This window comes from Pseudophryne corroboree, unplaced genomic scaffold (assembly GCF_028390025.1).
Source record: "Pseudophryne corroboree isolate aPseCor3 unplaced genomic scaffold, aPseCor3.hap2 scaffold_665, whole genome shotgun sequence".
In the NCBI taxonomy this organism is placed as follows: domain Eukaryota; kingdom Metazoa; phylum Chordata; class Amphibia; order Anura; family Myobatrachidae; genus Pseudophryne; species Pseudophryne corroboree.
The window spans coordinates 104,177-248,355 of record NW_026970252.1 but is presented as its reverse complement, the minus strand read 5'-3'; the positions used below and the strand labels follow the sequence as shown (position 1 = coordinate 248,355).

Below are 144,179 nucleotides of genomic sequence, written 5' to 3'. Positions count from 1 at the left end.
CCTGCGGCGTGCGCTCAACTGAAAATGACAGGGGGGGCACGTGCCTTGGTGCGCCCCCCCCCTAAATCCGCCACTGGTCAGTGAGATGTTATGGAGCCAATGTATAATTTAATATTTACTGCTGATTCCCCCAAACAACCGTACCTCCCAAATGTAAGTAGAAGGGACTGCAGTAGGTATCTCTCATACCTTCATACATGTACATCTCCAGTACATCTTGTTTTTTAATGACAACCTTAATTCTCCTACAAGTAAAATAAGAAAACAAAACCTTTGAATAGACATAATTTATTTAAAAATAAAATAAAAAATAATAATAAAAAAAAATATATATATATATATATATATATATATACACACACAGACACACACACACACACACAGCAGAAGGGAATATGGAAATCAGAGGAAATCACATGATGTAATAGCAGCTTCCTGACAGGCCACTGCCCCCACTCCACATAAATGCACTGATATAAAATGTCTGCCACTATTTATTTACACAGAGACCCCCCCTGTAATGTCACCCCAATATTCTAATGAGCTGTCAAAGTCAGACATAGCCAAAATCACAAGTACATATAGTCACTATTGGTGGTTCTGGGCTCCGGCCGGTTCAAGGGAAATCGCACAGTCACATTGGCAGCGTGTGCACCCACCTTTACACACCAGAGATATTTATACACAGCAACACTGATATTATGTGGGCACAAAAGTAACAATACAAGTGACACATTAACAGGAAATTGTTTCTGTCACCATAGCGACAATTATCTGATAATAAGATAATACACAAATAAAAAGACTCAACAGAAATCTTGTTTTTAAACAACTATTTCATATCTTTAATACACATATTTTTGTCCATCTATATTTTAAACTTAAAAAATACTTTACTCTACACAACATGGATAAAAATAAGATTTTAAACCTACCGGTAAATCTTTTTCTCCTAGTCCGTAGAGGATGCATGGGGTATAGATGGGCTCCGCAAGAGACATGGGCACTATAAAAAAAACTTTAGAATGGGTGTGCACTGGCTCCTCCCTCTATGCCCCTTCTCCAGACCTCAGTTAGAGAACTGTGCCCAGAGGAGATGGACAATACGCGGAAAGGATTTTGTTAATCTAAGGGCGAGATTCATACCAGCCCACACCATCCACACCATATAACATGGAATATACGCAACCAGTTAACAGTATGAACAAAACAGTATCAGTCAAAGACCGATCTCAACTGTAACATAACCCTTATGTAAGCAACAACTATATACAAGCCTTGCAGATTTAGTCCGCACTGGAACAAGCGCCCAGCATCCTCTACGGACTAGGAGAAAAAGATTTACCGCTAGGTTTAAAATCTTATTTTCTCTTACGTCCTAGAGGATGCTCGGGACTCCGTAAGGACCATGGGGTTTATACCAAAGCTCCCAACCGCTGCAGCACCGATTGAGCAAACGTGAGGTCCTCATCAGCCAGGGTATCAAACTTATAGAACTTTGCAAAAGAGTTTGAACCCGACCAAGTAGCTGCTCGACAAAGCTGTAAAGCCGAGACGCCTCGGGCAGCTGCCCAAGAAGAGCCCACCTTCCTAGTGGAATGGCCCTTTACTGAATTTGGTAACGGCAATCCAGCCGTAGAATGAGCTTGCTGAATTGTGTTACAGATCCAGCGAGCAATAGTCTGCTTCGAAGCAGGAGCACCAACTTTGTTGGCTGCATACAGGACAAACGGTGCTTCTGTTTTTCTAACCCGAGCCAACCTGGCTACATAAATTTTAAAAGCCCTGACTACTTCCAGGGACTTGGAGTCCTCCAAGTCACCCCTAGCCACAGGCACCACAATAGGTTGGTTCATATGAAATGAAGAAACCACCTTAGGTAAAAATTGAGTATGAGTCCTCAACTCTGCTCTATCCACATGGAAAATCAAATAGGTGCTCTTGTGAGACAAGGCCGCCAATTCGGACACCCGCCTAGCAGATGCCAAGGCTAATAACATGACCACCTTCCAAATAAGACATTTTAATTCAACCGTTTGAAGAGGTTCAAACCAGTGAGATTTTAGGAACCGTAACACCATGTTAAGGTCCCATGGTGCCACTGGGGGCACAAAAGGAGGCTGGATGTGCAGCACTCCTTTTACAAAAGTCTGGACTTCTGGGAGAGAAGCCAATTCCTTCTGAAAGAATATAGGGGGTCATTCCGAGTTGTTCGCTCATTCGTTTTTTCGCTACGGAGCGATTAGTCGCAAACTGCGCATGCGCAATGTTCGCAGTGCGCCTGCGCCAAGTAAATTAGCACTAAAGTTTGGTATTTTACTCACGGCCTAACAAAGATTTTTCATCGTTCTGGTAATCGGAGTGTGATTGACAGGAAGTGGGTGTTTCTGGGCGGAAACTGTCCGTTTTATGGGAGTGTGCGGAAAAACGTTGGCTTTTCTGGGAAAAACGCGGGAGTGTCTGAAGAAACGGGGGAGTGTCTGGCCAAACGCTGGGTGTGTTTGTGACTTCAAACCAGGGACGAAACTGACTGAACTGGTCGCAGTGTAGGAGTAAGTCTGAAGCTACTTAGAAACTGCTAAGAAATTTCTATTCGCAATTCTGCTAATCTTTTGTTCGCAATTCTGCTATGCTAAGATACACTCCCAGAGGGCAGTGGCTTAGCGTGTGCAATGCTGCTAAAAGCAGCTAGCGAGCGAACAACTCGGAATGAGGGCCATAGATAGGGCCGAAATCTGTACCTTAATGGAGCCTAACTTCAGGCCCATATCCACTCCTGTCTGTAGAAAGTGGAGAAAACGGCCCAGATGGAAATCTTCCGTATGAGCATTCTTGGCTTCACACCAAGATACATACTTCCTCCAGATACGGTGATAATGTAGGAATGACTTCCTCCGGAATACCTTTTCCCAGCTAGGATTCGGTGTTCAACCGCCATGCCGTCAAACGTAACCGCGGTAAGTCTTGGAACACGCAGGGCTCCTGCTGCAACAGGTCCTCCCTGAGAGGAAGAGGCCATGGATCTTCTGTGAGCATTTCCTGAAGATCTGAATACCAGGCCCTTCGAGGCCAATCTGGAACAATGAGTATTGTCTGCACTGTTTTTCGTCTTATGATACACATAGACCGACTGAAACACCCATGGTGTCACCAGGGCATCTACCGCTACTGCCTGAGGGTCCCTTGACCTGGCACAATACCTCAGAAGCTTCTTGTTGAGGCGTGACGCCATCATGTCTATTTGAGGAAGTCCCCAATGACTTGTTATCTCTGCAAAAACTTCTTGATGAAGTCCCCACTCTCCTGGATGGAGATCGTGTCTGCTGAGGAAGTCTGCTTCCCAGTTGTCCACTCCCGGAATGAAGACTGCTGACAGAGCGCTCACGTATTTTTCCGCTCAGCAAAGATTCCTGCTGGCTTCTGCCATTGCCACTCTGCTCCTTGTCCCGCCTTGACGGTTTACATGAGCCACGGCTGTGACGTTGTCTGATTGAATCAGAACCGGTAGGTCGCGAAGAAGAATCTCCGCTTGTCATAGGCTGTTATATATGGCCCTCAATTCCAGTACGTTGATGTGTAGACAAGCCTCCTGGCTTGACCACAGCCCCTGAAAATTTCTTCCTTGTGTGCCTGCTCTCCATCCTCGGAGGCTCGCGTCCGTGGTCACCAGAACCCAGTCTTGAATGCCGAACCTGCGACCCTCTAGAAGGTGAGTACTCTGCAGCCACCACAGGAGAGACACCCTGGAGGACAGGCTTATCTTCTGATGTATTTGAAGATGGTACCAGGACCACTTGTCCAGAAGATCCCACTGAAACGTCCTTGCATGAAACCTGCCGAAGGGGATGGCCTCGTAGGCTGCTTCCATTTTTCCCAGAACTCGAGTGCATTGATGAACAGACACTCTTTTTGGTTTTAGCAGGTCTCGGACCATGTTTTTCCATCGGGAGAAAAACCCTCTTCTGTTCCGTGTCCAGAATCATGCCTAGGAATTGTCAAAGTCGAAAAATATCATGATTCACTATTGCCTTGTACTAACCCCAATGCACGTGCCCGCTGCTCGTGCACCGACTCCCCCGTGCGTACGCATCCCCTCAGGTTGCGTAAGGGATGCTCCGACGTCGCCTGCGCATGGAGATGTGTGTTTACGGCGGTGTTCGTGTGCGACTAGTGAGCGACTCGATCGCTACTTATTTAACCAATATAATGTGTTTTATAGGTAATAGTCCCCTTAATAATATCTGTAAGTATGTTTAGTGTAACTGGTTCGTGGACAGAGGAATTCCTCTTTGCATGATACGAAGGGTCAGACAAAGGTTGACCGGTGATGTCTAGTATCCAACGGAAGAGTATTTTATTAGAAATATTCCGGTGTTGGTTAGGAAGAGATCAGTCGCTGCTGCGTATAGTTATGCACAAAAGTATATTTGGAACATTAAATATATTTGCAGTTCATTATCCATGCGGCGGGAATCCTGTGGATACCTCCCACCAGAGCAGTTTGAAATAGTCACAGCTCACCTGTTCAAATCCACCTATTGCCTTTTGTCATAATGCAGAGACCCATTCCTGTGTCCAATGAACAATGAGAATGTAGGGACCATTGTATTGTTACTGTATGTTGTGTATATAAGGCAGCCAGCCTGGGCCAGCTCACTCACTTCTCTCTACAAAGGTTTTCTCTGTGATGACTGAGAGCTGGTTTCCAGGACTGCGCTTGCGATCATTCCCACGTGTGTAAGTTTCTCTGTGGTCATTTTGTTCTCCTTCTGTGTTAGCCATTTACTCTTTCTCTCTGTTATTATTTGCGATTGTGCCGCTATTGTATATTTACTCTGTTTAGATATTGTTAGTTTTGTAGTGTATAAGCTGTACTGTTTACTTTTTGCATTTGAACGTGTCTCTCATAAAGGTGTTGGAACCTCACAAGGTATTATATTGCAAAGGGTATTCTGAGCGTCTCAATCGCTCAACCAGCTTTTATATTATCAAGGTCTATAAGCATTATATCATTACAGTATTACAGTACTAAGGTTTACAGTATAAGCATATCCTTTCAGTGTGTTGCTAACAAGGTTTACTGAGTGTCATTCTGTGAGCGTCTGCGCCGCTCGTGTTCTTCTCGTGGGCACAGCGTTATGGTAGTCGGCCGCCTATAGCGTGTTCGATACCAAGCGTAAACCCGCGAGCGTACTTGTCGCTTGTGCGTCGCGCTCACGGTCTAGCGTCTGCTACGCTAAAAGCGTACCGTTACGGTACTTCTTACGCCAATTGCGTACCGAGTCTCTTACAAATATATAGTGAATGTTTAAAGGTAAAGAATAGGCTTTATCAGAATGATAGTCGAGTCGTTGGAATCAATTGTGACTTTGGCAGATTGAGAATCCAACCGTGTTGTTGTAGCACTCTCAGGGAGAGCAACACGCTCTTCAGTAATTGATCTCTAAATCTCGCTTTTATCAGGAGATCGTCCAAGTATGGGATTATTGTGACTCCCTGCCTGCACAGGAGCACCATCATCTCCGCCATCACCTTCGTGAAAATCCTCGGGGCCGTGGAAAGCCCAAACGGCAACGTCTGAAACTGGTAATGACAGTCCTGTACAGCGAATCTCAGGTACTCCTGATGGGGACATGAAGGTATGCATCCTTTATGTCCAGTGACACCATAAAATCCCCCCCTTCCAGACTGGATATCACAGCCCGGAGCGATTCCATCTTGAATTTGAACTTTTTCAAGTACAGGTTTAGGGATTTTAGATTTAAAATGGGTGTGACCGAACCATCTGGCTTCGGGACCACGAACAGGGTTGAATAGTACCCTTTCCCCTGTTGGACTAGGGGAACCTTGACAAACACTTGCTGTTGACACAGCTTTTGAATTGCAGTTAACACTACTTCCCTCTCTGGGGGAGAAGCTGGCAAGGCCGACTTGAAAAATCGTCGAGGGGGCACCTCTTTGAATTCCAGCCTGCAGCCTTGGGATACAATATCCATCGCCCAAGGATCCATGTCTGACAGAACCCAGACCTGGCTGAAGAGTCGGAGACGTTGCCCCACCGGTGCGGACTCCCTCAGTGGAGCCCCAGCATCATGCGGTGGATTTAGTAGAAGCCGGGGAGGACTTCTGCTCCTGGGAACTAGCCGAAGCAGGTGTTCTCTTCCCTTTACCCTTACCTCTGGCGAGGAAGGATGAGCCCCGACCTCTTCTGGACTTATGCGACCGAAAGGACTGCATCTGATATTGAGGTGTTTTCTTTTGCTGTGGGAAAACAAAAGGCAAAAAAGTAGATTTACCCGCTGTAGCTGTGGAAACTAGGTCCGCGAGACCGTCCCCAAATAAAACTTCACCTTTGTAAGGTAAAACCTCCATATACTTCTTTGAGTCGGCATCACCCGCTCATTGGCGGGTCCACAGGGCTCGCCTCGCAGAAATCGCCATGGCGTTGGCTCTCGAACCTAGCAGCCCGTCTCTTTGAGCGTCTCTCATATATAAAACTGCGTCTTTAATGTGACCTAAGCTCAGTAAAATGGTATCCCTGTCTAGGGTATCAATGTCAGCTGACAGGGTATCTGTCCAAGCTGCAACTGCGCTACATACCCATGCCGATGCTATTGCCGGTCTGAGTAAAGCACCCATATGCGTATAAATAGATTTTAAGGTAGTTTCCTGTCTGCGATCAGCAGGATCCTTGAGGGCTGCCGTGTCTGGAGACGCTAGCGCCACCTTCTTGGACAGACGCGTTAAAGCCTTGTCCACCCTGGGTGAGGATTCCCACCATACCCTGTCCTGTGCGGGGAAAGGATACGCCATAAGAATCCTCTTGGGAATCTAGTCTTTTATCTGGAGTTTCCCAAGCTTTTTCAAATACTTCATTTAGCTCATGAGATGGGGGAAAGGTTACCTCAGGTTTCTTTTCCTTATACATGCGCACCATCGTGTCAGGCACAGAGGGGTCATCTGTGATAAGCAAAACATCTTTTATTGCAATAATCATATACTGAATACTTTTGGCCACCCTTGGGTGTAACTTTGCATCATCGTAGTCGACACTGGAGTCAGAATCCGTGTCGGTATCAGTGTCTGCTATTTGGGATAGGGGACTTTTTGAGACCATGAAGGGCCCTGTGACACAGTCCAATCCGTGGATTGACTCCCTGCTTTTTCCCTGGACTCTGCTTTGTCCATTCTCTTATGTAATAAGGTCACATTTGCATTTAAAACATTCCACATGTCCAACCAATCATGATTTGGCGTTGCCGACGGAGACACCACGATCATCTGCTCCACCTGCTCCTTAGATGAGCCTTCCGCTTCAGACATGCCGACACACCCGTACCGACACCCCCACACACTCAGGGATATATCTATAAGGCGACAGTTCCCCAATAAGACCCTTTGGAGAGACAGAGAGAGAGTATGCCAGCACACACCAAAGCGCCAACTGACACTGGAAACAGAATTCCCAGATAAATAGCGCTTTTATATATTATTATCTGTATAATACACTCACTGCGCCTTACAAGTCCCCCCCCCCTCTTTTCAGCCCTGTGTCACCGTGTTCAGCAGGAGAGTCCGGGAAGCCAGCTTCTCTGCCGTGCTCTGTGGAAAAATGGCGCTGGTTAGTGCTGTGAGACCAAGCTCCGCCCCCTCCAGCGGCGAGCTTCGGTCCCTCTCAATTTTATAAAACTGGCGGGGTATTAATACACTTACTGCCTCCGCAGCCTATATCCATATAAATGCCAGACTTAAGAGGTTTATATTGCTGCCCAGGGCGCCCCCCCTGCGCCCTGCACCAATCAGTGCCTGCTAGTGTGTGGGAGCAATGGTGCGCAGAGTTACCGCTGCACGCTTACCTCAGGGAAGATCTGAAGTCTTCTGCTACCTTAGAAATCTTCTTTTCTCCTTATACTCACCCGGCTTCTATCTTCTGGCTCTGTGAGGACGGCGGCGCGGCTCTGGGACGAACGGCGGGGGGAAACCTGTGTTCCGACTCCCTCTGAAGCTAATGGTGTCCAGTAGCCTAAGAAGCAGAGCCTATCACTTAAGTAGGTCTTGCTTCTCTCTCCTCAGTCCCACGATGCAGGGAGCCTGTTGCCAGCAGTGCTCCCTGAAAATAAAAAAACCTAACAAAAGTCTTTTTCAGAGAAACTCAGGAGAGCTCCCCTGTAATGCACCCAGTCTCCTCTGGGCACAGGATCTAACTGAGGTCTGGAGGAGGGGCATAGAGGGAGGAGCCAGTGCACACCCATTCTAAAGTTCTTATAGTGCTCATGTCTCCTGCGGAGCCAGTCTATACCCCATGGTCCTTACGGAGTACCCAGCATCCTCTAGGACATAAGAGAAATAACCTTTAAAGCACAGAAACAATTTGTTATATTTTAGTATTGCAGGTAAGTAAAAGATACATATCAGAAGAGCCAAAAGCCGGGGCGTGGCCTGGCCTAACCCCCCCATCTCCCCTACTACGAATTGTCCCTCATATCTGGAATCGGAGGGTCTGGGCTGCGGAATCGGGGGACCCTTTTCAGGGTTCCTGCGGGTTGCGGCCCTCCCCTTCACCTGTAGCCGGGGACTACACTGCGCTCTCCTCCCGACCGGAAGTGCGGGTGGACGGGCCGCTCGGCGGGGGAGTCCGTGGAAAGAAGAAGCTGCCCGAGGGAGAGTGCGGAGGTGTTGTCTGCGAGCGCTCCCCCTGGGCTCCGGCGGCTGAGGACCGCACCTGTCTTCCCCCGGCAGCGGCGGCCTTGAGCGGCAGTTGTGCTCCACCCCCCCTCCCTGCTTACTTACCTTGTTGTGTCCGGGGCACAATCAGGGGATTTGGGTGTTGCAGGAGCCTGTCCACGGCTGTGGGCAGCTCCGGAGGTGGTGCAGAAGGGGCCGGCTGCTCTCTCTCTCCTGGTGCTTAACCATCTCTCTGCGCTGGGTCTGCTGATAGGAGCTGCCATTACTTGTAGTCAGAGTAGTGGAGCTGTTAGGCGCCGAGGGTCCGCTCGTCAGTGCGGCCGGCGCCTAGCAACGGGGACGCCACTGTCGGATCGTGTTCCCCGTTGCTGGGTCTAAGTTTATATCATCACTGGTTTCCTGGCTGTGTAGCATGCAGCTGCACGGCATGTTGTAATTATCACTCATCTGTTTCCCTGGCCATGCAGCTTGTCAGCTGCATGGCATTTAATCCAATCAGCCTCCAAACAGCTGATTGGAAGACTCTCTGTTAAGAACACTTCCTGGGCTTCTCACAGACGCCGGTGATGGCTTCCTGTTTGCCTGTGTCTTCTGCAGAGAGTTCCCAGTCCCGGTCTATTCGGTTGTTCCTGTCCTCAGAGATCCTGTACTCGGAAGTTTACCATCTGTTCCTGGAGTCTGACCGAGCACCTTTAACATCTGGTGGTGTTCGTGAGTCGCGGCGCAGCCGTGTGTTGCGGCTTGTCCGCTTACTGTTTATTATTTTGTTTAATTGTGTTCTGGTGCTTTTGCGGAGGATTCCGCTTCCACAGATCCACTCTGGTGTCCAGCGGTGCCGGATAGGAGTGTCGGATCAGTGGATCTTTGGTTGTCCTTTTCCCTGGCGGCTAGTCCGCACATACCTTTTGATTTAGTTAGTTAGCTTGTAACCCCTGGCCTGGTTGCTTAGTCAGAGGGCCCCTTGTTATCACCCTGTCTCGGATTTCCCCTTGTCTCCCATTAAGACCTGCGGGGGCATCGGGGTTGGGCAGACATAATCCGCCCTTCGAACGCGGCTGCCATGGGCTCAAGCAACCATAGTCTCGCAGGGGATTTCTGATAACACGGGCGAGACAACGGAGTTAGGGCGCCAGGGGTTACTAGGCTCTCCAGCTCCCACAACCAGCATATTGTTCCTGTACTCAGATCCCTGCCATAAGATCTTCTCCGGTCTGGAGTACAGGAATCATAACATTATCACCGGCCAGACAAAAGAAAAGATTTAACTTACAGTAAATTTTTTCACTTTTTAGTTGGGAGAATTTGTCGGCCTTATGAATCCCACCGGTGTTGGGCCAAATCATGGCCAGCTTCTTGTTAGTCAGATTCAGGAACTTACTCAGATGGTTCAGGATCTGTCCCTCCGGGTGAGGTCACAGGAAGATCTGTTACGGACTTCCCCGAGGGTCATCCCTGAACCAAAAATGCATCTGCCTGACCGTTTTTCTGGGGATAGAAAACAGTTTTTTAATTTTAAAGAATCTTGCAAACTGTATTTTCGTTTAAGACCAGTCACCTCAGGTACGGAGGCTCAGCGGGTTGGGATTATTATTTCTCTGCTTCAGGAGGGATCCTCAGACCTGGGCTTTTGGTTTAAAGACAGACGATCCGGCCTTATCGTCTGTAGACGCCTTTTTAAAATCTTTAGGGCTATTGTATGACGACCCTGATAGAGAGGCATCCGCAGAAAGTCAGTTGCGTGCTCTTAGACAGGGTAGGAATCCCGCAGAGAATTATTGTACGGAGTTTCGCCGTTGGTCGAACGACTGTGGCTGGAATGACCCAGCCCTGCGCAGTCAGTTTCGCCTCGGCTTATCAGAATCTATAAAAGACAGTCTCCTCCAGTATCCCGCTCCTGAGACCCTCGATAACCTCATGGAGCTCTCTATTAAAATAGATCGTCGGCTCAGAGAGCGGAGGGCTGAAAAAGGGGCATCTGTCGGGTCTTCTCCCTGTGTTCCTTCCATTCCTGTAGACATGGAGGAGCCTATGCAGATTGGTCTCTCCAAAATGTCTCCGGAAGAAAGAACCAGGAGGCAAAATTCTGGTCTGTGTTTATACTGCGGAGGTAAGGGACATTTTGCCCGTAGTTGTCCAAACAAGTCGGGAAACTTCCTGACCAAGTGAGTTGTGAGGGGGTTCACTTTGGTCTGCAGCTCATCTCCTCAAATAATTCACTGTTGGTTCCTGCTAAAGTTTCCTATGGCAGCCTCTGTTCCTCGGTCTCTGCTTTTGTGGACAGTGGAGCTGCAGGAAACTTTATGGATTTAACATGGGCCAAGGCCTTAGGTATTCCTCAGCTAACCTTGGGTAGGTGTATCACCATGCATGGTTTAGATGGGAGTCCCTTATCCAATGGGGTTATTTCTCTATGTACACCTCCTGTTTTGCTCTCGGTGGGAGCTCTACATTCTGAAAAAATTGAGTTTTTCCTTACCCATTGTCCAGCAGTTCCTGTGGTTCTGGGTCACCCTTGGCTGGCCTTTCATAATCCCATCATAGATTGGCAGTCTGGGGAGATCCTACAATGGGGTACCATCTGTGATAAAGAATGTATTACGCTTCCTATCCGAGTAGCTGCCGCCGGTTCCGCACATATTCCTGGGGAATACCAGGATTTTGTTGATGTGTTTTCCAAGGGCAATGCGGATATTTTGCCTCCCCATAGGCCTTATGATTGTGCCATTGAGTTAATTCCTGGTGCCACGTTGCCTAAAGGAAGGTTATATGCATTGTCTGGTCCTGAAACTGTGGCCATGAATGAGTATGTGAAAGAAAGTCTTGGGAAAGGGTTTATCAGGCCATCTAAATCCCCTTTAAGTGCAGGTTTCTTCTTCGTAGAGAAGAAGGATGGTTCACTCAGACCCTGCATTGACTTTAGAGCTTTGAATAAAATCTCAGTAAAGAATACTTACCCTCTGCCGCTGATCTCTGTCCTCTTTGATCAGCTACGTTCAGCTGTTATTTTTTCTAAGATTGACCTGAGAGGAGCATATAACCTCATCAGAATCAGGTCAGGGGATGAGTGGAAAACGGCATTCAGTACTCAGTCAGGCCACTATGAGTATCTGGTCATGCCATTCGGCCTATCTAACGCTCCGGCAGTTTTCCAGGATCTCATTAATGATGTGCTCCGTGAGTTTCTGGGAAGATTCGTCGTGGTCTATTTAGACGATATTTTGATATATTCTGACTCTGTAGAACAACATGTTACCCAGGTGCGTCAGGTGCTAAAGAAATTACGTGAAAATCACTTATATGCCAAGCTGGAGAAGTGTGAATTTCATGTCACGGAGGTATCCTTTTTAGGGTACATTATTTCCCCTCGGGGATTCCGAATGGAACCAAAGAAGCTCCAAGCCATCCTTAGTTGGGCGCAACCCACCAACTTAAAAGCAATTCAGCGCTTTTTAGGGTTTGCAAACTACTATAGAAGATTTATTCACTCTTTCTCTGACCTAGTTGCTCCCATTGTGGCACTTACTAAGAAGGGAGCAGATCCTACCAATTGGTCATGTGAAGCTGAGTTATCTTTTCAGGCCTTAAAACAAGCCTTTGTCTCAGCCCCTGTCCTTAGACATCCCAACCCAGAATTACCTTTCATTGTTGAGGTTGATGCCTCGGAGGTTGGAGTAGGGGCTATCCTTTCTCAGAAGGATCCAGATTCCCTTGAGTTACATCCTTGTGCCTTTATGTCCAGGAAATTCTCATCTGCAGAATCCAACTACGATGTTGGTAACCGGGAATTGCTGGCTATTAAATGGGCTTTCGAGGAGTGGAGACATTGGCTTGAAGGAGCGACCCATACCATTTCAGTTTTGACTGATCACAAAAATCTTCAATACATTGAATCGGCTAAACGACTGAATGCCCGACAGGCTCGTTGGGCTTTATTTTTTACTCGTTTCAAATTCATTATCACCTTCAGACCAGGTTCCAAGAATACCAAGGCAGATGCCCTGTCACGCAGTTTTCTTCCGGTTCAAGACAACAGTCCTGTTACTCCCATACTTCCGCCTTCAGTCATTCAGGCAGGTCTCACACAGGATGTATTTTCCCAATTAAAGCTGCTTCAACATCAAGCTCCGGGAAATACTCCTGCTGGTCGTCTTTTTGTTCCTGAGTTTTTGAGAGCAACTGTTTTGGCGGAATTTCATGATAGCAAAGTTGCAGGGCATCCGGGAATCGCTAAGACTTTGGAATTAGTATCCCGCTCAGTATGGTGGCCTGGTCTTTCCAAAGACATTAAAGAGTTTGTTTTTTCGTGTCAGGTCTGTGCACAGCATAAAGTTCCCCGTTCTTTGCCTATTGGTCAACTTATGCCCTTGAATGTTCCTCTTAGGCCATGGTCGCATATCTCCATGGATTTTGTGGTGGATCTCCCTCTGTCAGCCGGATGCCGAGTCATATGGGTGGTAGTGGACCGTTTTAGCAAGATGGCCCATTTTATTGCTCTTCCCCGATTGCCATCTGCCCAGGGATTGGCAGTCTTGTTCCTCCGTCATGTTTTCAGACTCCATGGGTTACCCACTGATATTGTTTCTGACAGGGGTCCACAATTCATTGCACAATTTTGGAAGTCTTTTTGTGCTTCGTTAAAGATGAAATTATCATTAACCTCCGGCTATCATCCACAATCCAATGGACAGACTGAGCGAGTTAACCAATCTCTAAAACAATATTTGCGTTTGTACTCGGCCAAACTCCAAAATGACTGGTCTGAGTTTCTTCCATTGGCGGAGTTTGCTTATTATAATGCCTGTCATTCCTCCACCAATGTGTCTCCATTTTTTGCAGTTTTTGGTTTCCACCCCAGAGCTAATTCATTTTTTCAACATTCCTCTGTCTCCTCTCTGGCCCTGACCTCTCATCTTAAACTTATTTGGAAAAAAGTGCACCTGGCTCTCAGAAAAGCAGCTTTCCGGGAAAAGAAATTTTCTGACAGGCTCCGGCGGCCGTGCACTTTTAAAGTAGGAGACAGGGTGTGGTTGTCGACTCGCAACATTAAACTTCGACAAACCTCAGCCAGATTGGGTCCTAGATTTATTGGACCATTTCTCATTATCAAAAAAGTCAATCCAGTTGCTTTCCGGTTACGTTTACCAAAAACTTTACGGATCGGAAATACCTTCCATTGCTCCTTGCTTAAACCATATGTTTCGTCCAGCAGATTTCCTCGTAAAAAATCTCAGGGGAGATCACCAGTTAATGTACAGGGTCAGCAGGAGTTCTTGGTGGAGAAAGTTCTCGATTCCAGGTTGTCCCGGGGAAGGCTTTATTTTTTGGTGCATTGGAAAGGTTATGGTCCAGAAGAAAGATCTTGGGTCTTGGATGAGGATCTCCATGCCCCAAGGCTCAAAAAGGATTTTTTTCGAGAATTTCCTCAGAAACCTGGCCTTAGGGGTTCCTTGACCCCTCCTCAAGGGGGGGGTACTGTTAGGCGCCGAGGGTCCGCTCGTCAGTGCGGCCGGCGCCTAGCAACGGGGACGCCACTGTCGGATCGTGTTCCCCGTTGCTGGGTCTAAGTTTATATCATCACTGGTTTCCTGGCTGTGTAGCATGCAGCTGCACGGCATGTTGTAATTATCACTCATCTGTTTCCCTGGCCATGCAGCTTGTCAGCTGCATGGCATTTAATCCAATCAGCCTCCAAACAGCTGATTGGAAGACTCTCTGTTAAGAACACTTCCTGGGCTTCTCACAGACGCCGGTGATAGCTTCCTGTTTGCCTGTGTCTTCTGCAGAGAGTTCCCAGTCCCGGTCTATTCGGTTGTTCCTGTCCTCAGAGATCCTGTACTCGGAAGTTTACCATCTGTTCCTGGAGTCTGACCGAGCACCTTTAACATCTGGTGGTGTTCGTGAGTCGCGGCGCAGCCGTGTGTTGCGGCTTGTCCGCTTACTGTTTATTATTTTGTTTAATTGTGTTCTGGTGCTTTTGCGGAGGATTCCGCTTCCACAGATCCACTCTGGTGTCCAGCGGTGCCGGATAGGAGTGTCGGATCAGTGGATCTTTGGTTGTCCTTTTCCCTGGCGGCTAGTCCGCACATACCTTTTGATTTAGTTAGTTAGCTTGTAACCCCTGGCCTGGTTGCTTAGTCAGAGGGCCCCTTGTTATCACCCTGTCTCGGATTTCCCCTTGTCTCCCATTAAGACCTGCGGGGGCATCGGGGTTGGGCAGACATAATCCGCCCTTCGAACGCGGCTGCCATGGGCTCAAGCAACCATAGTCTCGCAGGGGATTTCTGATAACACGGGCGAGACAACGGAGTTAGGGCGCCAGGGGTTACTAGGCTCTCCAGCTCCCACAACCAGCATATTGTTCCTGTACTCAGATCCCTGCCATAAGATCTTCTCCGGTCTGGAGTACAGGAATCATAACAGGAGCATGCAGAGCACCCCGCTCCCATAAGCCTATTTGTGCCTCTATTTAGGAATTAATTTGCGGAGGATTGATCTGCTGCCTCCTCTTTAGTTTGGCTGCTGGAATCTTTACTGCACATGGCAGTCTGGACCTGGGTACCCCAAATGCTTCACTGACCTTTTTCATACCTATAGGTTATTTCTACAGCTCCTACAACCTCCTCCCTGGTCCCTATACTTGATAAACCCTTTAGCTGTTGAGCTGAGATCCTATATCTCCTGTGCTATCTGCTTCCCAAAGCTGGGGCTCCTCTACTGGGAGGTGACTGGGGATGGTCGCCCTCGTGAATCTGTGCTGCCACAGTTGTGCTGAGATGTGACCTCCTTTACATTATGCCATACTAGTGCCTCCCTGCAGTCATTCTAGCCGACACACCTCTATACACGACATGGTCGTTCGTCTCTCAGATTGAGACCCCGCTGTAGCTCCCTTCTACTGTACTCGACATCTCTCAGGAACAGTGCGACAACATGCCTCCAAAGAAGCATAAAGCCGCCAAACCGGTCTCACAGGTTGCCTTTTTTAAGCCTTCTCCCTACCGCAGCAAGCCTCATGAGGCTGGAGTCCCTGCAGCTGGGTCGGCACCTTCAACCATGCTGTCTTCTCCTCTGGCGTCCGCATCCCCTCCCACTGACGCCCCCTCCTCACCGCGTTTGGAGGAAAGTGCAGCCTTAACGGTGGGCAGTATGAAAATAATAATTTACTCACCGGTAGTTCTATTTCTCGTAGTCCGTAGTGGATGATGGGAACTCTGTAAGGACCATGGGGAATAGATGGGCTCTGCAGGAGACTGGGCACTCTAAAAGAAAGATTAGGTACAATATCTGGTGTGTATAGAGATTGATTTGGACCGAGCGCTTGTGTGCTTGTGTGTGCTAATGTATAGTGTGCTAAGAGAATTATAATTATTAAATAAATAAAAATAAATAAAAATAAAAATAAAAAATGAAAATAAAAATGAATGAGGACAAAAGGATAGGGTTGGGTAAGGGGAGGAAGTGCAATGTTTACAGCTCCTTTATGTATTTTGTGGACACTTTGGATGAAAGGCTCAGTCTATTCGTTTGTAGTGGAAAACTTTCCCTGACTTACCCTATTATCCAGTATAGGTGTGGCTCTGGTGTTGTTTTGACAGCGTAGAGGATAGCTTCTCCTGCCTGTGCTGTTAATCACGTTCCACTCCTTCTGGCCGCACTGTGGCCGCTGCACCGTTCGTCAGACCGGAAGTTCGGATGTTTACTTCCGCCTATTCGGGCGCCTATTAAGAACACAAAAAAAGGGCAGGACCGCAAGATTGTAAATTAAGAGGGAAGTGCAGGAGCAGAACATTCTGTCACTCCTGGAGAGGGTCATGTTGGGAGGGAGCTGTATGCTTATTGCCCTATATAAACTCCAATCTTGCGGTCCTGCCCTTTTTTTGTGTTCTTAATAGGCGCCCGAATAGGCGGAAGTAAACATCTGAACTTCCGGTCTGACGAACGGTGCAGCGGCTACAGTGCGGCCAGAAGGAGTGGAACGTGATTAACAGCACAGGCAGGAGAAGCTATCCTCTACGCTGTCAAAACAACACCAGAGCCACACCTATACTGGATAATAGGGTAAGTCAGGGAAAGTTTTCCACTACAAACGAATAGACTGAGCCTTTCATCCAAAGTGTCCACAAGCTCCACAAAATACATAAAGGAGCTGTAAACATTGCACTTCCTCCCCCTACCCTTACCCAACCCTCTCCTTTTGTCCTCATTCATTTTTATTTTCATTTTTTATTTTCATATTTATTTTTTTTATTTAATAATTATAATTCTCTTAGCACACTATACATTAGCACACACAAGCGCTCGGTCCAAATCAATCTCTATATACGTCAAACAACAACCTGAGCAGCTTCATTTCACAAGCGCAGCAAACTATATTTATTCACAATATCTGGTGTGCACTGGCTCCTCCCTCTATGCCCCTCCTCCAGACCTCAGTTAGAATCTGTGCCCGGCCAGAGCTGGGTGCTCCTAGTGGGCTCTCCTGAGCTTGCTAGAAAAGAAAGTATTTGTTAGGTTTTTTATTTTCAGTGAGATCTGCTGGCAACAGACTCACTGCTACGTGGGACTGAGGGGAGAGAAGCGAACCTACCTGCTTGCAGCTAGCTTGTGCTTCTTAGGCTACTGGACACCATTAGCTCCAGAGGGTTCGAACACAGGGCCTGACCTCGATCGTCCGTTCCCGGAGCTGCGCCGCCGTCCCCCTTGCAGAGCCAGAAGACAGAAGAAAACGGCGGCTGAAGACTCCTGTCTTCATTAAGGTAGCGCACAGCACCGCAGCTGTGCGCCATTGCTCCCACAGCACACCACACACTCCGGTCACTGTAGGGTGCAGGGCGCTGGGGGCAGCAATTATAATACCTTTTGGCAAAAATACACATAATACAGTCTAATTTCTATATATGTGTAAAAAATCCCATTATAAAAGTAATGAGTAATGCGCGATGGCCCGTGATATGCTCCTATGTTATTGTGTTAATAATATGTGTTTGTGTAATTAAAAGTGATCGGACTGAGGGTGCAAGTGTGCATGAAATATAACACTGTCTCCCTGAACACGAGACACAAGATACCTCTAGTCTCTTCTTCTAGGAGAGACTTATAACAGACCATAACACCGTGTAGACCAGGATTACTAAATGTCGTTTTATTTAGTACGGCTTATGTGAACCTAGCTGACTGTTGCTAGTCCTATTTATAAAGAAACACGGTTTAAGGGCGAGTGCATACGTTTATATGATATAATCAGGGGCGGAAGTCCCGGAGGCAGCGGAGTCGGCTGCCGCCGGGCTCCTAACCTGCAGAGGGCGCCTCGCAGCACCCACTGACTTTACACAGATTGACATGCGGACGGGCGTCCGCATGTCAATCTGCGGTCTCCCTCCCTGCTGTGTTGGAGGGACACGGAGCGCATAGAGCTCTGATTGGCTCACGAACCGGCACTTCCTGTATTAGACCAGCCGGAGGAGAGAGCCAGGGAGGGACACAGGAGAGACGCTCTATGCGCTCCGTGTCCCTCCAACACAAGGGGGGGGGGAGGCAGGCACTGGGGGCATATACCTGGCACTGGGGGGCATATACCTGGCACGAGGGGGGGGGAGACCTGGCACTGGGGGGCATATACCTGGCACTTGGGGGGAAGACCTGGCACTGGGGGGCATATACCTGGCACTGGGGGGCATATACCTGGCACTAGGGGGCATATACATGGCACTGTGGGGGAAGACCTGGCACTGAGGGGCATATACCTGGCACTGGGGCATATACCTGGCACTGGGGGTGAAGAACTGGCACTGGGGGGCATACACCTGGCACTGGGGGGCATATACCTGGCACTGTGGGGGAAGACCTGGCACTGGGGGGCATATACCTTGCACTGGGGGGCATATACCTGGCACTGGGGCGGGGGGCATATGTGGCACTGGGGAGAGGGATATATTTGGCACTGGGGGCATATACCTGGCACTGTGGGGGAAGATCTGGCACTGGGGGCATATACCTGGCCCTGTGGGGGAATACCTGGCACTGGGTGCATATACCTGGCACTGGGTGCATATACCTGGCCCTGTGGGGGAATATCTGGCACTGGGGGCATATACCTGGCACTGTGGGGGGAAGATCTGGCACTGGGGGCATATACCTGGCCCTGTGGGGGAATATCTGGCACTGGGGGCATACACCTGGCACTGTGGGGGAAGATCTGGCACTGGGGGCATATACCTGGCCCTGTGGGGGGAATATCTGGCACTGGGGGCATATGCCTGGCACTGTGGAGGAATATCAGGCACTGGGGGCATATAGCTGGCACTGTGGGGGAGTAGGCACTGAGGGGGCATATGTGGCACTGTGGTGGAATATTTGGCACTGGGGGGAGCAGGCACTGAGGGGGCATATGTGGCACTGGGGGGGGGGTATATTTGGCACTTGGGGCATGTACCTGGCACTGGAGGCATATACCTGACACTGTGGGGGAATATCTGGCACTGGGGGCATATGTGGCACTGGGAGCACGGCCCTAGCAACAAGCACTACCCCCTAGCAACGAGCATGACACCCAGTGCATGAACCCCCTGGCAACGAGCATGACACCCTGAGCATGAAATCCCCTGGCACCGTGCATGGAACCGCTGGCAACGAGCATGACACCCAGTGCATGAAACCCCTGGCAACGAGCATGACACCCTGAGCATGAAAACCCCTGGCACCGTGCATGGATCCAAGAGCATGAAACCCCTGGCAACGAGCAGGTAATTTAAAAGTAATTAGAAGCCTTACTGTAGAACTTAATGTGTAATGGGCATTACGGTGTGTGGCATAATGTATCACGGACATTGCGGTGTGTGTCATAATGTGTCGTGCATTACGGTGTATGGTATACTATATCGCGGGCATTGTGATATGTGGTATAATGTCTCAGGCTCATTGTGGTGTGTGTTATACTGTGTCAAAGACATTGTATGTGCTATAATGTATCAAGGGCATTGCAGTGTGTAGCATAATGTATAATGGGCATTGTGATTCCTGTCATAATGTGTCACAGGCATTACGGTGTGTGGTATAATGTATCAGGGGCATTGCAGTGTGTAGCATAATGTATAACGGGCATTGTGATTCCTGTCATAATGTGTCGGGGGCATTACGGTGTGTGGCATAATGTGTCGTGGGCATTATGGTGTGTGCATATTGTGTGTGGCATAATGTCTAAGTGCCACTGCAGTATGTGGCATAATGTATACTGGGCATTACTATAAGGAGGAAAAATTACAAATAATGTAAGGGGCATGAATCAGGATTATTTTTCTTTCCTGTGGTGGCCAACGTCTGGGCGTGCAGGTTGCAAAACTGGGGTATAAGGTAGTCTTTTCCTGCAATACCACGCCCATTCCAACGAAGCCACGCCCATTCCAACATTTTCCTGCAATGTCACGCCCCTTTATGGTAAGCCACGCCCATCCCAACGAAGCCACACACTCTATGCTGCCAATTATGGGGGGGGGGGGGGCAAATAATTTTTTGGCTTGGGGGAGAAAAATTTCTAGTTACGTCACTGAACTGACTCATTCCTGTAAGCCGCCACCACAGCGCAAACCCCAGGAGAGTACGCTGGTGCGCGCCTGCTGTGGGAGGTAGGAGAGGAGCTGCTGCTACCGTTGCCCCGCTGCTGTGGGGAAGGGGGGGACGGGATGGGTGGACACACGTGCGAGGCGGAGTTTAAGAGCTGGTACCACGCTTGCCTTGTATTCCACTTCCTAATTGCGCTCTGCCTCCGGTAATTGGGGAGGAGAGTAGAGCCTTCTTTCACTACACAAGGTATCCATCTATGCTCCCTTTCTCCCTGTATAAGTGCACTGCCAGTATACTGTATGTATGTTTGTATATATAGATAGAGGTAGGGTCTGGCACAGCCACATAATAGACTAATACATTGGGTGCCCTCACAGCAAAGTAGTTTAGCAAAATAGAGGTGATGCGGCACTCCAATGATTTGCACACTGACACCAATTGAAGTAGTGCAACGTTTCAATGCCCGTTTAATGAATCTGCATTTTTGTCATATATACAATGACCCCCATTCTGCCTCATCCCGTCCTCCAGACCTCTGTTACTCCATCTGCCCCCCCCCCCATTTGCCAAGTCCTTCTGCCCGCCCACGACCATCCCTCCCCATCTTCCTCCCATAATTAATTGTCCTCCCGCAGGGAATACATATGTTTTACCGACAGACAGGATGCCGTCTGTCAGCATCCTGACAGCAGCATCCCGTCCGTCAGAATGCTGGCAAGGGGCGTGCGCAATGAAGGCCCTTGCTTGTTGCGCTCGCAACTCAGTGGTCTCGGTGGTTCCCATCCCACTCTATTGGTGTTGTGGACACCCACGAATGGGAATAAGACCTGTGAGACAGTATTCATTCTGGTGTCGGTATCCTGACCGCTAGGAATCCTGACAGCCAGCAAAATGATTGCCTCCCCTTCCGCAGTATCGGTCACATAATAGACTCACTTTCAGCTCCAGGCCCATGTGGACCCTAAACTGGCACTGGTCTGCTGGGATGTATCATTAGCACAAGGTTAAAAATGCAGCCAAACCTCCAAAAATGCAGTTTTCATAGGTTTGGCGGCTTACTACTTATCCACCAAGCCTAGACCCCAGGGCTTGGATGCCGTGGGCAACACCATCTTTAGATGGGCTTCTATCACATTTCCCATTGGACCCCTCCCAGCACCCCCCAGTGGGGCGCATCAGCCCACGCATGCACAGATAGGACTCCGGATCATACACCGGGAAGTTCTACTGTATCATGGCAAAGAATAGCTCTCACCGCAAGAGCTGTCCTTTGGAAATTTCTTCATGCATACGCCATTATGCTTGAAAAGAATGGCAGGATATATATATATATATATAATATATATATAGCCTGCAGGATCAATATTGGTGTGGTGTGCGTGTATGTATATATATATATATATATATAATTTATTTTTTTTGCCTCTATATAGGGGGGCACCTGTATTTATATTGCCTCCGGGCGTCTAGGACGAACTTACGCAACTGGATATAATACTGCTCTCAATGCGAGAATCTTGCTGACTGTGAGAAAATTACTATACATAATACCAGGCACCTTTATCCAACAGTACTAACGTGAACCTAATCCCTCCCAGGCATAAGGGAATTGGTCTTTGCTTATATAGCTCAATGATTCATATGTAGTGGAAATAAAAATCATGTTTAAATGGTGACCGAACCAGACGGCTCACCACACACTCTGAAGAGAAATTAATTACATTTACCATCTGTATTAATACTTCAGTGTGATGTGTAGAATAGAGATTTAAGTAGTACAAAGAGAAAGAAACATAATTAATGTAGTTATCATTATTCTAACATTATTACTCTGTCATATTCTACGAACTTAATCACCAGAATCCCACATTGGTTCACTCTGTTAGACGTATAATGAATACAGTTATCCAAGTATTGTGAATAATCATAATCGCAGATGACGTTCTGCATCACAGCAGTTTAAAGACCATAGAGCACACAGCCCATTTGTTATATTTGCTACAGTGATCTGGTCTATCACTCCCTGACAGAGGATAATTCAGTCTGTTACATTTTTTGCAACAGTGTTTGAGGGAGACATAGTATCTCATCCCACTACTTAGGTTTTCAAGTGTTTATTAATCCCTATCTCCATTTATGAATCACTCCCAAATTAAAGGATAATACGGACTAAATATATGAGGAGTGCTTCTCGCTGTTGTTTCTGCTGGTGTTAACCAGTGGACCACTTTGTAATATATACAGTGGTGACAATTTACACATCACGACACAATATTATTACCGATATTTGGATCGCTTATTGAGCATTAATAGGAGTCATATTAGGTGCCCCAGCGCTAGATTTTAATACTTTATTTCTTACTATTCTTTATTTTTTTTAATATTTCGCTTTTTAGATAGGTGGGGAGTTTATTTAAAACAGTATAATAAAAGTTACGTTTTAATTCATGATTCAATAGCTATCATAGCCATTTGACTTTGTGCACCACAATGCTACCTCTTTTTCTTTTTTGACTCTCATGATAGTCTCGAGGGAGAAGTGGCTACTCTGCGGGATAAAGTTGCGGATTTGGAAGACCGTTCACGCAGGAACAACCTTAAACTCAGGGGGGTGCCGGAATCGGTATCCAATAGCAGCCTTCATGACTACGCTATGGGGATTTTCAAGAAACTGCTGCCCTCTGCCACTTCTTCGGATCTGCTTATAGACCGCATACATCGGCTTCCAAAGTCCCAGAGTGCTCCTGAGGGATCGTCCAGAGATGTTCTAATGAGGGTCCATTTCTACCATATTAAAGAATCTCTACTCAAAGCGGCTAGACCTTCTTCTGACTCAGCAGGTGCTTTAGGCCAGCTTCAACTCTTTGGAGACCTGTCGCACTACACCCTTATTAAAAGATGCTCTTTCCAACCTGTTACCGTGGCTCTTCGGAAGGCTGGCATCGTTTATAGATGGGGCTACCCCACGCGTCTGCTAATTTCTAGAGACGGTTGCACTATTGCTATTTCTTCCGTGGAGAATGGTATGAGCCTTCTTCGTAAATGGAATCTAGAGGGCGATCGCGGGCCCGGCTCTGCTGACCGCCGACTCCAGCAGGACTGGTCGATGGCCGAGAAGTAGAGTCGCCCATCTGCTACACTTATTTGCCAAGAACGGCCTCCAATTGGCGGAGATTACCTTTCCAAGTTGTATTGCTGCAGAGACTGCTGTAGTTCATACACAAGTTGATAACTAATCTTGCGCTTGCCCTGCAATTTTCTTTCTCCAGGTCTGACATATACCCGCAGTTTAGTGCTTTGCTTAGGGGTCGCAGATACGTATTTTGCCTCATTATGCTGTTTTCACTGTTGACCTTAGCTTAACCTGCTTACTTTGAATCGAAGTGATGTGTATGTATATGTCTAGATGGATATATGTGTATCTATATATATATATATATATATATATATATATATATATATATATGTATATAGTTATTTATTTTTCTCTTAAGATAGCATGTTTCCGCAGTTTTACATTTCTATGTTCTGTATGTCAATTGGATTTATTCTTGTATGCCGAGATTTATAGCTCTCAGCTTTTTGAATGTGGGGAGGTTGGCCACCAACCTCTCTATTTAGTTGTGTGAGGCGCTGGATGTTTTGGCGCCTTGCTATGGCTCCGTATCTTTACGGGGTCTGTTTCCTTACTTTCTTTCTATTCTTCTCTTGTCCACCCCTGTATGTCCCTCTTAAGTGTCTTGTCTCCCCCAGGGTTTTGTTTCCTCTTTGTCATAAAGTTCAGGATACGGTATTCTTCCAGATTGTATTTGTAGGTTCAAACGGTCACTTCACTCCCCGACTAATTAATCATGGTCAAAATAATTTCACTAAACGTTAAAGGATTGAACTCCCCTCAGAAGCGTAAATTGGCTCTGTCCTCTTTCTATAAAATGAAAGCGAATGTTTTTGCAACTCAAGAAACTCATTTTAGGAAATTAGACCCCCCCTAGATTTCAGGATGGCCATTTCCCTATCTGTTATATGGCTAATAGTCCCACAAAAAGGGCTGGTGTAGCGATAATGTTTTCCTTGAACTGCTCCTTCACCCTAGAATCTCAAATTGTAGACCCTGAAGGTCGGTACCTCATTTTGATAGGATTACTTGAAAACACTATGGTCACTTTAGTTTCTTGTCACGCACCGAACTCTGGTCAGCTTACGTTCTGCAAGAAAATATGCTCTTTAATACAGAAGCATACTAAGGGGGCCCTTCTGATTTTGGGGGATTTCAATCTGGTTGTGGATCCCGTTATGGTTAGGTATTGCGCTACTAGAGGCTCCCTTCCAAGGAATCTGACCTCCCGTGGTGGGAACATTGGCTTTCGCCGCCTACTAGGTGAATACGATCTGTATGACGCATGGAGAACCGAACATCCCACGGAGAGAGACCACTCTTTCTACTCGCATGTTCACTCCTCGTATTCTAGAATTGACCTTGTTCTGACTAATAAAGAAACCCTAACAGGCATTCAGGAAATATCTATATTGCCAATGACTTGGTCCGATCATTCCCCATTATTAGTAGCCTGGGATCTGGAGGCCTGTATGGTCTCTCCAGGGCCCTGGAGGCTGGGAAATTTCTGGCTTAACCACCCTGAAGCTTTTCTCGCAATACAACGTTCTATACAGTTATTCCTAGACACCAATAAACCTGAAGATACCTCGATCTTTAATAACTGGTGCTCTTTTAAGGCGGTAGTTCGGGGATCTGCCATCCAAACAGCTTCTAGGCTTAAACGCCCTCAACAACACGAGCACTTGGTGGCTGAAAGAGAGGTCGCCAGACTTGAATTGCTGCATAAAGCTGACCCTCAAGATAGATCGGTTTTCAAGATATTACTAGCTGCTAGAGAAAAGGTTAACATTTTCTCTCTTCGGGATGTGCAACGCAATATCGCGCGACTAAACCAGAGGTTTTATACACTTGGTAATAAGGCTGGTCGCCTCCTGGATAGGAAGCTACGAGGTAGACGACCTAGGGCTAGAATACATTATGTTTGCTCCTCCAAGGGATCTAGAGTGTCTGACCCCTATGATATTGCAAACACCTTTGCAGAGTATTATTCTCGACTATATGGTTTAAGATTGGACCCGACTACCCCCAACCCAAAGCAGCTGATATCCAGTCTTTCCTAACGGGGATCTCCCTCCCGATGTTGGACTCCGCAGCCTGTCTGTCCCTCAGCTTCCCTTGGACAAAAGAACTGGAAGCAGCTATAGATGATCTCCCGAGAGACAAAGCCCCTGGCCCTGATGGCTTCCCTTCAAATTTTTATAAATCATTTAAAGATGACTTAGCCCCTGTGATGTTGTCTGTTTTTAATGAGGCATCAGATGTAGGGCGGTTTCCGAGGGAAATGCTTGAGGCACAGATAGTCTCCATTCCTAAACCTGGCAAGCCCCCTACATCTGTCCAAAATGACCGTCCCATAGCTTTGTTGAATACTGATGTTAAGCTTTTTGCCAAGCTTATTGCCAACCGTCTCTCCCCGCTGCTCCCATCCCTCATAGCTGCTGACCAGGTCGGCTTTGTCCCCGGCAGGCAGGCCCCGGACAACACCCGACAAGTGTACAACATACTGGAATACTGCAATGCACATAAGACGCCCCTCCTAATTCTGTCATTGGACGCCGAAAAGGCGTTTGACAGACTCCACTGGGGATATCTATGAGCAGTTCTGGATAAATTTGGATTTGTTGGGAGGTTCTTGGACTCTATATTCGCTCTGTCCTCTGCAAGGGTGTTTGTTAATGGTTGTTTGTCAGGAGGTTTCGATATCTCGAATGGCACTAGACAAGGTTGTCCCTTGTCACCCCTTATATTCGCCTTAGCTATTGAGCCTCTAGCCGAAATGATTAGGTCCGAGACGACAATTATGGGCCCAGTGATAGGAGGTCTGCCGCACAAAATTAGTTTATTTGCTGACGACATATTGCTTTGTTTGACCCACCCCGACACCTCCCTCCCGGCCCTTTATAGTTATTCCAGAATTTCCTATTACAAGTTAAACACTTCCAAAACAGAAGCTCTACCTCTTCACATTCCACCACGCACCGTCGCTTTGCTCAAAGACAGATACCATTATGCTTGGCAAAGGAGATCTATCAAGTATTTGGGTATCCATCTCTCTTTAGAAGGGGATTTATACGACTGTAATTACACACCCTTATTAAACGCAATTGAAAAATTAATTAAAGAATGGTCCCGCCATGAACTTTCCTGGCTAGGACGTATCTCTGCAACTAAGATGATCTTACTTCCTAAACTCCTCTACCTGTTTCGGGCTATCCCTCATAGTTTTCCCAAACCTCTTAATATAAGGGCTAACAAAAATTTTCTCACTATATCTGGAAGGGGTCTAGACCTCGCATTGCCAGACAGGTTTTGATGTTACCCAAGACTGTAGGAGGGGTGGCTTACCCTAATTTAGAAGCGAACCACACTGCCTGTGTTCTTAGTCAGGCCCGGGATTGATTCAATATGCACAACCCTAAACCGTGGGTCCTCATCGAACAGTCTTTCCTCGGGTCAATAGACATGAGAGATCTTTTTATGCTTCCCATCCATAGCGTCCCAAAATGGAAAGGCCCAGGGGAAGCGATTAGAAACACCTTGAAACTTTGGTACGCTGTAGTTTCATCTGACCCGACTGTTTAGCTGCCGTCGGCCGACTTGCATGTGTCATACCTAATCTCGTACTAGACGCTTGGATGGAGGCTGGGATTGTGCATTTGAGGAATCTCTGTTCGGAAGGAGGTTTAGTGACCTTCTCTAGCCTACAAACCCATTCAGGTATACCAAAACAGGATTTCTTCAAATACCTGCAAATACGTCACTGGCTCCACTCCTGTTCTGGTAGATTAGCGAGCCCCGTTCCCCTTCCTGCTTCCTTACATTCTAGGCTGACTTCAAGGGATTAATTAGGAAAAAGGAAGCATAATACTCATTAAGTCCTAATTATCAACTGGTTCTGTGCGGGACCCATACACCTCATTACTGCCTCCAGCAGCCCCTGGTACTGCACTGTGAAAAACCGCCCTGTCTCCCCCTCTGACACCTCAGTGCTGTTTGGGGACAAGATTACCCACATAGACACTGCCTATAGCAGCCCCGCTACTGTACTACTGCCACCCACCCTGTCTCTCCCCACTTCTGCCACCAGCCCTGTCTCCCATCACTACTGCCACCCACTCTCTCTCCCCACTACTGCCACCCATCCTGTCTCTCCCTCTGACACCTTAGTGCTGCTTGAGGACAAGATTGCTCGCAGACACTGCCTCCTGCCACCGCCCTGTGTCCTCCCTCTGCCACCTCAATGCTGATTGGTGCAATAGTACACAGACACTGCCTCCTGCCACGTCCTCCCTCCCTCTGCCACCTCAGTGCTGCTTGGGAACAATATACCCACAGACAATGCCTCCGGCCTCCCCCGCTACAGCAATAGTGCCACCCATCCTGTCTCCCCCCTGACATCTCAGTACTGCATGGGGTTTCTTGGTACTGCTGGTAATAATCCTTCATCTGCAGATGGAAGAAAGCAAGCAGGGCAGTAAGGAGGCAGAAGCTGCTTCTGGTACCACGGACCATGGTCACATAGGGCTGGGAGTCAGTAAGCAGATTATGTAGTACAGTCACTATCTTACAGGCAGCCAGTGGAGGGAGCAGAGAATGGGCGTTTTGTGGCAGGAACAGGCTGATTAGCTAAAAGCCTGGCTGCTGGATTCTGTACAAGCTACAAGTGGTGCAATTTTTTTACTGGGAGACCCAGGTAGAGGATATTACAGAGGCCTATGTGTGATGAAACAAATGCATGTATGACTGTAGGTCATTCTTCTGAGGGAATCAAGTGCTTGAGTCTGGCTATGTTCCTCAGATGAGGATCTGATTGTGGCTGTTATCTGATGTCTAAGTGTCACTCCACCATCCAGGACACCAAGATTCCGCACATGATCAGCATTTTGTAACTCTGAACCCCCAAGTGTAAGTCTGGTTGGTAGGCAAAGCTGAGCTGTAGCCCTGCCCTTTGTTGGTGAGCTTCTATCATAAGGACCTGTTTCACCAGGACTGAGTCACAGCCAACTGGCATCACCCACACCTGGAGCTCAGCTAGACATTTAGGATTGGTATTTTGTTCAGTACCCGGAGCAAAAGACAGGTCATCAGCATAGCAGTGGTAAACGAGGACATGACATCTGATTGTTTCACCCAGTGGTAGCATGTATATTGCAAAAAGCATGGGAGATAAGATAAGAACCTTGAAGAACATTACATGGCAATGATAAATATACTCCAGAATAAAATGGTTCCTAACCTGAGTGATGTCTATTGTGTGCGACAAGAGCTTATTTCTCAGAACATGGAAATGGCTTCTCACCTGTGTGACTTCTCTGATGTGTAACAAGTTTTGATTTCTGTGCAAAACATTTCCCACACTCAGAGCAAGTAAATGGCTTCTCACCTGTGTAACTTTTCTGATGTGCAACAAGTTTAAATTTATGAGTAAAACATTTCCCACACTCAGAACAAGAAAATGGCTTCTCACCTGTGTGACTTCTCTGATGTGCAACAAGTTGTGATTTCTGTGCGAAACATTTCCCACACTCAGAGCAAGAAAATGGCTTCTCACCTGTGTGAATTCTCTGATGTGTAACAAGTTGTGAATTCTGTAAAAAACATTTCCCACACTCCGAACATGGAAATGGATTCTCACCTGTGTGAATTCTCTGATGTGTAACAAGATTTGGTTTTTGTGCAAAACATTTCTCACACTCAGAACATTTAAATGGCTTCTCACCTGTGTGACTTCTCTGATGTGTAACAAGAGCTGATTTGCATGCAAAACATTTCTCACACTCAGAACATGTAAATGTATTCTCACCTGTGTGACTTCTCTGATGTCTAACAAGAGCTGATTTCCATGTAAAACATTTCCCACACTCAGAACATGGAAATGGCCTCTCATCTGCCTTAGCTGGTTGATGGGTAATAAGGTTTGTGCTCTGTGTAAAACATTTGGCATCTATAGAACAGGGAAACACTGTATCTACTGTCAGAGCTGTAACAGATGCACCAATATCAGAGTGATCAGGAGAACATTTCCCAGGATCAGAGGGATCAGCTGATAGAGCTGGATGTATAATTGGGGTAATGGGGTTATCTCCTGGAGAATCCTGTGTACGGTCATTATCTTTTATTTCACAATTCGGGGATAACATTAGATGTCCTCCTGAGATATTCCTGCTTGTGTGTCCATCTGCTGAAAATAAAACATATTATGGAAAAGTTAAATTTTCTGTAACAATATTAATCTTGCAAATAGAAGACCACTCTCTGGGACACTTAATTGTAAATGTGTGTATAATAAAACATAACTTTTAATGAAGGCTTTATAATATTGTGTCTCAGGCTATCATTGTGTCCACCCTCCCGAGGACATTCACAATAACAAATGTAATATTATAATAAGACTTAGGGTGTGTACACATGGTGAGATAAATCTGTGAGATTTTGACTATATATCAAAATATTATGAAAAGTTAGTGCATATCTCATGGTGCTAGGCAGCTTGCGATACAGATTCGATCCCGATGCGCGCTCCCGTGGGGTCGGTATCGTAAGGCTAGATAGACTGTGCAGGCAAGTCAATCTTGACTATCTAGTGTACAATCTAGTACAAAGTATAGTCAAAATTGGCACTTAGTCAAAATCGTACATAGACAAAATCTCAAGCACAGACAGTCAAAATCTGTACAATCTGTGCTATCTGGGCTCTGGGGGAGTTCAAGGGCAATTGCATCATCAAAATCGAACATAGCAGGGGTCTCACCGTGTGTACACACCCTTAGATACATCTCTCTCTTGTACTGGTAACTAACCCTGAAGTATAAATGGAGATGTAGTCACTCGCCAAGTCCTATGTCAGCACCAATGTAAAACAATGGATGGGGAACATATCGTATGAATTGGAGATTCTAGATGAACAATAACATCAGTCGTATGAGCTCACTGATGTTATTGTTACTCCTGAAGCATTGGTAAGGTAGCTTTCCTTTATGTGTGTGCTCATACGCTGGTAAGCCTTTATATTCAACTTCCTCTCAGTCTACATGCAGAGCCCAGTATCAAGTATCGCCTGAGTACAGCTCATTACACCGTAATTTATTACAACCTCCCAGTATAAAATATTGTGGATTTATTCACGATTATATTTTACCACGTGTCTTTCTGTGCCGAGTACTTCACTTCTGTGATCACGCTGACCTCTAGTGGAATTTCTCAGTCATTACTGTGTTATTTAATTTGCATTACATCATGGGGGTAATTCCAAGTTGATCGCAGCAGGATTTTCGATAACAACTGAGCAAAACCATGTGCACTGCAGGGGAGGCAGATATAACATGTGCAGAGAGAGATAGATTTGGGTGTGGTGTGTTTAATCTGCAATCTAAATTGCAGTGTAAAAATAAAGCAGCCAGTATTTATCCTGCACAGAAACAAAATAACCCACCCAAATCTAACTCTCTCTGCACATGTTATATCTGGCTCACCTGCAGTGCACATCATTTTGCCCAACTGCTAAAAAATTTCCTGCTGCGATCAACTTGGAATTACCCCCCATGTTTACTTGAAATTGTGGCTCGTATACTCCCGTCACCCCGACTAAGAATGTCATTTTGAACCAAGTCATCTTGATGTAACCTCCTAACAGCGTACTACTGCTGTTTCCAGCTTACCATGCCTCCAAAAAAGGTTAAAAGGTACCAAATCGGCCCCACCTGTCCATCTCTTTGGTACCTCGAATTCAGGTGGTCCTTCTGAGACCGCTACAACAACATCATCTGCTTCTTCTTGTAAATGCACAGCCCAGCTGTAATGGCTGAAGACGTCTTAAGATGCTCTAGATGGTCCTGTTACTCTACGCTCTATACATTATCTGTTGTTTACATTTAAGGTGTCACAACTGAGGGGTGGTGTTGGTAGCGAGAAGCCTCAGTTGTAAGGGCTGATGGGTAATGAAACTTAGGAGGTATATTGGGACTCCTAGACATGTGCAGGAGCTGCAGCACCAATGCCCGAAGGCGTGACCGCGACAACTGGAAGTGACTTTAAGGTGTTTATTTAATAATAAAAGTCATGAAAGGTGAAACAAAACAATAAACGTGAAAAGAGTCTCTGGACTTCAACTGGTTTGAGACCAGAACCTGAAACGTAGTGAAGATGTTTAATGATACTTGAGAACATTGAAGAAATATGAGAATGATGTTAGAGATCACAGGAATATGAGAATGATGCTAGAGATAGCAGGAATAGCACTTAACTGTAGTGTTGAATAAATGTGAACAGAGTTGCACTGGAGAATAGCTACTATTAGCCAAAGCATATACTCTGCCGACACAGGGTGCCATAGTAGGAAAGTCAGACTGCACTACAGAGAGTTATCACAGGAGAAGCAGACTGCACCGTAGAAAGTTATCACAGGAGAAGCAGGCTGCACCGCAGAGGGTTATCACAGGAGAAGCAGGCTGCTCCGCAGAGAGTTATCACAGGAGAAGCAGGCTGCTCCGCAGAGAGTTATCACAGGAGAAGCAGGCTGCACCGCAGAGAGTTATCACAGGAGAAGCAGGCTGCACCGCAGAGAGTTATCACAGGAGAAGCAGGCTGCACCGCAAAGAGTTATCACAGGAGAAGCAGGCTGCACCGCAGAGAGTTATCACAGGAGAAGCAGGCTGCTGCGCAGAGAGTTATCACAGGAGAAGCAGGCTGATGTGCAGAGAGTTATCACAGGAGAAGCAGGCTGCTGCGCAGAGAGTTATCACAGGAGAAGCAGACTGCACCGCAGAGAGTTATCACAGGAGAAGCAGACTGCACCGCAGAGTATAGACACAGGGGAGTCAGGCTGTACTGCAGAGTATAGACACAGGGGAGTCAGACTGTACTGCAGAGTATAACACAGGAGAGTCTTTAATGAAGCTGACCACTGGAATCACTGTGAAGACAATTGAAGCACTGTCAATTTCCTGGGTGCTGGGACAGGATATTTATACCCACTGATGAGCAGGCATTGGCTGACAACTTGACGCAGGCACCAGCAGTGCTACAGATTGGTAAGAAGACTGACATGTGACTTGATCCAACATGGCTGCACCCATTGACAGAGTTTGAAGGGGAAAGAACCATATGCCAAACAACAACGGTGGCGGTAGCCACGGCAGAAAACTCCACACTACACGCACAGCGGCCACAGGGATGACAGTGGCGGCCGTGGTTAACAGAGGACGCCACACTCAGTCTCCATGCGGCAGGATCACGGGCGCAGCGTGACGGCCACGACAAGGCTAAGGACGCCAGACCAAGCCAGGTGAAAACACTAAGAAGGCCGCTGAGCCGGCGCTGCAGGTAACATAAAAATGAAATGTAACCAAAACATAGTTATAACCCGGGCCTGGCACGCTGAGCCAATCTCAGGAGACACCTAACTGGTAGAAAATGACCAGTCACCCGGATCGTGACATAAGGACTGAAATAACCTCAGAACTTAACTCTAATATTCAAGCTTTGAGGTCCGATATCAGTGAGATTGGCACTCGTACAGACTAAAATGAAAGAGATTCCTGCATCTCACAATGATCTGATTTCAGCACATGACACCCTTCAGGAAGACATGGTCTCCATTCGTGATAAAGTCATTGATTTAGAAGACAGGTCTCTGAGAAATAATATCAGAATAATGGGCATTCCGGATTCTGTTACAAATGCTGAGCTTTAGGACTATGCCACGGACCTCATTCAGAAACTTTCACCAAAGGCTTCTGCCGCGGACCTTATTGAAAGGCTACATACACTCCCAAAGTCCTAACAGGCCCCTATCCAAGCACCAAGGGACACTCTGCTCAGGGTCCACTTTTTTTCATGTTAAAGAAGACATTCTACAGGCTGCTTTGTCTTTCTCATCCACGGCTGAGTGTCTGGATAATCTGCAGATATTTCCGTATCTTTCTCCTGCGACGCTGGCCAAAAGACATCTGTTCAACCCAAATGCTACAGCTTTATGCAAAGTAAATGTGTAATACAAATGGGGCTTTCCTACTAAGCTTATTGTGATGCAAAATGGTGCCTTCACAGTGATACCTTCACCCGAGGATGGCCCTGCTATTCTGAGAAAGTGGGACATTCCTGTTGTCCTCCATGACACTTAACCTAAACCCATCCCGCAGGAGTGGTCTCCTGTTTCAAATTAATATAACATGGTAAAGGAGTAAGACTGTTAGAGACACTCAGAGATGTTTCCTACTGTAACATGTGCCAACTGGGACTAAGTTACTGGGCATGGATCTATTTTTGGCCCAGGTTTATTTGCTCTTGTTATGAGTTTAAAACATATCTTTTTTTTATTTCCTGTACTATTTAATTGCTATACGGTCTGACATTCTTTCCACTGTTATGTTTCATTATACCTTCCTAGAATGCTTGGGTGTTCAGGCAAAGCATGGCTAATTCATCTAATATCCTGCTGCCCTTATAACTGTGTTGGTAGCACCTAAATTGGATATCAGGCCATGTTCTTGGCCTTCACCTCCTTTGGTTATATTGAGATTAAGACTAGTACTATGTTATGCTATAATTTATATTTCTTCCTACAACTGTTACTATAACGCTATATTTTGCACTCTTGTATGGCTAGTTCGGGTAGTCAGTGGGCCACCTTTTTAGGCCCAACTGCCTCCTTTTTCCACCTTTCTGTTACGGTACACTAGTGACGGAATCTTTAGCTCCTTTATGGACGCTATTTCTGTTTGTCTTCCATTATTGTTCCCTATTTTATTTGTTTCTGTTGTTATTTGATAGTTTTGAAGTATGCACACACCCTACAGATGATCCTAGAGGTTTCATACCATGATCTGATATCTCTCTATTATGGTGAAGTTTTTGAGTCTTAATGTAAAGAGTCTTATTTCTCAATATAAGAGACGTCTTGCACTAAAATATTTTGCTGACCAGAAGGCAGAGGTGGTGGCCATTCAGGAATCACATGTTCCACTGCACTCTCCCCCTCAGTTTACCAATAACTACCCAACATGCTATATCTCCTGTGGTGTAGCCATCCTTTCTAATAGATCCTGCCCCTTTCACCTGGAAAATAAGTGGGTGGATTGCAATGGTAGATCTTTGATTCTAGTTGGGAAGATTCATAAGAAATATGTCCCCCTCACTTCTCTCTATGCCCCTCATGCCTGACAGCCCCGATTTCATAAATCTTTTTATTCAAAAGCCACAAGTTAAAAAAGGTACTTCTGGGGGTGGGGCCGCATGGGGATGCTATGGGCCAGTTTCTCCTGGGAAATTCTCTGATAAACCTGATGGCAGCACAGGCATATTTCCTTGCTATGCTGAAATGTGGGAGGCCTTAATTCCCCAATAAAACACAAAAAGGTACTTACACATAATCGTAGGCTACGTTCTCAGGTAATCTTCCTGCAGGAAAGTCACTGGGTGGCGGGGGATGGCTCCACTCTTCAGGCTTCTTGGATCGGGGAATGCATATCGGCGTCTTACCACTCGAAGTCACGTGGGGTGGCTGCGCTTTTCCATAAAGATTTGCAGTATACCATATTAGACTCTGTGTGTGATCCTAATGGTCGTTATATGGTGGTGGATTTGGAGCTGGGAGGCACCCGATACACTTTGGTTAATGTGTATGCACACAATGTTAGACAAGGCACGTTTTTCCATGACTTAAGTCAAAGGCAGGCTAGCCGTACTATATATTCATTGATTAATGGAGGTGATTTCAATACGGTTGATGACCCAACAATTGATAAATCCCCACCTGCTGCTAGGATTACGTCACAATGTTGGCGTTGTATACAGGAAAAGACACACTCCACTTAGGGGACCCCTGGCGTCTATTGAATATGGCAGATAGAACGTTTACACATCATGCTACAGCACACACCTCTCTATGGCGTATCCATTACTGTTTGATAGATACTTCACTCCTGACCCAGGTTACATCAACAGACATAGGAGATATTATAATATCTGATCATGCCCCCATTAATTCTATTTACATAATGACCGCTTTTGGCAATTTCCGGATTACTTGGCTCAGTCGGAAGATTTTAAGCGCTTCTTGATATATACTTGTAATAACTTCTTGGATGATTACATTGAGCACTGGGAAGACCGGGTGCTTTTCTGGGAATCGTCAAAGGCGGTGATGCGGGGCCAAATCACAGTTATGTAGCAAAATGACAAGAGGATAATGCTAGCAAATATCACACATTACAGGAAGCTGTATCACATAGTTCTCCTGATTATGTCACCTGCCCTTCTGACTCAACTTTAGGTTCATATCTACAAACACAAAAAATCGCTAGAGTCCTTTTTGACCTCACAGGCAACTCAATGCTTGGATTACACAAAACATTATTTTTATCATTGGGGTAATAAAACTGGAAAACTGCTATCCATGATGTCAAAACCCTGGAAAAAACGTACGTTTATTTCCTCAATTAGGAATCCGACATCTGGTAGAGTCCTCCTTAAGACATCAGAGATACTTTCACAGTTTACTCAGTTTTATGCTGAACTATATGCCGCAAGACCTTTTCATACTGATTTACATTCAACACTTTTGAATGAAGCAAATCTCCCCACACTCAGGCTCAGAAAGATTTTTTGTTGGCAGACATAATGGAAGGAGAGCTAGAGATGGTGATTAATAACCTGTTACCGCACAAATCTCCCGGCCCGGATGGGCACACTGGGATATATTTCAAACTCCTCCAAAATGAGATTACCCCATCTCTTCTTGAACTTTATGGTAAACTTTTCCCAAACACTCCCTCATATCCCTCATTTTCTCACGCATTTACAACTCTATTTCGCAAACCAGGCAAGGACACTGCCTCGGTGGGGGGCATATAGACCTATCTCCTTATTAAATACTGAATTTTAAATATTTGCAAAAGTCATGGCCAATAGGCTTAAGAGCATACTCCCTGAGCTAGTAACTCATCACCAGGTATGCTTTGTCTGAAGTCTGCACTCAGTAAAGGCAATACGAACCGCTCTTGTCGCTTCTAATTCCTTGAATCCTAATTGTATGCTGCTAAGCTTAGATACTCAAAGCTTTTGACACCGTAGTTTGGTCTCATCTGTGTCGGGTCCTTGAGAAGTGTGAATTCGCCCCTTCATTTATACAAATGCTTCATTATCTTTACTCCTCGCCTACCACCTCTTTAATTGTTAATGGATTACGTGGCCCTTCAATAAACATGCAGAGAGCAACACGTCAAGGCTGCCCCCTCTCACCTTTATTATTCAGTTTGGCAATAGACGCGCTCTTTCAAATCCTGCAAACTTCACCTTCATTCCAGGGAATTCAAATTGGTTCTGCAGAGGTGCGTCTCTCGGCTTTTGCAGACGATGTTCTATCATATATATCTAACCCCCAGCACTCTCCACACGCTATTCTGAATATTTTGAAAGACTTTGGACAAGTCTCGGGCTTCGAAGTAAACATGTCTAAGGCTTGTTTTTGAAACCTGGAGTTGTCCATCCATTGTGGAGTAAACATCTACCGTTGTCATGGGCCAGGTCCCACATCACATGTTTAGGAATACAACTGCCAAAGTCGTCATCGGCTCTTTATTGTTTGAACATCACTAAAGCAATCTTTTCCATCGCAGTGGAGCTTGAGGGGTGGGGCCATCTCCTGTTATCTTACCTGGGTAGGGCGAGTTTAATAAAAATGGTAACCTTCCCACGTCTACTTTATTTGTTTCACTCCATACCACTTTTGTTAACGCAACGGGACACTTTAAAGATTAATACTTTATTCAGGAAATTTCTTTGGAAAGGTAAACGTCCTAGAATTGCCCTGGTGAAGTTATAGCAGACCAGAGACAATGGAGGTATTAATTTTTCACATTTAACATACTACAACCATGCATCTATTTTGCGATATTTACGCGATTGGTTACATAATAGTGATATTTATACATATTAATTTCTAGATAATTTTTGTCAAAGAGTAACTTAATTAGCTTCTTACATCAACATGATACAGAAATTGGGCAGGAGATACGGGACAACCCATTATTATGGTCTATGAGTAAGGTGTGGCATATACTACGTCACCAAAACAATAAAAATTTGCATAAATCTTTGTTTCTGCCATTTCTGACCAAACCGAATTTTCAAAATAGATTAGCATCCTTTCCCATTACATTATGGCGGAGGGAGGGAGTAAAGGATGTAGGTAGTATTGTAGAACCTTCATCTGAGCGTGTTACATTATGGTGGAGGGAGTAAAGGATGTAGGTAGTATTGTAGAACCTACATCTGAGCGTCTGTTACATTATGGTGGAGGGAGTAAAGGATGTAGGTAGTATTGCTGAACCTTCATCTGAGCGTCTGTTACATTACGGCAGAGGGAGGGAGTAAAGGATGTAGGTAGTATTGTAGACACTTCATCTAAGCGTCTGCTGACGTTTGAGCAGGCCAGGGAAAAATACCCAGTACTTCGAAGATTCCCTCTGGCATTTTTCCAGAGGCAACATTACGCAAGTTTGGTTATTATGAACAGGTCACATCGGGGGTTAGTCAGTGGACGTCCTCTTTTCCCTCATTGACATGTGAAGATTTGCTTAAGAATCTTGTCAGTTGTAAATTATCGCCTGCAGCGCAATACCAAGAGATGTTCTTGAACTTTTTTCCTTAGTCCTATTTCACACCCCATAGGCAGTATCTGGCAGGGATGACCTCCCATAACTGTTTACGATGCATGTCCCCTCAAGCGGACTTCCTCCATTGTTTCTGGTCTTGTCCTTTGCTACGTTAATTTTGGCTTTCAGTAAGAAAAATCTCTATGGATCATCTAGTCAATTACATTCCACTCAGTGCTGAGTGGGCCATATTCGGGATGGTGCCTACTACACAAAGGATAGCCAAGGGGTGGAGGAAATTATTGTTGGATATAAGCGCTGCTGCCAGGAAAGTAATACTACAAAATTGGATCTCTATGTCTCCACCATCCTTACAGATGTTTAAGAACAAGCGGTTCCATGTTTATAACATGGATTGGATTGAAGCATCACTGCATGAGGAACGCTTGGTTCTGCCTTATTTGATACATGGGAAAGTTATATTTCCACTCCGCCCAGGGAGTTTCAAAACAGCATCGTAATATCTCTTAAAAATACTACGTGGTATGAGCAGCGGAGAATCATGGGAGATCTCCCCTTCAACGTATGAGGGGGAGATACTTATTGTCTCCCCTTTTGGGTCTGGTTGACATCTTTGGGCTCCTCACTCCCCCTCCCCCCTCCTTATCACTCATTACTGTATAATGTTACTATGAATGGCAATGCTATTGTTATATCACGTCACGGTATTACGTCCATGATGGCAGTCTACATCCTCTCTACTCTGGGAAACAGATGACTAACCTTATAGATTCCTTTATTGCACTGTATCCTATCTCCTGTACTTGCTTTACTGTGCCCTGTGGATGCCTGTTCTCTGCCATATACATGTATCAATGCAATGTACACATTGTAATGTATCACTGACAATTGTGGTGCTGAATAACATGTATTGGGGGGGAGGTGCACTTCTCCTCATGGGAGATTTTACTCTTGCTCCAGACCCTCATCTTGATAGATCCTCCACTACTGATGAACAGACCAGTGATGTCGCCCGTTCCTCAGCTTCCTCACCCTCCCATTATTAGCTGAATCTGACCTCTATGATACTCGGAGAATTAGACATCCAGGTGTGCGTGATTACACTTATTACTCTGCTGTACAGAGCTCATATTAGAGAATAGACTTTCTTCTAGGTCGTTACAATTGATCCCTCGCATTGATATATATATATGTATGGGGTGATATTTTGAACTAATTTTTAGATGCCATTTTGTCCATGTGTAACTCCATTTTGTACATGTATGACCTCATTGCTTTATATATGGACTTTTAATTAGGATTAGTGCTTTAGGCACCAATTAGAAAATAAGAATTTACTTACCGATAATTCTATTTCTCGTAGTCCGTAGTGGATGCTGGGAACTCCGTAAGGACCATGGGGAATAGCGGCTCCGCAGGAGACTGGGCACAAAAGTAAAGCTTTAGGACTACCTGGTGTGCACTGGCTCCTCCCCCTATGACCCTCCTCCAAGCCTCAGTTAGGATACTGTGTCCGGACGAGCGTACACAATAAGGAAGGATTTTGAATCCCGGGTAAGACTCATACCAGCCACACCAATCACACCATACAACCTGTGATCTGAACCCAGTTAACAGCATGATAACAGAGGAGCCTCTGGAAAGATGGCTCACAACAACAATAACCCGATTTAGTTAACAATAACTATGTACAAGTATTGCAGACAATCCGCACTTGGGATGGGCGCCCAGCATCCACTACGGACTACGAGAAATAGAATTATCGGTAAGTAAATTCTTATTTTCTCTGACATCCTAGTGGATGCTGGGAACTCCGTAAGGACCATGGGGATTATACCATAGCTCCCAAACGGGCAGGAGAGTGCGGATGACTCTGCAGCACCGAATGAGAGAACTCCAGGTTCTCCTCAGCCAGGGTATCAAATTTGTAGAATTTAGCAAACGTGTTTGCCCCTGACCAAGTAGCTGCTCGGCAAAGTTGTAAAGCCGAGACCCCTCGGGCAGCCGCCCAAGATGAGCCCACCTTCCTTTGTTGAAGGTGCTTTTACAGATTTTGGCTGTGGCAGGCCTGCCACAGAATGTGCAAGCTGAATTGTATTACAAATCCAACGAGCAACAGTCTGCTTAGAAGCAGGAGCACCCAGCTTGTTGGGTGCATACAGGATAAACAGCGAGTCAGATTTTCTGACTCCAGCCGTCCTGGAAACATATTTTCAGGGCCCTGACTACGTCCAAGAACTTGGAGTCCTCCAAGTCACTAGTAGCCGCAGGTACCACAATCGGTTGGTTCAGTTGAAACGCTGAAACCACCTTAGGGAGAAAATGAGGACGAGTCCTCAATTCCGCCCTGTCTGAATTGAACATCAGATAAGGGCTTTTACAGGATAAAGCCCCAATTCTGACACTCGCCTGGCCGAGGCCAGGGCCAACAGCATGACCACTTTCCATGTGAGATATTTTAACTCCACAGATTCAAGTGGTTCAAACCAATGTGACTTTAGGAACCCCAAAACTACATTGAGATCCCAAGGTGCCACTGGAGGCACAAAAGGAGGCTGTATATGCAGTACCCCTTTTACAAACGTCTGAACTTCAGGAACTGAAGCTAGTTCTTTCTGGAAGAAAATTGACAGGGCCGAAATTTGAACCTTAATGGACCCCAATTTTAGGCCCATAGACACTCCTGTTTGCAGGAAATGCAGGAATCGACCTAGTTGAAATTCCTCCATCGGGGCCTTACTGGCCTCGCACCACGCAACATATTTTCGCCAAATGCGGTGATAATGCTTTGCGGTTACATCCTTCCTGGCTTTGATCAGGGTAGGGATGACTTCATCCGGAATGCCTTTTTCCTTCAGGATCCGGCGTTCAACCGCCCTGCCGTCAAACGCAGCCGCGGCAAGTCTTGGAATAGACAGGGTCCTTGCTGGAGCAGGTCCCTTCTTAGAAGTAGAGGCCACGGGTCCTCCGTGAGCATCTCTTGAAGTTCCGGGTACCAAGTCCTTCTTGGCCAATCCGGAGCCACGAGTATAGTTCTTACTCCCCTCCGTCTTATAATTCTCAGTACTTTTGGTATGAGAGGAAGAGGAGGGAACACATACACTGACTGGTACACCCACGGTGTTACCAGAGCGTCCACAGCTATTGCCTGAGGGTCCCTTGACCTGGCGCAATACCTGTCCAATTTTTTGTTTAGGCGGGACGCCATCATCATGTCCACCTTTGGTTTTTCCCAACGGTTTACAATCATGTGGAAGACTTCTGCTGAGGAAGTCTGCTTCCCAGTTGTCCACTCCCGGAATGAACACTGCTGACAATGCTATCACATGATTTTCCGCCCAGCGAAAAATCCTTGCAGCTTCTGCCATTGCCCTCCTGCTTCTTATGCCGCCCTGTCTGTCTACGTGGGCGACTGCCGTGATGTTGTCCGACTGGATCAGCACCGGCTGACCTTGAAGCAGAGGTCTTGCTTGGCTTAGGGCATTGTAAATGGCCCTTAGCTCCAAGATATTTATGTGAAGTTATGTCTCCAGGCTTGACCACAAGCCCTGGAAATTTCTTCCCTGTGTGACTGCTCCCCAGCCTCGCAGGCTGGCATCCGTGGTCACCAGGACCCAGTTCTGAATGCCGAATCTGCGGCCCTCTAGAAGATGAGCACTCTACAATCACCACAGGAGAGACACCCTTGTCTTTGGTGACAGGGTTATCCGCTGATGCATCTGAAGATGCGATCCGGACCATTTGTCCAGCAGGTCCCACTGGAAAGTTCTTGCGTGGAATCTGCCGAATGGAATTGCTTCGTAGGAAGCCACCATTTTTCCCAGGACCCTTGTGCACTGATGCACTGACACTTGGCCTGGTTTTAGGAGGTTTCTGACTAGTTCGGTTAACTCCCTGGCTTTCTCCTCCTGGAGAAACACCTTTTTCTGGACTGTGTCCAGGATCATCCATAGGAATAGAAGACGTGTCGTCGGGATCAGCTGCGATTTTGGAAAATTGAGAATCCAACCGTGCTGCCGCAACACTACTTGAGATAGTGCTACCCCGACTACCAACTGTTCCCTGGATCTTGCCCTTATCAGGAGATCGTCCAAGTAAGGGATAATTAAAACTCCCTTCCTTCGAAGGAGTATCATCATTTCGGCCATTACTTTGGTAAAGACCCGGGGTGCCGTGGACAAACCAAATGGCAGCGTCTGAAACTGATAGTGACAGTTCTGTACCACAAACCTGAGGTACCCTTGGTGAGAAGGATAAATTGGGACATGGAGATAAGCATCCTTGATGTCCAGAGACACCATATAATCCCCTTCTTCCAGGTTCGCAATCACCGCTCTGAGTGACTCCATCTTGAATTTGAACCTTTGTATGTAAGTGTTCAAGGATTTCAGATTTAAATTAGGTCTCACCGAGCCGTCCGGCTTCGGTACCACAAACAGCGTGGAATAATACCCCTTTCCCTGTTGTAGGAGGGGTACCTTGATTATCACCTGCTGGGAATACAGCTTGTGAATGGCTTCCAATACCGCCTCCCTGTCGGAGGGAGACGTCGGTAAAGCAGACTTTAGGAAACGGCGAAGGGGAGACGTCTCGAATTCCAATTTGTACCCCTGAGATACCACCTGAAGGATCCAGGGGTCCACCTGTGAGTGAGCCCACTGCACGCTGAAATTTTTGAGACGGGCCCCCACCGTGCCTGAGTCCGCTTGTAAAGCCCCAGCGTCATGCTGAGGACTTGGCAGAAAACGGGAGAGGGCTTCTGTTCCTGGGAACTGGCTGTTTTCTGCAGCCTTTTTCCTCTCCCTCTGCCACGGGGCAGAAATGAGGAGCCTTTTGCCCGCTTGCCCTTATGGGGCCGAAAGGACTGCGCCTGATAATACGGCGTCTTCTTATGTTGAGAGGCTACCTGGGGTAAAAATGTGGATTTCCCAGCCGTTGCCGTGGCCACCAGGTCTGTTAGACCTACCCCAAATAACTCCTCCCTTTTATAAGGCGATACTTCCATATGCCTTTTGGAATCAGCATCACCTGACCACTGTCTTGTCCATAACCCTCTTCTGGCAGAAATGGACAGCGCACTTACTCTTGATGCCAGTCGGCAAATATCCCTCTGTGCATCACGCATATATAGAAATGCATCTTTTAAATGCTCTATAGTCAGTAATATACTGTCCCTATCTAGGGTATCAATATTGTCAGTCAGGGAATCCGACCAAGCCACCCCAGCACTGCACATCCAGGCTGAGGCGATTGCTGGTCGCAGTATCACACCCGTGTGGTGTGAGTGTATATACATTTTAGGATATTTTCCTGCTTTCTGTCAGCAGGTTCCTTAGGGGCGGCCGTATCCGGTGACGGTAGAGCCACCTGTTTAGACAAGCGTGTGAGCGCTTTATCCACCCTAGGAGGTGTTTCCCAACGTGCCCTATCCTCTGGTGGGAAGGGGTATGATGCCAATAACTTTTTAGGAATTAAAAGTTTTTATCGGGGGAAACCCACGCTTTATCACACACCTCATTTAATTCCTCAGATGCAGGAAAAACTACAGGCAGTTTTTTCTCACCCAACATAATACCCTTTTTAGTGGTACTGGTATTATCAGAAATATGTAAAACATTTTCCATAGCCTCAATCATGTAACGTGTGGCCCTACTGGAAGTCACATTCGTCTCTTAATCGTCGACACTGGAGTCAGTATCCGTGTCGGCGTCTGTATCTGCCATCTGAGGTAACGGGCGTTTTAGAGCCCCTGATGGCTTTTGAGACACCTGGACAGGCACAGGCTGACTAGCCGGCTGTCTCATGTCATCAATCTTTTGTAAAGAGCTGACACTGTCACGTAATTCCTTCCATAAGCTCAGCCACTCAGGTGTCGACTTCCTAGGGGGTGACATCTCCATTACAGGCAATTGCTCCGCCTCCACACCATTTTCCTCCTCATACATGTCGACACACAGGGAATGCTCTGATAGAGGACAGGACCCCACTAGCCCTTTGGGGAGACAGAGGGAGAGTATGCCAGCACACACCAGAGCGCTATATATATATATATACAGGGATAACCTTATAGAAGTGTTTTTCCCCTTATAGCTGCTGTTTTATTAATACTGCGCCTAATTAGTGCCCCCCTCTATTTTTTAACCCCTTTCTGTAGTGTAGTAACTGCAGGGGAGAGCCAGGAAGCTTCCCTCCAACGGAGCTGTGAGAGAAAATGGCGCCAGTGTGCTGAGGAGATTGGCTCCGCCCCTTTTTTCGCTGAGTTTTCTCCCGCATTTGTATTGATTCTGGCAGGGGTTAAAATACATCCATATAGCCCTGGGGGTTATATGTGATGTATGTTTGCCAGCCAAGGTGTTTTTATTGCTGCTCAGGGCGCCCCCCCCAGCGCCCTGCACCCATCAGTGACCGCAGTGTGAGGTGTGTATGATGAGCAATGGCGCACAGCTGCAGTGCTGTGCGCTACCTTGGTGAAGACTGATGTCTTCTGCCGCCGATTTTCCGGACCTCTTCTTGCTTCTGGCTCTGTAAGGGGGCCGGCGGCGCGGCTCTGGGACCGGACTCCGAGGCTGGGCCTGTGTTCGGTCCCTCTGGAGCTAATGGTGTCCAGTAGTCAAGAAGCCCAAGCTGGCTGCAAGCAGGCAGGTTCGCTTCTTCTCCCCTTAGTCCCTCGATGCAGTGAGCCTGTTGCCAGCAGGTCTCACTGAAAATAAAAAACCTAAAACTAAACTTTCACTAAGAAGCTCAGGAGAGCCCCTAGTGTGCACCCTTCTCGGCCGGGCACAAAAATCTAACTGAGGCTTGGAGGAGGGTCATAGGGGGAGGAGCCAGTGCACACCAGGTAGTCCTAAAGCTTTACTTTTGTGGCCAGTCTCCTGCGGAGCCGCTATTCCCCATGGTCCTTACGGAGTTCCCAGCATCCACTAGGACGTCAGAGAAATATAGATCCACAGCTGTCTTTCACCTTTGACCTAGTGTGAAGGACATAGGGGATTATTCAGACCCGATCGCTCGCAGACGAGCGAAGGCCGTCGTAGCCTAGCGATCGCCTCTGAGGCAGAGGCGGTCGCTGGGCAGAAGGGGGCTGGACGGCAGCGTCAAGCCGCCATTTAGGGGGGGCACGGTCCAGCCAACACAGGCGACGCAGGACCGTTGGGAGGCAGGCCGCGGCAGCTGCATGCCGTCACACGCAGCCGCTGCGACCCGGGGCAGCGAAGTGGTTCTCCCGGCTAGCCGCAGGAGCTGCGCTGGCCGGGGGTAACTCCTGAGATGCAAAAGCATCGCCGCTGTGCGATGCTTTCGCATTTCTGTGGGGGGCCGGCACTGACGCCGCCGTCCAGCCCCCTTCTGCCCAGCGACCGTCTCTGCCTCAGACACTTACACATAGCAGGTTAGTTCCGATAGAAGCTGATTCTGTCTGCAGCGGATACAGACTTCTATAAACCCACCTCAGTTTAACAAATTCAGACAGAGTTATTAAAGAGGGACCCTGAGGGCGACTGAACTATATTGTTTAAACTATATAATCGAGGACCATCATCTGGCACAGATCTTATAACATCTGAGATAAGAGCTGAGTATAATAATTTGTTCTTGCTATTACTGTAACGGAGTATAACTTGTTATTTGCAGGTTTTCATTGTTGTAACTTAAATAAATAAATGTTTATCCTTTATAATATGTCTTGTGTCAGTCTCCATATTTATCACATTGTATCCCAGAACCTGGTCACTTCAATTTTTCTACAGACAACAATTTCATGGTCTGATCACCCCCCTCTGATATGGTCCTGGTCGCCTTTTCCCGCTACTCCTCCTTTACCACCTTGGAGATTGCAGGATTATATATTAATGGATGCAGAAGGTAAACGCCCCTGAAGATACTTCCATTAATAACCATTGGTGTGACCTTAAGGCCATGGATCAGAAGCCAGAGAAGGCCGTCATGCAAGTGCCAGGGGACAGGTAATCAGTAGGGAAGGTGCAGGATTCTGAATGCAGGTTCCCATAGACAAGATCAATAAATGTATTATGGTGGTCATTCCGAGTCGTTCGCTCGGTAAATTTCATCGCATCGCAGCGATTTTCCGCTTAGTGCGCATGTGCAATGTCCGCACTGCGACTGCGCCAAGTAATTTTGCTATGAAGATAGTATTTTTACTCACGGCTTTTTCATCGCTCAGACGATCGTAGTGTGATTGACAGGAAATGGGTGTTACTGGGCGGAAACAGGCCGTTTTATGGGCGTGTGGGAAAAAACGCTAACGTTTCCGGAAAAAACGCAGGAGTGGCTGGAGAAATGGGGGAGTGTCTGGGCGAACGCTGGGTGTGTTTGTGACGTCAAACCAGGAACGACAAGCACTAAACTGATCGCAGATGCCGAGTAAGTCTGAAGCTACTCTGAAACTGCTAAGTAGTTTGTAATCGCAATATTGCGAATACATCGTTCACAATTTTAAGAAACTAAGATTCACTCCCAGTAGGCGGCGGCTTAGCGTGTGCAACTCTGCTAAAATCGCCTTGCGAGCGAACAACTCGGAATGACCACCTATATACCTAAGGCGACGGTAGCAAGACTCAGATGCTGCCAACTCCGTAACAGGAGCTGCTCATTAGCCAATTCCCTGAGGCCGGATGTTACAGGAGCATGTGGATACAGGACAGGGGCTGCGCCAGATATTTCCTAAGCATTGTGTCACGTGGCATGAGGAACCCCGAGCCTGTGCCCCAGCAAGTAGCCGCACCATGCCACAAATAACACACATCCATAGCGTACATAATATAGCATGTAATACCATAGGCAGAGGTTCTGCTAGCACACAGTATGGCTGCTGGTGACACACAGTGACATGATGTGAGGGGAGAGCAGGAGAATAATAGGGACTGATGGCTCCTGATGTATGAGATACACCAGAGAATGTGGGGAGGAGACTGGTCGGATCTCTGGGCTGGTGACACACAGTGACATGATGTGAGGGGGAGAGTTGGAGTATAATAGGGGCTGATGTATGAGATACACCAGAGAGTGTGTGGAGGAGACTGGCCAGATCTCTGGGCTGGTAATACACAGTGACATGATGTGAGGGGAGAGCAGGAGTATAATAGGGGCTGATGTATGAGATACACCAGAGTATGTGGGGAGGAGACTGGTCAGATCTCCGGGCTGGTAACACACAGTGACATGATGTGGGGGGGGAGAGGAGGTGTATAATAGGGGCTGATGGTTCCTGATGTATGAGATACACCAGAGAGTGTGGGGAGGAGACTGGTCAGATCTCTGGGCTGGTAACACACAGTGACATGTGAGGGGGAGAGCAGGAGTATAATAGGGGCTGATGGCTCCTGATGTATGAGATACACCAGAGAGTGTGGGGAGGAGACTGGTCGGATCTCTGGGCTGGTAACAGTGACATGATGTGAGGGGGAGAGTAGGAGTATAATAGGGGCTGATGGCTCCTGATGTATGAGATACACCAGAGAGTGTGGGGAGGAGACTGGTCGGATCTCTGGGCTGGTAACACACAGTGACATGTGAGGGGGAGAGCAGGAGTATAATAGGGGCTGATGTCTCCTGATGTATGAGATACACCAGAGAGTGTGGGGAGGAGACTGGTCAGATCTCTGGGCTGGTAACACACAGTGACATGATGTGAGGGGGAGACAGGAGTATAATAGGGGCTGATGGCTCCTGATATATGAGATACACCAGAGAGTGTGGGGAGGAGACTGGTCGGATCTCTGGGCTGGTAACACACAGTGACATGTGAGGGGGAGAGCAGGAGTATAATAGGGGCTGATGGCTCCTGATGTATGAGATACACCAGAGAGTGTGGGGAGGAGACTGGTCGGATCTCTGGGCTGGTAACAGTGACATGATGTGAGGGGGAGAGCAGGAGTATAATAGGGGATGATAGTTCCTGAGTTCCCCATAGATACATTTCCCTCATTAGTTTGTACTGACAGAGGAGGGTGTAGGATAAGAGATTGCTGTAGTGACTGAGGAAGGAGAATATGTGACTCTTATCTGTAAAAAGTGTTTATTACTCACCTGTCCTGATGTCTGTAGGGATGTCCTCCTCCTTACACTGCTGATCACCCCTCACATACGTCTCTTCTTCTCCCTCTGTATCTTCTGCCTTCATATCAGTCACATACGTCTCTTCTTCTCCCTCTATATCTTCTGCCTTCATATCAGTCACATACGTCTCTTCTTCTCCCTCTATATCTTCTGCCTTCATATCAGTCACATACGTCTCTTCTTCTCTGTCTATATCATTTATCTTCATATCAGTCAGCTGGTCCCCCTTAATAGATCAGAGAATATAGTGTAATGCCTGATGTTATTACTTGAGAGGAAATAGTATAATATCAGTGTATGAGACACACAGCTGCTCTGCACATCATATAACTTTGCATCTGGACAAACCATGCTGCACTACAAGGGGGCACATACATTTATTGTCATTGCATGCAGGGTAAATACTGGCTGCTTTGACACGAAGCCCAACAAGTACTGGGTAGTTTTATTCTTACAGAGTAAATGAGATTTGAGATTGGACACGCTCCTCCCAGATCTGCCCCCTGCACTGCAGCACGGTGTCACCTACTTGCTCTTATTTGCTTCATTCCCACCTCAGTATCAGCCCAGTGACAGTCACTTTGGTATATTGGCGAGACCTTAAATCCCACCTACCTGATCCTCCTGTGGGGTCCTGTGATTCTCCTCTGTACAATCCTGGGAATACAGAGGACGGGGACATCTCTCTGGGGTATCTCTGTTACTGGGCCCATCTGTAGGAGACACACAGTGACTGAGTACAGTGTATATATGTGATTATCAGGTGATGTGTGTATATAGGGGCCCCCATACCTGCTCTTCCCTGTACAATACATGACAGTCTCCTCTTACCCAGTGATGTGAGGGGCCGGTGATTCTCCATCATCACGTCCTTGTACAGACCCCTGTGTTCCTCTATATACTCCTCCTCCTGCATGGAGACATAGACAGTGACATCCTGACACCTTATAAGAACCTGACACACACAGTGATACAGTCATCACCCAGACACATCCCCTGGTGTTACTGTATAATGCCCCATTCCCAGCAGTTACCTCTCCAGTCATCACCCAGACACATCCCCTGGTGTTAATGTATAATGTCCCATTCCCAGCAGTCACCTCTCCAGTCATCACCCAGACACATCCCCTGGTGTTACTGTATAATGTCCCATTCCCAGCAGTCACCTCTCCAGTCATCACCCAGACACATATCCTGGTGTTACTGTATAATGTCCCATTCCCAGCAGTCACCTCTCCAGTCATCACCCAGACACATTCCCTGGTGTTACTGTATAATGCCCCATTCCCAGCAGTCACCTCTCCAGTCATCACCCAGACACATCTCCTGGTGTTACTGTATAATGTCCCATTCCCAGCAGTCACCTCTCCAGTCATCACCCAGACACATCCCCTGGTGTTACTGTATAATGCCCCATTCCCAGCAGTTACCTCTCCAGTCATCACCCAGACACATCCCCTGGTGTTAATGTATAATGTCCCATTCCCAGCAGTCACCTCTCCAGTCATCACCCAGACACATCCCCTGGTGTTACTGTATAATGTCCCATTCCCAGCAGTCACCTCTCCAGTCATCACCCAGACACATATCCTGGTGTTACTGTATAATGTCCCATTCCCAGCAGTCACCTCTCCAGTCATCACCCAGACACATTCCCTGGTGTTACTGTATAATGCCCCATTCCCAGCAGTCACCTCTCCAGTCATCACCCAGACACATCTCCTGGTGTTACTGTATAATGTCCCATTCCCAGCAGTCACCTCTCCAGTCATCACCCAGACACGTCCCCTGGTGTTACTGTATAATACCCCATTCCCAGCAGTCACCTCTCCAGTCATCACCCAGACACATCCCCTGGTGTTACTGTATAATGTCCCATTCCCAGCAGTCACCTCTCCAGTCATCACCCAGACACGTCCCCTGGTGTTACTGTATAATGTCCCATTCCCAGCAGTCACCTCTCCAGTAATCACCCAGACACGTCCCCTGGTGTTACTGTATAATGCCCCATTCCCAGCAGTCACCTCTCCAGTCATCACCCAGACACATCCCCTGGTGTTACTGTATAATGTCCCATTCCCAGCAGTCACCTCTCCAGTCATCATCCAGACACATCCCCTGGTGTTACTGTATAATGTCCCATTTCCAGCAGTCACCTCTCCAGTCATCACCCAGACACATCCCCTGGTGTTACCGTATAATGTCCCATTCCCAGCAGTCACCTCTCCAGTCATCACCCAGACACATCCCCTGGTGTTACTGTATAATGTCCCATTCCCAGCAGTCACCTCTCCAGTCATCACCCAGACACATCCCCTGGTATTACTGTATAATGTCCCATTCCCAGCAGTCACCTCTCCAGTCATCACCCAGACACATCCCCTGGTATTACTGTATAATGTCCCATTCCCAGCAGTCACCTCTATAGTCATTGCCAAGACACATCCCTGGTGTTACTGTATAATGCCCCATTCCCAGCAGTCACCTCTCCAGTCATCACCCGGACACATCCCCTGGTGTTACTGTATAATGTCCCATTCCCAGCAGTCACCTCTCTAGTCATCACCCAGACACATCCCCTGGTGTTACTGTATAATGTCCCATTCCCAGCAGTCACCTCTCCAGTCATCGCCCAGACACATCCCCTGGTGTTACTGTATAATGTCCCATTCCCAGCAGTCACCTCTCCAGTCATCACCCAGACACATCCCCTGGTATTACTGTATAATGTCCCATTCCCAGCAGTCACCTCTCCAGTCAGCAGCTGAATGATTTTGTTGGCGAGTTTCAGGATCTTCTGGTCATTGTGTCTCTCATGTATTAGTGAGTGAGGTAGAGGAACTGTGATGGGGCTCTGGGTCCTCCTCAGTCCTCCTGACACACAGAGATGGCTGATGGGTGTCTCACACTCATTGGATGTCTTCTTCACTACTGTGTAACCCTGTGGATTGTAAAGTACACAATCATTGTATACATTTCACAATCCCCTCACCTCCCCAGTCATGTCCCTGTATTATTACTACAGATATAAGTGACGTCACTGTGACACTCCCAGATCCCCTCACCTCCCCAGTCATGTCCCTGTATTATTAGTATAGATATAAGTGATGTCACTGTGACACTCCCAGATCCTCTCACCTCCCCAGTCATGTCTCTGTATTATTACTATAGATATAAGTGATGTCACTGAGACACTCCTAGATCCCCTTACCTCCCCAGTCATGTCCCTGTATTATTACTATAGATATAAGTGATGTCACTGTGACACTCCCAGATCCCCTCACCTCCCCAGTCATGTCCCTGTATTATTACTATAGATATAAGTGATGATAATGTGACATTCCCAGATCCCCTCACCTCCCCAGTCAGCAGGTAGAGGATTTCCAGAGTGAGATTTATTATCAAATCAGTCTTGTGATTCTTGTCCTTTTCCATTCTGAGTGCTCCTTGTAATAACACCTCTCGCTCCTCACAGCTGGATTGTCTAGGAATAAATATAATACACATCACATAGAGCACATGTAACAGTCATATATGTAACATTGAGTGACCATTAAGTCTTCCATCCCCCCTAAGCTGTAGAGCTCTGGTGTCTATCAGAGGATTCTCTTGTTACAAAGCGAGTACCTAAACCCTCTCACCCCAACCAGCGCTGCTGATTCACTGTCTTGCACATAACAGCTGACCAGTCACGTCAGGATTTTCCTGTAGCTGCAGTCCAGAACAACAAGGGTGCCACCATCTTGACAAAAGTGAGCTGAGCGCTCCCAGACATCCACAGCGTCCCAATGCTGCACACGACTCACACGTCCAATCCAATGCTAGCTCTACCAACCTAAACTGCTCATTGTCACCTGTACGTTGCCAGTAGAATAAGTCTCCTAGGACTCCTGGTCCCCTGTGACAGAAGCAGATCCCGGCTAATGAGCTCTGACCTCTCCATTCATTTACCTGAGTGCTCTCATTCCTGTGGGCTCAGCCTGCATCAGTACTCATCATTCTGCTTCTAGAGTTACCACCTGCTCCTGCTGTAATCAGCGCTTCCATCAACACCAGTGTGCTGTCTGCCTCCTCCACCACGCAGCCTCCTAACCCTGCACCATCAGGGTACTGAGACGCTACTGACCTTCCTCGTTATTCTGCTGATATCCAGATACACATGTAATAGTGTGATCACAGGATGATCCATCCAGTACACACTGTAGCACTCATTGTACTAGGTTTACTCTCTCTCCTACTGTACATTACAAATTGGCCTAACTTAATGAGGAGAAGGACCATTCATCCTCCTTGTTGTGTTTCTAGTAATAGCCAGTCCTGCCCTGCGGAACCAGCTCGGGGTAAATGACAAACTTAGACCCAGCCTCATTAGAATGCTCAGCATCATACATAGCGGCACTGTATAATGTTACACCAATTCTCCTCTCCTGGCCTGACAACTTATATTTCTCTTACATCCTAGAGGATGCTGGGGTCCACATTAGTACCATGGGGTATAGACTGGTCCACTAGAAGCCACTGGCACTTTAAGAGTTTGAGAGTGTGCGCTGGCTCCTCACTCTATGCCCCTCCTACCAGACTCAGTTTAGAAAATGTGCCTGGAGGAGCCGGTCACAGCTAGGGGAGCTCTACAGAGTTTCCTTAGTAAAGTTATTTTTAAGAGTTTATTATTTTACAGGGAGGTTGTTGGCAACAGCCTCCCTGCATCGTGGGACTAAGGGAGGGGAAGGGGGGGGGGGGAGTAGTGTCCGCCCTGCGGGGTCTGAGCCACTGTCTTCGCTGACAGGACACTGAGCTCCTGAGGGGATCGAACATTCCCCACACAGGGGATCGCTCACCCCGGCAGCATGCCGCCACTCCCTTACAGAGCCAAAAGATCAGTGGTGAGTTAGTCACCGACCGCCCGTGCAAGCGGGGAGCCGGTGAGAAGAGGCGGCAACAAGGTATGTAGCACAGTACTACCCGCGCTCCGGGGGTCAGCAGTACATGGTGCGGCGATGTGAGGGGCACCCTGAGCCAGCACATACACCCTACACTGACCTCCAAGCCTGTCAAGGTCCCAGGATCGCTGCCAGCATAATTCCTCAGGCCAGTATAATCTCCAGAAGAGCGGGAAGACAGCGCCATTAAGGGGGCGGAGCTTCTACTCAGAGTGGACCCAGAAGCTTTCAGCGTCATTTTCCTGTCCCATCACATCAACTCCAGCTATCTATTACGATACCAGGGGGTTGTAGAAGGGGGGGGGGGGCTGTGTATAGACTGTGTAACCTATTAAGGTGCACAGTCCGCGCAGGTTTGGGATCTCCCTATACCTTGGAAGTACTGTGTGTGGGTTGGCTCCAATCTCTGTGTCTCTCTTGCCATTCTTGGGGTTGAAAGTCTGTCCTCCACAGTGTGTGTGTGTGTGTGTGTGTGTGTGTGTGTGTGTGTGTGTATGTGTGTGTATGTGTGTGTATGTGTGTGTATGTGGAGTGTCTGTGGTCTCCATTAAACTATGTCCAGGGACTCTGTGTCATATGCTGCAGAGGTTATATCCTCTCAGGATGATCCCGGTCCATGTAATCAGGATTGCACTGTTTTAGCACAGATACCAGCAAGGGAGCCTGAATGGTTAGCCTCTGTTAAAGCTATGATTTCTCAGATTCTACTAGGGTTGCTCAGAATGAATCTGCAACTCAGGTTCTACAGAACTCTATGGCAGTTTGGTCCGGTTCTGTTACCTCAGGGTTACCCACGGTATGTTCCCACAAACGTGCTCTTGCACAGATTATGCAAGATGACACGGATACGGATTCTGACACGGCAGGCGGTGACGGGGATGTGTTGCGGGGGCGGCATCTCTTGCAAAAGGGGTGCAGTTGATGATAGAGGCCATTAGAGATGTGTTGAATATTGCGGATATAACACCTGAGCAGGTTGAGGTTTACTTCACTGACAATAAGAAAGCCTCGCTAATCTTCCCTGCGTCATAGGAATGAAATGCGATATTTGAGAAAGTATGGGAAAACCCAGAGAAATATTTCTAAATCCCTAGAAGGGTTCTGGTGGCTTTGCCCTTCCTTGAAGATAGGAAAAAATGGTAAAATCCGCCAATAGTTGACACGTCTGTATCCAGACTCTCAAAAAAGGTGGTTTTACCTGTTCCAGGATCTACCGCCTTAAAAGAGCTGGCTGATCGCAAAATTGATACTACGCTCAAATCTATGTACACGGCTTCAGGGGCGATACTACGTCCCACGATTACCAGTGCATGGAATTCCAAAGCTACAGTAAAGTGGTCAGGCACGTTACGTGAGGATTTAGATACAATGGATAAAAAGGATGTTGAATCCATGAATGACCTGGGTTCAATGGCTGCAGGAATTTCTTCCATGTCTGTCTCAGCTCGTAGGGAACTTTGGCTGCGCCAGTGGTCTGCCGGTGCGGAATCCAGGAGACGTGTGGAGAACCTACCCTATACAGGTCAGACTCTTTTTGGGGAAGCCTTGGATTCAAGATTTCCACGGCTACAGCGGGAAAGTCTAATTTTCTTCCCTCAGCAGAACCTGCTACAAAGAAACCCTTTTCTTCACCTGCATCACAGTCCTTTCAGACTGCCAAGCCAAGAAAGGACAAACACCTTCTTTAGAGGAGGTAGGCCAACATCCAAGAAACCTACTGCGGCGGGTTCCCAGGAACAGAAACCCGCTTCAGATACCCCAAAGTCCTCAGCATGACGGTGGACCGCGTGGCCTGGAAGTGGGGCAGAGACTCAGGCATTTCAGTCACATCTGGGTGTCGTCCGGCCTGGATACCTGGGTGCAGGATACTGTGTCTTAGGGGTACAGGCTGGAATTTCAATATCTCCATCCTCACAGATTCTTCAAATCATGCTCACTTCATATGCAAAACAAAGGTTACTATTCAAACCTTTTCATGGTACCGAAACCGGATGGTTCGGTCAGACATATTCTGAATTTAAAATCGCTAAACCCCTTCCCGAGGGAGTTCAAGTTCAAAATGAAGTCTCTAAGGGCGGTGATATCAGGTTTGCAAGAGGGTATCCCTGGATATCAAGGATGCGTACATCCACATTCCGATTTGGCCGCCACATCAAGCTTATCTCCGATTTGCACTATTGGACTGTCATTTCCAAATCCAGTCCCTGCCATTCGGACTTTCCACAGCACCGAGGGTATTCACCAAAGTGATGGCAGAGATGATGGTTCTCCTCCGCAGACAGGGGGTGAACATAATTCCATATCTGGACAATCTGCTGATAAAGGCATCGTCCAAGGAGAAGCTGTTACAGTCCATTGTTCTCACGACTCATCTACTCAGAGAACACGGTTGGATCCTGAATCTTCCAAAGATCACATTTGGAGCCAACCAGGAGGTTGTCCTTTATGGGAATGATCCTCGACACAGAAGTGCAGAGGGTGTTTCTTCTAGAGGAAAAAGCTCTGGTGATACAAACAATGGTCCGTGATATCCTGAAGCCGTGAAGGGTGTCGGTTCATCAGTGCATTCGCCTTCTGGGGAAGATGGTGGCCTCTTATGAGGCTCTGCAGTACAGGAGGTTTCATGCTCGGTCCTTCCAGCTAGATCTCCTGGACAAGTGGTCGGGATCTCATCTACACATGCACCAGAGAATACGTCTGTCACCAAAGACCAGGATTTTACTCCTTTGGTGGCCACAATTACCTCATCTTCTGGAGGGCCGCAGGTTCGGGATTCAGGACTGGATCTTTCTGACCACGGATGTAAGTCTCCGGGGCTGGAGCGCAGTCACCCAAGGGGAAAACTTTAAAGGAAGGTGATCAAGTCTGGAAGCTGGCCTGCCGATAAACATTCTGGAACCAAGAGCCGTCTACAACGGTCTTCTCCAAGCGGCCCATCTTCTAAGAAATCGGGCCATTCAAGTGCAGTCGGACAATGTAACGACAGTGGCTTACAAAAACCAACAGGGCGGAACGAACAGTAGAGCTGCAATGTCAAAGGTAACAAGAATCATCCTCTGGGCAGAAACACACACATTGGTGCTGTCATCAATCTTCATTCTGGGAGTAGACAGCTGGGAAGCGGACTTCCTCAGCAGACACGATCTCCATGCAGGGGAGTGGGGTCTCTATCCGGAAGTGTTCAAAGAGATTACAGATCTTTGGGGTGTGTACCCCATATAGACATGATGGCCTCTCGTATCAACAAGAATCATTGGTGTTATTGTTCCAGTTCGAGGGACCCGCAAGCAGTGGCAGTGGACGCCCTAGTGACTCAGTCGGTAATCCAGTCAGGGTACGTGTTTCCACCACTTCCACTCATTCCAAGAGTTCTAAAGCTCATAAGGAGATCAAGAGTTCAAGCGATCCTCATTGCTCCGGACTGGCCAAGAAGGACTTGGCACACGGATCTTCTGGATCTACTGCCAGAAGAGCCAGGGCCTCTTCATCTTCGTTTGACGGCAGGGAGGACATTCCGAACAAGGTTATTCCTACCCTAATGCAGGCTAGGAAAGGAGTAAACATTACCATCGTATTTAGAAAAAAATATGTATCTTGGTGTGAGTCCAAGTAGTTTCCTACGGTGGAGTTTCAACTGGGACGGTTTCTCCTCTTCCTGCAAGCAGGTGTGGATATGGGCCTACGGTTAGGATCTGTGAAAATCCAGATTTCGTCCCTATCCATTTTCTTCCAGAAACAAATTGGCTGCCCTCTCTGAGGGTCAGACTTTTTTGAAGGGAGTTCTGCACATCCAACCTCATTTGAACCGCCTACGGTGCCATGGGATCTTAACGTGGTGTTGCAGTTCCTACAGTCTAACTGGTTTGAGCCTCTACAGGAGTTTGAGGTCAAGTTTCTCACGTGGAGGGCTGTCATTTTGTTGGCCTTAGCTTCTGCTAGACGTGTGTTGGAGTTGGGGGCTTTGTCATGCTAAAGCTCCAACTTGATCTTCCATGAAGACAGAGCTGTGCTCCGGACGAGTCAGCAGTTTCTTCCGAAGGTTGTGTCGGCATTTCATATCAACCAACCTATTGTGGTGCCAGTTGCGACTGACTCCACAATTTCATCAAAGTCCTTAGATGTTGTAAGGGCTCTAAAGATCTATGTGAGGAGGACTGCTCATCACAGAAAATTGGACTTGTCCTGTATGATCCCAAAAAAATTGGGTGTCCTGCTTCTAAGCAGACGATCTCTCGCTGGATCAGGTTCACTATCCAGCGTGCGTATTATACGGCAGGCATGCCGTGTCCTACGTCTGTTAAGGCCCACTCTACTCGTAAGGTGGGTTCTTCCTGGGCGGCTGCCCGGGGTGTCTCGGCTTTACAACTCTGCCGAGCGGCTACTTGGTCAGGGTCAAACACGTTTGCAAAGTTCTACAAGTTCGATACTTTGACCTCTGAGGACCTAAAGTTTGGTCAAGCAGTTCTGCAGGAGCCTGAGCGCTCTCCCTCCCATTCTGGGAGCTTTGGTACATCCCCATGGTACTAATGTGTACCCCAGTATCCTCTAGGACGTAATAGAAAATAGGATTTTAATTACCAACCGGTAAATCCTTTATTTGTAGTCCATAGAGGATGCTGGGCGCCCGTCCAGCGCTTCGTGTGCCTGCAGTGATGATCTGGTTCAGTAGAACTTTGTTTTTAGTTGAGTACTGCATTGTTACTTGGTAAGTAATGTTTCAGCGGTTGCTGATGTTTCAAGCTAGTTAGCTTGGTTTGCCTTGTATGTGTGAGCTGGTATGAATCACGCCACTCCTCGGGCACAGTTTCTAGACTAAGTCTGGTAGGAAGGGCATAGAGGGAGGAGCCAGCCCACACTCTCAAAGTCTTAAAGTGCCAGTAGCTCCTAGTGGACCCGTCTATACCCCATGGTACTAATGTGAACCCCAGCATCCTCTACGGGCTACGAGAAAAGGATTTACCGGTAGGTAATTAATATCCTATTTTCCTGACCCTTAAATTATTTGTCATTTTTCCTCCTCATAGTAATGCCTCTATAACAATATGCCACAGCTGTAATTTCCATTACACATTATGCCACACACCGTAATACCCCTTCTATAATGCCACACATCGTATTGCCCTTCCATTATCCCACTCACCGTAATGCCCATTACACAATATGCCACACACTAAAATGGCCATTACATATTTTGCCACTCACCGTAATGCCCATAACACAATATGCCACACACTATAATGCCTATTACTCCACTCACCGTAATGCCCATTACACAATTTGCCACTCACCATAATGCCCATTACACAATATGCCACACATTATAGTGCCAGATACACATAATGCCCTGAGTATAATGCCAAATATACATAACATCCTCCAGTATAGTGCCATTAGACACATAATGTCCCCAGTATAGTGCCAGTTACACATAATGCCCCAGTATAGTGCCAGTTACACATAATGCCCCAGTATAGTGCCAGCTATACATAATGTCCCCAGTATAGCGCCAGTTACACATAATGCCCCCAATACTGCCAGGTACACATAATTTGCCTAGTAGTGCCATGTACACATAATGACCCCAGTATAGTGTGTTACAAATAATGTCCCCAGTATAGTGTCAGTTACACATAATGCCCCAGTATAGCGCCAGTTACACATAATTCCCTTAGTAGTACCAGATTTACATAATGCCCCCAGTAGTTGCAGGTACACATAATGCCCCTAGTAGTGCCATGTACACACAATTCCCTCAATAGTGCAAGGTATACATAATGCCCACAATAGTGCCAGGTACACATAATTAACGTAGTAGTGCCATATACATATGATTCCCCTCGTAGTGCCATGTACGCATAATGCCTCCAGTAGTGCCAGATACACATAATGCCCACAATACTGCCAGTTACACATAATTCCCGTAGTAGTGCGAGATACACATCATTCCCTTTAGTAGTACCAGATATCCATAATTCCTCTAGTAGTGTCATGTACACATAATGCCCCCAGTAGTTGCAGGTACACATAATGCCCCCAGTAGTTGCAGGTACACATAATGCCCCCAGTAGTTGCAGGTACACATAATGCCCCCAGTAGTTGCAGGTACAAATAATGCCCCCAGTAGTTGCAGATACAAATTATGTCCCCAATACTGACAGTTGCACATAATTCCTTTAGTATTGCCAGATACACATAATTTCCCTAGTAGTGCAAAATACACATAATTCCCCAGTATAGTGCCAGTTACACATAATGCCCCCAGTAGTTGCAGGTACACAAAATGTCCCCAATACTGCCCTGCACACATAATTCCCTCAGTAGAACTAGATGCACATAATTCCCTCAGTAATGCCAGGTACACATAATTACCCTAGTAGTGCCAGATACACATAATAACCCAGTATAGTGCTAGGTACACATCAAGTGACTAGTAGTGCTAGATAAACATAATGGCCCAGTATAGTGCCAGTTACACATAATGTCCCCAATACTGCATTGTACACATAATTCCATCATTAATGTCAGGTACACATAATTCCCCATAGTATTGCAGATACATATAATTTTCCCTAGTAGTGCCATGTACACATTATGCCCCCAGTAGTTGCAGGTACCCATAATGCCCCCAATACTGCACTGTACACATAGGCCCTCATTCCGAGTTGATCGCTCGCAAGCTGCGATGCGGAAAAAAATACAGAGCGAACAACTCGGAATGACCACCATAATTCCCTCAGCAGAGCCAGGTACAAATAATTCCCTTAGTAATGCCAGATACACATAATGCCTCTAGTAGTGCCAGAAACACATAATGCCCCTAGTAGTGCTAGATAAACATAATGCCCCTAGTAGTGTCAGGTACACATAATTCCACTAGTAGTGCCAGATACACATAATGCCCCTATTAGTACCAGATACACATAATGCCCCTATTAGTGCAAGGTACACATAATTCCCCCAGTAATGTCATGTACACATAATTCCCCTAGTAGGGCCGGGTATGCGTAATGCCCCTAGTAGTGCCATATACACATAATGCCCCCAGTAGTGCCAGATACATAATTACCCCAACAGGTACACATAATTCCCCCAGCCAGAAACACATAAATGCCCTAGTAGTGCAATGTACACATAATGTCCCCTAGTAGTGGCATGTACACATAATGTCCCCTAGTAGTGCAAGATACACATAACTCCCTTAGTAGTGCCAGGTACACATAATGCCCCCTGTAGTGCCAGGTACACATAATGCCCCTAGTAGTGCCAGGTACACATAATGCCCCTAGTAGTGCCAGGTACACATAATGCACCTAGTAGTGCCAGGTACACATAATGCACCTAGTAGTGCCAGGTACACATAATACCCCCAGTAGTGCCAGATACACATAATGCCCCCAGGAGTACCAGATACACATAAGTAATAATAGGATTTAAATACCTACCGGTAAATCCTTTTCTCTTAGTCCGTAGAGGATGCTGGGGTCACCAAAAGAACCATGGGGTATAGACAGGATCCGCAGGAGACATGGGCACTTTAAGCCTTTCAAAGGGGTGGGGACTGGCTCCTCCCTCTATGCCCCTCCTCCAGACTCCAGTTATAGGAACTTTTCCCAGGGAGATGGACATTTCGAGGAAAGGATTTATTGTTAAACTAAGGTGAGATACATACCAGCTCACACCTCAAACATGCCACACAACGTGGCATTCCATAGAACACAAGCCAACGGCATGAATAACGTCAGCAGCAGGCTGACTACAACTGTAACACAACATGTGTGTATAACCGCAACAAATAACTACAGATACAGTACGCATTGGGACGGACACCAAGCATCCTCTACGGAATAAGAGAAAAGGATTTACCGGTAGGTATTAAAAATCCTATTTTCTCATATGTCCTAGAGGATGATAGGGTCACCAAAAGAACCATGGGGTTATACTAAAGCTCTAGAACGGGCAGGAGAGTGCGGATGACTCTGCAGCACCGATTGACCAAACTTGAGGTCATCATCGGCCAAGGTATCAAACTTGTAAAACTTAGCAAAAGTGTTTGACCCCGACCAAGTAGCCGCTCGGCAAAGTTGTATTGCCGAGACACCCCGGGCAGCCGCCCAGGACGAGCCCACCTTCCTAGTAGGATGGGCCTTCACCGATTTCGGTAACGGCAATCCCGCCGTGGAATGAGCCTACTGAATCGTATTACAGATCCAGCGTGCAATAGTCTGCTTGAAAGCAGGACACCCAATCTTGTTGGGAGCATACAGGACAAACAGAGCCTCCGTTTTCCTGATCTGAGCCGTTCTGGTGACATTAACCTTCAAAGCTGACCACATCCAGAGACTCTGACTCAAACAAGGCGTCAGTAGCCACTGGCACCACAATAGGTTGGTTCATGTGGAAAGATGAAACCAATTTCGGCAGAAATTGTTGACGAGTTCTCAACTCTGCTCTATCTTCATGAAAGATCAAATAAGGGCTCTTGTGAGACAAGGCCTCTAACTCAGACACCTGCCTCGCGGATGCCAAGGCCAACAGGATGACCACTTTCCAAGTGAGGAATTTCAATCCCACCTTACGTAAAGGTTCAAACCAATGTGATTGAAGGAACTGCAACACCACATTAAAGGTCCCATGGTGCCACTGGGGGCACAAATGGAGGTTGGATGTGCAACACACCCTTCACGAAGGTCTGAACTTCTGGAAGGAAAGCAAATTGTTTTTGAAAGAAAACCGATAAGGCCGAAATCTGAACCTTAATTGAGCCCAATTTGAGGCCCGCATCCACACCTCCTTGTAGAAAATAGAGAAAACGCCCTAGCTGAAATTACGCCATAGGAGCCTTTTTGGATTCACACCAAGAAACATATTTTCTCCAAATACGGTGTGTTATGAGCCACGGCTGTGGCTCATTCCTGTTTTGCATTTTTGTTATGTATTTTATGTTATACTTCTGTTTATGTTCCCCGTGGGTGTCATGGGGTGCTCGGAGCTCACCCTTAAAGAGGGGATACTGTTATGAACCACAGGTAGTGGTTCATTCCTATATTATGTTTATAAAGTTATCTTGCATGCCAGGATTTCCTGTTGCTGTTTTAGAATGCTCTTGTCTGCTGCCGCTGGTGAGTCTGCGTAATTGCAGCTTGTTCCCATGTGTTCAGCCTCACCTGGCTGCTAATTGCATCTTGTCAGTTGGACTCATGCAACAGGGCAGCTGCATGGGATTATTAATTAGGCCTCTCTGTTATATGCTGGCTGAGTGCAGTTCGCAGATGCTGGTGATATTTCTTGGTTTTCAGTCTGCTTGAAGTCTGACCTGGTTCCTGCCAGTCCCTGAGCTCCTGTATAGCAGTGTCTGACTAGCTGCTTCCTGTGTTGATTCCTGTGTCAGTCCCTGTGTCGATTCTTGTGTCTGATCCCGTGTCCTGCTGTTAGGCGTTCCAGCCCTGAGGTCCCGTGGCTTTGCCTATCCCTGGTCAAGTTCCTGGTTTCCTGGGATCCTCCGGTCTGTCGTTTGGGATTCTGCCTGTCCTCCAGTTCTGAGAGTGTGTGTCGGCATCATTGAGGGTTCCTGTCCGTTTGCCAGTATTCGTACCGGTTCCGTGAGTAGCGGCACTGTCGCGTCCGTTGGCCTAGGCCGCTATATTTTATTATTGTTTCTGTCCCTGGTGTTTTGCAGAGGGTTCTGCTTGTGCTGTCACCGCCGGTACACAAGGGTATTGTGTCGGCGTGTGATCAGCATTTCATGTGTTGTTATTTTCCTTTGGCGGTTTCTCCGCACGTACTTTAGGTTTTTAGTTAGCTTGTAGCCCCTGGCCTGTTTGCTTAGTTAGAGGGCCTCTTGTTATCATCCTGTCTCGGATTTCCCTTTGTCTCTCACTAAGACCGGGGGGCACCGGAGTTGGGCAGACATAATCCGCCTTTCAAACGTGGCTGCCAGGGGCTCAAGAAACCATAGTCTCGCAAGGGATTTCTGACAGCACGGGTGAGACAACAGAGTTAGGGCGCCAGGAGCTATTCCCTTTCCATTCCCCTTTCCCAGCGTTACGTCCTGGTGCTCTGGACTCACTTCATGAGCATCTCCCTTGTTCTGAGCACCAGGAACCTAACATTATCCCCAGCCATACCACAAAAAATAAATAAAACTTTTTTTTTTCTCTTTTGGCCCAGTCCAGTGTCTAGTCTAGAATCCAGTCCTGTCTAGCATTCAATGTGCAGAATCCAGTCCGGTGTTTAGAGATCCAGTCCGGTGTTTAGAGATCCAGTCCGGTGTTTGGAGATCCAGTCCGGTGTTTGGAGATCCAGTCCGGTGTTAAAAAATAAAAATAAAAAAAAGTCTTGTTTTGTTTAGCAAAAATTTTAGCATTGTCTAGTCTTGTCTTGCCTTGTCTAGTCTTGCCTTGTCTAGTCTTGCCTTGTCTAGTCTTGCCTTGTCTAGTCTTGCCTTGTCTAGTCTTAAATCCTCCTATGTCTACTATGCAAGCCCTGCAGGCATCTCTCGCAGCCCTGAACTCTGCATTCAGTGCTTTGAGACCAGAGCGACTAGAAGTTTTGCAGCTATCCCTAAAGCAACTGCAAAACCTTCTGACTAAAATCTTGCTCATCTTGCCAGAAGTCGTTGAGAGTACATCTATCTCTAAAGAGACTCTAGTTCACAGTATGGTGACAAGAGAACCCTCTGGTTTAATTGAAGAGAAAAGATTTAAAAGTTTTCTGCGGCCCAGGCTCTCAGAAGAGGAGCGTCTGCGTCGCAGAAACTTAAACTTATGCCTGTATTGTGGGAGTTTAGGCCACTATCTGCAGACCTGTGAGTTGCGCAAGCCGAAGTGTGGTGACGAGTCTTGCCCTCTGGCCAAGTTGAGTCAGGATACAAGATCTACTCCTGTCTCTACTGTGGCAGAGGTACTTGTCACACTACCCACACTAAAAAGCTCTCTGTCCTATAATTGGGGTCCTTGGGCAAGGGAGCCCCATTATAGATTCAGGAATCAAAAGAGAATGTTTCTCTCCTCTCTTGAGGTTCCTGTTGAAGCAGAGTTGCAAGCCCCTGGAGTGGTGCCCGTAGCCCAGGGTCCTGGAGTGGTGCCCGTAGCCCAGGGTCCTGGTGCGGTACCCGATGCCCAGAGTGCTGGTGCGGTACCCGATGCCCAGAGTGCTGGTGCGGTACCCGATGCCCAGAGTGCTGGTGCGGTACCCGATGCCCAGAGTGCTGGTGCGGTACCCGATGCCCAGAGTGCTGGTGCGGTACCCAATGCCCAGAGTCCTGGAGTGGTACCCGATGCCCAGAGAGCTGATGCGGTACCCGATGCCCAAGCTTATAGAGGGACATCAAATATTGTTGTTCAGGTGTCCATACCAGAAGGGGTCTCATAAGCTGTTACCCCAGGTAGAGACTTGAGGAGCGCAACCCCAGAAAGGGTATCTAAAACCATAGTTCTTGAAGGGAACTCGAGAAGCAAAACCCCAGAAGGGATCTTTGAAGTAATATCCCCAAGTGGGGTCTCGAGAGGCGTAGCCCCAAAGAAGGGTCTAGAAGTCGCTTCCCCAAGAAAGAACTTAAGAAGCATAGCATTAGTGGAGGATCTGAACGTTATTACTTCAGCAAAAGTCCCGGAAGTCATAGTCCCGGGAGAACTTTCGATAATTATCGACTCAGAGAGGGAGGCCGATAGCCCGATCCCAGTCAGGGAGTTCAACGGCCCGGTCCCAGTAAAAGAATCCGAGGCCACTGCCCCGGCGGGGTTCCCGGAGGCCACTGCCCCGGCGGGGTTCCCGGAGGCCACTGCCCCGGCGGGGTTCCCGGAGGTCACTGCCCCGGGTGGGGTTCAGAAAGTCACTGCCCCGGGTGGGGTTCAGAAAGTCACTGCCCCGGGTGGGGTTCAGAAAGTCACTGCCCCGGGTGGGGTTCAGAAAGTCACTGCCCCGGGTGGGGTTCAGAAAGTAACTGCCCCGGGTGGGGTTCAGAAAGTCACTGCCCCGGGTGGGGTTCAGAAAGTCACTGCCCCGGGTGGGGTTCAGAAAGTCTCAGCCCCAGGTGGGGTTCAGAAAGCAACTGCCCCGGGTGGGGTTCAGAGAGTCTCAGCCTCGAGTAAGGTCAATAGTGACCAGGTCCTAGCAAAGCACTCCAGTCAGTCAGATGAGAAGGAAACAGATCCTGACTCTGATATCTCAACATCCATAACCTTTGATGGGGACTTAGCCCAATTTCAAGCGCTTTTCAAACACTATTACACTATTATGTTGTCTAGACCATTTCTGGGCGTCACTTCAGAAAACCTTGGGCTCTATCTGATTTATTCTTTTAGAGGAGAGCCTTTTGAGTGGGCGACCAGCCTAATGAAAGCTGAAGATACCATTCTTCAGGATCCCCTAGAATTCTGTGATGCAATTATTAAAAGATATGGTTCCAAAGAAATTGGTTCAGGTTCCTCTAAGTCACCCATCTTGTCTGCTGAGAGTCCACCAAATACTGTAAACTCGGCACAAGAGTCCCAGCCCGTTGTTTTGACTGCAGGATGTGCTTTTCTGACTTCTTCTTCTAATAATAGTACTCTACCAGAAAGTTCAGCTCCCAAGGGTAAGAGACCTGTCTCTGATTTGAACGCAGCCTTGCTGGGTGGTACCATCAGTTCAGACAATGTTTGGGGAATTACCTTGGTCAGACCTAAAGAGCTTTGTAAAATAATTTTTGACTCTTGCCTTGATAAAAAAAAAAGAGAGATTTTTTTTTCTCCCCAATGTCTTGTGTCCAGTGGCCACCATCAAGGGGAGGGCACTGTTACAAGTTGTTGCTACAGCTTGTTTTTGTTTTCTTGTCTGTTAGACCAGTGTGTCAGGTTTTTTTTTTTTTGTATCCCTTGTTCTGGATAGTCTGAATTTTGGGGTCTTTTGACCCCTCCTCAAGGGGGGGATAATGTTATGAGCCACGGCTGTGGCTCATTCCTGTTTTGCATTTTTGTTATGTATTTTATGTTATACTTCTGTTTATGTTCCCCGTGGGTGTCATGGGGTGCTCGGAGCTCACCCTTAAGGAGGGGATACTGTTATGAACCACAGGTAGTGGTTCATTCCTATATTATGTTTATAAAGTTATCTTGCATGCCAGGATTTCCTGTTGCTCTGTTTTAGAATGCTCTTGTCTGCTGCCGCTGGTGAGTCTGCGTAATTGCAGCTTGTTCCCATGTGTTCAGCCTCACCTGGCTGCTAATTGCATCTTGTCAGTTGGACTCCTGCAACAGGGCAGCTGCATGGGATTATTAATTAGGCCTCTCTGTTATATGCTGGCTGAGTGCAGTTCGCAGATGCTGGTGATATTTCTTGGTTTTCAGTCTGCTTGAAGTCTGACCTGGTTCCTGCCAGTCCCTGAGCTCCTGTATAGCAGTGTCTGACTAGCTGCTTCCTGTGTTGATTCCTGTGTCCGTCCCTGTGTCGATTCTTGTGTCTGATCCCGTGTCCTGCTGTTAGGCGTTCCAGCCCTGAGGTCCCGTGGCTTTGCCTATCCCTGGTCAAGTTCCTGGTTTCCTGGGATCCTCCGGTCTGTCGTTTGGGATTCTGCCTGTCCTCCAGTTCTGAGAGTGTGTGTCGGCATCATTGAGGGTTCCTGTCCGTTTGCCAGTATTCGTACCGGTTCCGTGAGTAGCGGCACTGCCGCGTCCGTTGGCCTAGGCCGCTATATTTCATTATTGTTTCTGTCCCTGGTGTTTTGCAGAGGGTTCTGCTTGTGCTGTCACCGCCGGTACACAAGGGTATTGTGTCGGCGTGTGATCAGCATTTCCTGTGTTGTTATTTTCCTTTGGCGGTTTCTCCGCACATACTTTAGGTTTTTAGTTAGCTTGTAGCCCCTGGCCTGTTTGCTTAGTTAGAGGGCCTCTTGTTATCATCCTGTCTCGGATTTCCCTTTGTCTCTCACTAAGACCGGGTGGCACCGGAGTTGGGCAGACATAATCCGCCTTTCAAACGTGGCTGCCAGGGGCTCAAGAAACCATAGTCTCGCAAAGGATTTCTGACAGCACGGGTGAGACAACAGAGTTAGGGCGCCAGGGGCTATTCCCTTTCCATTCCCCTTTCCCAGCGTTACGTCCTGGTGCTCTGGACTCACTTCATGAGCATCTCCCTTGTTCTGAGCACCAGGAACCTAACACGGTGATAATGTTTCGACGTTACTCTTTTTCTGGCCTGAATAAGTGTGGGAATGCCGTCAAACGTAGCCGCGGTAAGTCTTGATATACGCACGGCCCTCGCTGTAACAGGTCCCCGCGGAGAGGAAGAGGCCAGGGATCTTCTACGAGTAATTCCCGAAGATCCGGATACCAAGTCCTCCTTGGCCAGTCTGGGATAATGAGGATTGCTTGAATCTTTGTTCTTCGTAAGATCTTTAGAACTTTTGGAATGAGAGGAAGTGGAGGAAATACATACACCGACTGAAAAACCCACGGTGTCACCAGTGCATCCACTGCTATTACTTGAGGGTCCCTTGACCTGGAACAATACCTCTGAAGCTTCTTGTTGAGACGAGACGCCATCATGCCTATTTGAGGAATTCCCCGACTTGTCACTTCTGTGAAGACCTCTTGATGGAGGCCTCACTCTCAGGGATGGAGATCGTGTCTGCTGAGGAAGTCTGCTTCCCAGTTATCCACCCCTGGAATGAATTTCGCTGACAGAGCGCTTGTATGCTTTTCCGCCCAGCGGAGAATCTTTGTGGTTTCCGCCATTGCCGCTCTTTGCTTTTTGTTCTGCCCTGGTGGTTTATGTACGCTACCGCTGTTACATTGTCCGATTGGACCAGTACGGGCAGATTGCGAAGATGTTCCGCTTGTAGAAGGCCATTGTAAATGGCTCTTAACTCCAGAACGTTTATGTGGAGACAAGTTTCTTGACTGGACTATCTTCCTTGGAAGTTTTCCCCCTGTGTGACTGCCCCCCCAACCTCGGAGACTTGCATCCGTGGTCACTAGAATCAAGTCCTGGATCCCTAACCTGCGCCCCTCTAGGAGGTGAGAGCTGTGCAGCCACCACAGGAGTGAGATTCTTGTCCTGGAAGACAGGATTATCCTCCGGTGCATGTGTAGGTGGGATCCGGACCACTTATCCAACAGGTTCCACTGAAATACTCTGGCATGGAATCTGCCAAACTGAATGGCCTCGTAGGCCGCAACCATCTTCCCCAGCAACCGAGTGCATTGATAGATTGAGACTCTTGCTGGTTTCAGACTGAGTTTGACCAGACTCTGAATCTCCAGAGCCTTTTCCACTGGAAGAAAAACTCTCTGTAGTTCTGTGTCCAGTATCATTCCCAAAAACGACAACCGCGTTGTCGTGATCAACTGTGATTTTGGCAAGTTTAGGAGCCAACCATGTTGCTGAAGAACCGTCAGGGATAGTGCAATCTTTTGCACCAACTGATCCCTCGATCTCGCTTTTATTAGGAGATCGTCCAAGTATGGCAGGGCTGGCCAAACCAGTCCTCGAGATCTACCAACAGTTCATGTTTTCCAGGCCTCCTGGACATCTGTAGAATTGTCAGTTAGGAATGAATGCAGCACATCTTAATTAGTTATGACTACACCTGTGCACCAGCTAGGTAGTCTGGAAAATGTGAACTGATGGTAGATCTCGAGGACTGGTTTGGCCAGCTCTGAAGTACGGGATAATTGTGACTCCTTGCTTGCGGAGAAGAATCATCATTTCTGCCATCACCTTGGTGAAAATCCTCGGAGCCGTGGACAGACCAAACGGCAACGGCTGGAACTGGTAATGACAATCCTGAATTACAAACCTCAGGAAAGCCTGATGCGGAGGATAAATGGGAACATGCAAGTAGGCATCTTTTATGTCCAATGACACCATAAAATTCCCTTCCTCCAGACTGGAGATCACCGCTCGGAGAGACTCCATCTTGAATTTGAATTTCTTCAGGTAGAAATTTAGAGATTTTAGGTTTATGATAGGTCTGACGAGCCGTTCGGCTTCAGGACAACGAAGAGGAATAAAAGCCTTCTCCCTGTTGTGACAGGAGAACCGTGATAACAACCTGGTTCTGACACAACTTTTGTATCGCGTCGCATACAACCTCCCTGTCCGGAAGAGAAGCTGGTAAGGCCGATTTGAAAAATCGGCAAGGGGGAACATCTTGAAACTCTAGTTTGTACCCTTGGGACACTATTTGTAAAACCCACGGGTCCAGCTCTGAGCGAAACCAGAACTGACTGAAGAGTTTGAGACGTGCCCCCACTGGTGCGGACTCCCGTAGAGGAGTCCCAGCGTCATGCGGTCGATTTGGCAGAAGCCGGGGAGGACTTCTGCTCCTGGGAACCCGATAAGGCAGGTGCTCTTTTACCTCTTCCCCTACCTCTAGTAGCAAGGAAGGAAGAACCTCGTCCTTTCCTGTATTTATTGGGCCAAAAGGACTGCATTTGATAGTGGTGCGTTTTCTTTTGTTGCGTAGGAACATAAGGCAAAAAGGACGACTTACCCGCGGTAGCCGTAGACTCCAAGTCAGTGAGGCCGTCACCAAACAAAACACCACCCTTATATGGTAGAGATTCCATATTTTTCTTGAAGTCAGCATCAGCATTCCACTGGTGAATCCACAATGCTCGCCTAGCTATGACTGACATGGCATTGGCCTTTGAACCCAAAAGGCCAATATCCCTCGCAGTTTCCTTTAGGTACGCTGCCGCGTCCTTGATATAACCGAGCCCACTTTTCAATAGCGCTACTCACCCATGCAGATGCAATGATAGGTCTGAGTTGCGTACCCGTGGTCGCATAAATGGATTTTAACGTAGCTTCCTGTTTATGATCTGCAGGGTCCTTAAGGGCTGCCGTGCCAAAGGACTGAAGAGCCACCAGCTTAGACAAACGTGATAGGGCTTTGTCTACAACGGGGGCCGACTCCCACTTTTCCCTATCTGCAGAGGGTACGCCCCCGGAATCCTCTTTGGGATCTGAAACTTTCTGTCAGGACTATCCCAGACTTGTACAAACAGAGCGTTCAGTTCATGAGAAGGAGGAAATGTTACCACCGGTTTCTTTTCCTTATACATACAGACCCTTTTATCAGGAACAGCAGGGTCCTCAGTGATATTTAACACGTCTTTAACGGCCAGAATCATGTACTGAATGCTCTTTGCCAATTTTGGATCTAATCTGGAATCAGCATAGTCGACACTGGAATCAGAGTCCGTGTCGGTACCTGTGTCAACCAACTGGGCAAAAATAAGAATTTACTCACCGGTAATTCTATTTCTCGTACTCCGTAGTGGATGCTGGGAACTCCGAAAGGACCATGGGGAATAGCGGGCTCCGAAGGAGGCTGGGCACTCTAAGAAAGATTTATGACTACCTGGTGTGCACTGGCTCCTCCCACTATGACCCTCCTCCAAGCCTCAGTTAGGACACTGTGCCCAGACGAGCTGACATAATAAGGAAGGATTTTGAATCCCGGGTAAGACTCATACCAGCCACACCAATCACACCGTACAACTCGTGATACTATATCCAGTTTGACAGTATGAAAACAACTGAGCCTCTCAACAGATGGCTCAACAATAACCCTTTAGTTAGCAATAACTATTTACAAGTATTGCAGACAATCCGCACTTGGGATGGGCGCCCAGCATCCACTACGGACTACGAGAAATAGAATTACCGGTGAGTAAATTCTTATTTTCTCTGACGTCCTAGTGGATGCTGGGAACTCCGAAAGGACCATGGGGATTATACCAAAGCTCCCAAACGGGCGGGAGAGTGCGGATGACTCTGCAGCACCGAATGAGAGAACTCAAGGTCCTCCTCAGCCAGGGTATCAAATTTGTAGAATTTAGCAAACGTGTTTGCCCCATGACCAAGTAGCTGCTCGGCAAAGTTGTAAAGCCGAGACCCCTCGGGCAGCCGCCCAAGATGAGCCCACCTTCCTTGTGGAATGGGCATTTACAGATTTTGGCTGCGGCAGGCCTGCCACAAAATGTGCAAGCTGAATTGTACTACAAATCCAACGAGCAATAGTCTGCTTAGAAGTAGGAGCACCCAGCTTGTTGGGTGCATACAGGATAAACAGCGAGTCAGATTTTCTGACTCCAGCCGTCCTGGAAACATAGATTTTCAGGGCCCTGACAACGTCTAGCAACTTGGAGTCCTCCAAGTCCCTAGTAGCCGCAGGCACCACAATAGGCAGGTTCAGGTGAAACGCTGACACCACCTTAGGGAGAAACTGGGGACGAGTCCTCAATTCTGCCAAATCCATATGGAAGATCAGATAAGGGCTTTTACATGATAAAGCTGCCAATTCTGATACTCGCCTGGCCGAAGCCAAGGCCAATAACATGACCACTTTCCACGTGAGATATTTCAGATCCACGGTTTTTAGTGGCTCCAACCAATGTGATTTTAAGAAACTCAACACCACGTTGAGATCCCAAGGTGCCACCGGAGGCACAAACGGGGGCTGAATATGCAGCACTCCTTTTACAAATGTCTGAACTTCAGGTACTGAAGCTAGTTCTTTTTGAAAGAAAATCGACAGAGCCGAGATCTGTACCTTAATGGAGCCTAGTTTTAGGCCCATATTCACTCCTGCTTGCAGGAAATGCAGAAATCGACCTAGTTGAAATTCCTCTGTTAGGGCCTTTTCGGCCTCACACCATGCAACATATTTCCGCCATATGCGGTGATAATGATTTGCCGTAACATCTTTCCTGGCTTTAATAAGTGTAGGAATGACTTCCTCCGGAATGCCCTTTTCCTTTAGGATCCGGCGTTCAACCGCCATGCCGTCAAAACGCAGCCGCGGTAAGTCTTGGAAGAGACAGGGCCCCTGCTGCCGCAGGTCCTGTCTGAGCAGCAGAGGCCATGGGTCCTCTGATATAATTTCTTGAAGTTCTGGGTACCAAGCTCTTCTTGGCCAATCCGGAACCACGAGTATCGTTCCTACTCCTCACCTTCTTATTATTCTCAGTACCTTTGGTATGAGAGGCAGAGGGGGGAACACATAAACCGACTGGTACACCCACGGTGTTACCAGAACGTCCACAGCTATCGCCTGAGGGTCCCTTGACCTGGCGCAATATCTTTTATAGCTTTTTGTTGAGGCGGGACGCCATCATGTCCACCTGTGGCCTTTCCCAATGGTGTACAATCCTTTGGAAGACTTCTGGATGAAGTCCCCACTCTCCCGGGTGGAGGTCGTGTCTGCTGAGATCTGCTTCCCAGTTGTCCACTCCAGGAATAAACACTGCTGACAGTGCTAACACACGATTTTCCGCCCATCGGAGAATCCTTGTGGCTTCTGCCATCGCCATCCTACTTCTTGTGCCGCCCTGTTGGTTTACATGGGCGACTGCCGTGATGTTGTCTGATTGGATCAGTACCGGCTGGTTTTGAAGCAGAGGCCTTGCCTGACTTAGGGCATTGTAAATGGCCCTCAGTTCCAGAATATTTATGTGTAGGGAAGTCACCTGACTTGACCAAAGTCCCTGGAAGTTTCTTCCCTGTGTGACTGCCCCCAGCCTCAAAGGCTGGCATCCATGGTCACTAGGACCTAGTCCTATATGCCGAACCTGCTGCCCTCTTGAAGATGGGCACTCTGCAGTCACCACAGTAGAGATACCCTGGTCCTTGGAGACAGGGTTATCAGCCGATGCATCTGAAGATGTGATCCGGACCACTTGTCCAACAGGTCCCACTGAAAAGTTCTTGCATGGAACCTGCCGAATGGGATTGCTTCGTAGAAAGCTACCATTTTTTCCAGGACTCGCGTGCAATGATGCACCGATACCTGTTTTTGGCTTTAGGAGGTCTCTGCTAGAGATGACAGCTCCTTGGCTTTCTCCTCCGGGAGAAACACTTATTTCTGGTCTGTGTCCAGAACCATCCCCAGGAACAGTAGACGTGTCATAGGAACCAGCTGTGACTTTGGACTGTTTAGAATCCAACCGTGCTGATGTAGCACTTTCCAAAATAGTGCTACCCCAACTAACAACTGCTCCTTGGACCTCGCCCTTATGAGGAGATTGTCCAAGTACGGGATAATTAAAAACTCCCTTTTTTCGAAGGAGTATCATCATTTCGGCCATTACCCTGGTAAACACCCTCGGTGCCATGTACAGTCCAAACGGCAGTGTGTGGACTTGGTAATGGCAATCCTGTACCACAAATCTGAGGTACTCCTGGCGAGGATGGTAAATGGGGACATGCAGGTAAGCATCCTTGATGTCCAGGGATACCATGTAATCCCCCTCGTCCAGGCTTGCAATAACCGCCCTGAGCGATTCCATCTTGAATTTTTTTATGTATGTGTTCAAGGATTTTAAATATAAAATGGGCACACCGAACCATGCGGTTTCGGTACCCCAAACAGTGTGGAATAATAACCCCGTCCTTATTGAAGTAGGGGCACCTTGAGTATTACCTGCTGGGAATACAGCTTATTAATTGCCTCTAGCACAGCCTCCCTGCCTGAGGGAGTTGTCGGCAAGGCAGATTTGAGGAAACGGCGGGGGGAAGACATCTCGAATTCCAGCTTGTACCCCTGAAAAACTACTTAATGAAACATGGAACCACCTGTGAGCGAGCCCACTGATCGCTGAAATTTTTGAGACGGCCCCCCACCGTACCTGGCTACACCTGTGGAGCCCCCGTGTCATGCTGTGGACTCAAAGGAAGCGGGAGAAGAATTTTGATTCTGGGAACAGGCTGACTGGTGCAGCTTTTTCCCTCTTCCCTTGATAATACAGTGCTGTTTTAGTCTGTGAGGAAACCTGAGGTAAACATATTTCTTCCCAGCTGTTGCTGTGGATACGAGGTCCCAGAGACCATCCCCAAATAATTCCTCACCCTTATAAGGCAGAATCTCTATGCGCCTTTTAAAGTCAGCATCACCTGTCCAGTGACAGGTCTCTAATACCCTCCTGACAGAATGGACATTACATTCATTTTGGATGCCAGCTGGCAAAATATCCCTCTGTGAATCCCTCATATATAAGATGATGTCTTTAATATGTTCTCCTGTTAGCAAACTAGTATGTTTGACAGGGTCACCGACCACGCTGCAGCAGCACGATCTGCAGGTCTCAGTCTAGTACCTGAGTGTGTAAATACAGACTTCAGGATAGCCTCCTGCTTTTTATCAACAGGTACCTTCAAGGTGGCCGTATCCTAAGACGGCAGTGCCACCTTTTTTGACAACCGTGTGAGCGCCTTATCCACCCTAGGGGATATCACCCAGCGTAACTTATCCTCTGGCGGGAAAGGGTACGCCATCAGTAACTTTTCAGAAATTACCCACGCTTTTCACACACTTCAATCATTCATCTGATGGGGGAACAAAACACTGCCTGCTTTTTCTCCCCAAACATAAAAACCCATTTTTAGAGGTACTTGGGTTAATGTCAGAAATGTGTAACACATTTTTTATTGCCGGGATCAAGTCACGGATGTTCCTAGTGGATTGTGTATATGTCTCAACCTTGTCGACACTGGAGTCAGACTCCGTGTCGACATCTGTGTCTGCCATTTGAAGGAGCGGGCTTTTTTAATCCCCTGATGGCCTTTGAGACGCCTGGGCAGGCGCGGGCTGAGAAGCCGGCTGTCCCACAGCTGTTACGTCATCCAGCCTTTTATGTAAGGAGTTGACACTGTCGGTTAATACCTTCCACCTATCCATTCACTCTGGTGTCGGCCCCACCGGGGGCGACATCTCATTTATCGGCATCTGCTCCGTCACCATATAAGCCTCCTCATCAAACATGTCGACACAACCGTACCGACACGCTGCACACACACAGGGAATGCTCTGACTGAGGACAGGACCCCACAAAGCCCTTTGGGGAGACAGAGAGAGAGTATGCCAGCACACACCAGAGCGCTATATAATGTGGGGATTAACACTATAACTGAGTGAATTTTCCCCCATAGCTGCTTGTATATACAATATTGCGCCTAAATTTAGTGCCCCCCCTCTCTTTTTTAACCCTTTGAACCTGAAAACTACAGGGGAGAGCCTGGGGAGCTTTCTTCCAGCTGCACTGTGAAGAGAAAATGGCGCCAGTGTGCTGAGGGAGATAGCTCCGCCCCTTTTTCGCGGACTTTTCTCCCGCTTTTTTATGGATTCTGGTAGGGGTATTTATCACATATATAGCCTCTGGGGCTATATATTGTGGTATTTTTGCCAGCCAAGGTGTTTTTATTGCTTCTCAGGGCGCCCCCGCCCAGCGCCCTGCACCCTCAGTGACCGGAGTGTGAAGTGTGCTGAGGAGCAATGGCGCACTGCTGCAGTGCTGTGCGCTACCTTGGTGAAGACAGAAGTCTTCATGCCGCCGATTTTCCGGACCTCTTCTTGCTTCTGGCTCTGTAAGGGGGACGGCGGCGCGGCTCCGGGACCGAACATCAAGGCTGGGCCTACGGTCGATCCCTCTGGAGCTAATGGTGTCCAGTAGCCTAAGAAGCCCAATCCGGCTGCAAGCAGGCAAGTTCGTTTCTTCTCCCCTTAGTCCCTCGCTGCAGTGAGCCTGTTGCCAGCAGGTCTCACTGAAAATAAAAACTCTATACTTTCTTTCTAAAGGCTCAGGAGAGCCCCTAGTGTGCATCCAACCTCGGCCGGGCACAAAATCTAACTGAGGCTTGGAGGAGGGTCATAGTGGGAGGAGCCAGTGCACACCAGGTAGTCATAAATCTTTCTTAGAGTGCCCAGCCTCCTTTGGAGCCCGCTATTCCCCATGGTCCTTTCGGAGTTCCCAGCATCCACTAGGACGTCAGAGAAAGGACGTTTTTGTGACCCCGAGGGGTCCTGGATCTGTAATAACACATCCTCCACCGATTTTTTCAATGCCTGGTTCTGCGATTAATAAGGGCTACATTAGCATTCAAAGCATTTACCCAATCAGTAGTCGGCGGTGCTGACAGGGCCACCCCCACAGCTTTTTTTTTTAAATTGTTTATTTTAATTTACAGGTTATAAACTTTACAGGTTATAAACATTACAGCAGCCTCCCCCCATTCTTGGGGTGGGCTGTTCCGTCTAACATTATAGTACCAAAAGCAGAGATATAACCTTAAAATAAGGAACATATGGTTCCCATGATGCACAGATACAGCAAGGAGTTATGCATCGGGGTAAGCAGATACTGTTCAATTGGATGGGAACCAAAAAAAACAAGCTCATGATTGTATCAATAAGAGGATAAAGACTAGAGAAAGAGAACATGAAGGGCGAGAAGAAGAGACAGGGAAGACTGAGAGGGAATAGAGTAGAGGGGGAGAGGGGACAAGGTTGGAGAGAGGCCGCTGGTACGCCCCCGTGTTGCGCTGGCTACGCACAAGGCGCCAGTACAAGATGGAAAGTGCTATTCGGGGAACACGGAAAGGATATGTTGAGGATATCCCACGGGGCTACTTATCAGGTTAGGAGAGTACAAGGGTCATAGTAGGAGGGCCGTCGAGCTCCCGGAGGGTCGTACTCCATGTGCGGGAGCCTGTGAGTCGAACCATAGTTCCCAGTTTTGAAGGAACTGGAAAGATCTGTTATGGAGGTAAGCAGTTATTTTTTCCATACTTGCGAAGTACCATACTTTGTTGATGATCTGTTGCATAGGGGGGGGCTCCGTCTTTTTCCAATGGAGGGCAATTGCGCATCTAGCCGCGTTCAAGATCTGTGTCAGTAATTTACCCGAGTTCGGAGGTGCATTGGCAATGGGGAGACCTAGCAGGAATGACCAAGGGTCTTTATATATCCGGGTCTGAAGTACTGTACTCAGCAAGTGTGCGACTGAATCCCAGTATAGCTTGATTTTGGGACACGTCCACCATATGTGGAGGAAAGAGCCATGTCCTCCGCACCCTCTCCAGCACAAAGGCTGAGAGGAGGGGAACATTTTGTGGAGTCTAGAGGGAACTAGATACCACCTATATAAGATTTTATATGCGTTTTCCTTAACTAAGGTTGAGATAGAGGATTTCGCGGCCGCCGTAAAGACATCTGACCAATCATAGTCATCCGGTATCGGGCCAAGGTCCTGTTCCCACTTGAGTATAAAAGCCGGGGTTACCGATTTATCCCCTGCCTGGAGAAGGGAATACAGTAGGGTGATGATTCCTCGAACAAGCGGTTTGTGATAACAATAGGACTCCAGAGTTGAGAGAGGTTGGAATGGGGATGAGCTCATTAAGGACGAGACAAAATGTTTCACCTGGAGATAGGTAAAAGGATTCGCTTCCGGGAAGTCATGTTTTGATATGATATCCGGTAAAGGTGCACAGGCCCCTTCGGACAACACATCTAGAACAAAGCGAATGTTGTGTGTCGACCATGGGCGCGAGCGGGTTATGGATTGGCCTGGGACGAAAGCAGGGTTGTCCCACAAGGGGGTAAGTGCCGAGGGGAATGACAGCATGTGGAAATGACGTGTGCAATAGTCCCAGATCTGGCAAGTGAATTCCAGAACCGGGTGGAGTTGCAAATGGGGAGGTCTAGTTTTAGGGGGGGATAAGAGTATAGATGATAGAGATGGAGTGTGGCTAAGCGTCCTCTCTAGCTGAAGCCAACGTATGGACTGCGTAGGGGCGAACCATGCCACTGCTTGGCTGAGATGGGTAGCCAGATAGTAAAGACGGATGTCTGGGAATCCTCTCCCCCCTTCTTGCACTGGCTTGTGGAGGGTAGAAAACCCTATCCTAGGGGTTTTATTTCTCCACACAAAACGAAGCAACCACGAATGGATTTGTGCCAGTACCGAATCCGGGACTTTCACTGGCAGCGTCTGAAACAAATAAAGGAGACGGGGGATAATATTCATTTTCAGAGCAATAATACGACCCAGCCAAGAGATGATTAGGGATTGCCATTTATGGAGGTCGGCCTTAAGGTTTTTAAGCAATGGCGAGAAGTTTTCCTTAAACAAGTCTCCATAGCGACTCGTAATATAGACCCCCAGATATCGAATTTTAGAAGTGCACCAGGAGAATTTAAAGTTGTTTTGCATGTTGGTTATTTGGGAAGGGGAGATGTGGAAGGGAAGAGCTTCTGTCTTGGACCAATTGACTTTGTAACCCGATATATTTCCGTAATCAGACAGGAGAGTAAAAAGGTTCGGCAGAGAGGTGTGAGGTGAGGAAAGTGATAGGAGGACGTCATCTGCGAACAAGGAGATCTTGTAAACAGAGTCCCCCACTTCCAGTCCTCCGATGTCGGGCGAGGCTCGTATGCGGGCTGCTAATGGCTCTATCACTAAGGCAAAGATCAGGGGTGAGAGTGGGCAGCCCTGTCTGGTACCATTGGAAATGTTCAAAGGGTCTGATTGTACTCCGTTCACAGATACCCTAGCGGAAGGGGTCGAGTATAAAGCTTGTATCCCTGCGAGGAATTCCCCCTGAAAACCTAAGGAGCAAGGGTTTCAAACATAAAGGGACAACCTATCCTGTCAAATGCTTTCTCCGCGTCCAGAGAAAGCAAGAGAGCAGGGGTATGTGTAAGGTTGATATAATGAGTCAGGCTAATAACTCGTCTCGTGTTGTCTCGAGCTTGGCGGCCGGGAATAAATCCTACCTGGTCGTTATGGATAAGGTGGGGCAAGACACTATTTAGACGGAGGGCTAATATTTTGGCATAGATCTTGATATCTGAGTTAAGTAGTGATATAGGCCTATAATTAGCGCAATTAGATGTGTCCTTACCCTCCTTAGGAATGACTATAATCTTAGCCTCCAGTGCCGATTTGGAGAAAGAAGCTCCCTGCAAGACAGCATTGAAAAGGGCTGATAGGTGAGGAGTAAGCTGGGGGAGAAAGGTCTTGTAATATGCGGCCGTAAAGCCGTCTGGGCCAGGGGCTTTGTTAAGTTTTAGGGTTTTGACAACAGTGGCAATTTCTTCGTCGGATATTTTTGAATTCAATTCGGCAGAAACCGATGAGCTCAGACGAGGGAGATGCCAGTGGGATAGGAAGGTACGGATAGCCCCAATAAAGTCTGGTTTCGTCTGAGTGGTCTCATGGGCGTTGTATAGCTTCTCGTAGAAGCGAGAGAAAGTTTCAGTGATACGTTTAGGATCCCTAGTCTTCTCACCAGAGAGAAGCTGGATGGACATAACGTTGTTCCTTGCAAGTTTAGCCCGGAGCCTAGAGGCTAATAGCCGATCGGCTTTATCCCCTTTTTCGTAGAAGGATTGGTTGAGCCACTTCAGGCTGGTCTCCACCTTCGTCGTCAGGAGCATATTTAATTCCCCTCTGACCGCAGATAGGGAGGAGAGATCCGTTTCGGACCCTGTTTTTTTGTGTTTCAGTGAGAGGGAACCAAGCATGTCTGAGAGTTCCCGGATGCGTTTAGATCTGGTCTTCTTGTTATACGAGGAGGCGCTGATCAGGCATCCACGTATAACCGCTTTATGAGCGTCCCATAGTAACATAGGGGGAACAGATGGGGATGCGTTTGTCTCAAAGTAGTGGGAGATTTCGGCGGCTATGTGGGCTTTCGTTTGGGGGTTAAGGAGTCTGTCATTCAATCTCCACACAGGATGGCGAGCGGGTGGATGTGAGCCCCGGACATCTACAGTGACCGGGGCGTGGTCTGACCACGTGTTGGGGTGAATGGAGGTGTCTATGATACATTGCGCAGGCTCCGAACTCAGGAAAATCATGTCCAGTCTTGTGTAAACATCGTATATGGGGGAATAGTATGTGTAATCTTTAGCAGTCGGCTCTTTCACTCTCCATGTATCGAAGAGAAGGTGGCGTGACAGCAGGAGGTTCAAAGCAGCTGCATTATGCGTGTGTGAGGGGCGCATAGATCTGGGTAGAGGTTTAGATCTGTCCAGAACGCTATCCAAAGTCACATTAAAATCCCCCCCTAATACCACATTACCGCGTCTGTGTAGGGCTAAGAGGCTATTTAGTGAGTGGAAAAAGGGGGCCTGGTTCTGGTTTGGAGCATAGACATTTAAGAATGTATAGGGGGACCCGTTTAACATCCCCACCAGCAACAGGTATCTACCTTCAGGGTCGCTCAGTATTTCAGAGGGAATGAAATCTAAATGATTAGCAAAGAGTACTGAGACCCCTTTCTTCTTGTGTATGGGGTCGCAAGCATGGAAAGTGAGCGGGAAGTGTTTGGACTTAAGTTCTGGATGAGATTTACCAGAGAAATGAGTCTCCTGTAGGAAAACGATGTTGCCTTTAAGTTGCTTAAGGGATTGGAATAAGAGAGAGCGTTTACGCGGGCTATTCAGACCTTTCGTGTTCAATGTGATTATTCTAAGAACCATGGTATGAGAACAGAGCACTCTTCATGTGGGAGCGCACCAGCTGGGCTCCGAAAGAGATAGGGGAAGGGAAAGGAAAGAGGATCAGAGAGAGAAGAAAAGAGAGGGTAGGAGAACAGATGAAGGACAAGCCTATATTAGTATCAGTGGTTAGAGGGCGGAGAAAATCCATTCTCGTTAGTCGGACCCAAGGAAGAAGTCGACCCGTAGGTCCAGGTCATCCGACGTCGACCTTAAAGGTCGAATGGGGGGTGAGTGGACCCAGCTGCTCGGAGAGGAGACCGGGTCCCGTGTGCAATCAGACTAAAAGTGAGTGTACGTATTGCGAACAATAAACTAGGGGAGCTTAAAGGGGAGGGAGAAGGGGGGGGAGGAGGGAGGGAAACAGCATTAATGGAACTGGGGGTAAACATGTCATGTCGACCACATATCAACAACAATAACATTACAACCTGCATGAGGTAAAGAGAGAAGGTTCGGCCCAGACGGGCCTCCCGGGGCCGGAACCCCTGCGGCCAGCCACGACGAGCCCCGGCCCCGAGGGCCCGGACAGGCCCCCCCACAGCAGGATCACCAAGGCATTAAATGGTAAACATTAACTTAACCAAAGTCTCTACATCTTATGGGAGTCTTGGCATAATGCGGAAAGACTCCCTGCAGTCTGTCAGGGACTCGTATGCGTATCGAGATCCATCATGGACATCTATACATGGCGATTCATGTATCTGGGGAGGCGTGGGAAGCGGATCCGACGGTGGTCCAGTTTGAGGCTGGGGCTGTGAGAGAAGAGGAGGTGTTGACTGGGAGAGAGCGTTGAGGAGTGGTCGGGGGGCCGGAGATGTTCAGTTGATGGAGTAGTTGAAGGGCCTCATCTGGGGACCTAGCAGAGAGGATTTTACCATCCGCTCTGACTTGGAGGGCAAAAGGGAAGCCCCATCTGTATCTGATATTATGATCTCTTAGGGCTTTGGTTATATCTTTTAGCTCCCTCCTTCTGTTCAGCGTGACCGGCGACAGGTCCTGGAAGATCAAGAGATCGGATCCCTCGAACGGGATAGTCGACATCCTCCTGGTTTTGGCGTAGACTCGGTCTTTGACCGCGAAATAGTGAAAGCGGAGAATTACGTCTCTTGGTGTTTTGGCGTCTTGGGATCTAGGACGTAGAGCCCTGTGGGCCCTATCTAGAAGAAGCATGTCGTCTGGGACGGAGGAAGCAAGTGAGCGGAAGAGGCGAAGTAGATAATCCGTGAGGTGATTTTGTTCCACCGTCTCGGGCACGTTGCGTATTCTAAGATTGTTCCGACGGCCTCTGTTGTCCAAATCTTCCTGTTTATCCGCTAAGAGCATAACATCCGTACGCATTTGAGATATCTCCTGTTCTGATTCTTGTTGGAAGGCGATAAGCTCTTCTTGTTTTCTTTCGATGGCATCCACCCTGGTGCCCAGGCTATCCACGTCCGATTTTAGACCCGAGATAGCCTCCTGTACTTCTGCACGAATTGATTTTTTAATATTACGCATCTCGGATAGGAGAAGGGCGACATCAGCCTTTGTGGCGGGAGTGGAGGAAGAGTCATCGTCCGAGTCTTTGTCAGAGGTTGCTGAAGTGGGTGGGGGTGAGGTTGCTCTCCGGGTGGAAGATGGGGTCGAGTTCTTGAAGTAGCCCACCAGGTTATGGGCATTCGACTTTTTCCCCCCTTTAGGCATATTGGCGGAAAGAGGTGAGGTAGGTTGGTTGTCAACACCTGGGAAGGACGAGGGAGGCTCCTATATCATTAGGATCACACACGGGACCAGGTGTAGTACATATCGAGGTCACATGCTAGGCACTTTGAAGAAGATGGTCAAAAAGGTCCAGCTGGGCATGCCACGGCATGTAGGTAATGAGTGACGTTTCTTAGCTCCGGCAGGATTGGGATCCTCCGGAGGCCGGGGCTTCTTTCAGAGATACTCAAGGCCCTGCAGGCGTCATGTGTGTGGGTGTCAGGGGGGGGGGGGAGAGGACCCTGCAGGGTGCTTAAAGAGTACCGTTGCACCGGTAATAGTGGGTCGAACCCTCTGAAGTGTTATCTGGTCCAGTAGATCTAGCCCGTAGGAGCACCTATGGGGCGGGATAGGGTGTTCAGGAGGTGAGGGTGAGAGCAGGGTAAGGAGAGCTCTCACTATCAGCTGCGCCCGCTTCCGATGGCCGCTATAGGTTCACAGGGGGTCTCCGGCGTTGGCGGCAACGACTCCCACCTCTCCAGGTAACAGTCGACAGCCCGGCCCGTCCAGCCGTACCTCTAGTAGGGGGAGGGGGGTCGTACCACAGTCCCCGGCTTCCTGGGGAGGGGAAGGTCGCAACCGAGGTAGCACCAGCCCGTGGAAGCACGGTTTAACCTTGATATGGTATATTAAGGAGAGAGGGCAATTGCAGGGTGAAGTGGTCGCTGCACAACAGGTTCTCCCCCCTCACAGTCTGGTGTAGTGGGCAGCAGTGCCGAGGTACTGGGCACGGGGGTCTAGGCGGGGGTTCTGAGGAGTACTGGGAACCCAATCCCCCAGCCGTGTTTTCAAGATGGCTGCCGGGCTTCACGCACTTTTGCCGTGCGGCACTATTTTGTGCTCGGTGCGATGGAGAGGTAGGGGTAATAAGGCCTCTTTTAGGGATGTAGCCGCCAGCCGAGCCGTCAGGAGCAGTGTCAGGGGCCGCAAACACTGTCCGTGGCTATCACGGGTCCGGCCCCGCAATCGAGGTCCCGGTCTGAGGCCCGCCGCTAGGCCGCGTCTCGCGGGAGCTCCGGTGGCCGCTTCCCGAGTCCGCGGCACAGAGCAGGCTGTAGCAGATGAGGCGGTATGAACAAGAGGCGCGGGGAGAGGGAGGGAAGAGCCCCGATGCAGCGCTGGAGTGCGCCGGTAAGGAAGAGACTCACCCACCGTACGGAGCCTCCGCCGCCAACCGCACACGATCCCGATGGCTGCTGCAGGATCACAGGACGGGGTCCCCGGTCCCGGGGATATCACTTTCCGTCGGCCCGGCGTATGGGCTCGTCCTCCCGGTCCTTCCGGACGGCAGTCCCGATCAGTCTCACTTCCGGTGGGGTGGGAGGTCGCACCACAGACCCCCGGCTTCTTATGGAGGGGAAGGCCGCAACCTGCAGGAGCCCTGACAAGGGCTCCCCGGCTCCGCAACCGACACCCTCTGATACTGGCTGGAGCAGGGAGCTGGTATACACGTTTAGGAGTGTGTGGTGACCTGTGAGGTATATTTTATAAGTGGTATAAGGCCCAAGCCCGCAGGAGCACACACAATTCACCTCCTCTCGGCTTGCTAGCTAGGCCACGCCCCCACCCCCACAGCTTTTTGTGCCCCAATGATATTCTCCCCCTGGAAAGAGCACATAGTCTCAGACATGTCGACACACGTGTACCAAACACCCACAGACACACTGGGCATGTAGGGGACAGACCTAAAAGAAAGCCTGTCAGAGAGACACAGAGGGGATTTGCCAGCTCACAGCCCAGCACCAAGTACAGGTCTGAACACTACCCAAAATGAGTCAGAACTGCAGCGCGTTATAGATATAGCCAAATAATTGTGCCCCCCCTGCTTTTGTCACCCAGTACTTGCAGTAGTGGTGAGGAGGACCAGCGCCTCTGCAGTGGAGAGGAAATGGCGTCGAGCTGAGCTGTGAGGAAGAAGCCCTGCCCCCTTAATGGGGCGCTTCGTTCCCGCTATAATTAATAAATTATTTATACTGGCGGGGGTTGGGACAGTGCTGCGGCACTTATGTCCCCTCTAGCCAGGTCACTTTATGAGGAGAATGCTGCCCAGGGCGCCCCCCCCCCCCCCAGCGCCCTGTACCCTGCCGTTGGTGTGTGGGAACATGGCGCGCACATTGCTGTTCCGCTGCGCGGTACCTCTAACATGCCGTCACTGAAGGGACGTTTTCTGTCTTCTACTCTCCTGTCTTCTGACTTCTGGCTCTGAAATGGGGTGACGGCAGGCTGCGGGAGTGAGCATCCGAGCATACCTGGTGATCATCACCTTCAGAAACTGAAGCGTCCTGTCAGCAGAAGTAGAGCCCTGAAACTCACTAGAAGTGGGTCTGACTTCTCTCCCCTAAGTCCCACGATGCAGGGAGGCTGTTGCCAGCAGCCTCCCTGAAAATAAAAAACCTAACAAAGGGGCAAATGTATTAACCTGGAGAAGATATAAGGAAGTGATAAACCAGTGATATGTGCAAGGTGATAAAGGCACCAGCCAATCAGAGCCTAACTGTTAATTTACATATTGAAGCTGATTGGCTAGTGTATTTATCACCTTGCACATATCACTTCCTTATGCCTTCTCCAGGTTAATACATCTGCCCCAAAGTCTTTTCAGAGAAACTCAGTAGAGCTCCCCCTTGTGTGACTAGTCTCCCTGGGTACAATTCTAAAACTGAAGTCTGGAGGAGGGGCATAGAGGGAGGAGCCAGTTCACAGCCTTTGAAAGTCTGAAAGTGCCCATGCCTCCTGCGGATCCCGTCTATACCCCATGGTTCTTTTGGTGACCCCAACATCCTCTACGACACAGGTTCTCAAACTCGGTCCTCAGGACCCCACACAGTGCATGTTTTGCAGGTCTCCTCAGAGAATCACAAGTGACATAATTAGCTCCACCTGTGGACCTTCTTAAATGTGTCAGTGAGTAATTAATACACCTGTGCACATGCTGTGTTACCTGCAAAACATGCACTGTGTGGGGTCCTGAGGACCGAGTTTGAGAACCACTGCTCTAGGACGTATGAGAAAATAAGTGTAGGGGTGGAACACCCGGAGACAATGGAGTCAGCTGCCGCCGGCCTTCAGCCTTGAAGGTGGCAACTACTCCATTGTCCCAGGAGGCTCAGACTGTTACTTTGGGGCCAGGTAGTAAGGTTATTCACCCATGGTCCCCGCTGCTTACAGGCCATACTCCTTTCTGAAAGGGGCGGGGATTAGTGAGCCGCAATCGCGCAGGAATGGGAGTGTATTTATTGCACTGCCCAGCATGTTCTGCCCGTGCGCTTATATAACACCATCAGCGTGGCTAGGCACGGGGCAGCATTCTCTGCCTGTGTCCCGCTGTTGTCACAACTGAGGGCCTGAGCTGACGGGAGGCAGCCTCAGTTGTAGGGGCTGAGGTGTAGAGGAACCTGGGAAGTTGTATCAGACCCCTAGACATGTAACTTACATGTAGAAGAATTGCCCGAAGGCGTGACCACGACAACCAGGATATAAGTCAATGATGTTTATTTTGACAAACTCCATGCATCACAGCAGCAATAAAAAGTAACATAAAATCAGCAGAGAAATAATACAGTTCCTGGGTACTACAGGGTGGCAAGGGCCACAGGGCTCTGGTAGTATGAGATAGTTCTAATTATCTTCTAGTTGGAAAGTCCTTACCAGGCCAGACTGTAGCAATGGAGATAGCCCAGGATCGTACCAGCTGGTGTTCCAGGAAAAGCTGGGCTGCTGTGTATAAAATGGCTGCTGTGGGTACTGGTTGGAACCAGACTAATGTAAGCACGGAGTGGATTGCTGGATGGAACCAGCCAAATAATAAATGACGTTTGAGAGCGATGAAATATGACTGAAGTATGGAGCTTGAGAGCGGTGAAATAATAATACCGGTGGTGAGTGGTAATCTGCAGAAATGACACCGGTCCTTTAAGAAAAGCTGTACTCTGCTGGAAGCAGGGCTGGAAGCAGGTAATTCTGTAACTGGAAACAGATGAGTCCCAGAGGACGGGAGAGTCAGGCTGCACCGCAGATGATGAACTGAAGCGGGTCTCTTCAATGGAGGTTTGGAGATGGTAACTGGAACCTGGAAAACAACCACAGGAAAGAGAGACAAACTGGAACTAGGTTTGACAACCAAAGCACTGACGCCTTCCTTCCTCAGGCACAGAATACTTATACCTGCAGCAAGGAAGGGATTGCCTAGGCAATTATGCAGATTACAATACAAACAACGGATTGGAGGAATTTGAGCAGGTGACAGAATCCAACATGGCTGCGCCCATGCAGACACTTGGAGGGAAGATTGGTTTGTAATCCATGTGGGAAATGGCAGCGCCGGCCACAGTAAACAGGAGACGCCAGACTGATGAGTGCACATTTGAACCACGTGGGCACAGCGGAGGCCGCGGCTGACGTAAGCGCCACTCTGACATCCTGCATGCAGAAACTCAGGGACGGCGGCGGAGGCCGCGGGAGACGCCATTCCAGATACAACATGGCTCCGCTGTGACAGCGTCTCAGAGTGACAGGAGAGGAGGCAGGAATGTGGACATCAGAACAACAGATGGGATCCGGTCCTGGAGCGCTGAGCCAGCCTTAGAAGGCATCTGAAGGGTAAGTAATGGCGTCCAGATACCCAGATCGTGACAGCACCCCCCCCCCCCCCCTTTAGGAGTGGCCCCAGGACACTTCTTTTGCTTTTGAGGAAACTTGGAGTGGAAATTCCGGACCAAGGCAGAAGCATGGACATCAGAAGCATTGGTCCATGAGCGTTCCTCAGGGCCGTAACCCTTCCAGTCAATGAGATACTGTAATTGACCGTAACGGTGACGTGAGTCCAGAATCTTGGCCACTTCATACTCAACGCCTCGTTGAGTTTGGACTTTCGGAGCTGGAGGAAGTGTAGAATGAAACCGATTCAGGATCAGCGGTTTCAACATGGAAACATGGAATGTCCTGGGTATTTTTAAGAAGGGAGGTAACTGGAGTCTGTAAGCAACAGGATTGATGACTTGTTCAATTTTGAAAGTACCGATGTAGCGAGGTGCAAACTTCATGCTGGGCACCCTTAACCTCAAATTCTTCGTGGATAACCACACCCGATCACCCACCTTGAGAGCAGGAACCGCTCTACGCTTCTTATCCGCAAACTTCTTGTACCTGAACGATGCCTTGAGCAGAGTCGCTTGTACATTCTTCCAGTTGTTTGCAAACTGACTTAAAGTGATATCCACTGCTGGAACAGAAGTTGCTGGAAGCGGTTGGAATTCAGGAACTTTAGGGTGGAATCCATAGTTAGTGAAGAATGGTGTTGAAGAAGATGAGGAATGATATTGGTTGTTATGACAAAACTCGGCCCAGGGAAGTAGTTGAACCCAGTCATCTTGAGAGGAAGACACATAAATGCGGAGGAAGGCCTCCAAGTCCTGATTCACCCTCTCAGTTTGACCATTGGTCTGAGGATGGTAAGCCGTGGAAAACTTTAGTTTGACTTGGAGGACTTGACATAATCTTCGCCAGAATTTGTCTGTGAATTGGACTCCTCGATCTGAGATAATTTCTTCAGGAAGACCGTGGAGTCGGAAGATCACTTGTATGAACACTTGAGCCAGCTTGGAAGCTGACGGAAGACCGGTAAGAGGAATGAAGTGTGCCATCTTGGTGAACTGGTCAACTTCCACCCAGATGGTATTGAACTTGTTGCACATAGGTAAGTCTGTAACGAAATCCATCGACAAATGGGTCCATGGTCGACGGGGAACGGATAGTGGAACCAGTTGCCCCGCAGGCGACTGGCGGGATACTTTGTGTTGGGCACACTTTGGGCAAGATGCAATAAACTCCATAACGTCCTTTTTCAGAGTTGGCCACCAATAGGACCTAGAGATAAACTCCAGGGTTTTTTGGATACCTGTATGTCCGGCAAAACAGGAAGCATGGGCCCAATGCATGAGCATCTTCCTTAACACCGGCTTCACAAAACTTTTCCCTGGTGGGGGCGTAGAGTCCATCCCTACTGTGGATAATGCCAACGGATTAATAATAGGATGCTCATTTTCTTGCTCCCATGAGCGGGAAAGGGCATCGGCCTTGCGATTCTGAGAGCCCGGACAGAACTGGAGTTTAAAGTCGAACCTGAAAAAGAAAAGTGCCCATCTGGCCTGACGAGGGTTGAGATATTGTGCGCTTTTCAGATATAAAAGATTCTTTTGGTCGGTAAGTATAGTGATTGAATGAGTAGCTCCCTCCAACAGATATCTCCACTCCTCTAGAGCGAGCTTGATGGCTAGCAACTCCTGGTTGCAAATGGCATAGTTGCAGTCAGCTGGTGAGAACTTCCGTGAGGAGAAACTACAAGGATGTAGATGGCCATCTTTAGCCCTCTGAGATAACACCGCTCCTACTCCAACGGAGGAGGCATCCACCTCTAAGATGAAAGGAGAGTCGATGTCGGGCTGCTTCAAAACTGGTGCAGAGATGAACCGTTGTTTTAGGAGATGGAAAGCTTAAGTAGCTTCTTCAGACCACTTGGACGAGTTAGCACCCTTCTTGGTTAATGCAGTGATAGACGCCACAATGGTGGAAAAGTCTTGTATAAACTTTCTGTAATAATTGGCGAACCCTAAGAACCTCTGGACCCCTTTGAGGGTTAAGGGTATCGGCCAATTCTGGATTGCTTGTAGTTTCTCAGGATCCATCTCTAGTCCGGAACCGGACACAATGTAACCTAGAAACGGAATGGATTTGACTTCAAAGACACATTTCTCAAATTTGCAATAGAGATGATTGACACGAAGACAGGACAGAACCTCTTTTACCCAGAAACGATGTTCCTCTAGATTATTGGCAAAAATGAGGATATCATCCAGATAGACTACGACATGGCGGTGTAAGATGTCTCTGAAAATCTCAATCACGAAATGCTGGAAGACAGCTGGAGCGTCGCTTAATCCGAAGGGCATGACAAGGTACTCATAATGTCCGTCACGGGTGTTAAAGGCGGTCTTCCACTCGTCACCCTCACGGATCCGGATGAGATTGTATGCACCTCTCAAGTCCAACTTTGTGAAGATGGTGGCTCCGCTAACTCTATCGAAGAGCTCAGTAATCAGGGGTAAAGGATAGCGGTTCTTGATGATAATGTCGTTCAAACCTCTATAGTCGATGCACGGCCGCAGACCACCATCTTTTTTCTTTACGAAAAAGAAGCCTGCGCCGGCTGGAGAAGAGGAAGGTCGGATGAACCCCTTCGCTAGGTTCTCTTTAATGTAATCCTCCATGGAATGCGTCTCAGGCAGAGACAACGGATAAGTTCGGCCTCGAGGTGGAACCTTCCCTGGAATGAGATCAATCGGGCAGTCCCATTCTCTATGAGGAGGAAGGATATCAGCAGAAGCTTTACTGAACACATCCGTGAAATCTTGATATGAAGGAGGTGGAACATCAGACGACCTAGAGGAGGAAGAACAAACAGGCAATACTTTAAACAAACATATCTCAGCACAGGAGGGACCCCATGCCAGAATTTGCATAGTCGTCCAGTCAATTGATGGATTGTGGAGACGGAGCCATGGAAGGCCCAGAACCACTGGATGTGTGGCTCTTGGAATCACTAGAAAAGAGATAAATTCAGAATGAAGAACTCCCACTCTCAGACGAACTGGTAGAGTCCTTAGAGAAATAACTGCGTCAAAAATCTTGCTGCCATCCACGGCAGTTAAGGAGATGGATGAAGGAAGTCTCTCGGTGGGTAGGGACCACCGTTTAACATAGGCTTCGGTTATAAAGTTCCCAGCTGCTCCTGAATCAAGGAGGGCAATGACGTTCCTGTAACGCTGAGCAATTTGGAGCGAGACTGGGAGATTACAATCATAAGGAGATGGAGAGGAGATCATTACTCCTAGCCGGCCCTCTCCTTGGCGAGCTAGGATTTGGAGTTTTCCCGGACATTTGGGACAGGCATTGATGGTGTGAGACGGAGCTGCACAGTAAAGACAAAGAGACTCAGAGAGACGTCTTCGGCGCTCAGCAGGAGTTAGACGGGAACGACCAATTTGCATAGGCTCATCTTTGGATGGTGACAGTTGGCGAGGAGGAGGAGCAGAAGACTTTGGAGCAGATGATCTTCCACACTCAGTTGCTCTTTCTCTGAAACGTAAATCAACTTTCGTGCAGAGTGAGATTAGCTCATCTAACTTGGAAGGTAAGTCTCTGGTAGCTAACTCATCCTTAATACGCTCTGATAAGCCATGCCAGAATGCAGCATACAGGGCCTCGTTGTTCCATGCCAGTTCGGATGCCAGGATCTGGAACTGTATAAGATACTGTCCTACAGTACGCGATCCCTGGCGTAAACGGAGAATCTCAGATGAAGCTGAAGTTGCCCGGCCTGGCTCGTCGAAGATACGCCTGAATGTTGACACAAAATCAGTATAGGAGGACAGCAGGGTATCAGATCTCTCCCATAACGGTGATGCCCAATCAAGGGCTGAGCCACTGAGAAGAGAAATAATGTAGGCAATTTTAGTACGGTCACTAGGAAAATTGCCAGGTTGTAGCTCAAAATGAATTTCACACTGGTTGAGAAATCCCCTGCAGAGTCTTGGAGATCCGTCAAATTTAGCTGGTGTTGGAATATGAAGACGTGGAGCAGACATGGGTAAGGTGGGTGGGGTTAAAGCTGGAGTCTCTGTAGGTGACGCACCGGACGCGTCTGATCCACAGAGGGTTGTCTGAATCCCATCCAGCCGAGTAGAGAGATCCTGGAGACAGTGGATGATGTGGCCCTGTGCAGCCTCCTGATGTTCAATTTGGGCTGCCAGTTCTTGCATTGGCCTGGCCGCTTGATCCTGGTCTCCGGCTGGATTCATATGGTCAGTGCTTACGGTCACAACTGAGGGCCTGAGCTGACGGGAGGCAGCCTCAGTTGTAGGGGCTGAGGTGTAGAGGAACCTGGGAGGTTGTATCAGACCCCTAGACATGTAACTTACATGTAGAAGAATTGCCCGAAGGCGTGACCATGACAACCAGGATAAAAGTCAATGATGTTTATTTTGACAAACTCCATGCATCACAGCAGCAATAAAAAGTAACATAAAATCAGCAGAGAAATAATACAGTTCCTGGGTACTACAGGGTGGCAAGGGCCACAGGGCTCTGGTAGTATGAGACAGTTCTAATTATCTTCTAGTTGGAAAGTCCTTACCAGGCCCGACTGTAGCAATGGAGATAGCCCAGGATCGTACCAGCTGGTGTTCCAGGAAAAGCTGGGCTGCTGTGGATAAAATGGCTGCTGTGGGAACTGGCTGGAACCAGACTGATGTAAGCACTGAGTGGATTGCTGGATGGAACCAGCCAAATAATAAATGACGCTTGAGAGCGATGAAATATGACTGAAGTATGGAGCTTGAGAGCGGTGAAATAATAATACCGGGGGTGAGTGGTAATCTGCAGAAATGACACCGGTCCTTTAAGAAAAGCTGTACTCTGCTGGAAGCAGGTAATTCTGTAACTGGAAACAGCTGAGTCCCAGAGGACTGGAGAGTCAGGCTGCCCTATCTATTATGTCCCTTATCATGACTCCACCCCCTCACCCTGAGTCCTGCCCACTCCTCTGCCCTATCTATTCTGTCCCTTATCATGACTCCACCCCCTCACCCTGAGTCCTGCCCACTCCTCTGCCCTATCTATTATGTCCCTCATCATGACTCCGCCCCCTCACCCTGAGTACCCGTCCCTTCAGTCTATCTTGATTCCTGAAACGTGTGTATTCTGTTCCTGTTCCCTGGAGAACATCAGAATATGGAGAAGACAAGTAAGTGCCCAGTGGGGGTGTAGTGAGGGATAAGGTATACTTATACAATGGTGGGGGAGGGTCTTATTACTGTCTGTGCTGGGGGTGGTTTATTAATGTGTGTGTGTGTGTGTGGGGGTTGTATTCATATGTTTTCTTATGTGTGGGTCACAGATGGTCTCTGTATTATCTGGCGGTCACAGCGACGCTCTATGTATTATAGTGGTCACAGCGACGTTCTCTGCATTATATAGTGGTCACAGCGACGCTCTCTGTATTATATAGTGGTCACAGCGACGCTCTCTGTATTATATAGTGGTCACAGCTACGCTCTCTGTATTATATAGTGGTCACAGCGACGCTCTCTGTATTATATAGTGGTCACAGCGACGCTCTCTGTATTATGTAGTAGTCACAGCGACGCTCTCTGTATTATCTAGTGGTCACAGCGACGCTCTCTGTATTATCTAGTGGTCACAGCGACGCTCTCTGTATTATCTAGTGGTCACAACGACGCTCTCTGTATTACATAGTGGTCACAGCGACGCTCTCTGTATTATATAGTGGTCACAGCGACGCTCTCTGCACTATATAGTGGTCACAGCGACGCTCTCTGCACTATATAGTGGTCACAGCGACGCTCTCTGCGTTATATAGTGGTCACAGCGATGCTCTCTGCGTTATATAGTGGTCACACGACGCTCTCTGCGTTACATAGTGGTCACAGCGACGCTCTCTGCATTATATAGTGGTCACAGCGACGCTCTCTGCACTATATAATGGTCACAGCTACGCTCTCTGCACTATATAGTGGTCACAGCTACGCTCTCTGGATTATATAGTGGTCACAGCGGCGCTCTCTGTATCATATAGTGGTCACAGCGACGGTCTCTGCATTCAATAGTGGTCACAGCGACGCTCTCTGCATTATTTGGTGCTCACAGCAACGCTCTCTGCATTATCTGGTGCTCACAGCAACGCTCTCTGCATTATCTGGTGCTCACAGCAACGCTCTCTGCATTATCTGGTGCTCACAGCGGCGCTCTCTGCGTTATATAGTGGTCACAGCGGCGCTCTCTGTATTATATAGTGGTCACAGCGGCGCGCTCTGTATTATATAGTGGTCACAGCGACGCTCTCTGCATTACATAGTGGTCACAGCGACGCTCTCTGCATTATATAGTGGTCACAGCGACGCTCTCTGCATTATATAGTGGTCACAGCGACGCTCTCTGCATTATATAGTGGTCACAGCGACGCTCTCTGCGTTATATAGTGGTCACAGTGACGCTCTCTGTATTATATAGCGGTCACAGCGACGCTCTGTATTATATAGCGGTCACATCGACGCTCTCTGTATTATATAGCGGTCACAGCGACGCTCTCTGCATTATATAGTGGTCACAGCGACGCTCACTGCATTATATAGTGGTCACAGCGACGCTCTCTGTATTATATAGTGGTCACAGCGACGCTCTCTGCATTATATAGTGGTCACAGCGACGCTCTCTGCGTTATATAGTGGTCACAGCGACGCTCTCTGTATTATATAGCAGTCACAGCGACGCTCTCTGTATTATATAGCGGTCACATCGACGCTCTCTGTATTATATAGCGGTCACAGCGACGCTCTCTGCATTATATAGTGGTCACAGCGACGCTCACTGCATTATATAGTGGTCACAGCGACGCTCTCTGTATTATATAGTGGTCACAGCGACGCTCTCTGCATTATATAGTGGTCACAGCGACGCTCTCTGTATTATATAGTGGTCACAGCGACGCTCTCTGTATTATATAGTGGTCACAGCGACGCTCTCTGCATTATATAGTGGTCACAGCAACGCTCTCTGCATTATATAGTAGTCACAGCGACGCTCTCTGTATTATATAGCGGTCACAGCGACTCTCTCTGTATTATATAGCGGTCACAGCGACGCTCTGCATTACATGACGGTCACTACATCATCTGTATTATTTGGCGGGCGCTGTGATAGTCCCTGCATATATGGTGGTCACTGCAACCCTCTCTGTATAATATGGCAGGCATTGCAATGCTCTCTGCCGCACACCTTCAATCATCTGTAGCTTTGCGCCACCTCTCTTCAGTAGGCCCCCTACCACTGCATTCCCCCTGTGGGCCCTTCATGTCCCATTCCGACGCTGCCCCCATTCCGGAAAGCGGCAGGTTATGACAGCGGGGACGCTGCTCTCCATGTTGCGCTGCGCTGCCGTTGCATCCCTGTTTTAGCCTTCAGACCATTATCTGGTGCTCACAGCGGCGCTCTCTGCGTTATATAGTGGTCACAGCGGCGCTCTCTGTATTATATAGTGGTCACAGCGGCGCGCTCTGTATTATATAGTGGTCACAGCGACGCTCTCTGCATTACATAGTGGTCACAGCGACGCTCTCTGCATTATATAGTGGTCACAGCGACGCTCTCTGCATTATATAGTGGTCACAGCGACGCTCTCTGCATTATATAGTGGTCACAGCGACGCTCTCTGTATTATGTAGTAGTCACAGCGACGCTCTCTGTATTATCTAGTGGTCACAGCGACGCTCTCTGTATTATCTAGTGGTCACAGCGACGCTCTCTGTATTATCTAGTGGTCACAACGACGCTCTCTGTATTACATAGTGGTCACAGCGACGCTCTCTGTATTATATAGTGGTCACAGCGACGCTCTCTGCACTATATAGTGGTCACAGCGACGCTCTCTGCACTATATAGTGGTCACAGCGACGCTCTCTGCGTTATATAGTGGTCACAGCGATGCTCTCTGCGTTATATAGTGGTCACACGACGCTCTCTGCGTTACATAGTGGTCACAGCGACGCTCTCTGCATTATATAATGGTCACAGCGACGCTCTCTGCACTATATAATGGTCACAGCTACGCTCTCTGCACTATATAGTGGTCACAGCTACGCTCTCTGGATTATATAGTGGTCACAGCGGCGCTCTCTGTATCATATAGTGGTCACAGCGACGGTCTCTGCATTCAATAGTGGTCACAGCGACGCTCTCTGCATTATTTGGTGCTCACAGCAACGCTCTCTGCATTATCTGGTGCTCACAGCAACGCTCTCTGCATTATCTGGTGCTCACAGCAACGCTCTCTGCATTATCTGGTGCTCACAGCGGCGCTCTCTGCGTTATATAGTGGTCACAGCGGCGCTCTCTGTATTATATAGTGGTCACAGCGGCGCGCTCTGTATTATATAGTGGTCACAGCGACGCTCTCTGCATTACATAGTGGTCACAGCGACGCTCTCTGCATTATATAGTGGTCACAGCGACGCTCTCTGCATTATATAGTGGTCACAGCGACGCTCTCTGCATTATATAGTGGTCACAGCGACGCTCTCTGCGTTATATAGTGGTCACAGTGACGCTCTCTGTATTATATAGCGGTCACAGCGACGCTCTGTATTATATAGCGGTCACATCGACGCTCTCTGTATTATATAGCGGTCACAGCGACGCTCTCTGCATTATATAGTGGTCACAGCGACGCTCACTGCATTATATAGTGGTCACAGCGACGCTCTCTGTATTATATAGTGGTCACAGCGACGCTCTCTGCATTATATAGTGGTCACAGCGACGCTCTCTGCGTTATATAGTGGTCACAGCGACGCTCTCTGTATTATATAGCGGTCACAGCGACGCTCTCTGTATTATATAGCGGTCACATCGACGCTCTCTGTATTATATAGCGGTCACAGCGACGCTCTCTGCATTATATAGTGGTCACAGCGACGCTCACTGCATTATATAGTGGTCACAGCGACGCTCTCTGTATTATATAGTGGTCACAGCGACGCTCTCTGCATTATATAGTGGTCACAGCGACGCTCTCTGTATTATATAGTGGTCACAGCGACGCTCTCTGCATTATATAGTGGTCACAGCGACGCTCTCTGCATTATATAGTGGTCACAGCAACGCTCTCTGCATTATATAGTGGTCACAGCGACGCTCTCTGTATTATATAGCGGTCACAGCGACTCTCTCTGTATTATATAGCGGTCACAGCGACGCTCTGCATTACATGACGGTCACTACATCATCTGTATTATTTGGCGGGCGCTGTGATAGTCCCTGCATATATGGTGGTCACTGCAACCCTCTCTGTATAATATGGCAGGCATTGCAATGCTCTCTGCCGCACACCTTCAATCATCTGTAGCTTTGCGCCACCTCTCTACAGTAGGCCCCCTACCACTGCATTCCCCCTGTGGGCCCTTCATGTCCCATTCCGACGCTGCCCCCATTCCGGAAAGCGGCAGGTTATGACAGCGGGGACGCTGCTCTCCATGTTGCGCTGCGCTGCCGTTGCATCCCTGTTTTAGCCTTCAGACATGAGATCAGCAGCACATACACCCAGAAAGTGCCGACAGATAGGTACAGGGCGGTCCTGGGGCATTAGGGGCACATTACTGGCCATGGCACTGCAGATAAATACAGGGCGGTCCTGGGGCATTAGGGGGGCACATTGCTAGCCATGGCACTGCAGATAAATACAGGGCGGTCCTGTGGCATTAGGGGGCACATTACTAGCCATAGCACTGCAGATAGGTACAGGGCTGTCCTGGGGCATTAGGGGGCACATTACTAGCCATGGCACTGCAGATAGGTACAGGGCGGTCCTGGGGCATTAGGGGGCACATTACTAGCTATGGCACCGCGCTGTGTAACAAATGTAAGCAGTCTGTGCGTGCAATGCCAGAGACAGACGGCACTATAACAAGGCACCAGAGACTACTCCCCCTGTAGTACAGCAACCTGACACCAGAGCTGCTCAGCCTATAGAATAATAATAATAATAATAATAATAATAATAATAATATCATTACCTGCTGCCAGACACAGCAATGGCTGCTCTCTGCTCCTGCTGCCTTGTGGGAATGATAGAAGGAAGGCGGAACTCAGACCAGTGGAAAATGGCCGCCGCTCCTGACGTCACTACACGGCCAGGGAACCTATTGCTACTGCTGGCGGACTGGTCTACAAGAAAATGGCCGCCGCTCCTGACGTCACTACATGACCAGGGAACCTATTGCTGCTGCAGCTGCCGGACTGGCCTACAAGAAAATCGTCGCCGGCCTCCTGCACAGAGGACATGTATGGCATTAGTCTTTAAGGAGGGCGGTGCTGTGGCCGGGATGTATGAGGCCAGTCATCAGGAAGTAGCCTATGCCAATCATACCCTACTTCCGGGCTGTGCGTTCCACCTTACTTCCGGTCATTGAGTTCCACACACAGGAAGTGAGTTTCCATCGGTTGCTGCAGCCTCCCAGTGTCCGTCGAGATCAGGTAATGGCGTCTTATTATACAGGGGGAGCAGCCTGTGGTGTCCTGCTAGTATTATTATACAGGGAGAACAGCTTGTGGTGTCCTGCTAGTATTATTGTACATGGGGAGCTGACTGTGGTGTCCTATTTGTATTATTATACATGGGGTGAGCAGCGTGTGGTGTCTTGTTAGCTTTATTATACATGGGGAACAGACTGTGGTGTCCTGTTAGTATTATTGTACAGGGGGAGCAGCATGTGGTGTTGTGTTAGTATTATTATACAGGGAGAGCGGCCTGTGGGGTCCTATTAGTAGTATTATACAGGAGGAGCAGCCTGTGGTGTCCTGTTATTAATATTATAGAGGGGAAGCTGCCTGGGTAGTCCTGCTGTAGTTATTATTATTTATTATTATACAGGGGGAGCCGCCTTTGGTGTCCTATTATTATTATTATTATACAGGGGGAGCGACCTTTGGTGTCCTGATGTTGTTATTATTATTATTATTATACAGCGGTGAGCAGCATGTGGTGTCCTGTTAGTATTATTGTACAGGGGGAGCAGCCTGTGGTGTTCTGTTAGTATTATTATACAGGGAGAGCGACCTGTGGGGTCCTGTTAGTAGTAGTATACAGGAGGAGCAGCCTGTGGTGTCCTGTTATTAATATTATAGAGGGGGAGCAGCCTGTGGTGTCCTGTTGTAGTTATTATTATTTATTATTATACAGGGGGGCCGGCCTTTGGTGTCCTGTTATTATTATTATTATTATTATTATACATGGGTGAGCAGCGTGTGGTGTCTTGTTAGCATTATTATACGTGGGGAGCAGCCTGTGGTGTCCTGTTAGCATTATTATACGTGGGGAGCAGCCTGTGGTGTCCTGTTAGTGTTATTATACAGGGTGAGCAGCGTGGTGTCTTGTTAGTATTATACAGGCGGAGCAGCGTGTGGTGTCCTGTTAGTATTATTATTATACAGGGGAAGCAGGCTGTGGTGTCATGTTAGTATTATTATTCAGGGGAGCAGCCTGTGGTGTCCAGTTAGTATTATTATTATACAGGGAGAGCAGCATGTGGTGTCCTGTTAGTATTATTATTATACAGGGGAGGCAGCCTGTGGTGTCCTGTTAGTATTATTGTACAGGGGAGGCAGCCTGTGGTGTCCTGTTAGTATTATTAAACATTGGGAGCAGCCTGTGGTGTCCTGTTAGTAGTATTATACATGGGGAACAGCCTGTGGTGTCCTGTTAGCATTATTATACGTGGGGAGCAGCCTGTGGTGTCCTGTTAGTATTATTATACATGGGGTGAGCAGCGTGTGGTGTCCTGTTAGTATTATTATTATACAGGAGAAGCCGACTGTGGTGTCATGTTAGTATTATTATACAGGGGAGCAGCCTGTAATGTCCTGTTAGTATTATTATACAGGGGGAGCAGCCTGTGGTGTTCCGTTACTATTATTATACAGGGAGAGCGGCCTGTGGGGTCCTGTTAGTAGTATTATACAGGAGGAGCAGCCTGTGGTGTCCTGTTATTAATATTATAGAGGGGGAGCAGCCTGTGGTGTCCTGTTGTAGTTATTATTATTTATTATTATACAGGGGCAGCGGCCTTTGGTGTCCTATTATTATTATACATGGGTGAGCAGCGTGTGGTGTCTTGTTAGCATTATTATACGTGGGGAGCAGCCTGTGGTGTCCTGTTAGCATTATTGTACAGGGGAGGCAGCCTGTGGTGTCCTGTTAGTATTATTGTACAGGGAGGCAGCCTGTGGTGTCCTGTTAGTATTATTATACGTGGGGAGCATCCTGTGGTGTCCTGTTAGTATTATTATACGTGGGGAGCAGCCTGTGGTGTCCTGTTAATATTATTATACATGGGAAGCAGATTGTGGTGTCCTGTTAGTATTATTATACAGGGGAGCAGCCTGTGGTGTCCTGTTATTATTATTATACATGGGAAGCAGACTGTGGTGTCCTGTTAGTATTATTATACATGGGAGCAGCCTGTGGTGTCCTGTTATTAATATTATACAGGGGGAGCAGCCTGTGGTGTCCTGTTGCAGTTATTATTATTATTTATTATTATACAGGGGGAGCGGCCTTTGGTGTCCTATTATTATTATTATTATTATTATAATACAGGGGGAGCAGCCTTTGGTGTCCTGTTATTATTATACAGGGGTGAGCAGCATGTGGTGTCTTGTTAGTATTATTATACATGGGGAACAGACTGTGGTGTCCTGTTAGTAGTATTATACAGGAGGAGCAGCCTGTGGTGTCCTGTTATTAATATCATAAAGGGGGAGCAGCCTGTGGTGTCCAGTTGTAGTTATTTATTATTATTATTATTATTATACAGGCGGGCGGCCTTTGGTGTCCTGTTATTATTCTTATTATACAGGGGTGAGCAGCGTGTGCTGTCTTGTTAGCATTATTATACGTGGGTAGCAGCCTGTGGTGTCCTGTTAGAATTATTATACATGGGGAGCAGACTGTGGTGTCCTGTTAGTAGTATTATACAGGGAGAGCAGCCTGTGGTGTCCTGTTAGTATTATTATTATACAGGGGAGGCAGCCTGTGGTGTCCTGTTAGTATTATTGTACAGGGGAGGCAGCCTGTGGTGTCCTGTTAGTAGTATTATACATGGGGAGAAGCGTGTGGTGTCTTGTTAGTATTATTATACATGGGGAGCAGCCTGTGGTGTCCTGTTAGTATTATTATACAGGAGGAGCAGCCAGTGGTGTCCTGTTATTATACAGGGGGAGCAGCCTGTGGTGTCCTGTTGCAGTTATTATTATTATTTATTATTATACAGGGGGAGCGGCCTTTGGTGTCCTGTTGTTGTTGTTATTATTATTATTATACAGGGGGAGCAGCCTTTTGTGTCCTGATGTCGTTGTTGTTGTTGTTATTATTATTATTATACAGGGGTGAGCAGCATGTGGTGTCTTGTTAGTATTATTATACATGGGGAGCAGCCTGTAGTGTCCTGTTGGTATTATTATACAGGGTGAGCAGCGTGTGGTGTCTTGTTAGTATTATACAGGCGGAGCAGCCTGTGGTGTCCTGTTAGTATTATTATTATACAGGGGAAGCAGAATGTTGTGTCATGTTAGTATTATTATACAGGGGAGCAGCCTGTGGTGTCCTGTTAGTACTATTATACAGGGGGAGCAGCCTGTGGGGTTCTGTTATTAATATTATATAGGGAAAGCAGCCTGTGGTGTCCTGTTGTAGTTATTATTATTTATTATTATACAGGGGTAGCGGCCTTTGGTGTCCTGTTATTATTATTATACAGGGGTGTGCAGCGTGTGGTGTCTTGTTAGTATTATTATACATGGGGAGCAGACTGTGGTGTCCTGTTAGTATTATTATACATGGGGAGCAGACTGTGGTGTCCTTTTAGTATTATTATAATTATACAGGGGAGGCAGCCTGTGGTGTCCTGTTAGTATTATTGTACAGGGGAGGCAGTCTGTGGTGTCCTGTTAGTATTATTATACATGGGGAGCAGCCTGTGGTGTCCTGTTAGTATTATTATACATGGGGAGCAGCCTGTGGTATCCTGTTAGTATTATTATACAGGGGAGCAGCCTGTGGTGTTCTGTTAGTATTATACAGGGGGAGCAGCCTGTTGTGTCCTGTTAGTAGTAGTATACAGGGAGTGCGGCCTGTGGGGTCCTGTTAGTATTATTATACAGGAGGAGCATCCTGTGGATTCCTGTTAATAATATTATAAAGGGGGAGCAGTCTGTGGTGTCCTGTTGCAGTTATTATTATCATTTATTATACAGGGGGAGCGGCCTTTGATGTCCTATTATTATTATTATACAGGGGAACGGCCTTTGGTGTCCTGATGTTATTATTATACATGGGGAGCAGACTGTGGTGTCCTATTAGTATTATTATACATGGGGTGAGCAGCGTGTGGTGTCTTGTTAGCATTATTATACGTGGGGAGCAGCCTGTGATGTCCTGTTAGTATTATTGTACAGGGGGAGCAGCCTGTGGTGTTCTGTTTGTATTATTATACAGGGAGAGCGGCCTGTGGGGTCCTGTTAGTAGTATTATACAGGAGGAGCAGCCTGTGGTGTCCTGTTATTAATATTATAAAGGGGGAGCAACCTGTGGTGTTCTGTTGTAGTTATTATTATTTATTATTATTATACAGGGGGGGCGGTCTTTGGTGTCCTGTTATTATTATTATTATTATTATTATACAGGGGTGAGCAGCGTATGGTGTCTTGTTAGCATTATTATACGTGGGGAGCAGCCTGTGGTGTCCTTTTGGTATTATTATACATGGGGAGCAGCCTGTGGTGTCCTGTTAGTATTATTATACATGGGGAGCAGCCTGTGGTGTCCTGTTAGTATTATTTTACAGGGGAAGCAGACTGTGGGGTCCTGTTAGTATTATTCTACAGGAGGAGCAGCCTGTGGTGTCCTGTTATTAATATTATACATGAGGAGCAGACTGTGGTGTCCTATTAGTATTATTATACAGAGGTGAGCAGCGTGTGGTGTCTTGTTAGCATTATTATATGTTTGGGAGCAGCCTGTGGTTTCCTGTTAGTATTATTATACAAGGGGAACAGACTGTGGTGTCCTGTTAGTATTATTGTACAGGGGGGGCAGCCTGTGGTGTCCTGTTAGTATTATTATTATACAGGGGAAGCAGACTGTGGTGTCCTTTTAGTATTATTATTCAGGGGGAGCAGCCTGTGGTGTTCTGTTAGTATTATTATACAGGGAGAGCGGCCTGTGGGGTCCTGTTAGTAGTATTATACAGGAGGAGGAGCCTGTGGTGTCCTGTTATTAATATTATACATGGAGAGCAGCCTGTGGTGTCCTGTTGTTATTATTATTTATTATTATACAGGGGGGCGGCCTTGGTGTCCTGTTATTATTATTATACAGTGGTGAGCAGCGTGTGGTGTCTTGTTAGCATTATTATACATGGGGAGCAGCCTGTGGTGTCCTGTTAGTATTATTATACAGGGGGAGCAGCCTGTGGTGTCCTGTTAGTATTATTATACATGGGAAGCAGACTGTGGTGTCCTGTTAGTATTAATATACAGGGGAGCAGCCTGTGGTGTCCTGTTAATATTATTATACATTGGAAGCAGATTGTGGTGTCCTGTTAGTATTATTATACAGGGAGAGCGCCCTGTGGGGTCCTGTTAGTAGTATTATACAGGAGGAGCAGCCTGTGGTGTCCTGTTATTAATATTATACAGGGGGAGCAGCCTGTGGTGTCCTGTTGCAGTTATTATAATTTATTATACTGGGGGAGCAGCCTTTGGTGTCCTGTTGTTGTTGTTATTATTATTATTATTATACAGGGGAGCAGCCTTTGGTGTCCTGTTATTATTATTATTATTATACAGGGGTGAGCAGCGTGTGGTGTCTTGTTAGTATTATTATCCATGGGGAGCAGCCTGTGGTGTCCTGTTAGTATTATTATACAGGGGGAGCAGCCTGTGGTGTCCTATTGTAGTTGTTGTTATTATTATTATTATTATTATTATTCAGGGGGGGTGGCGTTTGGTGTCCTGTTGTTGTTGTTATTATTATACAGTGGTGAGCAGCGTGTGGTGTCCTGTTAGTTATATTATACAGGGTGAGCAGCGTGTGGTGTCTTGTTAGTATTATACAGGCGGAGCAGCCTGTGGTGTGCTGTTAGTATTATTATACAGGGGGAGTGGCCTGTGGTGTCCGGTTACTATAGCAGCAGAGTAATAATAACAGTAATGAGTGGTCACCCTCCGCTGTACACCCAGATTTCCTACTTTAGTTCCCCTCTCCCCACATCTACACCCCGTCTGCTCTCCTGTGTACTCTCCCTGGTTATGAATCAAAGGATCGCCCTGCATAAGGTCGTCAGTCAATAGGTTGACAGCTATTGGTCGACATGCGGAAAAGGCCGACACAGTGAAAAAGGCCAACACGGGACAGGTCAACACATTAAACATTTTCTTCGTCACATGACCAGGAACCCCAATGATTGCACCGCGTCCCCTTGCATGGCTCGCTGCGCTTCCCAGGTTACTATTCCCAATCATAGTCCACGGGGGTCGTAAAGCATGAAAAAAATAAAAATAAACTATAAAAATGTGAAGTCGACCTTTTCCTGTGTCAACCTTTTTTATCATTTCCCAATAGTGGTGGACTTATTGACTGTCGCCCTACCATCCGGATCCCCTCTCCCCTCACCTCCCCCCCTATCTGTGTGACCTGGGTACTGTCAAAAATCCTCTCAAGTTCTGGAATAAATTTAATACAAAATCCCAACATCCCTAATTCATGTGTCTGTAACTGATTCCTGTGCAGCAACTGGCACCAAGTACGTGTCTGGGAGGACTAAGATCCCGGCCATGGGAGGAGCATTGGGGTAACATTATACAGTATAGCACTGTGTGACTCTGAGGAGCCTTATGGGGAACAGGAACCTCTGACAGATGCTGACCAGGGATCTATGGCTGGGTGGGGGGGGAGAGATGTCTTACTGGTCCCTCAGTTCTAAATATCTGTTATGTGTATTATATTTATTCCTAGACACTCCAGCTGTAAAGAACCAGAGTCTTTATCATATGTCACACGTTCTGTATTCTCACTGATTCACTCAGGAAGGACACAGACAAGAGTCGCATGACTGAGAAGATAATTAATATCACCCTGGAGATCATATATCTGCTGACTGGGGAGGTGAGGGGATCTGGGAGCGTCACAGTGACATCACTTATATCTATAGTAATAATACAGGACATGACTGGGCAGGTGAGGGGATCTGGGAGTGTCACAGTGACATCACTCATATCTAGTAATAATACAGGGACATGACTGGGGAGGCGAGGGGATCTGGGAGTGTCACAGTGACATCACTTACATCTATAGTAATAATACAGGGACATGACTGGGGAGGTGAGTGGATCTGGGAGTGTCACAGTGACATCATATATCTATAGTAATAATACAGAGACATGACTGGGGAGGTGAGGGGATCTGGGAGCATCACAGTGACATCACTTATATCTATAGTAATAATACAGGAACATGACTGGGGAGGTGAGAGGATCTGGGAGTGTCACAGTGACATCACTTCTATCTATAGTAATAATACAGGGACATGACTGGAGAGGTGATGGGATCTGGGAGCGTCACAGTGACATCACTTCTATCTATAGTAATAATACAAAGACATGAATGGGGAGTTTGTCAACTTTTTATTGACGTCTCTCCCAATACACAGGGTTACACAGTAGTGAAGAAGACATCCACCCATCAGCCATTCCCGTGTGTCAGGAGGACTGAGCAGGACCCAGAACCCCATCACGGTGCCTCCACCTCACTCGCTTATACGCGAGAGGCACAATGACCAGAAGATCCTGGAACTCACCAACAAGATCATTCAGCTACTGACTGGAGAGGTGACTGCTGGGAATGGGGCATTATACAGTAACACCAGGGGATGTGTCTGGGTGATGACTGGAGAGGTGACTGCTGGGAATGGGGCATTATACAGTAACACCAGGGGATGTGTCTGGGTGATGACTGGAGAGGTGACTGCTGGGAATGGGACATTATACAGTAACACCAGGGGACGTGTCTGGGTGATGACTGGAGAGGTGACTGCTGGGAATGGGCATTACACAGTAACACCAGGGGACGTCTCTGGGTGATGACTGGAGAGGTGACTGCTGTGAATGGGACATTATACAGTAACACCAGGGGACGTGTCTGGGTGATGACTGGAGAGGTGACTACTGGGAATGGGCATTACACAGTAACACCAGGGGACGTCTCTGGGTGATGACTGGAGAGGTGACTGCTGGGTATAGGACATAATACAGTAACACCAGGGGATGTGTCTGGGTGATGACTGGAGAGGTGACTGCTGGGAATGGGACATTATACAGTAACACCAGGGGACGTGTCTGGGTGATGACTGGAGAGGTGACTGCTGGGAATGGGCATTACACAGTAACACCAGGGGACGTCTCTGGGTGATGACTGGAGAGGTGACTGCTGGGTATAGGACATAATACAGTAACACCAGGGGATGTGTCTGGGTGATGACTGGAGAGGTGACTGCTGGGAATGGGACATTATACAGTAACACCAGGGGACGTGTCTGGGTGATGACTGGAGAGGTGACTGCTGGGTATAGGACATAATACAGTAACACCAGGGGATGTGTCTGGGTGATGACTGGAGAGGTGACTGCTGGGAATGGGACATTATACAGTAACAGCAGGGGACGTCTCTGGGTGATGACTGGAGAGGTGACTGCTGGGAATGGGGCATTATTGAGTAACACCAGGGGATGTGTCTGGGTGATGACTGGAGAGGTGACTGCTGGGAATGGGACATTATACAGTAACACCAGGGGTCGTGTCTGGGTGATGACTGGAGAGGTGACTGCTGGGAATGGGACATTATACAGTAACACCAGGGGACGTGTCTGGGTGATGACTGGAGAGGTGACTGCTGGGAATGGGCATTACACAGTAACACCAGGGGACGTCTCTGGGTGATGACTGGAGAGGTGACTGCTGGGTATAGGACATAATACAGTAACACCAGGGGATGTGTCTGGGTGATGACTGGAGAGGTGACTGCTGGGAATGGGACATTATACAGTAACACCAGGGGACGTGTCTGGGTGATGACTGGAGAGGTGACTGCTGGGTATAGGACATAATACAGTAACACCAGGGGATGTGTCTGGGTGATGACTGGAGAGGTGACTGCTGGGAATGGGACATTATACAGTAACAGCAGGGGACGTCTCTGGGTGATGACTGGAGAGGTGACTGCTGGGAATGGGGCATTATTGAGTAACACCAGGGGATGTGTCTGGGTGATGACTGGAGAGGTGACTGCTGGGAATGGGACATTATACAGTAACACCAGGGGTCGTGTCTGGGTGATGACTGGAGAGGTGACTGCTGGGAATGGGACATTATACAGTAACACCAGGGGACGTGTCTGGGTGATAACTGTATTACTGTGTGTCAGGTTTATGTAAGGTGTCAGGATGTCACTGTCTATGTCTCCATGCAGGAGGGGGAGTATATAGAGGAACACAGGGGTCTGTACAAGGACGTGATGATGGAGAATCACCGGCCCCTTGCATCACTGGGTAAGAGGAGACTGTCATGTATTGTACAGGGGAGAGCAGGTATGGAGGCCCCCTATATATATATACATCATCTGATAATCACATATATACACTGTACTCAGTCACTGTGTGTCTCCTACAGATGGACCCAGTAATAGAGATACCCCAGAGAGATGTCCCCGTCATCTATATTCCCAGAATTGTACAAAGGAGAATCACAGAATCCCACAGGAGGATCAGGTAGGTGGGAGGAATACGTATGATTTACATGCGTCCGGGACACCGGACGCCAGTATACTGACAGCGGCATCCTGGCCACTAATATGCCAGCAGCGGGGAGAGCGCTAGAAAGCCTCATGCGGGCTCGTCACGCTGCGGGTACGGTAGCTGGCTACGCTCGCAACAAGTTATATCCCTTTATGGGTGTTGTGGACTGTCAGTATATGTAGCTATAGTAGTGTAGCTGTGTTTTATGCACTGATATTATACTATCATTATAGTGTTTTGATTTTATTTTAGGTAGAACGTCTGTCTGATATTAAAACAGAAGATATAGAGGGAGAAGAGACGTATGTGACTGATATGAAGGCAGAAGATACAGAGGGAGAAGAAGAGACGTATGTGACTGATATGAAGGCAGAAGATATAGAAGGAGAAGAAGAGATGTATGTGACTGATATAAAGGCAGAAGATATAGAGGGAGAAGAAGAGACGTATGTGACTGATATGAAGGCAGTAGATATAGAGGGAGAAGAGGGGTATGTGACTGATATGAAGGCAGAAGATATAGAGGGAGAAGAAGAGACGTATGTGACTGATATGAAGGCAGAAGCTATAGAGGGAGAAGAAGAGACGTGTATGAGGGGTGATCAGCAGTGTAAGGAGGAAGAAATCCCTACAGATATCAGCAAAGGTGAGTAATAATCACTTATTACATATTCTCCTTGCGCAGTCACTACAGCAATCTCTTATACTACACCATCCTCTATCACATCATGTCACTGTGTGCTACCAGCGGCCATGCTGTGTACTAAAAAAATAAAATGTGCATGTATATATGTATATATATATATATAGAGAGAGAGAGAGAGAGAGAGCGTTTCAAAAAGGAATAAATCAGTGTGCTTCTCCCATTCCAATATTTCTATACCCTGATGTAGTCCACAGGGTTCCATGAAGTCCAATGTAGGCTTTATAGCCTCAATCTCACACACTCCACTTCTTTGGGCGGCTGCTCAGTTGCTACTAGGTAGATAGCCAAAGAATCTGTGAACAAGAGGGAGAGGAACAAGCGCCTATGGTGTAGTAATTCTTTTCAGGGTGCCCACACCTACCAATAAAACACTGCGTACCAGATTGTGACTAGAATTACAGCATATCAATCCACTGCTTCATATACTAATATCCGGATATGATCGTAGCAGCAAATTTGTTAGCAGTTGGGCAAAAACCAACAAAATATCAGCAAAATATTTTAGTGCATATAATAGCATTGCTGAACACTGACCTTAAACTGTTCGCCAAGATGGTGGCAAATAGGATCGCCCCTCTCCTGCCAAGTTTGATTAACCCGGATCAGGTGGGTTTTGTTCAGGGCAGGCAAGCATCAGATAACACACGTAGGGTTATTAACTTAATTGACCGTTGCCAGGTCTCTGGATGCAGAAGAGGCATTCGACAGGCTCCACTGGAACTACTTAAGGGTCACCCTGGGCCATTTTGGTTTTGCAGGTAGGATACTCGATTCTATATTGGCATTATACTCCTTGCCCTCGGCGTCGGTATTTACCAATGGGTGCAACTCCTCTATATTTAATATTACAAATGGGACCCGGCAGGGTTGCCCATTATCACCCCTTATTTTTGTACTAGCAGTGGAACCTCTGGCGGAACGAATTAGAGAGTCAGACTTAATTGTTGGCCCAGAAGTAGGGGGGTTGCAGCATAAAATCTGTCTTTTTGCGGATGATATCCTGGTGTGTCTTAAAGAGCCTGAAATGTCTCTACCTCATTTACATTCTCTTCTAGACTCATATGCAGCGGTTTCTTATTACAAACTGAACACCACTAAGACCGAGGCCCTCCCTCTGAATATCTCTGACGGCGCTATTAGTCGTCTAAAGAACGACTATAAGTATGCGTGGCAACTTAGATCGCTCAAATACCTGGGTGTTCATATATCCAGGGGGCGGGACTTAATAGGGTGCAACTATGACCCTCTTTATCGTACATTTGAATTGGCAATTAAAGACTGGATGATGCAGGAGGTCTCCTGGGTCGGACCGGTGGCAGCGGCGAAGATGGTCCTCTTACCAAAGTTGATGTATCTGTTTCGTACCATCCCAAGGTCTTTCCCCAGGGATGTTTGTAACAGATTCAATCGTCTATTAACTAAATATATTTGGGGGGGCTCGAAGCCGAGAATAGCGAAATCAACACTGACTGCACCTAAATGTGCAGGGGGTGTCGCGTATCCAGATCTGGAGAGATACCATATAGCTTGTTTACTTACGCAGGCTAGAGATTGGTTCACTCAAAGCAATTTCAAGCCGTGGGTGTCCCTGGAGCGAGACGCGATATCCCCCTTCACATTATCGGATATGCTATGGCTGCCCTCCAACTCAGTCCCAACCAGAGTTGCTGAATGCCCCGCTGTACACGCTACCCTGATGGTATGGAAAGAAGTGATTAGATCTCTCCCTCCTAGTGCTATACCCTCCCCCCAGTTGTCCCTACTTGCTATAGCCCTTCTGATCCCAGATATGCAATTAAATCACTGGCGGGCCTTAGGTCTCACTACTTTAAAAGACGTCCTCCGGGACGGCGCCTTAGTCCCCTTCTCCCTACTGCAAGAACAGTTTCAGATCCCCAAACAGGACTTTCATAAATACCTACAATTGCGACATTGGCTTCAAAGCTGCTCCCCAAGTCGAGTCCCACTTACCGATCCCCCTAAACTACTGATGTCACTCCTTATACCCAGCGGCAATAGAGGAGGTATATCCCGATGGTACCAGCATCTAGTGACTGAGGCCCACCATGGGATCTTCCCTGCACAGTCCAAGTGGGAAAAAGATCTCCCCGCGGTCTTCACTGAAGAGATCTGGAGAGATATCTTTAAATCCTGTTTTAGAATTTAATGTGTAAATCATTGTGAAATGTATTACAAATTGGTTCATAGGGTATACTTAACGCCAGATCGTATGCACAAAATTTGGCCAGATGTCTCCGCTAGTTGCTGGAGAAATTGTGGGATGGTGGGAGATATTTTGCATATATTCTGGACGTGTCCGGTAATTCAGGTGTTCTGGAGGGAAGTGTTTCTATTCATTTCCCAAATATTGGGAGTGGTCCTCATGCCTGAACCCCTCGTGGCACTTTTCCATTATTATGGGAGGGAGATGTCAAGTGGAGATAGATACCTTTTAGGTCATATCCTTATAGCCTCCAAAGCCGCCATCGCCTCTAAATGGAAATCGGCGGTTGTTCCAATGATTTCTATGATAGAAAATAGAGTCCATCAACACTATGTGTTTGAAACAGCTCAGGGAAAATATTCCTCAGGTAATACCACTATTAGCAAGAAATGGATTAAATGGTCCCTATACAAGGAGGGTTCGAACCAGATGGGTGCCTCTTGGGCTTCAGTGGGTATTCCGGACCTATCCGTGCTCCACTCCCCGGCCCACTCTGGGCATTAATGAGACAAGTGAAGTAGACCCTGTGTTGTGGTTTCTTTTTTTTTTCACTATACTATGATCCCATTGATGTATTATGATATCCCTGATATGTACTCTCCCCCCCAATGTCTTTATTCGTTCTGTTATGTGTATGTCTCTTTACCCCCATCCACATTTTGGTTATCGATATATATGTACACGTATATGTAATCTGTGTGAAAACTCAATAAAAATTTAATATTAAAAAAAAAAAGAACATGCCTGGCCAACCTGTGGTTCTCCAGCTGTTGTGAACCTACACATCCCAGCATGCCCTGCCACTGTTTTAGCATTCCCTAATAGCAAAAGTGTGGCAGGGCATGATGGGACTTGTAGTTTCACAACAGCTGGAGAGCCACAGGTTGGCCAGGCCTGCATTAGAAGATGATCTGTCATTGGCGTCTAGAGAACAAAAGTCCCATATTGCACATATTAAACAAGCAGCTGTCTTTATGGAAGAAGCAGCCTTGGATATGGGTACTATAGCTCCTCAAGCACCAGCCTCCGCAGTAGCAGCATGCAGAGCTGTCTGGCTACGTACATGGAAGGCTGACTCAGAGTCCAAAAAAGGACTAGAGATTTTGCCTTTTACTGGAGATATTCTTTTTGGTAAAGAGTTAAACAATATTCTGGCGTCAGAAGCAGACTCTAAGAAAGTGAAGTTTCCTTCTACCTACAAGTCTAAACCTAGGTTTCCAGCTTTTCAGTCCTTTTGGACCCAAGGAAAAGCGAAAGGAAAGGGTTACGGCAAACAGTCCCGATCGGATAAGTCTGTAAAGAGTAAAAAGCATTGGGCTACCAGAGGGCCTTCTTCCAAACCAGAAGATAAGCCATCAGCCTCTGTACATTGCTGCATTCATCTTTCCCTACTTTCCGGATGCACTGTACATTTGGTGCCTCGTTTTCATATGGAGACTTTACGTTCCATTATCTTGGACGTGGAGCCGGGGGATTTTATGGCATCCCTAGATATCCAGGATGCTTACCTGCGTGTACCTATAGCAGGGATGGGGAACTTTGGGCCCTCCAGCTGTTGTTGAACTACACATCCCTTCATGCCCTGCATCAGTTTTTGCATGGCCAAATAGCAAAAACTGTTGCAAGGCATGCTGGTATGTGTAGTTCAACAGCAGCTGGAAGGCCGAAGGTTCCCCATCCCTGACCTATAGCACCGTTCCATCAGTGCTATCTCAGGATTGCTATCCTCAGGCAACATTTTCAGTTTCAAGCCCTACCATTTGGACTGGCTACAGCTCCAAGAGTGTACACCAAAATGATGGTGGTGGTGGCGGCTTATCTCCGTCGTTAGGGGACAAGAATTTTCCCGTACCTGGGCGACCTGTTAATCCTGGCTCATTCCCAGGAAACTCTCCAGGGCCATCTGCAATTGACAATAGCCTGTTTACAAAGCCACGGCTGGCTCATAAATTGGGCGGTCAGCCTGGTTCCGTCTCAACGCATGACGCACCTGGAGGCTGTATTGGATTCCAGGCTTCAGAGACTTTTTCTACCTCTGAACAAAATATCCACAATACAGACAAGGATTCAGTAGCTACTACACAATCAAAGATTATCCATTCAGGCAGCAATGTGAGTGATGGGATCTATGGTGTCAACATTCGACATGGTGGAATATGCTCAATTCCACTCGAGGCCCCTTCAACGTCTGATTCTTTCCAGATGGAATGGACTACATCAGACGATAAAAACTCAGACTATGGTCTTTCCTCAGGAAGTAGGGAGGTCGTTGGCCTGATGGCTATAGACATCCCATCTGGACAAAGGGCGACCCTTTTGGATCTCTGAGTGGGGGCTTCTGACAACGGACGCCAGTCTTCAGGGTTGGGGAGCCGTGTCAAAAAAAAGTGCTGCTTCCAGGTGCAGTGGACAACGAAGAAAGTTGCCTGCCGATAAATATATTGGAACGTCGGCCCATATACTGTATATGGCATTCACTCAGGCAAAGGACATTCTTCAAGGAAAACCGGTTCAGATTCTCTTGAACAATGCGATGGCAGTAGTGTACCTCAATCATCAGGGAGGAACTCGAAGCCAAAAGGCAATGAAGGAGGTAAGCCGCACGTTAAGGTGGGCAGAACTTCATTATCCGGCCTTGTCCACAGTGTTTGTTCCGGGAATCCTAAACCGGGAAGCGGATTTTCTCAGTCGACGCGCTATTCCTGCAAACGAATTGGCCTTACACCCAGAGGTCTTCTAGATTCTGGTAAACAAGTGGGGGCTGCCAGAGATGGACCTCATGGCTTCTCGGCAGTACAACAAAGTTCCTGCATATGGGTCAAGGACAAAGGATCCCAAAGCGATCTTCGTGGGTTCTCTGTCAGTGAAATGGGACTTTCGTATGGCCTATGTGTTTTCACCAATCACCCTTTTGCCCAGGGTTATTCGGAAAGTCAAACAAGGAAAGGGCGCCATGATACTTATAGCTCCGGCATGGCCCAGAAGTCATTGGTACACAGATCTGCAGAGGCTGTCCGTGGATACTCTGTTTTTACTGCCTCAACGTCCAGATCTACTGTCTCGGGGTCCTTCTAAATACAAGCACATGGATTGTCTGTCTTTGACGGCGTGGCTCTTGAGACGTCCATTGTGAAAATCCTTTTGCTTTCAGAACAGGTAATTCATACAATGCTTAGAGCAAGGAAACCGTCCTCTGCTCACATTTATTAGCGGGTAAGCATATATTCAGTGGTGCAGTGCCAGGAAATTTGAACTTAGGTCTTTCAGAGTTTCCAGAGTCCTAGCATTCCTTCAAGCAGTTATGGACAAAGGTCTCCAGGTCGCTTCCTTGAGAGTTCATTGACTGTATGGTTTCAAAAGAAAGTTGCTAACCTACAGGATGTTTGCACTTTTTTCCAAGGAATACTTCACACCCAACCTCCTTTTGTTCCTCCTACAGCTCCTTGGGATCTAAATGTAGTCCTAAAGATGCTTCAAGTGGCCCCATTTGAAACACTGAGTCAAGTGAATCTTAAATGGTTGACAGCTAAGATTCTCTTTCTACTGGCTATTGCTTCAGCTAGAAGAGTTTCAGATTTAGGGGCATTGTTATATCGTCCTCCTTTTTTGATTTTTCATCCAGATAGAGCAGTTCTCAGAACCAAATCTGGATATCTTTCTAAGGTGGTCTCTAAGTTACACCTTAACGAAGAAATTGTAGTTCCGGCTTTCCAAGGGCCGGACCTTTATGTGGGAGATGCACCTTTAGACGTAGTCCGGACTTTAAGGATATACATGATTCGTACCAGTGCCATCCGAAAGACAGACACTCTCTTCATTCTTTATGGGTTCCATAAGCGAGGATGGCCTGCTGACAAGCAAACACTGGCGAGTTGGCTCAGAAGCTTATTCTCAAGCTGATCTCCCTGTTCCAGCTAATGTCTCTGCTCATTATACTCGTAAGGTAGGTCAATCTTGGGCAGCACGCCGTGGTGCCTCAGCTGAATGGATATGTAAGGCAGCCACATGGTCTTCCATTAACACATTCATATGATATTATGCCTTTGCCTCTCAGGACACTGCATTCAGGCGAAGGATTCTCCTGTCCAATCAGGAGCGTCCCCTCCACTAAATTTGCTTTGGGACATCCCAGTGTATATCCTGTGGATACTACTGTGGACCCTGCAGGAGAAATAAGTAGTTATTTTAGACTTGCCGTTGATAACTTTATTTCTCTGAAGTCCACAGTATCCACAGGGATTTCACCCTGACGCACCTGATTTGAGGATCCTTACACTTACTAACCTCTTCCTTCTTGTATGGAAGTGTGTATGTGGGTGTGTGTTCTTCTCGCCCGATAAGGGCTCTCTATGATGCTCCTGCCTTGAGCTTTGGACGATAACTAGAAAATAACCAGGAGGCGGGGATAAAGGATACTGTCCCATTGCATTCTGGGAGGCCAAAGGCTGTGATCGTTGGTGCCATTCCACTGACGCTACCTCATATCACAATGTATATCCTGTGGATACTGTGGTTTTCGGAGAAATAGAGTTATCGACGGTAAGTCTACCATAACTACTTATTTTTCAGAATAGCAGGGCCATATTTGGGTGAATATCACTGCTAAGGCGCTGTTTCGCATCACAATAAGCTTAGTAGGTAAGCCCCATTTGCATTGCACATTTCCTTTGCATAAAGCTGTAGCCATTGAGTGGAATAGACGCCTCTTGGCCAGCGTCCCAGAACAAATATCTGGAAATATCTACAGATTATCCAGGCACTGTGAAAGAGGAAGACAAAGTAGCACGTAGAATGCGTTCTGTAATATGAAAAAGTGTACCCTGTCCCTTGGTGCTTGGATAGGGGTCTGTTTGGACTTTGTGAGTCTATGGATCCTATCAATAAGAAGGTCCGCAGCAGAAGCCTTCGGTAAAAGTTTCTGAATGAGGTCCGTGGCATAGTCATAAAGCTCAGCATTTGTAACAGAATCCGGAATGCCCATTATTCTGACATTATTTCTCTGAGAGCATTCTTCTAAATCAGTGACTTTATCATGAATGGAGACCATGGGGTAAATTTACTAAGGTGGGAGATTTTTAGAACTGGTGATGTTGCCCATAGCAACCAATCAGATTATATCTATTATCTGCTAGAAGCAGCTAGATAAATGGTAAGTAGAATCTGATTGGTTGCCATGGGCAACATCACCAGTTCTAAAAATCTCCCACCTTAGTAAATTTACCCCCATGTCTTCCTGTAGGGTGTCATGTGCTAAATCAGGTCTTTCTGAGACGCATCAATCTCTTTCATCTCAGTCTGTACGAATGCCAATCTCACTAATATCGGACCTCAAAGCCTGAATATTAGAGTTAAGTTCTGAGGCTATTTCAGTCCTTAAATGTAGATAACATAGAATGTATAGAGCGTAGAGTAACAGAACCATCTAGAGTGTCTTAAGACGTCTTCAGCCATTACAGCTGGGCTGTGCGACTGACAAGAAGAAGCAGATGATGTTGTAGCGGTCTCGGAAGGACCACCTGAATTCGAGGTACCAAAGAGATGGATAGGTGGGGCTGATTTGGTACCTTTTAACCTTTTTTGGAGGCATGGTAAGCCGGCTACAAAGAGACAGACCTCTCAGATATAGGAAAATACCAACGATCTATAAATAAAAGGAGCAGTAGTACGCTGTCAGGAGGTTACATCAAGATGACTCCATTCAAAATGACATTCTTAGTCGGGGTGAAGGTAGTATCCAAGGCAAAATATCAAGTAAACATGATGTAATGCAACTCAAATAACACAGTAATGAGCGAGAAACTCCACTAGAGGTAAGCGTGATACAGACGTGAAGTACTCAGCACAGAGAGACACAAATGGCAAAATATATTCAGTGAATAAATCCACAAAATGATATACTGTGAGGGTGTAATCAGAGTGTAATGAGCTGTACTCAGACGATACTTGTTACTGGGCTCTGCATGTAGACTGAGAGGAAGTAGATTATAGTGGTACCATATACATAGAAGGTAGTTTCACCTCCAGGCAAATGCTTCAATGTAGTATAGTGACCCCGGGGCAGCCGTCAGGACACTTATTTAGCAGCTTATATCAATTTTATTGAAAGCAGAAGGCAAAGCATGTGATGGCTGTGCACCAGGATCCAAAATGGCAGCCACCTCACTTCCCAATATCGCCGCCGGGCTCCTGTGACTGTGGGCAGCCCGTTCTGTCCCCAGCAGTAGCGGGAGCTGTGCACCTGTGTGAGCGGGAGAGCAAGTGCTCCTGCCTGAGCAAAAGCGCCTCCAAGTCATGTGTCCGGAGCGTGCAGGAAAGACGGCGCACTTAGCCCCAGAATACAGCCCGTGGCTTCAGCGACGTCACTAGGCTGAGGCAGTGAACAATGCCCAGAGGGAGCTGAGTGAGCTGCTTTAGGGCAGGAAGAGTGGGGGACTTAATAGATTGGGTGTTGGTCCCAGCGGCGGCTGAGAGCTATCAGGTAGGGTAGATAAGAAGCCACTTAGTGAGGAGAGCTCCAGAAAGCACGTCTGGGTGGACTCAGGCCACGCCCCTCTTATTTATTATTTTATATACTTACAGGGTGACAGGTTTGGTACATCCCTGCAAAGGCAGATCCAATCTCTTTCTCATCAGACTCTGCTGTGTTCCCTGCACTCTCACTCAGATGTTCACTGCTTTCAGAAGCACACATATGAGAAGCAGAAGTATGGAGGCAGCTGTATAGATTCTGATATGTAATTCTCTGTATCATACCATACACACATCATCCTTATTACTATTGAGAGTATAGAGGTAAGGCACTGATGATGGGGGTGTAAGAGTGTAACCTAGCAGATGTATGATGATTGCAGGGTATTATATGGTGTATTGCATGTAAAGTACCTTGTTCCACACCTACATTGCTGTAGCAATATACCTTATAATAGGATTTTAATTACCTACCAGTAAGTCATTTTGTCGCAGTCCGTAGAGGATGCTGGAGTTCCATTTAGTACCATGGGGTATAGATGGGTCCCTTGGGAGCCATGTGCACTTTAAGAGTTTGATAGTGTGGGCTGGCTCCTCCCTACACAGATAGTGGTGAGATTACACCAGCTCACACATATGCTGAGAAAAGCCAAGCCAACTAGCTTGAAACGATTCAGCAACGGCTGAACAACAATACTTAACCAAGTAACAATGCAGTACTTAACCTTAACATTTAGTACCATGTGGATGTACCAAAGCTCCCAGTACGGGAGGGACAGTGCTGAGGTTCCTGCAGAACAGATTGACCAAGTATCGAACTTGTAGAACTTAGCAAACGTGTTCGACCCTAACCAAGTAACAATGCAGTACTTAACCAAGTAACAATGCAGGAAAATGAAGCCCAGCATCCTCTACGGACTACGAGAAAAGGATTCACCGGTAGGTAATTAAAATCCTATTTTCTCTTACGTCCTAGAGGATGCTGGGGTTCCATTTAGTACCATGGGGATGTACCAAAGCTCCCAATACGGGAGGGAGAGTGCTGAGGTTCCTGCAGAACAGATTGACCAAACTTTAGGTCCTCAGAGGCCAAAGTATCGAAATTGTAGAACTTAGCAACCGTGTTCGACCCTGACCAAGTAGCCGCTCGGTAAAAAGTTGTAAAGCCGAGACACCCAGGAAGAACCCGCTTTTTGAGTAGAGTGGGCCTTAACAGATTTTGGACACTACAGGCCTGCCGTAGAATAAGCATGCTGAATAGTAAACCTGATCCAGCGAGAAATCGTCTGCTTAGAAGCAGGACACCCAATCTTGTTGGGATCATAAAGGACAAATAGAGCGTCTGACTTCCTGTGACGAGACGTTCTCTTCACATAAATTTTCAAAGCCCTCACAACATCCAAGTACTTTGAGGTGATTGAGGAGTCAGTAGCCACTGGCACCACAATAGGTTGGTTGATATGAAAAGCTGATACAACCTTTGGAAGAAATTGCTGATGCTTTCTGAGCTCCGCTCTATCCTCATGGAAAATCAAGTAGGGGCTCTTGCATGACAATGCCCCCAATTCTGACACACGTTGAGCAGATGCCAATGCCAACAGTGTGACCGCCTTCCAAGTAAGAAACTTGACGTCCACTTCCTGTAAAGGCTCGAACCAATCCGATTGCAGTAACTGCAGCACCATATTAAGATCACAAGGTGCCGTAGGAGGCACAAAGGGTGGTTGGATGTGCAGAACCCCTTTTAAGAAAGTCTGAACCTCACGGAGGGCATCCAATTGTTTCTGGAAGAAAATGGACAAGGCCAAAATCTGTACCTTTATGGAGACCAAGCGTAGGTCCACATTCACGCCTGCTTGCAGAAAGAGGAGAAACTGTCCCAGTTGAAACTCCACCGTAGGAAATTTCTTGGATTCACACCAAGACACATACTTTTTCCAAATCCGATGGTAGTGTTTAGACGTTACTCCCTTTACTGGCCTGTATCATTTTTTATCAATTACCTTTTCCGGAATGCCCTTCTGAGCTATGGTCTGGCGTTCAACCTCCATGCGTAGCTGCGGTAAGTCTTGATAGGCGAATGGCCCTTTAGTAGAAGGCCCTCACGAAGAGGAAGAGGCCTCGGATCCTCCAGCAGTAATTCCAGAAGATCCGCGTACCAACCCCGTCTTGGCCAGTCCGGAGCAATGAGGATCGCCTGAACTTTTGTTCTATTTATTAGTTTGAGAATCCTTGGGATGGGTGGAAGTGGAGGGAACACATACACCGATTGGAACACCCACGGAGTTACCAGGGCGTCCACCGCCACTGCTTGTGGGTATCTCGACCTGGAACAGTACATCCAAAGCTTCTTGTTGAGGCGGGAGGCCATCATGTCTATCTGAGGTACACCTCATCGACTTGTTACCTCTGGGTGGAGGCCCCATTCTCCTGGATGGAGATCGTGTCTGCTGAGGAAGTCCGCTTCCCAGTTGTCCACTCCCGGTATGAAGAGAGGTATGCAGTGAGAAAATGGCGCTGGTGAGTTCTGGATCCACTCTGAGGAGAAGTCTCGCCCCCTATAATGGCGCATTCTCCCACACTTAGTTGATTATACTGGCCTGAGGTATTTTATAGCTAACAGCAGGATTATACCCTGATAGCTATAGTTGACCAGTGTAGGGTGATTGTGCTGGCCCAGGACACCCCTCACAGCATCGTACACAGTGTGCCACCAAGCCTTCCGGAGCACAGCCTGTCAGAGCTGCGCTCCCACTCTTGTACCGCCATTCCCGCCGGCGACCCACTTCCCGGGCCGCCGGCGCTGTACTCCCCACTCTTCATTCTTCTGGCTCTGTTGGGGGTGGCGGTCGTGCTGCGGGAGTGAGCGGTCGCCTTGTGGGCTTGAGATCAGCACCCTCAGGAGCTCAGTGTCCTGTCAGCGGAGATAGAGAACCATTAACTTCTAGAGTTGGTTTCTACTACTACCACCCCCCCCCAAGTCCCATGAAGCAGGAAGGCTGTTGCCAGCAGCCATCCTGTATCCTAATCTCTTAGAATAACAATAAAACTAGAAAAACACCTAGTAGCTCCCCTAGCTGTGACCGGTAGGTAGTCTGGTAGGAGGGGCATAGAGGGAGGAGCCAGCCCACACTGTGAAACTCTTAAAGTGCCCATGGCTCCCAAGGTACTAAATAACCCCAGCATCCTCTCGGACGTGAGAGAAATAAGGCTGAGTAACGCATGTACAGGCTTACCAGCGTATGAGCACACACATAAAGGAATGCTACCTTACCAATGTTTCCAGGAGTAACGTTAGGAGACATTTCTCTGATCCATCAGCCCATATGACTGATATTATTGTTCATCTAGAATCTCCAATTCATACTATATGTTCCCCATCCATAGTTTTACATTGGTGCTGACATAGGACTTGGCGAGTGACTACATCTCCATTTATACTTCATGGTTAGTTACCAGTACAAGAGAGATATATCTAAGTCTTGTTCTAATATCACATTTGTTATTGTGAGTGTTCTCAGGAGGGTGGACACAATGATAGCCTGAGACACAATATTATAAAGCCTTCATTAAAAGTAATGTTTTATTATACATACACATTTACAATTAAGTGTCCCAGAAAGTCGTCTTCTCCTATTGTTTACAAGATTAATATTGTTACAGAAAATGTCACATTTCCATAATGTATTTTATTTCCAGCAGATGGACACACAAGCAGGAACATCTCAGAAGGACATCTAATGTTATCCCCGGATTGTGAAAAAAAAGATAATGACAGTAGACCGGATTCTCCAGGAGATGATCCTATTACCTCAATTATACATCCAGCTCTATCATCTGGTCCCTCTGATCCTGGGAAATGTTCTCCTGATCACTCTGACATTGGTGCATCTGTTACAGCTCTGATAGTAGATACAGTGTTTCCCTGTTCTATAGATGCCAAATGTTTTACACAGAACACAAACCTTATTACCCATAAATCAGCTAAGGCAGGTGAGAGACTATTTCCATGTTCTGAGTGTGGTAAGTGTTTTCCATACAAATCAGATCTTGTTAATCATCAGAAATGTCACACAGGTGAGAAGCCATTTTCTTGCTTTGAGTGCGGGAAATGTTTTACCCTGAAATCAAATCTTGTTAGACATCAGAGAAGTCACACAAGTGAGAATCCATTTCCATGTTCTGAGTGTGGGAAAAGTTTTCCATACATATCAGATCTTGTTAATCATCAGAAATGTCACACAGGTGAGAAGCCATTTTCTTGCTCTGAGTGTGGGAAATGTTTTACATACAAATCAGCTCTTGTTAGACATGAGAGAAGACACAAAGGTGAGAAGCCAATGATCTGTTCTGAGTGTGGGAAATGTTTTGCATTCAAATCAGCTCTTGTTAGACATCAGAGAAGTCACACAGGTGAGAATCCATTTTCTTGCTCTGAGTGTGGAAAATGTTTTACACGGAAATCAGGTCTTGTTACACATCAACAAAGTCACACAGGTGAGAAGCCATTTTCCTGTTCTGAATGTGGGAAATGTTTTATAAGCAAATTATATCTTGGTAGACATCAGATAATTCACATAGGTGAGAATCCATTTTCTTGCTCTGAGTGCGGGAAATGTTTTACCCTGAAACATAATCTTGTTATACATCAGAGAAGTCACACAGGTGAGAATCCATTTTCTTGCTCTGAGTGCGGGAAATGTTTTACCCTGAAACATAATCTTGTTATACATCAGAGAAGTCACACAGGTGAGAAGCCATTTTCTTGCTCTGAGTGTGGGAAATGTTTTACACTGAAATCAAATCTTGATACACATCAGAGAAGTCACACAGGTGAGAGGCCATTTTCTTGCTCTGAGTGTGGGAAATGTTTTACCCTGAAATCAAATCTTGTTACACATCAGAGAAGTCACACAGGTGAGAGGCCATTTTCCTGTTCTGAATGTGGGAAATGTTTTATTAATAAATTACATCTTGTTAGACATCAGAGAAGTCACACAGGTGAGAAGCCATTTCCATGTTCTGAGTGTGGGAAATGTTTTACCCAGAAATCACAACTTGTTACACATCAGAGAAGTCACACAGGTGAGAGGCCATTTCCATGTTCTGAGAAATAAATCAGCTCTTGTCGCACACAATAGACATCACTCAGGTGAGGAACCATTCTTTTCTTCTGGAGTATACTTATCATTGCTATGTAACGTTCTTCAAGGTTCTTATCCTATCTCCCAAGTTTTTTGCAATACACGTGCTACCACTGGGTGAAACAGACGTCATGTCCTCGTTTACCACTGGTATGCCGATGACCGGTCTTTTGCTCTGGGTACTGAGAACCCAATACCAATCCTAAATGTCTAGCTGAGCTCCAGGTGTGGGTGACGCCAGTTGGCTTTGACTCCGTCCTAATGAAACAGTTCCATATGATAGAAGCTCACGACAAAGGGCAGGGCTACAGCTCAGCTTTGCTTACCAACCAGACTTACACTTGGGGGTTCAGAGTTACAAAATGCTGATCATGTGCAGAATCTTGGTGTCCTGGATGGTGGAGTGACACTTAGATATCAGGTATCAGCCACAATCAGATCCTTATCTGAGGAACATAGCCAGACCATAACGAAGACTACAAAGAAGACAAGATAACCCTGGTAGGAAGCACTCTTATCTGAGTTAACAAGATAGATTAATGTGTACTCATGAAAAAATTATAATCTTAAAATTACACATTTTATTAGATATGCCTTAAAAATTATTTTTCAACGTCCGTGTAAATTCACTGATGAGTATGTGATCTTTTGCGAAAATATGTTGAAAGATATGGTCTTATCTAAATGACCTCAGTCAGAACAATTAAATATGTTCTAGTCCGTCTGCGTAATAATTCCCTTACCATTGGTGTATGACTAAATCAAAATGTATCAAAAATTTGATAGTGTGACCATCATCTTTATCATTTATTTAGCCCATATATAAATTCTCAGGGCAATAATTTTGAATCATAGGTCACTTAATGGATTCTTTTCGGTTGGGTCACTTAGACACCAGTGTGTGGCCCAGTTAACGAGAAGTGTCTGTGAAGCCGTTTCTTAGAAATATAACGGACAAGGGCATGCCATCAATTGGACATGAAATGGTGCCACCTGTATGAAGAAATAAGGATATTTGGTTTGTGTCAGTTCGCACACATGCACAAGATGAAAGAGTACAAGGCACCCGTATTATAAAAACCCCCGTGTGTTCTATCTCAATTGATAACCCAAGGGGAAATAAATTTACCTTAGATATGGATCATAATCGCTGCTATGTAGACGTATGAGGTGCATGTGCCTCCATTCTTAGCAGTTGTCAAACATTCCACTTGCTGGGTTAAGGGAGGGATATGAGGTAGAAGTACTCAAAGGTGCTGAAAAAGATCCCAAAATTTAGAAGACCAACTAGTCTCAAGCCATTTCAAAAGGGTACCAACCACAAAACCAAAAATTGTGGGAACCTTCCCCTGTGGACACTGTAAAGCTTGCAAGTGGATCAAACAAACAGATACCATCATGGATCGTTTTGGTAAAAACATAAAATCCCAACATTACATTAACTGTAATACGGAAGCAGTAGTTTATTGCATATCATGTGAGTGCAACAAACGGAATGTGGGGATGACAAGTAGACCTTTCAAACAACGTATTCTAGAGCACATTGGCTCAATACGGAATGCCGTAAAGGATCTGGCAAATTTAAAAAAAATTGACTTCAGTTGCACGTCATTTCCATTATGAACATGACGGGTCTTGGCAAAATCTTAAAGTTTATGGCTTGGAACAAGTCAAGTTAGGAAACAGAGGAGGTGACAATGTCAACCAGTTATTACAAAGGGAATGTGAATGGACCTTTAAAATCGGGGCTCTCAACCCCGAGGGTTTAAATGAGAATATTAATTTTGGAGCTTTTCTTCCCAAATAATTTAGATACTACACAGTTCTTGTTTTTTAGTCTATTCACACAATTGAATGTGACTACAGCTTCAACTTAGCATTTTCACACACACTATTTCTCTCTCACAACTTTAATACATCAATGGAACATGGCATCATTTCACCTTTTTTCTCTAAACATTATCACGTTATTTATAATTTATTAGTTTGGCTCTATATAAACATTTCCTTAGATCACCGTATCACTTTCTAAAAAGTGACTAAACAGAATTATGGCATCTTCTCACATACTATCCCTTATGATCGTAATATATAATTTTATATATATATATATATATATACATATAATTTTTTTTGTAGAGTTATGCACGTAGTAAGTTTGGTATTAATTTACCTACTATGGTAATCATACAGATCACTGATTTTCTGAGAACTACACACACACCTCAACCTTTTTTCACAAGTTTTAGTGTACTCTACATAAATACGGAATCATTTTTCTGCAATGTGTCTGACAAAATATAACGTAGGACTCTGCACCACAATTTAATATTTGTGGTGTGAAGTCATGAATAACAGTATAAAGGGGTGCACAGACATATACACATATATATGTACATGCATATTTAAAGCTACCCCATCTATAATCAATATATAATTGCTCATGGGCAACAATCCCTTTAATTCTTCATATGTATTATTATTTTTTATTTTATAATATTATTCCTTTTCTCCTCTTTTTGTTCCAACGTATAATGTTATAATTCTAAATAAGACTGGTCAATAAAAGGATCCTTACGGAATCATGTTTTAAGTATTTAATTATACTGTAATGGTATCTCCTTTGGAATGCCCCATATGCCATCATTTCTTTCCTTCCCTTTTCATTATAGGGATTGTATGTAGACACTCACCGCAATACAGTCTGTGTGAATTCTGTTCACTTATTAGTGTTTTCTTTCGTTATTTAACTTTAGTAATTTTTATATTTAATAGGTTTCCTGTTAAACTATATCTGGGAACTTATGACTTTGAACTGGGTAGCCTTGTTATATACATATACATAGGATTGCTTCCGGCACCTATACTTAATTAGTAATGAAGAAGGACTGTGAATAGGCAGCAATCCCCTTTAAAAGCAATAGATCACAGGCTACCCAACTACCTGTGATCAAGCCTTGTGAAACGTACGTCAGGTCTAAGTGGGTGAGTCACGTGGTGCGCACATGTGACCCACCGGTCCGTCAGCGGAATAGCAGTGTGGCAGCTGGGAATGGAGAAAGTGTTTGGTTGCCGCTGGTCGGAGCGGCCGCAGGCGGACGGGACCCTGCGTGGCTGATGGGCGGTGGGGATCATCTCTGATTTCAGACGCCTACATGAGGGACTCAGGGGCTGCATTTCCCCTTTTTCTCTGACGTCCTAGTGGATGCTGGGAACTCCGTAAGGACCATGGGGAATAGCGGCTCCGCAGGAGACTGGGCACAAAAGTAAAGCTTTAGGACTACCTGGTGTGCACTGGCTCCTCCCCCTATGACCCTCCTCCAAGCCTCAGTTAGATTTTTGTGCCCGGCCGAGAAGGGTGCACACTAGGGGTTCTCCTGAGCTTCTTAGTGAAAGTTTAGTTTTAGGTTTTTTATTTTCAGTGAGACCTGCTGGCAACAGGCTCACTGCATCGAGGGACTAAGGGGAGAAGAAGCGAACTCACCTGCGTGCAGAGTGGATTGGGCTTCTTAGGCTACTGGACACCATTAGCTCCAGAGGGACCGAACACAGGCCCAGCCTCGGAGTCCGGTCCTAGAGCCGCGCCGCCGGCCCCCTTACAGAGCCAGAAGCAAGAAGAGGTCCGGAAAATCGGCGGCAGAAGACATCCTGTCTTCACCAAGGTAGCGCACAGCACTGCAGCTGTGCGCCATTGCTCCTCAGCACACTTCACACTTCGGTCACTGAGGGTGCAGGGCGCTAGGGGGGACGCCCTGAGCAGCAATAAAAACACCTTGGCTTTCGAAAATACATCACATATAGCCCCCAGGGCTATATGGATTAATTTTAACCCCTGCCAGATTCCACAGAAAAACGGGAGAAAAGGCCACCGAGAAGGGGGCGGAGCCTATCTCCTCAGCACACTGGCGCCATTTTCTCTCACAGCTCCGTTGGAGGGAGGCTCCCTGGCTCTCCCCTGCAGTTACTACACTACAGAAAGGGGTTAAAAAAGAGGGGGGCACTAATTAGGCGCAGTATAACAATACAGCAGCTATAAGGGGAAAAACACTTATATAAGGTTATCCCTGTATATATATATAGCGCTCTGGTGTGTGCTGGCATACTCTCCCTCTATCTCCCCAAAGGGCTAGTGGGGTCCTGTCCTCTATCAGAGCATTCCCTGTGTGTGTGCTGTGTGTCGGTACGTTGTGTCGACATGTAGGAGGAGGAAAATTATGTGGAGGCGGAGAAATTGCCTGTAACAGAGATGTCACCCCCTAGGGAGTCGACACCTGAGTGTATGAGCTTATGGAAGGAATATGTGACAGTGTCAGCTCTTTACAAAAGATTGATGACATGAGACAGCCGGCGACTCAGCCTGTGCCTGTCCAGGGGTCTCAAAAGCCATCAGGGGCTCTAAAACGCCTGTTACCGCAGATGGCAGATACAGACGCCGACACGGATACTGACTCCAGTGTCGACGATTAAGAGACGAATGTGACTTCCAGTAGGGCCACACGTTACATGATTGAGGCTATGGAAAATGTTTTTACACATTTCTGATAATACCAGTACCACTAAAAAGGGTCTTATGTTGGGTGAGAAAAAACTGCCTGTAGTTTTTCCTGCATCTGAGGAATTAAATGAAGTGTGTGATGATGCGTGGGTTTCCCCCGATAAAAACTGTTAATTCCTAAAAAGTTATTAGCATCATACCCCTTCCCGCCAGAGGATAGGGCACGTTGGGAAACACCCCTTAGGGTGAATAAAGCGCTCACACGCTTGTCTAAACAGGTGGCACTACCGTCCCCGGATACGGCCGCCCTTAAGGAACCTGCTGACAGAAAGCAGTAAAATGTATTTACACTCACACGGGTGTGATACTGCAACCAGCAATCGCCTCAGCCTGGATGTGCAGTGCTGGGGTGGCTTGGTCGGATTCCCTGACTGACAATATTGATACCCTAGATAGGGACAGTATATTACTGACTATAGAGCATTTAAAAGATGCATTTCTATATATGCGTGATGCACAGAGGGATATTGGCCGACTGGCATCAAGAGTAAGTGCGCTGTCCATTTCTGCCAGAAGAGGGTTATGGACAAGACAGTGGTCAGGTGATGCTGATTCCAAAAGGCATATGGAAGTATCGCCTTATAAAAGGGAGGAGTTATTTGGGGTAGGTCTAACAGACCTGGTGGCCACGGCAACGGCTGGGAAATCCACATTTTTACCCCAGGTAGCCTCTCAACATAAGAAGATGCCGTATTATCAGGTGCAGTCCTTTGGGCCCCATAAGGGCAAGCGGGCAAAAGGCTCCTCATTTCTGCCCCATGGCAGAGGGAGAGGAAAAAGGCTGCAGCAAACAGCCAGTTCCCAGGAACAGAAGCCCTCTCCCGTTTTCTGCCAAGTCCTCAGCATGACGCTGGGGCTTTACAAGCGGACTCAGGCACGGTGGGGGCCCGCCTCAAAAATTTCAGCGCACAGTGGGCTCACTCGCAGGTGGACCCCTGGATCCTGCAGGTAGTATCTCAGGGTTACAGGTTGGAATTCGAGACGTCTCCCCCTCGCCGGTTCCTAAAGTCTGCTTTGCCAACGTCTCCCTCCGACAGGGCGACGGTATTGGAAGCCATTCACAAGCTGTATTCTCAGCAGGTGATAGTCAAGGTACCCCTTTTACAACAGGAAAAGGGGTATTACTCCACGCTATTTGTGGTACCGAAGCCGGTCGGCTCGGTAAGACCTATTCTAAATCTGAAATCTCTGAACCTGTACATACAAAAATTCAAGTTCAAGATGGAGTCACTCAGAGCAGTGATAGCGAATCTGGAAGAAGGGGATTTTATGGTGTCCTTGGACATCAAGGATGCTTACCTTCATGTCCCAATTTGCCCTTCACACCAAGGGTACCTCAGGTTCGTGGTACAAAACTGTCATTATCAGTTTCAGACGCTGCCGTTTGGATTGTCCACGGCACCCCGGATCTTTACCAAGGTAATGGCCGAAATGATGATCCTTCTTCGAAGAAAAGGCGTATTAATTATCCCTTACTTGGACGATCTCCTGATAAGGGCAAGGTCCAGAGAACAGCTGGAGGTCGGAGTAGCACTAACCCAAGTAGTGCTCCAACAGCACGGGTGGATTCTGAATTTTCCAAAATCCCAACTGATCCCGACGACACGTCTGCTGTTCCTAGGGATGATTCTGGACACTGTTCAGAAAAAGGTATTTCTTCCGGAGGAGAAAGCCAGGGAGTTATCCGAACTCGTCAGAAACCTCCTAAAACCAGGGAAAGTGTCTGTGCATCAATGCACAAGAGTCCTGGGAAAAATGGTGGCTTCTTACGAAGCGATTCCATTCAGCAGATTCCATGCACAAATTTTTCAGTGGGATCTGCTGGACAAATGGTCCGGATCGCATCTGCAGATGCATCAGCGGATAAATTTGTCGACAAGGACAAGGGTGTCACTGCTATGGTGGTTGCAGAGTGCTCATCTGTTAGAGGGCCGCAGATTCGGCATACAGAACTGGGTCCTAGTGAACACGGATGCCAGCCTGAGAGGCTGGGGAGCGGTCACACAGGGAAGAAACTTCCAGGGCGTGTGGTCAAGCCTGGAAACGTCTCTTCACATAAATATACTGGAACTAAGAGCAATCTACAATGCTCTAAGCCTGGCAAAACCTCTGCTTCAGCGTCAGCCGGTGTTGATCCAGTCGGACAACATCACGGCAGTCGCCCACGTAAACAGACAGGGCGGCACAAGAAGCAGGAGGGCAATGGCAGAAGCTGCAAGGATTCTTCGCTGGGCAGAAAATCATGTGATAGCACTGTCAGCAGTGTTCATTCCGGGAGTGGACAACTGGGAAGCAGACTTCCTCAGCAGACACGATCTTCACCCGGGAGAGTGGGGACTTCATCCAGAAGTCTTCCACATGATTGTGGTCCATTGGGAAAGACCAATGGTGGACATGATGGCGTCCCGCCTCAACAAAAAACTGGACAGGTATTGCGCCAGGTCAAGAGACCCTCAGGCAATAGCTGTGGACGCTCTGGTAACACCATGGGTGTACCAGTCAGTGTATGTGTTCCCTCCTCTGCCTCTCATACCCAAGGTACTGAGAATTATACGGCAAAGGGGAGTAAGAACGATACTCGTGGCTCCGGACTGGCCAAGAAGGACTTGGTACCCGGAACTTCAGGAGATGCTCACGGATGATCCGTGGCCTCTACCTCTAAGAAGGGACCTGATTCAGCAGGGACCATGTCTATTCCAAGACTTACCGCGGCTGCGTTTGACGGCATGGTGGTTGAACGCCGGATCCTAAGGGAAAAAGGCATTCCGGAAGAGGTCATCCCTACCCTGGTCAAAGCCAGGAAGGAGGTGACTGCACAACATTATCACCGCATTTGGAGAAAATATGTTGCGTGGTGTGAGGCCAGGAGGGCCCCGACGGAGGAATTTCAACTGGGTCGATTCCTACATTTCCTGCAAACAGGATTGTCTATGGTACAAATATGGGGTGGTATTTATCGATGTACAGGGCGCATGTATTAAATATAAAACATTAAATACATCCCTTAGGTTACTGGAGAGGTGGTGAATCCTTAGTGTGATAGCTTGATGGATTATTCTGGTGTTTTCTTCCTCCTCTCATACAATCATGTAAGGATCCAAATGTTCATAAAAAACAGAAAGTAGAGAGAGAAATGTGTAGGACAGTTTTTCCACCAATCGATTATTTCCACAACCTTAGGAACAGAAAGGCGTACCCCACTCACACAGAAACAAGTGAGTGGAAACCCATAAAGGTATCTTTACATCAGTAGGAGTGTTAGAGATTAATTTGCAGGGGCGTACCCAGAACTCACACAGGTGAAGTGATGGAAATTCCCATAAGGGTATCTTTAGTAAACCTTCAAATATTCATCAGATGCGTACCCCAACTTACACAGACAATGGTTAGGACATGTGCATAAAGGTATCTTTCAAATATTCAACCAGCAAGCAAGATGCGTACCACAACTCACTAGATATGAAGATGTTCAACTCCTATAATGGTATCTTTATCCACGGGCTTAAGCAGTTTTTCCACACAGGATACACAGAAAAGACCAGGAAAAAAGTTCCACTTTCTCAGTTTAAAATGAAGGGTTTATTTCCCAATGATATTAAAATGTGATAATACAATTATCACAAAAATAAACAAAAATTCAAACACTAAAAAGACAGGTCCGATTTTTTTTAAAAACGTCCCAGGTTACTCACAGTACTAATTGTTCAACGCGTTTCGGTCTTTCAAGAGGACCTTTTTCAAGAACTGTTTGTACTGTGTGGAATCTGGATATTTATGCTATAGACATCCAATGGGTGAGTAGCAGGAAATTACATCATTAATTGATTACTAAATTACATCACTTCAAAACTTCAGCAAAATATATAAATGCTTTATACAGAGTAAACCTCCCATGTATTAAATACTATTTTAGTTATTTGATATAAATTATAGGGCCTTAAAAGGTCTTAATTCGACCTTAAAGTACAGAACCGCTAGGAATCATGGGTGATGTAGTACGAATGGGCGAAAGTGCATGCCCATATAAGGAAATCCGCCGGATGTTCAAGGTTCTAATAGATAGGGAGAGAAGGGCTATAACAGTGAAAACAACCTAACTATTAGATAAGGTGCCTTAGCTGTCTAGATCCATTGTATAAGATAACAGGTACAGTTCATTTTTTTGTCCGTTTTCGTGTAAAGCCGCTATGACTTATGGGGGATGTAGTTTCCATATAGAGTTCTGATTTCCTTATAAGGAGATCCGCCGGAAGTCAGGTGACGGGTCCTCCAGTGCGTCCTCCATTATCCCCTCATATAGGTTCCGTTTGTGTGCGCGGACCGGAAGTGACGTTCCGCAAATCTTAGAGGTTTCCCAGGAGAATCATGGGATATGTAGTTTAGCGGCCAGATATGTACGGACTCCAGAGATGTTAACTAAATATTCAGCAAAGTATAGAAACAGAAGTTAATGGACATATTACATGGAAAGAAGTTATTCTAAGATGTTAGCATTATGATTAAACAGAAAACGGACTATAATAAAGAAAACAGATTACACTGAAAAATGTCATTTTGTTTCTCCTCTCACAGAAACCACTTAAGCTCGAAATCGCAATTTAAGCCGTGTGGATTCAGGGTCCCATATGTAAAAATACACTGCATCTCTGACTTTGCAAGCTGTGAAGCCAGATCTTTCCTACGTTTATTTTCTTGAACATGTTTAATACCATAAAAACCCACTACCTCTGTAATAGAGCAATTGTATTTAGTCTGAAAATGAGCAGAAAGTGAGTGGGTAGCTAACCCCTTTTTTATGTTTCTTATATGCTCGCCTAAACGAATTTTTAATGGCCTACTGGTACGTCCTATATAAAAGAGATTGCAGCTGCATTTTATGGCATAAACGACATTTTTACTGTCACATGTTATAAAATCCTTGATAACATGATTTTTTTCATTTATTTCAATATTCTCAATTTTATTTTTCCCTTCACTTTTAATAGATCTACATCCGATGCAATTTCCGCATCTATAAAAGCCTTTCGAAGTTATCCTATGTGAAGGTTTATTAGATGGCAACATGCTGGAAACCAGCTTATTTCTTAGGTTTGGAGCTTTTCTATAGATGTGAGTGGGTTTCAAAGGGACTAAAGGTCCGATGACCGGATCCTTTTTCACCAAGTCCCAATGTTTCCTCAAGATGTTTTCTATTTCCCTGTGTTGTTGGTTAAATTCCGTAATAAATGCCCATTCATATGTATTTTTTTTATGGTCACTTTGCTTATTTTTTTCACTATGAAGCAAATCATTACGGTCAGTATTTTTTGCCTTTATAAGGGCCCTTTCAACTATATTTTTGTTATATCCACATGCAGTGAATTTTTTACTCATTGTTTCTGCTTGGGACTCAAAAACATTAGGCTCCGTGCAGTTTCTTTTCACCCTTTTTAATTGACTCAATGGAATTGAGTCAAGCCAGTTGTTATGATGGCAGCTACTGGTGGATATATATGATCCGGAGTCAGTAGGTTTTGAGTAAGTCTTTGTGTGTAATTGACCCTCCTTCACATATACTGTTATATCCAAGAAATTTACTGTCTCGGTGCTCTTTTCAAACGTCAAAGCAATATTTTTATCGTTTGTATTGAGGGAGACACAAAAACTTTCTAACACAGTGACATCCCCCCTCCAGAGAAAGAATATGTCATCTATATAACGGGCGTAGGACACCAGATTCGCTCCGTATGGATTGTTAGTCCAAATGGTGTTGAGTTCCCATAGCCCTAGGAACAAATTTGCATAACTCGGAGCGAATCTGGTGCCCATAGCCGTCCCAGTCTTTTGAATGAAAAACTGGTCCTGAAAAAGGAAAAAATTATTATTGAGAATAAATTTGATACCCTCTATAAGCATTTCTTTGAGATCCTTACTGTAGTCCGACCCTTCCAAGAAATGGGTGATCGCCTCTACACCATCATCATGGTTGATGATGGTGTAGAGGGAACTAACATCTGCAGTCACCAGGATGTCTCCATCCTCCCACTGTATAGAATCCAAGAGTCTAAGGAAGTCCTTGGTATCCTTTAGATGGGACTTGTTTTGGATTACCAAGGGCTGTAGAAGATAATCAATGAATCTGGACAAATTGGAGGATAACGATTGTACACCCGATATTATCGGTCGTCCAGGGGGATTTGTGGTGCTTTTGTGTACCTTAGGCAACACGTATATGACTGGCACCACAGGTTCATCAATCAAAATAAATTTGGCCTCTTTAGGGCTAATAGTGCCCATCTTTTCATATTTATCAATATAATCCTTCAATTTTGATAAAATGATATTGGAGGGATCAGATCTTAATCTTTTATATGTCATTGTGTCATTCAGCTGTTGGAAGACTTCTTTTTCATAATCGATCAAATCCATCAGGACCACTCCCCCCCCTTTATCGGAGGGTTTGATCACTACTTCCTTAAGTTGTTTTAGGTCTTTCAAGGCCTTTCTTTCTTTAAAAGTGAAGTTTTGGGGTTTCTTGGATTTAATTTGCAATTTTTCCAGATCTCCTAGAATCATAGCACCAAAGCTTTCAATGAAAGGGCCTTGTATGTGTTTGGGATAGAATATAGATCTGGGTTTAAAAGGGGTAACTGTGGGTATACTCCTATCCATATTTTCTTCTTGATTAGCAAAAAAATTTTTAATTGTAAGCTTTCTCAAATATCTTTGTACATCTAGGTAGATTTCAAAAGCATTTACTGGGTTAGTCGGGGCATATTTTAACCCCTTTCGTAGAACCGATGTTTCACTATCTGATAATGTATGCGAACTAAGATTAAAAATCTTAGTTGAACAAACATCATTTATTTCCTTTGTAGGTGGGATTTCTCCCTCCCTATTAGTTTCACCCTTTTTTGTTCTACGTTTTCTTTTTCGTTTTCCTCTGTGGGGTTTGGAGATCCCTCCTCTCTTACCCCTCCTAACTTTATGCGATATCATCTGCGGCGGTTTTGGTGATAACGGTTCTCTAAAAAATGTTGTTCCACATCCGCAGCTCTACCCAGTGGAGAATAACGGTCCTCTATCCATCTATGGGCTTTCTCCCTGTTAATAAACCCATAGTTTCTTTCCCTTGGTGGGGGACCTCTCCATTCAGGTGTATTTTCCCTATAGTTTCCGTATGTATTTCTCTTATCACGTGATCTCCCAAAATTAGATGGTGGTCGATTATTCCTCTCTTTCTCCTTTTCTTTTACATCAAAGGGTCTACTTGGAGCCGGGTTCCTTCTTTGGGATTTCTAACACTCCTACTGATGTAAAGATACCTTTATGGGTTTCCACTCACTTGTTTCTGTGTGAGTGGGGTACGCCTTTCTGTTCCTAAGGTTGTGGAAATAATCGATTGGTGGAAAAACTGTCCTACACATTTCTCTCTCTACTTTCTGTTTTTTATGAACATTTGGATCCTTACATGATTGTATGAGAGGAGGAAGAAAACACCAGAATAATCCATCAAGCTATCACACTAAGGATTCACCACCTCTCCAGTAACCTAAGGGATGTATTTAATGTTTTATATTTAATACATGCGCCCTGTACATCGATAAATACCACCCCATATTTGTACTATAGATTGTTTTTTTTGTAAAACTAGGTGATTTTTACACTGGTTTTTATAGTGGACGGGCTGCAGTGCGCCATACGAATAAATAGTTCAGAACAAAACCTTTCCTGTGTACTTCTCCATATCACCTCTGAACTATTTGTCCGACCGGCTGCATTTATTTAGTTTTATTTTTTCTGTGTTTATCTATTCTGAAAATGTTCACTTTAAGAGAAGAACGTATGCAGACCTTTGAAAAATTATTTGGGGGAGAAAATGTCCCATCAAATCTTGTTGATTTTGACCTCAATGATATCATGCATAAATTAGAGAGTACTCTCCTTAAGGAGAGTAAGGTGTGGTGGGAGATCGCCACCCTAGAAAAATATCTCACACATGATTTAATACCTCGAGGCCTAAAAATCAACAAGATCTCATCTTTCAATACATCAAATGAGGATTTTAAAAAAGACTGGGATTATGCTATAAAAAACTGCTCTCTAACCCTGATTAAGCTGGTTATTAGAGAAAGGAAAAAGGAATTGAGCAAGTTAGATACAGAGATTGCTGAATATAAATCATTAGCATCCCCCTTTTCGGGTCAAGAGGAATATAAATCCCTAGAACAGGAAATTGAGGTAAAATTAAAAAGAGCACAGAAACAATTGATAGAAAAGAAATTAAAAAAATTTAATAGGGATAAAATTGAACAGGTGTCACAGGGGAACCAGGACATTGATAAGAAAGATAGTCCAGGATGTCCCCAAGACCCTCCATTCCATCAGAATGAAGTAACATATCCCAAAAAAAAGAAATCCCAAAGAAGGAACCCGGCTCCAAGTAGACCCTTTGATGTAAAAGAAAAGGAGAAAGAGAGGAATAATCGACCACCATCTAATTTTGGGAGATCACGTGATAAGAGAAATACATACGGAAACTATAGGGAAAATACACCTGAATGGAGAGGTCCCCCACCAAGGGAAAGAAACTATGGGTTTATTAACAGGGAGAAAGCCCATAGATGGATAGAGGACCGTTATTCTCCACTGGGTAGAGCTGCGGATGTGGAACAACATTTTTTAGAGAACCGTTATCACCAAAACCGCCGCAGATGATATCGCATAAAGTTAGGAGGGGTAAGAGAGGAGGGATCTCCAAACCCCACAGAGGAAAACGAAAAAGAAAACGTAGAACAAAAAAGGGTGAAACTAATAGGGAGGGAGAAATCCCACCTACAAAGGAAATAAATGATGTTTGTTCAACTAAGATTTTTAATCTTAGTTCGCATACATTATCAGATAGTGAAACATCGGTTCTACGAAAGGGGTTAAAATATGCCCCGACTAACCCAGTAAATGCTTTTGAAATCTACCTAGATGTACAAAGATATTTGAGAAAGCTTACAATTAAAAAATTTTTTGCTAATCAAGAAGAAAATATGGATAGGAGTATACCCACAGTTACCCCTTTTAAACCCAGATCTATATTCTATCCCAAACACATACAAGGCCCTTTCATTGAAAGCTTTGGTGCTATGATTCTAGGAGATCTGGAAAAATTGCAAATTAAATCCAAGAAACCCCAAAACTTCACTTTTAAAGAAAGAAAGGCCTTGAAAGACCTAAAACAACTTAAGGAAGTAGTGATCAAACCCTCCGATAAAGGGGGGGGAGTGGTCCTGATGGATTTGATCGATTATGAAAAAGAAGTCTTCCGACAGCTGAATGACACAATGACATATAAAAGATTAAGATCTGATCCCTCCAATATCATTTTATCAAAATTGAAGGATTATATTGATAAATATGAAAAGATGGGCACTATTAGCCCTAAAGAGGCCAAATTTATTTTGATTGATGAACCTGTGGTGCCAGTCATATACGTGTTGCCTAAGGTACACAAAAGCACCACAAATCCCCCTGGACGACCGATAATATCGGGTGTACAATCGTTATCCTCCAATTTGTCCAGATTCATTGATTATCTTCTACAGCCCTTGGTAATCCAAAACAAGTCCCATCTAAAGGATACCAAGGACTTCCTTAGACTCTTGGATTCTATACAGTGGGAGGATGGAGACATCCTGGTGACTGCAGATGTTAGTTCCCTCTACACCATCATCAACCATGATGATGGTGTAGAGGCGATCACCCATTTCTTGGAAGGGTCGGACTACAGTAAGGATCTCAAAGAAATGCTTATAGAGGGTATCAAATTTATTCTCAATAATAATTTTTTCCTTTTTCAGGACCAGTTTTTCATTCAAAAGACTGGGACGGCTATGGGCACCAGATTCGCTCCGAGTTATGCAAATTTGTTCCTAGGGCTATGGGAACTCAACACCATTTGGACTAACAATCCATACGGAGCGAATCTGGTGTCCTACGCCCGTTATATAGATGACATATTCTTTCTCTGGAGGGGGGATGTCACTGTGTTAGAAAGTTTTTGTGTCTCCCTCAATACAAACGATAAAAATATTGCTTTGACGTTTGAAAAGAGCACCGAGACAGTAAATTTCTTGGATATAACAGTATATGTGAAGGAGGGTCAATTACACACAAAGACTTACTCAAAACCTACTGACTCCGGATCATATATATCCACCAGTAGCTGCCATCATAACAACTGGCTTGACTCAATTCCATTGAGTCAATTAAAAAGGGTGAAAAGAAACTGCACGGAGCCTAATGTTTTTGAGTCCCAAGCAGAAACAATGAGTAAAAAATTCACTGCATGTGGATATAACAAAAATATAGTTGAAAGGGCCCTTATAAAGGCAAAAAATACTGACCGTAATGATTTGCTTCATAGTGAAAAAAATAAGCAAAGTGACCATAAAAAAAATACATATGAATGGGCATTTATTACGGAATTTAACCAACAACACAGGGAAATAGAAAACATCTTGAGGAAACATTGGGACTTGGTGAAAAAGGATCCGGTCATCGGACCTTTAGTCCCTTTGAAACCCACTCACATCTATAGAAAAGCTCCAAACCTAAGAAATAAGCTGGTTTCCAGCATGTTGCCATCTAATAAACCTTCACATAGGATAACTTCGAAAGGCTTTTATAGATGCGGAAATTGCATCGGATGTAGATCTATTAAAAGTGAAGGGAAAAATAAAATTGAGAATATTGAAATAAATGAAAAAAATCATGTTATCAAGGATTTTATAACATGTGACAGTAAAAATGTCGTTTATGCCATAAAATGCAGCTGCAATCTCTTTTATATAGGACGTACCAGTAGGCCATTAAAAATTCGTTTAGGCGAGCATATAAGAAACATAAAAAAGGGGTTAGCTACCCACTCACTTTCTGCTCATTTTCAGACTAAACACAATTGCTCTATTACAGAGGTAGTGGGTTTTTATGGTATTAAACATGTTCAAGAAAATAAACGTAGGAAAGATCTGGCTTCACAGCTTGCAAAGTCAGAGATGCAGTGTATTTTTACATATGGGACCCTGAATCCACACGGCTTAAATTGCGATTTCGAGCTTAAGTGGTTTCTGTGAGAGGAGAAACAAAATGACATTTTTCAGTGTAATCTGTTTTCTTTATTATAGTCCGTTTTCTGTTTAATCATAATGCTAACATCTTAGAATAACTTCTTTCCATGTAATATGTCCATCAACTTCTGTTTCTATACTTTGCTGAATATTTAGTTAACATCTCTGGAGTCCGTACATATCTGGCCGCTAAACTACATATCCCATGATTCTCCTGGGAAACCTCTAAGATTTGCGGAACGTCACTTCCGGTCCGCGCACACAAACGGAACCTATATGAGGGGATAATGGAGGACGCACTGGAGGACCCGTCACCTGACTTCCGGCGGATCTCCTTATAAGGAAATCAGAACTCTATATGGAAACTACATCCCCCATAAGTCATAGCGGCTTTACACGAAAACGGACAAAAAAATGAACTGTACCTGTTATCTTATACAATGGATCTAGACAGCTAAGGCACCTTATCTAATAGTTAGGTTGTTTTCACTGTTATAGCCCTTCTCTCCCTATCTATTAGAACCTTGAACATCCGGCGGATTTCCTTATATGGGCATGCACTTTCGCCCATTCGTACTACATCACCCATGATTCCTAGCGGTTCTGTACTTTAAGGTCGAATTAAGACCTTTTAAGGCCCTATAATTTATATCAAATAACTAAAATAGTATTTAATACATGGGAGGTTTACTCTGTATAAAGCATTTATATATTTTGCTGAAGTTTTGAAGTGATGTAATTTAGTAATCAATTAATGATGTAATTTCCTGCTACTCACCCATTGGATGTCTATAGCATAAATATCCAGATTCCACACAGTACAAACAGTTCTTGAAAAAGGTCCTCTTGAAAGACCGAAACGCGTTGAACAATTAGTACTGTGAGTAACCTGGGACGTTTTTAAAAAAAATCGGACCTGTCTTTTTAGTGTTTGAATTTTTGTTTATTTTTGTGATAATTGTATTATCACATTTTAATATCATTGGGAAATAAACCCTTCATTTTAAACTGAGAAAGTGGAACTTTTTTCCTGGTCTTTTCTGTGTATCCTGTGTGGAAAAACTGCTTAAGCCCGTGGATAAAGATACCATTATAGGAGTTGAACATCTTCATATCTAGTGAGTTGTGGTACGCATCTTGCTTGCTGGTTGAATATTTGAAAGATACCTTTATGCACATGTCCTAACCATTGTCTGTGTAAGTTGGGGTACGCATCTGATGAATATTTGAAGGTTTACTAAAGATACCCTTATGGGAATTTCCATCACTTCACCTGTGTGAGTTCTGGGTACGCCCCTGCAAATTAATCTCTAACACTCCTACTGATGTAAAGATACCTTTATGGGTTTCCACTCACTTGTTTCTGTGTGAGTGGGGTACGCCTTTCTGTTCCTAAGGTTGTGGAAATAATCGATTGGTGGAAAAACTGTCCTACACATTTCTCTCTCTACTTTCTGTTTTTTATGAACATTTGGATCCTTACATGATTGTATGAGAGGAGGAAGAAAACACCAGAATAATCCATCAAGCTATCACACTAAGGATTCACCACCTCTCCAGTAACCTAAGGGAAGTATTTAATGTTTTATATTTAATACATGCGCCCTGTACATCGATAAATACCACCCCATATTTGTACTATAGATTGTTTTTTTTGTAAAACTAGGTGATTTTTACACTGGTTTTTATAGTGGACGGGCTGCAGTGCGCCATACGAATAAATAGTTCAGAACAAAACCTTTCCTAGGATTGTCTATGGGCCTCAAATTGGGGTCCATTAAGGTTCAAATTTCGGCCCTGTCGATTTTCTTCCAGAAAGAATTGGCTTCAGTTCCTGAAGTCCAGACTTTTGTAAAAGGAGTACTACATATACAGCCCCCGATTGTGCCTCCAGTGGCACCGTGGGATCTCAATGTAGTTTTGGATTTTCTCAAATCCCATTGGTTTGAGCCACTCAAATCGGTGGATTTGAAATATCTTACATGGAAAGTAACCATGTTACTGGCCCTGGCTTCGGCCAGGAGAGTGTCAGAATTGGCGGCTTTATCGTACAAAAGCCCATATCTGATTTTCCATTCGGACAGGGCAGAACTGCGGACGCGTCCTCAGTTTCTCCCTAAGGTGGTATCAGCGTTTCACCTGAACCAGCCTATTGTGGTGCCTGCGGCTACTAGCGATTTGGAGGACTCCAAGTTGCTGGACGTTGTCAGAGCATTAAAAATATATATTTCAAGGACGGCACGAGTCAGGAAGTCTGACTCGCTGTTTATACTGTATGCACCCAACAAGCTGGGTGCTCCTGCGTCTAAGCAGACGATTGCTCGTTGGATTTGTAGCACAATTCAACTTGCACATTCTGTGGCAGGCCTGACACAGCCTAAATCTGTCAATGCCCACTCCACAAGGAAGGTGGGCTCATCTTGGGCGGCTGCCCGAGGGGTCTCGGCATTACAACTCTGCCGAGCAGCTACGTGGTCAGGGGAGAACACGTTTGTAAAATTCTACAAATTTGATACCCTGGCTAAGGAGGACCTGGAGTTCTCTCATTCGGTGCTGCAGAGTCATCCGCACTCTCCCGCCCGTTTGGGAGCTTTGGTATAATCCCCATGGTCCTGACGGAGTCCCCAGCATCCACTTAGGACGTCAGAGAAAATAAGAATTTACTCACCGGTAATTCTATTTCTCGTAGTCCGTAGTGGATGCTGGGCGCCCATCCCAAGTGCGGATTGTCTGCAATACTTGTACATAGTTATTGTTACAAAAATTGGGTTATTATTGTTGGGAGCCTTCGTTTAAGAGGCTCTTTTCGGTTATCATACTGTCAACTGGGTTCAGATCACAAGTTGTACAGTGTGATTGGTGTGGCTGGTATGAGTCTTACCCGGGATTCAAAATCCTTCCTTATTGTGTACGCTCGTCCGGGCACAGTATCCTAACTGAGGCTTGGAGGAGGGTGATAGGGGGAGGAGCCAGTGCACACCACCTAGTGGTCAAACTTTTAAATTTTGTGCCCTGTCTCCTGCAGAGCCGCTATTCCCCATGGTCCTGACGGAGTCCCCAGCATCCACTACGGACTAGGAGAAATAGAATTACCGGTGAGTAAATTCTTATTTTTACTTACCTGCAATACTAAAACATAACTTGAATTGTTTCTGTGCTTTAAAGGATATTTCTCATACGTCCTAGAGGATGCTGGGGTCCACTTTAGTACCATGGGGTATAGACTGTTCTGCAGGAACAATGGGCACTTTAAGACTTTTTCAGAATGTGAACTGGCTCCTCCCTCTATGCCCCTCCTCCAGACCTCAGTTTAGAAAATGTGCCCAGGCAGACTGGCCGCACTCTAGTGGGGCTCTACTGAGTTTCACTGAAATACTTTATGTTAGGTTTTTTATTTTCAGGCAGACTGCTGGCAACAGTCTCCCTGCCTCGTGGGACTTAGGGAGAAGAAGTAGGAACCAACTGCCTGCATAGTTTCATGGCTCTGCTTCTTGCTGACAGGACACTAGTAGCTCCTGAAGGGTACTGAGCACTAGCTGCGGCTATGCGCTCACTCCCACAGTATGCTGTCACCTCCCTAACAGAGCCAGAAGTCAGAAGACGCGTGAGTATTATTACTGGAGATCTGCCAGAGGGACCTCTGGTCATCGTGACGGCTAAAGGTACCACGCAGCGAGTGGGAATGCTGTCAAAACTCAGGCACACAGCGGGTGCAGGGCACGGGGGGGCGCCCTGGGCAGCATAAAATCCTACTCTGGCAAAAAGTGACATATTGGATTGTGGCTCAATCCTACACACCTGCCAGTATAAATTTTAGTCAGATAAGCTGAGGGTAAACGCGCCATTACAGGGGCGGGGCTTCCTCCTCTGCCAGAACACCGCTCAGCGCCATTTTCTCCAAGCAAGGTTGCAGGGGAAGAAACTTTTGTCTTTCTCCACTTCTGAATCAAGTATCAGGGTGCAAAAAGGGGGGGGAAGTGTAATATTGAGGTACTCAAACTATTATTGGCAATATATAAGCACTGGAAAGTCTCTGTGTACAAAGTACACGACAGGGATTTTTTCTTTAGGCGCTGAGTTGTGTCCCTCTGACAGATTTTACTGTGGGTCTGTCCCCTATAATCCCCAGAGTGTCTGTGGTGTGGTTGTGCACGTGTGTGACATGTCTGAGGCAGGGTGCTCTTCCCCTGAGGAAGCCATTTTAGGGACAGTGTTGGAATGTGGTGACACTGCCGGCACACCATGAGCCTGAATGGGTGAAAGAATTATGTGATAGTGTGAATCATATCAGTAAGAGATTGAATAAGTCTGAGTCTCATGCAGAAACCTGGAGAAAGTCTGTGGAAGATGTGATTTGTCAAAACTCTGCTTTTTTATCCACAGGGGACCCCTCTGGGTCCCATAAGAGGTCATTTATTCAGGTAATACAGACTGACACCGACACGGACTCTGATTCCTGTGTCGACACTAGTGATTCCAGGGGAATAGATCCAAAATTAGCAAAAAACATTCAGTACATGATTGTGGCTATAAAGGAGGTGTTAGACGTTACGGAGACCCCTGCTTTACCTCAGCAGAAGGTTTACCTTTATAAAGAAAAGAAAATTAATGTAACTTTTCCTCCTCATGAACTGAACACTCTCTTTGAGGGTGTCTGGGCAAACCCTGAAAAGAAATTTCAGATCCCCAAAAGGATTCAGGCTGCTTATCCTTTCCCGGTAGAGGACAGGAAAAGGTGGGCGTCACCCCCCATTTTAGACAGTGCCCTGCCACGATTAACAAAAAAGGTAATTCTCCCTGCTCCTGGGACGGCTTCACTCGAGCCGGCAGACCGCAAGTTGGAGACTACGTTAAAATCTATTTATGTGGCCAATGGGACGCTACTCAGGCCTACCATTGCCTGTGCGTGGGTGAGTAGTGCTATTGAAAAGTGGTCAGATAACTTATCATCTGAAATTGACACAATAGATAGAGACGAGGTTCTCCTACCGTTGGGTCATATTAAAGACACTGCAGGGTACATGCGTGAAGCCATGAGAGATATTAGACTCTTGGGATCAAGAGGAACTACCATGGCAGTCTCGGCACGGAGAGCGTTGTGGATTCGTCAATGGAATGCTGACACAGATTCCAAAAAGAATATGGAGTCTCACCCGTATAAAGGGGAAGCCTTGTTTGGAGATGGGCTGGATACTTTAGTTTTTGTGGCTACCGCAGGCAGATCGACTTTTTTGCCTTATGCTCCTTCGTCGGCTAAAAAGCCACATCACTTTCAGATGCAGTCCTTTCGGCCCAATAGATACAAAAAGGGAAAAAGTTCCCCTTTCTTTGCGGGTTGAGGAAGGGGAAGAGGGCAAAAGTCCACAACGTCTCCAGGATCACAGGAGCAGAAATCATCCCCTGCTTCTGCCAAATCTACAGCATGACGTTGGGGCTCCCTTGCGGGGATCCGCTCAGGTGGGGGCATGTCTGAAACTTTTCAGTCAGTTCTGGGTTCATTCTGGCCTGGACCCGTGGGTCTTACAAATAGTGTCCCACGGGTACAAACTGGAGTTTCAAGACGTTCCCCCGCACAGATTTTTCAAATCGGCCTTACCAGTTTCTCTCCCAGACAGGAAAGTGGTAATGGCAGCAATAGAAAAATTGTGTCAGCATCAAGTCATTGTCCTGGTTCCCCTATCACAACAGGGAGAAGGGTTTTATTCAAGCCTCTTCGTAGTTCCGAATCCGGACGGCTTGGTCAGACCGATCCTGAACCTGAAATCTCTGAATCTCTACCTGAAAAGGTTCAAATTCAATATGGAATCTCTCAGGACAGTGATCTCCAGTCTGGAGGAAGGGGATTTCATGTGTCAGTGGACATAAAGAATGCCTACTTACATGTTCCCATTTATCCTCTGCATCAAGCTTATCTGAGATTTGCGATACAGGATTGTCATTACCAATTTCAGACATTGCCGTTTGGACTCTCCGCGGCACCGAGGGTCTTCACCAGGGTGATGGCGGAGATGATGGTCCTCCTTCGTTAGAAGGGAGTCAATATAATTCCTTACCTGGACGATCTCCTAATAAAAGCGAGGTCCAGGGAAAGGTTGGTGCAGAACATTGCACTCTCCAACAACACGGTTGGATCATAAACCTTCCAAAGTCACAGTTGGAACCAACGACAAGGTTATCCTTTCTTGGAATGATACTGGACACAGAAGTACAGAGGGTATTTCTTCCAGTGGAAAAGGCTCTGGAAATCCAGAGAATGGTCAAACAAATTCTGAAACCGACAAGAGTGTCAATTCATCAATGCATTCGGTTGTTGGGAAAGATGGTAGCGGCCTACTAGGCCTTACAGTTTGGTCGATTCCATGCCAGAGTATTCCAGTGGGACCTGTTGGACAAGTGGTCCGGATCCCATCTACACATGCACCAGATGATAATCCTATCATCCAAAGCCAGAGTTTCGCTCCTGTGGTGGCTACACAGTTCTCACCTACTGCAGGGTCGCAGGTTCGGGATTCAGGACTGGGACCGAGGCTAGGAGGCAGTCACACAGGGAGTAAGCTTCCAAGGAAGATGGCAAGTCAGGAAACTTGTCTTCACATAAACATTCTGGAGTTGAGAGCCATTTACAACATCCTTCTACAGTGGCGTACATAAACCGTCAGGGCGGAAAAAAAAGCAGAGCGGTGATGGCAGAAGCGACAAGAATCCTCCCCTGGGCAGAAAGACATGCAAGCGCTCTGTCTGCGATTTTCATTCCGGGAGTGGACAACTGGGAAGCAGACTTCCTCAACAGACACGATCTCCATCCAGGAGAATGGGGCCTCCACCCACAAGTTTTCGCAGAGGTGGCAGTACTTTGGGGAGTTCCTCAAGTAGACTTGATGGCATCTCGGCTCAACAAGAAGCTTCAGAGATATTGTTCCAGGTCGAGAGACCCTCAAGCAATAGCAGTGGATGCACTGGTGACACAGTGGGTGTTTCGGTCGGTGTATGTCTTCCCTCCACTTCCACTAATTCCAAAAGTTCTCAAGATCGAAAGAAGAACAAGGGTTCGAGCGACCCTCATTGTCCCAGACTGGCCAAGGAGGGCTCGGTATCCAGATCTTCAGGAATTACTCATAGAAGATCCTCGGCCTCTTCCTCTTTGCGAGGACCTGCTGCAGCAGGGGCCGTGCGTGTATCAAGACTTACCGCGGCTACGTTTGACGGCATGGCTGTTGAACGCCAGATCCTAGCTCGAAAGGGTATTCCCGAAAAAGTAATTCCCACTCTCATTCAGGCCAGCAAAGGAGTCACGTCTAAACATTACCACCGTATTTGGAGAAAATATGTATCTTGGTGTGAATCCAAGAAGGCTCCAACGGAAGAGTTTCAGTTGGGATGTTTTCTCCATTTCTACAGGCGGGTGTGGATGCTGGCCTAAAATTGGGCTCAATTAAGGTCCAGATTTCGGCCTTATCGGTTTTCTTTCAGAAACAATTGGCCTCCCTTCCAGAAGTTCAGACGTTCGTGAA

General features: G+C 46.7%; 2 protein-coding genes across 4 annotated transcripts; one reads left to right on the top strand and one right to left on the bottom strand.

Annotated features, from left to right (window-relative positions):
* Positions 1–27,819: 27,819 nt before the first annotated feature.
* LOC135037057 (oocyte zinc finger protein XlCOF7.1-like) lies at positions 27,820–96,854 on the bottom strand. The gene is made up of 7 exons (XM_063954508.1): positions 96,642–96,854; positions 51,409–51,535; positions 50,801–50,992; positions 48,883–48,961; positions 48,667–48,764; positions 48,022–48,277; positions 27,820–29,543 (listed from the first exon to the last, which is right to left on the bottom strand). Exons 2-7 carry the CDS (start codon positions 51,484–51,486, stop codon positions 28,630–28,632), a joined length of 1,617 nt encoding a protein of 538 aa, XP_063810578.1. The 5' UTR covers positions 51,487–51,535; positions 96,642–96,854; the 3' UTR covers positions 27,820–28,629.
* On the top strand, positions 96,764–123,587 carry LOC135037056 (gastrula zinc finger protein XlCGF57.1-like). 3 transcript variants are annotated; one of them, XM_063954507.1, is made up of 6 exons: positions 96,764–97,101; positions 104,334–104,511; positions 106,148–106,226; positions 106,348–106,449; positions 106,729–107,118; positions 119,573–123,587. In XM_063954507.1, the coding sequence occupies exons 3-6, from the start codon at positions 106,193–106,195 to the stop codon at positions 120,985–120,987; spliced, it is 1,941 nt and encodes a 646-aa protein (XP_063810577.1). In that variant the 5' UTR covers positions 96,764–97,101; positions 104,334–104,511; positions 106,148–106,192; the 3' UTR covers positions 120,988–123,587. The 3 variants fall into 3 exon arrangements, with proteins under 3 accessions (XP_063810577.1, XP_063810575.1, XP_063810576.1); XM_063954505.1 differs by having other exon boundaries at positions 119,570–123,587; XM_063954506.1 differs by lacking the exon at positions 96,764–97,101 and adding an exon at positions 103,664–103,789 and having other exon boundaries at positions 119,570–123,587.
* The last annotated feature ends 20,592 nt before the right edge of the window (positions 123,588–144,179 follow it).

Excerpts from the sequence above, each read along its gene's own strand:
- LOC135037057 (XM_063954508.1), bottom strand. The coding sequence starts at position 51,486 with ATGGAAAAGGACAAGAATCACAAGACTGATTTGATAATAAATCTCACT. Across the intron at positions 48,962-50,800 it reads TTCAGCTGCTGACTGGAGAG|GAGGAGGAGTATATAGAGGA; the intron begins GTGACTGCTGGG and ends GTCTCCATGCAG. Across the intron at positions 29,544-48,021 it reads CCCTACAGACATCAGGACAG|CAGATGGACACACAAGCAGG; the intron begins GTGAGTAATAAA and ends TTTTATTTTCAG.
- LOC135037056 (XM_063954505.1), top strand. The coding sequence starts at position 106,193 with ATGATGGAGAATCACCGGCCCCTTGCATCACTGG. Across the intron at positions 106,227-106,347 it reads CCGGCCCCTTGCATCACTGG|ATGGACCCAGTAATAGAGAT; the intron begins GTAAGAGGAGAC and ends TGTCTCCTACAG. Across the intron at positions 106,450-106,728 it reads CCCACAGGAGGATCAGGTAG|AACGTCTGTCTGATATTAAA; the intron begins GTGGGAGGAATA and ends TATTTTAGGTAG.